The sequence below is a fragment of the Microcaecilia unicolor genome, chromosome 6 (genome assembly GCF_901765095.1).
Source record: "Microcaecilia unicolor chromosome 6, aMicUni1.1, whole genome shotgun sequence".
Classification (NCBI taxonomy): domain Eukaryota; kingdom Metazoa; phylum Chordata; class Amphibia; order Gymnophiona; family Siphonopidae; genus Microcaecilia; species Microcaecilia unicolor.
Window position 1 is genome coordinate 132229804 of NC_044036.1, and position 141190 is coordinate 132370993.

Sequence of the window (141190 nt, forward strand, 5' to 3'; positions counted from 1 at the left end):
ATGGATGTCTGAAACATTTAACAAAGTTGAGATTAACAAATCGTATTTCCATTATTTACAATGTATTGTAAGCCACACTGAGCCCGCAAATAGGTGGGAAAATGTGGGATACAAATGCAATAAAATAAATAAAAAAATAAAAAATAGAATATATACCCAACTGAGCATTTAAACGTCTATCCTTTAATGATGCTGCATGTTCAGAAATCATAACTATAGACATTTATTCAAACATTATCACATGCACACGGGCATCCATACACACATTGCAAAAGTAAACAACTTATACAGAGTACATCCAAAATTGTAGACAGCAGATGTACAGACCAGTAGGACCCAAAGCAGTCCAAAACAAGTAAAGTCAGACACAACACAGTTTATACCTAATTGTTCAACCACACTTAGGATTTGCCTTTAGGTTTAAAAAACAATACCATGCAGGGCCGGTCAAACCCGGTAAGCGGGGTAAGCGCCGCAGGGGGGCGCCTGCCTTCAAGGGCGCCGCTGTGGCGCTGCGCCGCCATACTACACCGCCCTTGGTGTTTTAAATCTTTAATTTACCTCAGTTCCAGCAGCCGCATCATTTGAAAGCCCTGCCCCGTCTCTAGCCTTCCCTCCCTTCGTGAGTTCGTTCCGCAGTCCCGCCTTCTGACTTCATTTCCTCGAGGGCGGGACTGCAGAATGAACTCACGAAGGGAGGGAAGGCTAGAGACGGGGCAAGGCTTTCAAATGACGCGGCTGCTGGAACGGAGGTAAATTAAAGATTTAAAGCACCAAGGGCGGCGGGAGATGGGGGCGGAGAATCGCTGGACAGGGGTAGGGTGGGAGAAGAGAGAAAGGAGATGCTGGGGGGGGGCAGGGGCACCAACTTATAGTCTGCAGGGGGGGCGCCAGAGACCCTAGGACCGGCCCTGATACCATCTGTATGTAAGATCTGGATAAACAAATTAAAACAATCAAAGTTTAAAGCAAATGCCCATATGCAATGGTAGCAATAATGAAACTGTGATAGAACAGTCACACAGCAGGCAGCCTGAGCCAACTTTGTATGCTAATAGTGTGCTGAACTGAACAATGTTGGCACATTTAGACTGACTTTGGACAGAACTTCTGCATGAAGGAAGCTCTTCCCTCATTATTCAATACCTCTCTGTGAAATCGTAGTAATAAAAAAAAGCAAGTGCATTTTTATAATATACCACTACAATCCACAAAACAAAAGGAGCAAGTTCCCACATAACATGATGTCTGTTTTGGTGGCCCTTTACTAGGTGAAAACATTTCTGCTCAAATACAGGAGGTCTCTATAACCAGGCCTTTCACAATAATTACGATTTAGAACTAATTATTTATATTTATTTATTTTACCGCATTTGTATCCCACATTTTCCCACCTCTTTGCAGGCTCAATGTGGCTTACATTAATCCATAATGGCAATTGCCATTTCTGGAAGGAGAAATACAGAATATTATTGCATTTAAAGTACAGAAGATATAAAATAAATTAGAAGTAAATAAATATACAGATAATTTCAGGTATAAGAGGACAAGGGTACTGTGTAACGTTCAATAATGACATTGTGATTATAGTAAACAAATAAATCAATAATAACTTGTTCTGGTAAAAATGTTTTGGTGTCAGTTCATTTATGAAGGATCTTTATGATAAGTCTCTTTGAACAGGTTAGTCTTCAGTAATTTCGGGAAGGTTGTCAAATCGTGCGTTGTTTTTATGGCATTTGGCATTACTACTCTAACCAATGAAACCAATACTTCCTTGTAGATCCGTATGCTGCAAAAACCGGCATGTCAGAAAATATGAATGGGATAAAATAAAAATGGTACCAACAATAAAGAACGACAAGGCGGATGCAACAGCTCATAGGTTTGTTTACTTAGTTTGGGGTGCATGGGGATGACGGCTGTGCAGGGGAGAGAGAAAAGGAGATCAACCTCTTTGGCTTCAGCTTTGTGACCTCAATTGTTGAGCCCTCCTGTTCCCAACAACCCTGGTGGTGGGGGGGGGAGGGTGCGTTTAAAAACGCACATCAAGCAAAACAAAATGTGTCCCAAACAAAAAGAATCCGTCCATGTCACTACCGGTCCCAACCAGTACTATTTAAATATTTTTAATTAATTTAATTGATGACTCCGGGCTTTTAATTTAATTCCATGACTTTGCTAGCCAGATTATTTTGAGGCTCCCGCGCATGCACGGATGGCGCATACTCAACGTCATCGCGTTCGCGTCACCGCCGCCGCGCACGTGAACGAGTGACGTCAGCGGCTCCACAAGGCCGCATTTCAAGCCAGGGCCTTCCCTTGGCTTTTACTCTTCCCCCCGTCTCCTCTGCTGGGGTCAGCCCAAAGCTCCAGGAGCGCCCAGGTAAACTTAAATCATTTATAATCAGCAGGGTATGTTAAGCTGTGCTTATATGTTTTTACTGCATCGGAGTCAAAAGCTTTGTTAATGCTGAAAGTGGATCAGAAGGTGCATTTTATTTATTTACTAGCCGTTAAGCCCGTTAAAACGGGCGAGATTTGTAATTCTTACCTCCATGTCCAGCAAACCTCCTCTCTCCCCTGCCCTTCCCCCCATGTCCAGCAGCCCTCCTGTATCCCCATGTCCTCCCCAATCCCATATCCAGCAACCCTCCTCTCTCCTGGTCTCCCCTTGCCTCACCCCGTCCACCAACCCTCCTCTCTCCCCAGCCCTTCCCCCATATCCAGCAACCCTCCTCTTTCCCTTGGCCTCCCCCCCCACCCTGCTCTCGCCCCATGTCCAGCAACCCTTCTCAAACCCCCCATGTCCAGCTACCATCCTCACAACCGCTCCCTCCCCCTCCATGCCGGGCCCCCTGCACTGACATGAGAGCGCCTCTCACCTCCGTGTGAAAGCGCTGCAGGCAGCAGCAGATCGCTCTGTTGCTGCCTGCAGCGCTTCCACACGGAGGCGAGAGGCGCTGTCATGTCAGTGCAGGGGGCCCAATATGGAGGAGAGCGGCGGGGATGGAGGGGGGTTGGAGCGCCGGCGATGTTCTTCCTTCGTCTCCAGGCTCCAGCGGCAACGGCAGCGTCCATTTCCCTCTCTGTTCTGACGTCATCACGTCTTGACGCAAGGGCGGGACAGAGAGGGAAGTCTCTACTGCGCATTTGCAGGTGAGTCGGTCACTTGCCATTTATATGTTTGATTAGGATTTACCGCCTATTTGAAGGAATTCACTCAAGGTGGTGTACAGTAAGAATAAATCAAACATGAGCAATAGACAATTGCAGCAGTAAAAATATTCAAATAGTACAAAATATGGCATAGTATACTACTAAGTACTCTTACTGTAAGTCTCACCATTTTACACTGAACTGAAACAATGAAGATGAATGAATGAAATAAAGAATTTGAAAAAAATTGAAAAAATAAAAAATCTAGGGTGGAGGAGAGTTTTTTGAGACTAGTGATGTTTATTACAGTTTAGTCTAAATACATAAGAGGCAGTCTTTTTCCTCCGATAATCCCTAATTGTTTTAGTTTGGTGTAAAACGGTGAGTCTTAAGAGTTCTTAATAATATACTACTTCCAATGTCACCACAATACGTAGTAGAACATTTTAATTGACAGTGTAGTGTATAAGCAGGGCCGGACCAAGGCAAGATGCTGCCTGAGGCGGAGCTAACAAGCTGCCTCCCCCCCCCCCCCCCCCCCCGGCTTTTACCTCATGTTCCAAAACCCAGCAGTGGAAGCGATTCCCATACGCTGCCCTGCCACTGGCATCCACCTCTTTCCTGCAGCTGCCTGAGCTTCTGACAAAACAGGAAGTTACATCAGAGAGGCGGCTGCAGTAAAGGGAAGTGGCAGGTGCTGGCAGCAAGGCAGCGTATGGGAATCACTGCTGCTACCGGGGTTGGAACGTGCCGAGGTAAAAAGCCACGAAGGGGGAGATACCGCTCCTGAAGAGTGCCGCCTAATGGTCCGGCAGCCCCTAGGTATAAGCAAAGATGGAACAGATAGATAAGAGAAATTAGAAAATAATTTAAAGAAAGTTGCACATGAGGTCAGAGAGATGATTAAATGTTATCTCAGCTAGGGTAGGAGTGGATAAACATGTCCTGCTGCATAGAGAATGACACAGTTACCGTTACCACAGATATACCGTGGTAAACTACAGTAAATTTGTGGTAGCAGCAACACTGTAAAAATAATTCCTGCAGATGCAGGAACAAAACTTTTTACCGCCTCGCAGGAATGATAAAAAGCCTTGTTCCCACAGTAAAAAAAAAAAAAATCCTGTGGTCACCACTTACACTTTCCTGCAGTCAGCCGGCAGCATCCGTGATCACACAGGCCAGCTCCATGGCCTTCCTCCTGTCAAGTCCCGCCCTGTCTACTGCAACTTCCTGCTTAGCGTCAAAGAGGAAGTTGCAGTAGAGAAGGCGGCACTTGGCGGAAGGAAGGCCATGGAGCTGGCGTTGGTGAATCGCTGCAGGAAAGGTAGCGAGGTTACTTACCTTACTGACACTGCCCAAAAATTGAAGAAGGACAGCGGTGCAGGGAGCCAGAAGGGAACGAATAGGAAAGAACTGACTGAGGAGGTTGGATTGAGAACCGAGACTCATAATGGCTGAACCCATGAAGTGTACTGTGGTCTCCTTTCCCTCTCATCCGTGCAACCGTCATCCCCGTTCACCCAAACAAAGCAAGCAAACCTATGAGCTACTCTGTCCACGTTGTTTATTGTTGGTAGCATTTTTATTTGATCTCACTTATATTTTGAAGCATGCCATCTTGTGCAGCATATGGATGTTCAAAGAGGAAGAATTGTTTTTCATCCGTTAGAGTAGTTATTCTAAGTTGTAAATCATTGTGTCATTTGGAGGGGCTGGTTATAGGGACTCCCTGTATTTGTGCAGAACTTTTTTCACCTAGTAAAGGGCCACCAAGTATCAGGTGCTTAACAATCAAACTTACTATTTATAAGTACAATTAAAAAAAATAATTTAATTTTTTAATTAGGTTGAGAACTGGGAGCTTTTCATATCTTTTTTTTTTTTTTTTTTCCTCATGTGCCTACATCAAAAGAAGAAGATTGCATGTGGGAACTTGCTCCTTTTGTTTTGTGGAATGCAGTGAGGTTTTAAATAATGAGAGAATGGCTTCCTTAATGCAGAAATTCTGTCCAGAGTTACTCTAAATGTGGCAGCATTGTCCAGTTTGAGGCTTGTGCATATGGGAATGAGAGCTCGCGGGGACGTGAACAAAAACTTTGTTTCCCTTGTCATTCTCTACTGCTGCAGTATGTATAGCCTGTGTCACTCCTTGTCTGTATGTGAGACTAAGAAGTTAGTTACTTCTTTCACTAAAGGCCTGGTGAACAGTATTTTAAAGAATTTATATTCTGCTGTATCAGTAGTTTCATGGTAAAGTTCCATAAAACATACATAAGCACGTAAGATGCAACAAACAAGATAGCTGGTAAGGTTAAAAAGGAGTCACATTGTGTTGTGTGTTTATTTTTAAGGCACTAATAAAACATCTGCCTGCTTAACTGGATTATTTCCTGTCAAAATGTCTGACGAGGAAACTGCAGACACATTAGCGCACATGAGCCTTACTGACCCTGGTATGCCTGCAGTACAGCGCTCAAGCAGCGACCTGGACCTGAACCCACCTGATGCCACAATCACCATTGGTGCTACTGTTCCAACTGGCTTTGAGTTCACGGCTGCAGCAGAAGTGAAAGAAAAACTGAGCTCATGCTGCAAAATAAGCAAGGATCGGGGGAAAATATACTTTAACATTCCTGTGGACAGCCTTTCCCAGGTTGGTTTCAAACAGTAGTATTGACATCCTCCTGAGAAGTGAGGCTATTGCCACAGTGACACAGAGAGAGGGATGGGGAGAGTGCCAGCTGTGAGATGAATGGAAGGGCGGGGGGGGGGGGGGGGGGGAGTGCTGGCTATGAAGTCTACACGCTGAATTCCAAAGTGTTAAGTGCACAAGGCCAAAAGATAAAACCGAGACAAATACCAAGCATGTTACTGTTCTGAAGCTTTGAAAACTCATTAGGTTCCAACACTGTAATTGTCGTGGACTGATGTCTGATTGTAGTTTTCCAGGCATTAAATGTCACATTACAACAAAAGAGGGCTACATGTGTCCAGTCACTAGTGAACTAGCTCTGTATAATAGAGAAAACTATTGATTAAAAGACTGTTTTTGAAGTCTGTGTAGTCCTAGTAAGGAACTCACTCCACAGTAATGCCATACTAAGTCATTCATGCTTTGTTTGGGCTTCATTGATTGTGGAATATTTTTTGTGAAATTGCTTTTACCTGTTCTCAGTTGATCCACTATTCTGAGATTCACATTTTAACTTTGATATACCGCTAAGTCGATAAGCAGTTCAAAAATATTACAGATTAGAGAACACAAAAAAGGCCTAGGTTACAACAGAGAAATGAAAAAAAGATATCTAAGTACTCATAATAATCTCTCTATATAAAAGGCAACACCAACGTTCTATGAAGCCTCCAGCCGGAAGTGTGAAGGGGGCGAGATATCCGGTTTCCCTATGAGTGTCTGCCCCGCCCTCTCTGTAACACAAACAGTCAGTGAAGGAAAACAGCAGAGCACGAAATCAAATCGCTGGCTCTGTAACAGTGAAGGACTCAGAGGGGGGAGGGGAGAGAGGCCAGAGAGCAGGGACACACACACTCCCACATGCACACAGAAGAAAACCTTGCTAGCCCCCCCCCCCCCCCCCCCCGTTTCATTTGCATCAGAAACAGGGCTTTTTTACTGAAGGACTCAGAGGGGGGAGGGGAGAGAGGGCAGAGGGCAGGGACACACACACTCCCACATGCACACAGAAGAAAACATTGCTAGCCCCCATTTCATTTGCATCAGAAACGGGGCTTTTTTTACTAGTATGGTAATAAACAGGAGGGACAGCAGATATGGGAAAGCAATATTAAGACGTACATCGCTGAACTCTGTGAATTGGGTCAACACCTAAGAGTGCCCAAAAATTAGAGAATGCGTGAGCAAAACAATGTATTTTCAGAGCTGACCTTAATTTCGTATGGGAGGTTTCTAAATGAATATCCAAGAGCAGATTATCCCAAAGGGTAGGGGCTGATACACTGAAGAAGGAACTCCTAGTGTAATTTACACACATCTGGGAGTGATATGGAATAACAGGAGATTTTGATGGAAAGGATGATGGGAGTGAGTTGGAGAGTATCGTATAAGCAGGTTAAACAAGAAGGAAGGCAACCTGGAGTAGAATACCTGTAATAGGATACAGAAAGAAATTGTGAGCCCTTGCATTTTGATTGAAAAGAGAGTAACATGATTAGATTTCTTAGCCCGAAAAAGCAGTTTGACTGAAGTGTTTTGGCTTAAGTGGCGCCTTCTGATGTGGAAGAGTTTTAAACCTTGCAGTAGTGATAACACCAAAGAAGGCAAAAAGTTCCACAGTCCAGGAGTAAACATATATTATGCAATTGTTTCAGAACCAAGGAGGATATTTATTTTTTTCACATGGGAATCAGATCCTTACACTTGAGTAACACCCTTAACTTTAACAGAGTCGTGGTATGGAAGGTAATTTATTTCATTGAAATGATGTTCACCTCCCTCCCTGTCCAGGTCCATCGCCTAAGGTCAGTTGATAACCTGTTTGTGGTGGTTGAGGAGTTTGCAGATTATAAGTTCAAAGAGTCTAAGGTGAGTTAATTTTGAAATAAAACTCTAGGGCCTAAGTCTTTTTTTTTTTTTTTTTTAATAGCACAAAATGGAATCCAGCCTTGAAGCCCAATTTTGAATAGGGTGTCGAGGCAAAAATTGGGATGTCCTGGTAAAGATAAATTCCCCAAGTACTTTATAAAAGGCTAACTGAATGCAGGACCTTTAGTAAAATGCATAAAAGCAGGCTGAGAAATACAGGGATTGCAGTATACCCACTGGGTCACTTGTTTCAGAAAGAAACACATTTAAAAGAAAAAAAAAAGTGGCAGAACTCAGGGTTTTGAACACACTTAAACGTGTAAGTGTCGAATTTACAGAACCAGATGTCCAGGAAAACTCATGAAGCCGAATGAAGAAACTTTTTGGTTGGTTTGTTTGTTAGAGGTGGCTTTAAACAGCACACAGATAAACACAATTGCCCCTTAGTCACTAGCACAAACCCCCAATGCCAGTGAGCAGTTAGTTGACTCGAGCAGGTGTAAGTGCCAACGACAAGGACTCTTGAAAGTTTGAACGTAGTGTGTTCCAAAATCTGAAATACTTCCTGCCCACAGCACGGCCCCTTGGAAATTGGGCATGCTGCTGTTTACATGCATTGGTTATCTACGCATGGAAATGCTCTACAGCATCAGTGGAAAAGCTGCACAGGCTTTCGAAACTGACCTTGCTGACTCGGCTCTTATCTGGGGAAAATAAGAACAGTTTTTGGAGATCTAAAGCTTTCCTTCAGGTTTATATTCATGAAACTTTACTGAAACAAGCTAAAGTTTCTAGGATGTAAATCAAGACCAAAATATTACAACAAAACGTAAATAATGTGAACCTTAAGAGTAATTTTGTGTTTTGAAGATACTTGTATTTAGGGGAGGCATCCTGTGAGCAGGGTTGGGGCAGTCAGAGAAACGACTCATGGACTTCTTTATTTTTAAAAGTATCTGTACACAAAGGAGATACTAGTCTGGTTAGGTACTTACTGTAAGGAGTTATCAAAATACAATTTCTCACAAACTTTTATTTAAAAAAATGAATGTAAAATCTGTGAGTAAAAAGGGCGCCAACTTTTCAGATGTACAGGAAGTAAGAAACTGTGAGTAGGGTTTTGAATGTTTCTTGTGCTATTCTGAAAAAAGGAACTTTATAAGGCTAACATAGTATAGGTTACTGATCATCACTATTTTTAAAGTGGGGGTCACTTCTGGCAAAAATCTTAAATGAACAAAGCAATTGAAGACCTTGGCAAGGGGTAGCCCTGTTCCAATGATGCAGACAACCTGAGAGCAACGTGTGAAGCTAAAGGAAAGTCTCTCTTCCTCCCTTCCTCAGCCCATCATCCCAAAAATACACATTCGCAAGAACATAAGAGATGCCATACTGGGTCAGACCAAAAGTTCATTTAACCCTGTAGCCTGCTTCCAACAGTGGCCAAACTAAGCTGCAAGTATTTTCAAAATCCCCCCAAAATAGCAAGATTTCCTGCTATCTACCACAGGGATAAGCAGTGGCTTTCCCCAAGTGTCTTAACAACTTTACCTCTAGGAATTTCTCCAAACCCTTTTTTTTTAAACTCTGCTACTCTAATTATTTTTACCGTATCCTTCACAATGAATTTCAGAGCTTAACTATACGTTGAGCGAAAATATATTTTTTTCCTTTTTGTTTTAAATATGTTACTATGTAACTTCATGGAGTGTCTCCTAGCCTTTATACTTTTTGAAAGAGTAAACAGTTGATTCACATTTACCTGTTCTCCATTCGGGATTTTATAGACCAGTATCATATCTCCCCTCAGTTGTCTCTTTTCCAAGCTAAAGAGCCCTAACCTCTTAAGCCTTTCCCCCCTTGATTATTTTGGTTGCCCTTCTCTATACATTTTCTGAATCTGTGATATATATTTTTATGCGGTGACCAGAATTGCACTAGTCTTGGTGCTCAGCCACCTCTCTCACCTCTCAGTATCCATCATCTTATCTCCATCCCCCCCCCCCCCCCCCCCCCCCCCCCCCCCCCCCGTTTAATATCCCTTCACCTTCCTTGGAGGTTTGTTGCTGCCAGCACCACCCCAGAAACAGTAGTTCTGTTATCTTTTGGCACCATGCACCTCTCGGAGACTTTGAGTCACTTGTTCTCCTGACTTCTTCACTATTTGCACAGTCTCAGAAGACTACGTGGTTTATACTCACTAAGAGCCATGCAGTGCCACAGGAAAGCAGAACAGCTCTTCCGGAAGCAGTGCCAGCAGCAAGCTTCTAGAGAAGTTTGGGGTGGGAGTGAAGAGAGTCAGGAGCAGCACTTCAGGTGCCTGGGAGCCTTATGCTGAAGAAGACAGACCTGAGGTGCCGTAATGACTCCAGCATACGTTTCTTACTCAGGAGGCAGCTCTGGAAGACCTGCAGCAGTTAGCAGGGAAGCTGCCCTGGGCACATGCTCTCCATGTGTGGCAGCTCAACACCAGTGTGAAGAAGAAGAAAATACGACACAAACAGCAAAATCCAGCAAAAGGCAGCAGGCAAGGGGCAGCAGCAGAACTGGGGGCTGGTGATGCTTTGGCAGTAGCAACTGAAGTGCAACAGGGAAGCTCTCAGGAGAGTGCTGGACAGGAACCAGTGTCACTTTTAGAGGAGAGCTCAGAGGAGAAAGGTAAAAGGAACTCATATTGTTATCCTCAGGGCATACCTGAAGGGATGGTAGCATTTATTAGTTATTTAGATCTATCATTTCTATCCATTACCACATTGAGTGTCTTTTTATTAATAGTACCACTAATCTGGTGTTCACATTTCTCTGTCTCATGTTCTCTTCTTTAAATATACTCTAGAAGATGGCAGTGACTTAATGGCTACCCCGAGCAAGGAGAAAGAAGCAGATGAGATCTCCAGTCCAGGGAGCCCTGTGTTGAAGTACCGAGTCACTTGTAACCGTGCTGGAGACAAGCACAGCTTCAGTTCTAATGAGGCAGCACGAGACTTCGGAGGGGCTGTGCAGGAGCATTTCCAGTGGAAGGCTGACATGACCAACTTCGATGTGGAGGTGCGATGTTTCAAGCTTCCTAATAAAAGTTGTACTTTTTGTAAGTTACCCAAGTGAAAAAATCCTGCTGCTGAGGCTGAGCCTTAGGAATAGAAGCTGTCTATGTGAACTGTGGAGAGCATTGTGCATGCTGCACGGATGGAAATATGGCAGAAGTATTAATAACTTACAATAATTAACCATTACAGAGCAGCATCCTCATTGTACCTGTACATATTGTTACAAGAAATGATTTATCTTGGGGGAAAGAGCTCTAGAGCACTCGCTACTGTTTATAATTTAAGAGCAGGTGCTGTATTTATAAGTTTTAGGATATTAATTTCTCCACCAATCACCAAAGGTGATAATTGCAATAGATTAAATAAATTAAGTATATATAAAAGATACCATATACTCAGAACACAAAGAGACCGTATTTTTAGCTTCAAAAAGGTTGATTTAATATACAATTGCACACGAGAGGTAGGTTTTTAAAAGGATCTTAGAACAGAGAATTTGTGCATAAAATAGAACAAAGTAGCAGGTAGGTTAACTTACAAGTCCTTGTTACAAGCATGCTGTGGTCCAGCTGATTGATGAGCACATGGTTAGGACAGGAACAGGGCTTCTGCAGTGAGTAGATCATTGAGTTGCTTGCAGCTGAAGAGAATCTGAATCTTGGGGAAACAGCTTTTGCTTTTATATCTTGCAAGCTGCAGGAGGATATGCCATGTGGATCTTTGACCTGGTTTCCTGGTTTCCACACGACCCTTGGGCATTTGCAAAGCATTGTGGTATCTTGGTCTCATGTCTTATGACATCACAAGACTTGCTGTCTGGATCTTGCTGACAAATGGTCTTTTGATGTGAAAAGGCTTCCTGCTCAGTCTCTGGAGCAGATACACATTACAAGTCCTTCCTTTCTGCACATGTCTGAAAGCTGATGGGAGGTGTAGGTATACCTTTGACAAGCAAATGTCCTGTTTATGCTTTTCCTCTGAGTTCTTTGTCTTCAATGGGTTCTCCAGACTTTCTGTCTCTTGGGTCTTTGGTTTTCAGAGATGTCCTGATGAGCGTCCAGGTACCCACTTTAGTCAAGCTTTTGTTCAGTCTTTTTAGGTGGGAGGGCAGAGAGAGTTTTATTTCTCTTTGAAGCACAGTACCCTTTGTCTCTTAAATGTCTTTGTAATTAACTAGTCCTACTACCAGAAATTCCCAAGGAAAAGGGGAAAGAAGGTACATCTTTTAAAAGCTGTCTTTTTATATTTATAAAATAATTCTGACAATTGGCTTATACCATAACACATATCATGGGCATGTAATATAAATGCTAGTTCAAGAGATCATATGTCACCATTTCTAATATCCTTACATTGGCTTTCTGTTATGAAACAAATTTCTCTTAATTTGTTGGTGTTTGCATTTTTATGTTTTTATAAATGTTCTTTAATTTTCATACTCCTGAGGCAGGCACATTTGCCGAAACACGGTGCCGTGTCGAGTCCTTTTCAAGAAATAAAGTTGTGCTTGTTTAATCTTCATCTCCCATGTGTTTTTTTCTGGAAGTGTCCGGTTGACTTCATTACTCCTTCTGTTCTATCTACTACTTGTAGTGTTTAACGTTCCTCCACCTCGGTGGTTGATCTCAATGCATAAAATCTGTTGGGGTAATGCCTACGGTTACTTCTGAAATTACCACCTTATTTACTCAGCTGTTGTTGACTTGTAAACTATAGCTTATTCCTAGATGGCCAAGGACAAGAGCATGTGCAGATTCCTATTTGATTTTTGTTATTGTAGAATGAATTCTTTCAGCTTATTGGTCAATTGAAGAGCTAATGCAGTTTAGATGAGTTATAAAAACTTTAGGCTGTTATGATTTACAGGTCTTTACACTGGCATTTGGATTCTAAGCAATGCTTAATACTTGCTTTACTTTCTTGATGTATGAGTTTTGAAATTTGTAAGCAATATTGCTGAAGGGCTGTCTGGTAAGGTTTGCCTCTTTGCGGATGATACCAAAATATGCAATAGGGTAGACACTTGATGGTGTGAATAACATGAGGAAGGACTTTCAAAGCTAGAGGAATGGTCTGGAATTTGGCAGCTAAGATTTAATGCTAAAAAATGCAGGGTCATGCATTTGAAGTGTAAAAACCAGAGAGAAAGTTAAAGTTTAGGGTATGAAGAACTTTTGTGCATGAAAGAGGAGCGGGAGTAACTAGCGAGGTAATTAAATTTGCTGATGACACAAAGTTATTCAAAGTCGTTAACTCGCAACAGGATTGTGAAAAATTACAGAAGGACCTTATGAGACTGGGAGACTGGGCGGCTAAATGGCAGATGACGTTTAATGTGAGCAAGTGCAAGGTGATGCATGTGGGAAAAAAGAACCCGAATTATAGCTATGTCATGCAAGGTTCCATGTTAGGAGTTACGGACCAAGAAAGGGATCTGGGTGTCGTCATCGATAATATACTGAAACCTTCTGCTCAGTGTGTTGCTGCGGCTAGGAAAGCGAATAGAATGTTGGGTATTATTAGGAAAGGTATGGAAAACAGGTGCGAGGATGTTATAATGCCGTTGTATCGCTCCATGGTGCGACCGCACCTTGAGTATTGTGTTCAATTGTGGTCGCCGCATCTCAAGAAAGATATAGTAGAATTGGAAAAGGTGCAGCGAAGGGCGACTAAAATGATAGCGGGGATGGGACGACTTCCCTATGAAGAAAGATTAAGGAGGCTAGGGCTATTCAGCTTGGAGAAGAGACGACTGAGGGGAGACATGATAGAGGTATATAAAATAATGAGTGGAGTGGAACAGGTGGATGTGAAGCGTCTGTTCACGCTTTCCAAAAATACTAGGACTAGGGGGCATGCGATGAAACTACAGAGTAGTAAGTTTAAAACAAATCGGAGAAAATGTTTCTTCATCAACGCATAATTAAACTCTGGAATTCGTTGCCGAAGAACTTGGTGAAGGCGGTTAGCTTGGCAGAGTTTGAAAAGGGGTTAGACGGTTTCCTAAAGGACAAGTCCATAAACCACTACTAAATGGACTTGGGAAAAATCCACAATTCCAGGAATAACATGTACAGAATGTTTGTACGTTTGGGAAGCTTGCCAGGTGCCCTTGGCCTGGATTGGCCGCTGCCATGGACAGGATGCTGGGCTCGATGGACCCTTGGTCTTTTCCCAGTGTGGCATTACTTATGTACTTATGACTTGGATGTGATTATATGTGATGATCTTAAGGTGGCCAAACAGGTAGAAAAGGTGATGGTGAAAGCTAGAAGGATTCTTGGGTGCCTAGGGAGAGGAATGGCCAGCAGGAAAAAGGAGGTGATGATGCCCCTGTGTAAGACTCTGGTGGGACTTCATTTAGATTATTATACAATTCTGGAGACCCCCACCTTCAAAAAGATATAAACAGGATGGAGTCAGTCCAGAGGGTGGCTACTAAAATGGTCAGTGGTCTTCGTCATAAAGCGTATGGGGACAGACATAAAGATCTCAATATGTATACTTTGGAAAAAAAGGCAGGAGAGGGGAGATATGATAGACATTTAAATACCTGTACAGCATAAATGCACAGAAAGCAAGTCTCTTTCAGTTGAAAGGAAGCTGTGGAATGAAGGGTCATCAGATGAAGGTGAAAGGGGACAGACTCGGGAGTAACCTGAGGAAATATTTCTTCATGGAGAGGGTGGTGAATTCGTGGAACGGCCTCCCAGTGAGGTGGTGGAGACAAAAACAATATCTGAATTCAAGAGAGCCCATAGGATATCTAAGGTGGTGATAGAGAGAGTAGATGGTATGGCTAGGTAGACTGGATCAGACACGTGTTCTTTATCTGCCTACATTTTTCTGTTTATATGTACTGTTTTGTTTTAACTTGTTTTTATTGTTTTTTTAAAGACTTTGTATGTTTATTATGTTGTAAGGCTTTGTAACTTGACCTGGAAGACAGGCTAAATATCTAAAGAAAGAAAGAAGAGCACAGAATTTGTAAAGTGTTGGAGAATTTGGGCTGGCGCTGAAGGATTTGACTTTTCCTGACTCTCATTGTAGGTGTTGCTGAATATTCATGGTAATGAACTGGTAGTGGCAATTGCGCTGACAGAGGAGAGTCTGCACCGGCGGAATATCACACACTTTGGTCCCACAACACTGCGATCCACCCTGGCTTACGGCATGCTCAGGTCAGGAACAAGATCCACATACATCGGTATCATGTTTGCATTAAAACGACACTTCCTGTTTGGGTGCCATAATGCTGATAACATGATAAAGAGTACCAATTTGTCCTTGCTTGACTCGTTTATAAATTTTGTTAGTACATATTGCACTACAAAAATCTTACCAGATTGTTGTGTCTGTCCTAAGAATTTACAATGGAAATTGTGGCCTAGGAGAATACAAGTGCCCATTTACGGCTGCTCTCTGTGTTCTGTTACCCAGGCTCTGTGACCCTCAGCCCGCCGATGTAGTAATGGATCCTATGTGTGGGACGGGAGCCATTCCCATCGAGGTATTTCTTGTTTTATGTGCCAAAATTCAGAGAAAGAGTAATAGCGATTAGAAATGTGGAGAAGTGAAGGTGAAACACCTTGAAGTTGGCTTAGTAAAGTACAGCTTCCCCTCGTTAAAGAGACAGAGAACATCCTCTCCCCTTTGCTATTAAAAGAAATCCTTGTGTGAGTGCTGTGAAAACTTTGGGTGAGACTGCACGACCCCTACGAAGCCAAGGGCACTCTTGCACATCCTTGTATGTGTATACATGACTCCAGGCGAGCTCCTGCACCCTCACACGATCCTCAGGAAGCCTCAGTGATTTGTCGTGACAGTCAGGTTAGACTGTTGTATGCAGGGCCAGCTCAAGAGATGAGGGTGCCCTGAGCCAACTTGCTTTGGTACCCCCCCCCCCTCCCCCTGGTCCTGTAAAGTTTGTCAGTCAGCAACAGCATAAGCCCCTGGGTCTTCCTTCTACCACGCCCCAATCACTGGAAATTGCATCAGAGGAGGCAGGGCATGGCAGAAGGAAGACCCAGGGGCTTTCCGAAGGCAGCCTGTTATCCTGCTGTTACTGCCACCAGTGATCAACATAAACTTTACATGCCCTTGTGGGGGGGAGACGCAGGGTGAGAGAGTTGAAGGAGCAGTGCCAGACCTGCAGGGAGAGAGAAAGGGCTTAATCTGTAGACTAGGTGAGGTCAGAGGCTGGGTATTTTGGCGCCCTTAATTGCTAGCTCCCTGGGTCAGAGCTTCACCTGGTCCAGTGGTTAAGCTGGCCCTGGCTGCATTGTTCTACTGTTCACCTGGGCTGCTATATGTATGTGTGTCTTTCCCATGAGGCTCTGGGACATCACTTATGAATGAAGCAGGCAAAGAATATGATTGAGGTAAGAGCGGAAGTATCTTAAATTGGCAACAGGAGGCAGCGCAGAAAGATTTGAAGGTTATGTTTTTAAAGAAGTGTCTTTATTTTTCATTCACGTGATTCTGACCAGTTGCTTGTGTTTTCAGGGAGTAAGCGAATGGTCTCGGTGTTACTTCTTAGGTGGAGATAACAACCCCCAGGCAGTGAATAGAACTGCAAATAACATTGTATCTTTACTGAAGAAATGCCAGAATAAAGACAGGTAAAAAAAATATTATTGCTGCCTTGCGTGGCTGGGTGGTTGAACTATCTTCCAACTCTTTCCTATATATATACACACACACACACACACACACACACACACACGAGAGAGAGATTGGATGTGTATAGATATATATAATCTAAGCAGTGTATAAAATTTAAAATCAACGTCAAAGCCTGTTTCCCTATTTTTATTTCCCCCCCTCCCAGTACACATCACAGCCTGTTAGAGCGTGTAAAGTTCTGCTCCTTTGAGGGCTATTTTTGATGCTACTGTTACTGTCCACCAGGTGTCACCATAGCACAACACTGAGCTCAGATCTTCACCAGGGACTGAGTGCTCTTTTAGCAGGAGACCAGGAACTTAAGCCAAGAATGAAACCCAAGTGTCACAAAACGCCTAGCCATGCGTCTTGGGCTAACCCAGCGGCCATTTAGAGGGTCTATCCCCAGCAAAGCTCAGGTCCGCCTGCACCTGCCACTTGTGCTGTACACTAGCACCCTCCTCCCACCGACTAGGTCCCAATCGCCTCTGGGCAAGTCTCCCACTCTCAAGCTATCCCCAGTGATGTGTAGGTTACTGGGGCCACACTCCCAGTGGTCCAACAGTTCCTAGAAAGCATTCACAGACCCAACACACAAAGCACTAAGATTCTTAGTCTAGACAAGCAAGAGTCAATAAATGAAAAAAGGTTTATTATAAAAATATTGAACAGTGAACCATAAAAACAGATGGAATAAAACAGCACACAATAACAGATAACTGAATATGGATCAATATTAAAATTTTCTAAACATTTAGTTACTACCTGAATAGTGCCTGGGGAGTACAGGAAATATAGCTACTCACAGGTTACAGAATATAACTGCTCACAGGATCTCAGTGAAGAGATCTTTCTCTCTCCGCTCCTTGACTGAGGCTGGAGAAAAATCCAGTATTTCCAGACTGGATTTGAACTCCTAAGCCAATCAGAGCCCAGAACAGCACATTTTAAAAGTATACTGCAGATACTTCCTCTCTGTGCTAAACTAAAGAAAAGAACAGTCACTTCCATATCATCAAGCTGATCAATCCATAGACTGGTGGGTTGTGTCCATCTACCAGCAGGTGGAGATAGAGAGCAAACTTTTGCCTCCCTATATGTGGTCATGTGCTGCCGGAAACTCCTCAGTATGTTCTCTATCTCAGCAGGTGGTGGTCACACACAGCAGCAGCTCTGGCTAGGCCTCCAAGCCTAATCCTTAGGTTTTGTTGAGGCCTGGGGTTGAGGGCTCTTTTGAGCAAGTGCAAACCTGGTGGTGCCAGGTCCCTCCTTTTCTCCCCCCTCCCGCTGGCTCCGTTTAAAAAAAAAAAAAAAAAAATTTTAAACGTCTTTAAAGGCGTTTAATTCGACGTTTCTTTAAACGTTCATTGCAGCTACTCACTGGGACACCAGTTCGTTACAGCTCGGAGCGGCAAGCAGGTAATTTTACCTTTTTATAGCGGGCAGGGGGTTCCCCGATTCTTCTCCTCGTGGCATATGGCGTCGGAGGGCGAGGGCGCAAAGGGTCGCTCCCCGGATCGCTGGAGCGCTTCTAGAGGGGATGCGGGGGTTTTACAACCTGATTCGCCCTTGATGGGTGACAGTTTAGTGACCGATGAATGTCCCGGTCGTTCCTCCGGCGTGGCGGTTTTTTCCCCGCCATAAACGCCCATCCCCCGCTCCTCGCCTCCGCCATCTTGGCCGGCCACGCGGCTCGGACGGCTTCTTCGTGGGCCGCCCTTGAGGTTGGAGACATTAATGCCATGAACGCCCTTAATTTGGGCGACGGCACAAGCGGCTAAAGTTAAGCACCGTTCTTCCCGCGCGGCTCCTTCGCGGAGTTTCGCGCCGGACGCCATTTTGGATGCGCAGCATGTCTCTCCCCCGCTATTGCGAGCGCCGGTTGAGAGTGCGTCTAGGGCTGTTGCCCAGGCTGCGGAAGTGCACAGTCTGGGGGGTTTTCTCCCCCGAGTTTGTTTTGCTGCTGCATCAGGCTTTCCTCATGCAAAACGCTGCCCCTGCTCCCTCTTCTGATAAAGAGGTTGAGGTTCCCAGAGGTAAACGCCCTCAGGTTGATTTCCAGGCCTTGGAGGACTTTGTCTCCTCCGATGTAGATGAGGGCAGCGTGTCTGAGGTCTCCCAACGGTCCTTTGCGGATTCCTTGGAGGAGATAGATCCCCGCTCGGATGGAGCGGATGACCCCTCTGCAGCGCGGCTTTTTAGCCCAGAGGATTTGCCCAACCTGTTTTTACAGGCCATGGACACTTTGAAGATTTCCTCTCCGGAGGACGTCTCTCCCTCAGCCCCTGTTGGCTCTGCCATTATGCTGGGGACGAAGCGCCCGCCTAGATCCTTCCACGTGCATGATGCCATGCACACCTTAATTGCGGCTCAATGGGATGTCCCGGAAACGAGCCTTAAAGTGGCTAGGGCTATGTCCCGCCTCTATCCTTTGGCTGTGAGTGAACGTGAGGCCTATCTGTGGCCTACCGTGGATTCTTTAATCACTGCGGTGACTAAGAAAACGGCGTTGCCGGTGGAAGGTGGCACGGCCCTAAAGGACGCCCAAGACAGAAGATTGGAGGCGGCCTTAAGGTCGTCCTTTGAGGCAGCTGCTTTAAGTTTGCAGGCCTCAATTTGCGGCTCCTATGTGGCCAGGGCGTGCCTGACTATGGTGCAGCGGGCTTCCCCCTCGGATCTTTCCTTGAGGGCTGATTGGCCGGCCCTGGAATCGGGCTTAGCCTATTTCGCAGACTTGCTGTATGATGTCTTGAGAGCCTCAGCTAAAGGCATGGCTCAGACAGTCTCTGCGCGGCGGTGGCTTTGGCTGAAACATTGGTCTGCTGACCACGCCTCTAAATCCCGCCTGGCTAGATTGCCTTTTAAAGGCAAACTGCTCTTTGGGGTCGAGCTGGACAAAATCGTGACCGATCTCGGCACGTCTAAGGGCAAGAAATTACCAGAGGTCAGGGCTCGGGCTAGTACTCGTCCCGGTACCTCCAGAGGACGGTTGCTGGAAGCCCGTCGGTACCGCCCGGGCAAGTCGGGTTCCTCTGCCCCCTCTTCCTTCAAGAGGAATTTCTCCCCCAAGCAGCATTCCTTTCGCAGAGACCGCCGTCCCGGAGGTGCTCCCTCCGGTCCTCCCCCAGGGTCTCGTACCCAATGACGGGGCCTTGGTCCACGCCCCAGTGCAGATTGGAGGACGGCTGTCCTCGTTTCTGGGCGAGGGGACCACTATAACTTCAGACGCGTGGGTGCTGGAAGTCATCAGAGACGGCTGCAAGCTAGAGTTCTGCCAACCCTTAAGAGACGGGTTTGTACTCTCTCCCTGCAAGTCTCCGGTCAAGCTGTGGCAGTGCAGCAGACCTTGGACAACCTGATCCGCCTGGGTGCGGTCGTTCCGGTGCCAAAAAATCAGATTGGCAAGGGACGTTACTCCATTTACTTTGTGGTTCCAAAGAAAGGAGGTTCTGTCCGGCCTATCCTCGACCTCAAAGGGGTCAATCGGGCCTGGAAAGTGAGGCACTTTCGCATGGAGACTCTCCGCTCTGTTATAGCGGCAGTGAAGGCAGGAGAGTTCTTGGCTTCCTTGGACATCAAGGAAGCGTACCTGCATATTCCCATCTGGCCTCCTCTCCAACGCTTTCTGCGTTTTACAGTCCTGAGACGACACTTCCAGTTCAGAGCCCTCCCTTTCGGGTTGGCTACTGCTCCGCGGACCTTTTCCAAAGTAATGGGGGTCATAGCGGCCTTCCTGCTAAAGGAAGGAGTACAAGTCCATCCTTATCTGGACGACTGGTTGATCCGAGCCCCCTCTTATGCAGAGTGCGGCAAAGCTATGGACCGGGTAGTTGCTCTTGTGAGCTCCCTGGGATGGATCATCAACTGGAAGAAGAGCCAGCTGCGCCCGACTCAGTCCCTGGAGTATCTGGGAGTTCGATTCGACACCCAAGTGGGCAGAGTGTTCCTGCCAGACAATCGGATTGTCAAGCTTCAGGCTCAGGTGGACTAGTTCCTAGTAGCCTCTCCTATTCGGGCTTGGGACTACGTGCAGCTGTTGGGCTCTATGACGGCCACGATGGAAGTAGTGCCCTGGGCCAGGGCTCATATGAGACCACTACAGCTATCTCTGCTGCTGCGCTGGACTCCGATGTCGGAGGATTATGCTGTGCGCCTTCCCGTGGACCCAGCAGTGCGCAAGGCGCTGAGCTGGTGGACGCAGACAGACAAGTTGTCTGCAGGATTGCCTCTGGTGACCCCGGAGTGGATTGTCGTCTCGACAGACGCCTCTTTGATGGGCTGGGGAGCCCACTGCTTGGGAAGGACAGCGCAGGGGCTCTAGTCTCCTGCAGAGGCAAGTGGTCTATCAACCTCCTGGAACTCAGAGCCATTCGGTTGGTGTTATTGGAGTTCATCCCGGTACTGGTGTTGTAGCCTGTACGGGTCCTGTCGGACAATGCCACGGCTGTGGCCTATATCAACCGCCAGGGAGGTACCAAGAGCGCCCCTCTAGCCAAGGAGGCTATGAGTCTTTGCCAGTGGGCGGAAGCGAACCTGGAGCAGCTTTCAGCAGCCCACATTGCCGGAGTCATGAATGTCAAGGCGGACTTTCTCAGTCGCCATACCTTGGAGCCCGGAGAGTGGCAACTATCTGCTCAGGCGTTCTTGGACATCACGAAGCGCTGGGGCCAGCCGAGCCTAGATCTGATGGCGTCATCGGCCAATTGCCAAGTGCCGCGCTTTTTCAGCAGAGGACGGGACCCTCGATCCCTGGGAGTAGATGCTCTTCTCCAACAGTGGCCGACACAAGAGCTCCTCTATGTGTTCCCGCCCTGGCCCATGTTGGGTAGGGTGCTAGACCGGGTGGCAAAGCATCCCGGCAGGGTAATCCTGGTGGGTCCGGATTGGCCCAGACGTCCCTGGTATGCGGACTTGATCAGGCTCTCAGTCGACGATCCTCTGCGGCTGTCAGTGGAGCAGGGCCGGTTACATCAGGGTCCCGTGGTGATGGAGGATCCCTCTCCCTTTGGTCTTACGGCCTGGCTATTGAGCGGCAGCGTCTGAGGAAGAAGGGCTTCTCAGACAAGGTCATCGCCACTATGCTGAGAGCGAGGAAACGCTCTACTTCTACTGCTTACGCCAGGGTTTGGCGTATCTTTGCAGCATGGTGTGAAGCAGGCTCACTTTCTCCCTTCACTGCTCCAATTTCTTCAGTGTTGGCGTTCCTGCAAGAAGGTCTGGAGAAAGGCCTGTCGCTCAGTTCCCTTAAAGTCCAGGTAGCGGCTCTGGCTTGCTTCAGGGGCCGCCTGAAGGGTGCTTCCCTGGCTTCGCAGCCAGATGTGGTGCGCTTTCTCAAGGGAGTTAATCACCTGCGCCCTCCTCTGCACTCAGTGGTGCCTGCGTGGAATCTCAACCTGGTGCTAAGAGCATTGCAGAAGCCGCCTTTTGAACCCTTGTCGAGGGCATCTCTGAAAGACCTGACGTTGAAAGCAGTCTTTTTGGTGGCTATCACTTCAGCCAGAAGAGTTTCCGAGCTCCAGGCGCTCTCATGTCGAGAGCCTTTTCTGCAGTTCACTGAGGCAGGAGTGACTATTCGCACAGTGCCTTCCTTCCTGCCCAAGATTGTTTCTCGCTTCCATGTGAATCAGCAGCTCTGTCTCCCTTCCTTTCGTAGGGAGGACTACCCAGAGGAGTACTCCGCTCTTGAATATCTGGATGTGAGACGAGTCATCTTCAGATACTTGGAAGTGACCAATGATTTCCGGAAATCGGATCATCTGTTTGTCCTGTTTGCAGGTCCTCGTAAGGGTCTGCAGGCTGCTAAGCCTACAGTGGCAAGATGGGTCAAGGAAGCCATTGCAGCGGCTTATGTGGCCGCGGGGAAGGTGCCGCCTATCCAGCTGAAGGCTCACTCCACGAGAGCTCAGGCGGCCTCGATGGCAGAGGCCGGATCCGTCTCCTTGGAAGAGATATGCAAGGCGGCAACTTGGGCTTCGGCTCATACATTCTCCAAGCATTACCGTTTGACTGTGGCTGCACGGGCGGAGGCCCGGTTTGGAGCTTCAGTGTTGAGGTCAGGGATTTCAATGTCCCGCCCTGGGTGAGTACTGCTTCGGTACATCCCACCAGTCTATGGATTGATCAGCTTGATGATATGGAAGGTAAAATTATGTATAATCATACCTGATAATTTTCTTTCCATTAATCATAGCTGATCAATCCATAGCCCCTCCCAGATATCTGTTCTGTTTTTATTCTGGTTGCATTTCAGGTTCAAGTTTAGTCTTCAGTTATTTCAGAAAGACTTCGTGTTCAAGTTCTTTCACTTGGATTCTTCAAGAGTTGAGACGAGTTTGTGTTACAGTGAGCTGCTGCATTCCTCTCCCCTCCGTTTTACGGGGCTGGATTGAGACATAAATTCTGCCGGCACTCCCTCCCGCTTCGTGCGGCTGTAGGGCAGCTTTGTACCCCTCCCGCTTCGGCGGTGTTAGGGTCAGTCAGCTCCTCCCGCGGTTGCGGTTGCAGGATAAGCCAGATCCCCCCGCATCGGCGGGTGTGGTGTCCCTCCCCCGCTCCGCGGGGATGAGCTGGACGGATTCCCCTCCCCCACTTGTGAGGGGATGAGCTGGGTTAATTCCCCTCCCCCGTTTCTGCGGTGGTGAGCTGGGCAGAGTGTCCCTTCGTGGGTGTAATTCTCTGAGTCCTGCGGATGGAGCTTTGATATCGACATACTGAGGAGTTTCCGGCAGCACATGACCACATATAGGGAGGCAAAAGTTTGCTCTCTATCTCCACCTGCTGGTAGATGGACACAACCCACCAGTCTATGGATTGATCAGCTATGATTAATGGAAAGAAAATTATCAGGTATGATTATACATAATTTTACCTTTCTGCCACAGCTTTACATCAAGAAAACACTGCCTGCTGGCCAATAGGGGAAATACATTTCAAGAAATAATACAGTTTACAGGCTTAAAACCCACTGTTTTGTCACTAAGTCTCCTGCATGACAGTGCAGATTAAAAAATGTGAACCTGAGAGAATTGAACCCAGGGTTCCTGCATGCCAGTGCATTAACTGCTGTGAGTCAGAAGAAGAATTAAGGTCCTATGACTGGAACTGTAGGGAGCTGACCATTCTGAGCTGAGGGGCTGGAACTTTGCTTGGTCCTTCAAAGCTGTATGCATTAGGTTACAGAATTTATGAAGCCAAGTTAAATATTTCTCTCTTCCATGTTCCTACAGCTCCTTCTCCTGGGGCTTGGCAGTCGATGCTGTCCACTGGGACATCTTCAACCTCCCACTGAGGACCAGCTCCGTGGATATCATTGTAACAGACATGCCCTTTGGAAAGAGGTGAGGTCCACAAAATCCTGAAACGAATGGGTTTCATCTGGTAGAGCAAAGGGGCACTGGCTCACTTCCTGAGCATGGCAGGACTGAAGTCTTTCTCCCTTCTCATAACGTGCTACGAGAGAGCACTCTGTTTCTTTAGCACATTAGTTTCTGCTTCTCAGGTGGATGGAGTGAGGAGTTGTGATCATAGCATGAGAGCAGTGTCTAGATGGTTGAGTTTGTCAGGTACTGAACGGAGCTGGTCTGCACAGCTCCAAGCCTAGAATGATTGCTGCAGTGACCCAACTGAGTATGTTGGTGGGGGTATAAAATAGGGGAAGGAACTCCTTGCGTGGTGTAAATGAAGGTTCCTCTTGCAAGCTTTGGCCTGATTCTGAGCCAGAGAAAACCACCATTTAGCAAAGATGGAAAGAAAGTTCCAGAAAAATGCAATAGCCTCACAGTGGAGGCAACAGGGTAAAAATGGTAAGAGAATTTGGGAAAGTGTGGAAGACGCACAGAGGATTTTTGCTGTGGGGGGTTTTGATAATGCAGCAGGAAGGGAGAATGAGGGAAGACTAGTGAGATCTGGAAATCTGTGTAGTCTGCTTTTATGAAAGGCTTCATTCAGGTTGCCCTGCGGAGGAAACATTGATGCCAATCCTGGTGTTTATTACCCATGAAAACACAGACAGACGGCTGTATTTTTTTCTGCAGGATAGGATCAAAACGAAAGAACTGGGACCTGTATCCAGCATGTCTAAGGGAGATGAGTCGGGTGTGTAGGCCTGGGACTGGCAGAGCCGTGCTGCTCACCCATGACAAGAAGTGTTTCTACAAGGTGTGTGAGCCTCTGCATTTGCCCTGGTGCCTTTTCCTGTCTCCTCAGTTCCTCTGGACACTACTACTTGTGCTGTTTATTTACAGACAGAGCAGACCTCAGGTGAACTGAACCAAAAAATCTCCCCAACCACAGCAGTGCTGGGGCTGAATGATTTCAAATAGCTCATGCTCTGCTTTGGAAAGGGAGAGTAAATATTGCACAGGAAAAGAGGGTAGGAGAAATCCCAGCAGAAAAAGGAGTAAAGGGATCTGATTTAATCCAAAGCATGGAATTGTCAGGCTACACCTGAGGAACTAAAAAAGAAGGTTTGGAACTGCAAGTATTATTTTCTTTATTGTAGTAATGTCTGTTCAAAGCACCAGTCATAAATTCAGTGAAAGGAGGGATTGGAAGGGACCTCAAGAGGTCCCCACTAAAAATCAGAGACAGGTATTTAAAGGACCCCCAAAACTAATCTAGTGTTTCAGCTCTTTACTCCCACATATTTACACACTGTGAATGCCCCAAATGGTCAGGTGGGTTCAGGGAGCCACTTAGAGATGTGAATGATGGAAATTTCTATTACAAGGAGCTGGGTAAAGGGGGTGCATTACCTGCACACACTACACCGATGGCCTGGATGGTAAAGCTTTGAATCTATCTCTGTTTTAACGGGTAAACCTTTTCAGTTATTGAACTGGCAGCTAAAACACAATTCTGAAGGCCCCCCTGTACCCCACCCCTTAGTTTCTGAAAGGTTGTTGTGTGATATGAGCCACGTGTAAAGCTGGAGTCCAGCGTGAGCAGAGCTGAGCATGTTGTAAGCACAGGCCTTATCTTTCCTTTCATTTCCCCTGCAGGCTTTGGCTAAGCTGGGACATCTCTGGCGCAAAATGCAGACGGTGTGGGTGAACGTAGGAGGGCTTCATGCTGCAGTCTATCTACTGAAACGCACCTATACGAAGGCCACAGCTCAGGAGGCAGGTCTGTCTTCCGCCGAACAGCAGGTGTCCCCTGAAGAAGAGAGAGACTAGAGCTGCCACAAAAGCTTTTTCTCTTTACCACTGCTCAACGTGAGAGACGTGTTTCCTTGACACATACCACAGGAAAAATGTCCAGGGATCTCAGACAAGCTGTGGCAAGTCCCACAGCAGCTGCTAGTGGAGTTTCACTGAAAGAATATTATATTTTGAAAAATGCAAACCAGGTGCCTTCCACTGCCTTTAATGCTTTGGCAGCATGTTGTGGAGGAGTATGTTGGAATTCAGTTTGAAAATCAGAATGTGTTTTCTTTTCATTTTGGTTGGGAGCCTTTGTCTCAGTTTTTGGTTTGTTCTTGTTATAATAGCTGTTTCCTTAGCGTCCCTCCGGACCGGCCTAGCAAGTGACTGATGGGTTGTGCACGCCTTCCAGCAGGTGGAGACTGAGAATTCTGACTCATCAGCTAGAGCCAATAAGAACCCTTACCAGAAATAGAAAGATCCAGTATCCTCAGTCTCCAGCAGGTGGAAGGTGGTGAGCCCTTCAGTCTTTTCCTATCTTTAGTAATTCTGTTCTTTATTTAAAAAAAAAAAAAGGTTGGGGGGATTTTTTTTGTTGTATAAAATGTTTTTCGGGAGAGTTGTATTGTCCGTTTACGGTTCATGTTCTGTTCCACTATTAAAAAAAAAAAAAGGGCACATGTTTAACTCCTTTAAGTTTAGATGTGCTTTTCACCATTGATGTTTATTTCCAGAAAGGCACTTTGCTAAAAGCCACAGGCTGGTATTTGGCCTGTGTGGTGGCTGCTCAGACTCATGGGTACACAGAATGAAGGTTTTTCTTTTCCTGCTTTGTTAAGGGATACTGGCTTTTTCTATTTCTAGCAAGGGTTCTTATTGGCTGTAGCTGATGATTCAGAATTCTCAGTCTCCACCTGCTGGAAAGCGTGCACAACCCACATGTCACTTGCTGGGCTGGTCTGGAGGGACTGAAGGAAAGCAAATTAGCAGGTAAAGCCTACTTTCTGCAGTAGTTGGATAAAGATCTGCCATGTATGCATCCAACTCGAGAGAGCAGATACCGGAGAAAAAGTTTTTCTGGCTTTGATAGCCTCTGATCTCTCAAGGGCCTAACTTATGGAGCTTCTGGACTCTGATAGGGCCCCGTAGATGTCAGTTTATAAAGCACAGTAATCTTGTTGGAGAAATTTGTCAGCCAGTTTTCCAGTGATTGGCTGTGGTTTCTCCCCCGGTGCTTACATGTTTCACTCATTTTGTGTTTAGTTTCCTGGGTGAGATACAGGGCTGCTCTTCATCCTGTTAATAAAGTTTCTTTGCTGCTTTGCATATGTCTTCTAATACAAAAAGTCATCTGTATTTGCCATTGTTGAGAATAAAAAAATTTGAACTGCAGGACTTGACTTTGTTCTTTCCTGTGAAGTAAAGTAATGTGGTAGCTGTGTTAGTCCACTTTTGAAAGTAATCAATAGCAATAAAACACAGAAAAGAAAAGAAGATAATACCTTTTTTATTGGACTAACAATACATTTTTTGATTCGCTTTCAAAGGTAACCCTTCTGCTTCAGATCAGAAATAAGCAAATGTTGGTAAACATCAGTATATATAAGTGAAACAAAAGCATTCCAATGACAGTCTCATAGGAATAAGGGGGGTAGGTAAGGTGAGAAACATGGGAACTGGGTGGATGAGAGACTGGGGAAGATGCATGGTGATAAATGGGTGATAAAGCAGTATAATTTTATGTATGTACATCTATAAAAAATCTAAATATTTTGACACCCAGCAGCCAGGACTTAACAAAGATCTGGGTTTTTATAACCTGTTATAAAATCATAAAATTATACTGCTTTGTCGCCCTTTTATCACTTGTATTATTTTTTTTGAGGGTCTGCCTTGGGTGCACTAAAATGGCGGCGAGCTCCGCCTACTGGCTTCATCGCCCATAATGGGCTGGATAGGTTCACGCCTCATCTCAGTTTAACCTCGGGGATGATGCTGCGTGTGACGTCAGATGCCGCGGGCCGGTAACCCCGGAAGTAGAGGACGAGAACGCGCGGGACTCAGGAGGATGCCGCAGCCCGGGAGCTCGTGGCTCCGTTCTGTTGACTGTAGCCAGCCGCTGAACGCCGTTTTCCGCAACCGCACGCAGCGCACCGTCAAGCCCATCTGGATCAACTACAAGGGAGAGCCGCAGCCCTACTCGTTGCTGCAGCCGGGCACCAACCTGCCCATGAGCACGTTCCGTGGTGGGTATGGGGGCATGGGGAAGCCTCGCTCTCTGCGCAACTCTCTCTCTCTCTCTCTCCAGGGTTCTTATTCTTAAAGCCGAGAACCCCTTACTAGTTTTTGTCTGTGGGATCTGCACAGTGAGAGAGAGCAATTTCTAGACATCGTCCATAGAGGATATAAGCTGATCTTACTGCATTTAAGGTAAGATCAGCTTATCTGGGCTGAATTTCGGCTGACTCTTAAGATAATGGGCTGCAGAGGTTGGGGCTGTATTGTAGATTTCTTTCTTGCTTTGTAAGTAAGCGTGTGTAGGTGGTGGTTCACAGTATACGTGCAGCCATGTGACAAGGAGAAGAAAAGAGCCATAGTGGTATATTTTCAAAGCACTTAGCCATTCTAAAGTTCCATAGAAACCTATGGAACTTTGGAAGGCTAAGTGCTTTGAAAATATGCCTCATAGTTGTTTGGGTACAGAAGGAACCAGCCCTGTTTTTATTTATTTACTTTTTAATTCAATGCAGGTCATCCCTGGGTGTTCAGAGATGCAGAAACAGATGATGCACTCCTTGCAAATAATCAAAAGCTGTTTTTGCCTTCTGGGAATGTGAATGGACAGCCAAGTTTTGCAAACATCACTTTACCAGGTAGAACTGTGAAACTGTCATGTGTAGTTGGATAAGAATTGATAGAGCCATTTTCCTACACAGAGTAAACATGCAACATCCCAGCCTGTCTTTTAGACACAATTATTTTGTAGGGTTTAGGGAATCTTTAACACAGTAGCTAGCTGGCTATTTTACTTTTGCTGCTTCTCAGAATACTATAATCATAAATGTATTTTCATGATTTTTAAAATCAGGTTTGAGTGTGTTTTAACAAGAAAGAGCAGACTGTAATGGCCAGTAATAATATATATATATCTCAGAGAAGGAAAAGGCTGGAGAATTACAGGAAAGCCTCAGAACTGGAAATGCTTTTAGGAAGGAAAGTAAGGTAAACACCAATTCTAGGAAAGAACAGGTATAAGGAAGAGAGATAATTGACAACTCAGAGATCCAAGTAAAGCCTGATTGAGGTGATGATGAATGTAATTAAGAGAAAAGGGAGAGGAGAGTATAAGAACAGTGAGTAAATGGGAGTATGGGGGGGGGGGGGGGGGTGAAGAGGTTGATGGCTTGTAGTAACCTTCTTGAAATTTAATCTGAAAGGATGGGAAATCAGTGTAGCCGCTTAAGAGATTTGGATATAGGGATTATTTTAGATTGAGAAGCATAGAAAAGGTGAAATTTCTGCCTTTGGAAGTGGATGAATGTGAAAGAGGGACCCCCCCCCCCCCCTGATTAACCTTGTGATGGAGAGCAGACAGATTGGTAGGATGCTATTAGTATATGCAGCTTGAGGTGCATCCATTTAAGTGGAGACAAACCAGTCTGGGAGTAGTGAGTGATCATTTCAGGCTAGACCCTGGACTTCAAAATAGGCAGATGGATTAGCACATGACAAAAGTAGTAGTGTGGTGGTTTACATGTTAGCTCAGACCACTTGGATTTAATCCTATCTGCAGAACTTCAGGTCCAGCAGATAAACTCTCTTCTTTATAAAGGCCATCTCTGCTTTAGTTGGGCTGAAACATTCATGTGTACAAAGCTAAAAGTAATTGTGAAAATCTGACCTTACTAAACCCAGACTTTCAGTGAACATTATTTTAGATACATCTAGTTTCTTCTTTTCAATTCTTCGGGAAGGACTGTCTGGTTAGTAGGCAGAAAACTCTTCCTCAGACTTCCTGCAGATTGCCTAGATGATCATGGAGACATTCAAAAGAAGTACACATTACTAATTAGTACTGTCATCAAATGCCTTCACATTAAATCCTATAAAGTTTTTTCAAACGTATAAGAAAACACATAGTTGCTTTAATAATATCCAGTGGAGAAATTGTGCTGTGACTGCCCAAGTAGGAGCTATACATCTGCTAAATGGCTAAATCGTAGTGGTGCTCCTAGAAACTCAGGGAGTTAGGAAAGTCTGTTTTTGTCAGATTTGGGTAAGGTACACAGAGGTGACACTAGCTTTCTGGTGTACATTATTTACAACACTAACCAGCTCACAGTGTGAATATTTGTTGTTGTGTTTTGCAGTCTACAGCCTGAAAGAAAGGTGTCTTCAAATCATCCGCAGTCTTGTAAAGCCAGAAGACTACCGGAAGCTGGACATTGTTAGGTCATTGTTTGAGGACCTGGAAGATCACCCAGATGTCAGGAAGGACCTCCAATGTCTTGGTCTGGAGTTAAGAGAAGAGGCAAGACGAGGAAGGTTAATATGAGAGCAGAAGGACTTTCCAAAGGAAGCTGCAGAACTAGTTGCTTCCAAAAGAACAGTGCAGACGTGTTCTTCCAACCGATTCCCTGTTGGTGTTGAAACATTGGGATAGTGAAAATACAAGACCAGGCACAAACTGTGAAAATAAACCCTTCAGTAGAAGGGCCTGGAGGGAACTGAAGAGTCTGGCAGCTGTTTTTTGTGTTGGTCTTTTTGTTTTGTTTTTTACTATTGTTATAATCTAACCTAATCCAGTCATTTCTAGTGAACTTCATTAGTATTAAACATGTGTAATGCTAGAGCTGTGGTTTAGACCATGGCACTGAGCCAAGTCCTCAAATGGTTGCTCTCTTGACTGATTTGGTATTCACTTCATATTACTGCATTTTTCCATAGTCTGTTGGATGACAGTTTGCATTGATCTACAGAGTGTAGGACAAAAGTTACAGTGGGCCACTTCCAGTGTCACTCCTTGAATTGTTGCAAGGTGTCAGAGGGCAGTATATACTCTGGCCACTCTTACAAGGACCCTACTATAGAAGGCAGCATGGCTGAGTGGCCACGTCTAAACCCAGGCATGAGCAATGCTGCAAAATCCCAGAAAAGACTGGGGACCAGTGAGCTAGGCAGTGTGCTGCGTTTTGAGTTACATCCATGTTTTAGGAGAATAGATCACTTGTATCTCAAACACCTCACACAGAGTAGGGGAATGAGAATTTAGATTATACTGAGAGGCTGGTGTACAGATATTTAACATTTCTTGTAAATGACTATAAAATATGAATGCCTTTTTGTGCTTACTAGGAAGACAAAAGAAAAATAGGATGGGGGTCTCTTTCCCCCCTTGTCAATTTGTATCCTTCTCGTTAATCAGATAAAATCTGTTGAATGATCACTTGTCTGTCTTTCTCATTCTGTTCATTCTTTTGAAAACTGAACATGAACATCACATACCGGTCTGAGAGAGAAGTGGGAAGTTCTAAAGGAATCCATCCAACATCATTTTGGGTGAATCCTAACAAAGTTCAGCTCAAGAGTAGAAGAGCAGAGTCCTGGGTGATGAAGGAGCTACTTGCTAGAGCTTTTGGGGATTTTCTTCACACTGCCTCCAATGCACTAGGTTGGGTGGGGACTGTTGGCAAGGGAAACTGTTTACAATACTCAGTGCTGGGCTTTTCTTTTTTTTTTCTCCTTCTTTCCAGTTCATTCAGCAGCCACTTGGGGGCTCTGGCTTTATCAGCTGTCCTTTGCAACTGCTTGGACAGTTTTTCCTCTATTTGAATAGATGCTCCCATGCAGCAATGATCCCAAGGAAAGCAGTTATGCACTGGGGCAGGGGGCAGCATCCCCAGTTGACCTACTTAACCAAGCAGTCATTTACTAAGTAGGAATCTGATCCTAGGGACCTGCCAATTCCTCTCCTTCCAAACAAGCCATGGAATGGGGCTTGAAGTGAGGTTTCATTAAACATTTTGATATACTGCTCAGTTAACATTCTAAGCGGTTTACAATATTAGAACAATGCCATAAATAATAGGAAAGGGAAAGAGAAAAACTTGAAGTTAACAGCATAGCTAAAGGTATGACAATAAGGGAAGGATATGAATAAGCAGCCTGAAACAGAAGTTTCACTTCCTGACACCGAGTCAAAAGATTACAAGTTGAAATATTACAGACCCCTGCCTTTAGCTGGGAGATCAGTGGTATTGCAGCTTGCCTTGGGGGTGTAGAAGCCTGTACAAGAAAAGATGAGTCATTTGAGTTATTGGCCAGCATGTAAGCCATTAGGAGAAGTTGCTTTTGAAAGGATTTCATACCTTTTCTGTTGCTGAGCAGAGAACTTTAGACCCTGTGCAGTCTGATCTACAGTTTGCACTTTTTCATTTCAAAAGTGAAATATGCAGCTCTTCAGTCTTTGTACTGTGCATTTGACTAAGTTCTTTTATTATTTATTTTCTACTACTACTTATTTCTATAGCTCTACTAGACGTACGCAGCGCTGTACACTTGAACATGAAGCGACAGTCCCTGCTCGACAGCTTACAATCTAATTGGGTGTTTCCCCCTGCACACATCTGTTACTTCTTGTCTGCCTTTTAAACTTGCAGGGACTTCCTTTGAGTTGCAAAACAAGATGAAACCCGCAGTTAAATCTCAAAATATGGCATGAAATCCTCTGTACAAACGTGTGTATGCTGCCCTAGACCTCACGGAAAAAAATCCAGTGGTAACTGTCAGTAGCCCCCTTTTACCTCTCTACAGGCTGCAGAATACTCAATGACCTCATTAGCATTCATTTTAATGCAACGTGCAACTGTGTAGTCCGTGTGAGTTAACATCTGCGCTCAATCTCTCTCTGTGGCACATGCAGCAATCCTGCCAGTACAGCTGCAGCTCTCGTGTGAAAGAACTGCTGCGAAAAGGCCATGGGATGCAGTATTCAATGAACATGCAAATTACTGCCATGTTAAAATTGCAGCAATAATCCGCAGCTCACTACTTAACATAGTAAATGGCGGCAGATAAAGACCTGGGTCCATCCAGTCTGCCCAACAAGATAAAGTCATTTTACATGGTATGTGATACTTTTTATGTTTACCCGAGTTTGATTTGTCCTTGACATTCTCAGAGCACAGACCGTAGAAGTCTGCCCAGCACCGTTCTTGTACTAAGTTCTGAAGCTAACATCGAAGCCCCTTAAATTTACACTCCAGCCGTACTATTTACACTACTGAATGTCAACCTTCCTGTCAGTGTATGAGTGGTGACTGGTTCATGCACTGACTGGAAGGGTGACATTAAAAAAACCCAAACAAACATAATGCCATCTCCATGCTTCCTGAACCTCCAATCCCTTCCCTCCATGACCCCTTTACTTACAATTAAAACACTTCCCTGCTAGTCTCAAATAAAAAAAAATTTAAATTCCTGGTGTCTTAATGACAGCATCCCAACCCCTTCCCCAGTCCACCCGCACAAAACAGAAGAGGAAAGAGCAATGCCTATTCTCTCCTGCCTCTAGTATCGCCATCTTGAAACATGGAGGCACCTAGCCCTGTGTAGTGCATCCTGCCATATAAGGGAGGGGAGTAGCCACTAGACCAGGAGGGAAGTAATTTTGAACTGGGTGGGGGGTTGGGCCATTAGATCACCAGGTGGAGGTTCTTAGGTTCAACGAAGGAAAGAGGCAGGTCGACACCAGAATTGGTTGGAGAGACTCCTCTTAACCAACCTTTCTATGCTGCCTCAGACCCTGGTGAAAAAAACCTCCTGTATTAGTTGGGTATGTATGCAAGATTTTTTGTTTTGCATGCTGCAGGTTAACCTAATCACCATATTTGCATTAATTTTAATGCAGTGTTGGTCAAGGTTTCTGCGCAAATTAACACCTACGCTGAAACCCCTTCCGCATTGCAAACCTGCGACAAATGTATACTAACACCACTGGAAGTTTTTTTTGCATCAGCCCCTCTGTGCAGAAAACAGCACTTTTAACCCCTGGTAACCCCGCAGTAGCTTTCTGCATCTGCTCCTGAGTGTTCAAATCCTGCCTCTTGGTTACTCCTTGTGCTCTTAGGCAAATGACATCACCCTTTTAAACTAACCTAACTCAGCAAAACAGAGCATAGATCAAACCTCATAAGTACATAAGTAATACCATACTGGGAAAAGACCAAGGGTCCATCGAGCCTAGCATCCTGTCCACGACAGCAGCCAATCCAGGCCAAGGGCACCTGGCAAGCTTCCCAAACGTACAAACATTCTATACATGTTATTCCTGGAATTGTGGATTTTTCCCAAGTCCATTTAGTAGCGGTTTATGGACTTGTCCTTTAGGAAACCGCCTAACCCCTTTTTAAACTCTGCTAAGCTAACCGCCTTCACCTCTTTCTCCTGCAACAAATTCCAGAGTTTAATTATACGTTGGGTGAAGAAACATTTTCTCCGATTTGTTTTAAATTTACTACACTGTAGTTTCATCGCATGCCCCCTAGTCCTAGTATTTTTGGAAAGCGTGAACAGACGCTTCACATCCACCTGTTCCACTCCACTCATTATTTTATACCTGTATCATGTCTCCCCTCAGCCGTCTCTTCTCCAAGCTGAATAGCCCTAGCCTCCTTAATCTTTCTTCATAGGGAAGTCGTCCCATCCCCGCTATCATTTTAGTCGCCCTTCGCTGCACCTTTTCCAATTCTACTATATCTTCCTTGAGATGCGGCGACCAGAATTGAACACAATACTCAAGATTCGGTCGCACCATGGAGCGATACAACGGCATTATAACATCCTCACACCTGTTTTCCATACCTTTCCTAATAATACCCAACATTCTATTCGCTTTCCTAGCCGCAGCAGCACACTGAGCAGAAGGTTTCAGTGTATTATCGACGACGACACCCAGATCCCTTTCTTGGTCCGTAACTCCTAACGTGGAACCTTGCATGACGTAGCTATAATTCGAGTTCTTTTTTCCCACATGCATCACCTTGCACTTGCTCACATTAAACGTCATCTGCCATTTAGCCGCCCAGTCTCCCAGTCTCGTAAGGTCCTCTTGTAATTTTTCACAATCCTGTCACAATTTAACAACTTTGAATAACTTTGTGTCATCAGCAAATTTAATTACTTCGCTAGTTACTCCCATCTCTAAATCATTTATAAATATATTAAAAAGCAGCGGTCCTAGCACAGACTCCTGAGGAACCCCACTAACTACCCTTCTCCATTGTGAATACTGCCCATTTAACCCCACTCTCTGTTTCCTATCCTCCAACCAGTTTTTAATTCACAATAGGACATTTCCTCCTATCCCATGACCCTCCAATTTCCTCTGTAGCCTTTCATGAGGTACCTTGTCAAACGCCTTTTGAAAATCCAGATACACAATATCAACCGGTTCCCCTTTGTCCACATGTTTGTTTACTCCTTCAAAGAATTGAAGTAAATTGGTCAGGCAAGATTTCCCCACACAAAAGCCGTGCTGACTTGGTCTCAGTAATCCATGTCCTCGGATGTGCTCTGTAATTTTGTTTTTAATAGCCTCTACCATTTTTCCCGGCACTGACGTCAGACTCACTGGTCTATAATTTCCCGGATCTCCCCTGGAGCCTTTTTAAAAAAATCGGCGTTACATTGGCCACCCTCCAATCTTCCGGTACCACGCTCGATTTTAAGGATAAGTTGCATATCACTAGTAGTAGCTCCGCAAGGTCATTTTTCAGTTCTATCAGTACTTTAGGATGAATACCATCTGGTCCAGGAGATTTGCTACCCTTCAGTTTGCTGAACTGCCCCATTACGTCCTCCAAGTTTACTGTGAAGTCAGTAAGTTTCTCCGATTCGTCCGCTTGAAATACCATTTCCGACACCGGTGTCCCACCCAAATCTTCCTCGGTGAAGACCGAAGCAAAGAATTCATTCAGTCTCTCCGCTACGTCTTTGTCTTCCTTGATCGCCCTTTTTACCCCTCGGTCATCCAGCGGCCCAACCAATTCTTTTGCCGGCTTCCTGCTTTTAATATACCGAAAAATTTTTTTACTATGTTTTTTTGCCTCTAATGCTATCTTTTTTTCGTAATCCCTCTTGGCCTTCTTTATCAGCACCTTGCATTTGCTTTGACACTCCTTATGCTGCTTCTTGTTATTTTCAGATGGTTCCTTCTTCCATTTTCTGAAGGCGTTTCTTTTAGCCCTAATAGCTTCCTTCACCTCACTTTTCAACCAGGCCGGCTCAGGTTCACTTAAAGTGACACATTGATTCCGGTACAGACTAGCTCCAGTATAGAATAAACATCACATCTGCAAAACAATAACATTAGTTTTGGTCAAGAATTCTCATATTTACACTCAACAGTTGCTGTGTTTCGGCTTTTCACGGCATAGTCCTAGCTAGAAACCCTTTTCAGACTGTATTTAGGAAAAGACTTACCAGCCATACGTGAATTAGAACTGGTTTGAGCCTAATACCAGAACTCTGCACACAGAACTTTAAACCGAAAGTAGAACACACAGGGACAAAAAAAACACTTGTTTTTGGAGGTTAATTTATGGGAGAAAGTTATGAGTCTGTCCCACTTTCTGCATAAGTTTAGGCACCGACTACGCTTCACAAATACAAATCTGGACCTTTAGTTTTGAGCGACCCGAGGACGACGGCACGCCGCTCCCGGGAAGGGGGGCGGTATCCGGGCTCTGCTCTGCCTGCCTCCGGGGAGGGGGTGCGGCTCCTCAATCACTTCCCTTTCGCTTCTGAAGCCGGCGGCGGCTCCGGGATAGCGCGCGCGCGGTAACGCATCGCTCACCTAACGGGAGACGTAAAAGCACCCCGGGATACCGAGCAGCTGCTGAAGGAGCCGCCTCCCGAGTCGGGATGGCTCTGAGCGGTGCAGTTTCGGATTCGGTCTCGATGTTGGAGTTGCCACCCCTGGTGTTGGAGGATTTCTGCCAGATCATGGACTGCCTTAATGACTGGGACTGGATGCGTTTTGGTGAGAAGCCACGAAGGGGGGGGGGGGGATTCAAGGCTCGCCCCTCTGACCCTTGCTTGCTCTGTTATCTCTCTTACTGCTAGCTCTTTTCCCCTCTCGACTCTCCCTCTGCTCCCTTCTTCTTCATTACTGCCCCTGCCCCGTCTTCCCTTTCCTCTTTCTTTCTCCCCCTCCCCTTCTTCCCTGTTCTGTTTTTCTCTCCCTTTCCCCTTTTCGCTGCTGTCTTCCCTCTTCCATTTCCTCTTTCCATCTCCCCTCTGCTTGGACCTGATTTAGTTTTTGCAGCTCAGCCCTGCTTCTGATCAGGAGTTTGGGGATTCATGTGCAGATTTACACACTTCATTTCACTTACGTTAGTTTTTCATCCATTGGAGGTTGTTCAATGACCCAGAAGCCAGGCAGCAGACTAGAAGGGCAAACTTGACAGTGAGTGCTGTGTGTTCTTGAACTCCAGGGGCCTAACCACAGGTTGGACTGGGCCCCTCTACTTTTGCCTCCTCCTCCCCAGCAGCCAAGCACACGTTGCTGTAGCTGGTAGAGAGCCCCAAGCCCCACCAGCTGAAGAAGCCGAAGACAGTGGCAACACCTTGAGCCCCCGATGCCGGCAGCAGGAGCAGGTTCAGTTTTTGTGGGAGAATTTCCAGACCTTGATCTGGTGAGATCATCGTTGGGCACTGGTAGCCCTGTCAGTATCGAACCTGCAGGCAGTGCCAATGACATGAAGTGCAGCCACTGACAGGGACGGTGTAAAAGCCAGATCTGCGGGACGGTGTAGCCACTGACAGCTGACTTGGGGCAGGCTCTGGCTTTTTTCAGCTGGTGGGGTTTGGGGGTCAGGTCCCCTCCAGCTAAGGCATTTTAATTTTGGTGGAGGAATAGGAAATGGAGTGTTCAGTGCCTACTGCCCACTTATTTGCAGCAGCAATAAGAAACGGTATATAAAATGAATAAATGATAAATGATGATTATATTAACTGTTGACTCCCCCACCCCCACCCCCACACACACATAACACAAATTAATTTCTAGCTATGCCACTGCTAAAATGCCAAAGCAATGTGCAGTCACAGATCCACTAACTGTCCTCCTGGCTTGGCTCCTCCTTTTGTCTACATTTCTATAGAACAAAACACATTTAAGTTGACAACAAAAACCTTTCTCCTTTTGAGTGCAACTGAACAGCAAAACTCAGTGTCCCCTCTCCCTCCCTTTTATGTTTTTATTTGAATTGCTCTCTGAACTTTTGTTTCTTTTGTGAGTTGTACGTTTCCCTCTCATATACTCACATTGTCCACCTGCTGGGAAATGTTGGCCTACGTGATAACTTTCTGTCTGGTTTGGAGGAGCAACTTCCTTACATACCTTAACACGGAAGAGCAGATTGAGGCATAATAAAGCTTTTATCTTTCTTGTTAATGTTGCTGTTGATGTGATTTACGTTCTAGAAGGCAGGAGCTCATGTGAATGTGTAGCACTTTGTAACACTATAGGAAGAATTGGTGATAGCACTAAGTTTGAGGGACGAATGGGAGGTGAGAATCTGCCACACTGGAACAGCAGAGAGTATTAGTAGAATGAAAGCTTTATTGCCCAAATACAGATTCAGAGCTGCGTGGGGGGAATTCTTGCTTCCCTCCAGTTCTGTTTGAAGAAGTGTTGAGCACAAGTGCTGGCTGGCTATTTGCTTTTTGTTGTTCCGTGGGACTCGCAAAACAAATTAACTCAGGTGCAGTAAGCTGGTTAGCACACACTAATGTTGTTAGCTGGTCAACACACATTAATGTGAACACGCTAGCTGGTTAACACACACTAATGTGAACACGCTAGCTGGTTAACACACACTAATGTGAACACACTAGCTGGTTAACACTTCCATGCTCATTCCCTGCCCATGATACACCCCCTCCTGAGAAAATGTAAAAAAAAAAAAATAGAACGCAGTTAGCACGCACTTACAGGACAATACTGCAAAACACTTGAGTCTTCGTCAGTAAGCTGTTTTCCCCCACGTTAGCACTTACCACAGTTTAGTAAAAGGGTCCCTCAGTTTCTTGTAGGTTGAAGAGTTCCTGGAATCTCAGAGGAACATTTTAACCCCAGCTCAGCTCAGCCTCAGCATCCTTACAATATCAACTTCTTAAGATATCAGCTTGGCCTCTTGGCTGTCTCATATGGTCTGACTCTTGGGCTTCCTTTAAATAATAATACATGGAAGCAAATCTGTTGGATCTAAATATGTTGCCTTTCTTTGTACTAGCTAGTTCAGCACCAGTTCGCTGTGCATCTGGTGTCTCCTTAGCTGTACCCTTGTTTTACTTGTGTCACTCAGCTCCTGTCCTATGCATGTTTCAGCATCCTACCTGATAACTGACCAGATTGAGCTGAGGAAAATTAAGTCCCTGGAGAAATGTGGAATCAGTATAACAAGGGAACTGATGTGGTGTTGGGGGCAGAGATTGCACACTGTGCAAGAGCTACTGGAACTACTGGACAAACTGGAACTGCACAGAGCCAAGGATGTGATACTGAAATGTGAGTGACCCCCACACACCCTGCAGATAGCATGTGGCCAGTCCAACCCAAAAGGCAATTCTTTGCTTAGCTAAGAATGATTGTTTGGTGAATGATTTTTCAAAAGAATTGCTTGCACTGGGTTGATTTGACTCTGTTACCAATGGAAGGCTGTCTAGTGCCTGAGGGTATTTACTGAAATTAAGTAGGCTGGAACTCTCGGGAAGTTAAAGGTACCATCAAATCCTTGATTATTTTTTTCACTCAGATTGTAAACCGCTTAGACATTTTTAATGATTTGCAGTATAGCAAACAAAATGAAATGTGAAATCCAAATGGTAAATTTAGGGATTGGGAAGGCTAAGTCCCCCCCTCCTCCTACAGCAACTAAGCATCACACAGAGATTTGCCTGCCTTTGCCTCCATGACCTTCTCTTTACCAGTCTCCCTATTCCTCCCCTGCTTGGCACAATCCTAACACCAGCGCTGAGCTGGTGTATGGTTTCCTGTGGGAGGAGCATCTTTCTTTTGCAAGCTACCCACTGAGCACTGAGGAGGAATACGGGAGGTCCTTTTGCATGCATTTGTATGCTTATTGTGCCCAGAACCAGCGAGCTCATTGTCTCTTGCGCTTGTTGGCTCTGAGCAATCGGTAGGAGCAAATGTGGGCAGTAATCTGGCGCTTAACGGCCTCTAGCACCCGCATTTGCTTCTGGACATTGGGGCCTTAGTGAAGGAACAGCTCTTTTTCATGGGTGCCTGGAAGGGTTGGGGCCTGTGTGACAATAATGTTCTGTTGCTTTGCAGGGAGATCATTCCCTTCCTACCAAACCTCTGCGGAAGCTACCAGGAACGGCACTGGATCCCTTCTTTGTGCAGGAAGCCGTAGTGAATTTACAGCACTCGACTCTACAAATGCAGGTGTGTTAGCAAAGGTATGATTAGGGCTTCTGATTTTAGGTTATTACTGATGAGGTTAAACTTACAAATGTCAAGCCCGTGAACCTCAATAGTGTGACACATCGATCATGTGAACTACACACAATCAAATAAAAGTGAAATGTGGCATGACATTGAATAACACTGGAGCATAAAGGTGAAAATCTGTGAATTCAAACACAGTCCACACCATAAAGAACACATACCTAACAAGGGGTAAAGCAAAACCTCCCCTAGCTGGTAAATGCACATCCAAGACTGCCTAAAAATAACAATAAAAAGATGAAAGATCTGGAAGTAAAAGAAAGACAACTTGGCGGAACCAAGATGGCGGCATAGCAGGCTGCGTCGAGAGGCAGCTCTGGGGTCCCGTTTGGCGCTAAAGTTTTTTCCGCGACAATGCCCCACACCAAACGAAAGGGGACTATGAGGTTAGCTCCCCCACCTACCTCGACGTCCTTCCCATTCCACACGGGGCCCAAGCGCTTCTTTTCGCCACTTTCCCACGGAAATAGAGACATGGATCCCACTGCATGGCCCTCGGGAGAGGCGGAGACCATGCTGGGAGAGGTGTCGTCTCTCTCACCACCGGCAATGCTGAAGCCTTCGTGCCCGGCATCATCGACGAGTCTGGTTGAGAAGCAGCAGCCTACCGGAAGTGTTCTGGCTGCTGCTCCCAGTGAGGGTCAAGAAACGTTGAGGAAGACGCCGAGAGCAGAGGCAGGAGCCTCAGGAAAAGAACCGGAGGTAAATCTTGAGATGATTTGGAAGAAGCTGAATGAAATGGATACAACTTTACATCAGACATCAGGTGAAATTAGAGCCTTTAATAGTAAATTTCAAGAACTTAATTCTAAAGTGGATTTAATTAAAGAAGAAACTGCTGAAAAAATTCAAAGTGTTCAAAAGAATGTTGACTCTCTACAGGAATTTAGACTATCTGTGATTAAAGACAATGTAGACATTCGGAGAAAGATGGAACAGATTGAGAATTTCAATAAAAGACTAAATTTACGTTTGTTAAATTTCCCTAATCTCCCTGGGATTACTCCCTACAATATGTTTAAAAGATATGTGAATGAAGTTTTACAAATTCCTTTGGAAGCTATTCCGCCTGTAAACAAATTAATTTTATATTCCTGTTCCTAAGGGAGAGAAAGGGAAAAAACAAGAGCTTCAAGAAGTCAATCTGGACTTAAATAATATTTCAGCAATACTGGAACAGACATTGGATGAAAATACTGAAAGATCCACTTTAATTGTGTCATTCATTTTTGAACAGAATTTGAATAATATAATGAAACTTTATTTTAAGAATTTGAAAACCTGTTTTGGGGGAATTAAGGTTCAGATTTTCCCTGATGTAGTGAAATCTACTCAACAAAGAAGGAAAGCCTTCCTTGTGTTAAAATCAAAAACATCTGATATAGGAGGGACCTTCTTTTTGGCATTTCCATGTAAATGCATTGTTAAATTGGGTCAGATTAAATACACCTTAAATCATTTCTTGATTCAAGGCAGCAGTAATGATATAAATATAACGTGGGAATGTTAAGCCACTATCTTTTTTTTTCCTAATCTTGTTAATAAATACTTGTTTTAAATCCTCTCTAAATTCACCGACCCCTCTCTCACCTTAATGTGGTCTAAGGAAGCAAAAATGTATGTTATAGGAATTTGATAGAATACGATTTGTATATCTGTATAATTGTACGATATTTCCTCTTATGAATCATGGCTGTATTTCAATAACAAGTAATGTTTTTTGTTAACAATTAGTTTTTTGGGAAAGACATAGTATAAGGTTGCTAGATCTACAATAGTTCTTCAGTCAATGTTTTAAGAGCTGTTTTGATATTTTTTTTTTCAAGTCACCTTTGACCTATCGGTGTTTGCATAAAAGTAGTCTTGTTTTTCAAGATGGCTGATCGCACTTTTGAATTGTGCCCCCATAGTTTTTGCCTTTCAGGAGCTACTGTTTGGAATTACTGCCCTTCCTAGTTTATTCTCTTCTTTTTAGTAAGTTGTCTTTCTTTTAGTTCCAGCTCTTTCATCTTTTAATTGTTATTTTTAGGTAGATATAAAAGGAATAGGAGAAGGTGCAGAGAAGGGCGATGAAAATGATAAAAGGGATGGAACGACTTCAGCTTGGAGAAAAGGCGGCTGAGGGGTGATATGATAGAAGTCTACAAGATAATGAGTGGAGTAGAGCGGAAAGATGTGACGTGTTTGTTTACACTTTCAAACAATAATAGAACCAGGGGACACAAGATGAAGCTAGAATATGGTAGATTTAAAACAAATAGGAGAAAAATTTTCTTTACTCAGTGTGTAGTTGGGCTCTGAAACTCATTGCCGGAGAATGTAGTGACAGCAGCTGGCCTTACAGAGTTTAAGGGGGGTTTGAGGAAAAGGCCATTGAACATTATTTTAAAAATTGGGGGGGGGGGGGGGGGTTGCTGGGTTCTTGAAGCCTGGATTAGCCGCTGTCGGAGACAGGATACTGGTCTTGATGGACCCTTGGTCTTTTCCCAGTATAGCGGTGCTTATGTGCTTATGTGGATGTGCAATTACTAGCTAGGGAAGGTTTTGCTTTACCCCTTCTTAGGTATGTGTCCTTTATGGTCTGGACCGTGTTTGAATTCACAAATTTTCACCTTTATGTTCCAATGTTATTGTATGTCATGCCACATTTCACTTTTATTTGATTGTATATAGTTCACGATTGATGTGTCACACTATTGAGGTTCACGTGCTTAATATTTGTAAGTTTAACATCTGTTGGTGGAAAGACCTCATTTTTGTAAAAGTATGTTACTCTTACTTTTCAAATGTTTAGCTTCTGAGAATGTTTTATTTTTGCATGTTTATGTGCAATAATGTGGATTGTATTTTAACTTTATTATTTATATTTTTGTATGTATATTGTATAGTGTTTAGTAAACCCCTGATGCAGCCTATTTGGCAAAATGAGGCCATGTCGAGTCTATTCTAATAAAGATTATTTGGAATCCTGGTCTACTCTGGTTTGTTCAACATTTACCAAAGGGCTATTTATACAAAAAATAGAAAAAAGGAAGTCAACCTACACTTCCCCAGCTGTAAAGAGGTCAAATACAAACTAACACATGCGTCCAGCTTTTCCTACATAAGTACGAAGGTGTGGAATGCACTACCAACCCACTTGAAAACGACCAACGAATTAATTAGCTTCCGCAAAGCTCTGAAAACCTATCTCTTTAACAAAGCCTACCATGAGAACACATAACTACTTGAACACTACCCTTACACTCCTTCATCCAGAATGTCTCATGGTACAGCTGCATAACCAGATCCTCTTGTTTCTTTTATCTCTTTGCAACACCAATTGTATTTCTTCCCTGCTATGGCGCTGCCATAACAGATCTTTATAAGCCACATTGAGCCTGCAAATAGGTGGGAAAATGTGGGATACAAGTGCAATAAATAAATAAATAGATAAAAAAGCCTTTGTTGTACAAAGCCGAATAAAAAGGCACCCGACACAGCCATGTTTCACCCACCAGGGCTGCTTCTGCGACAATACTTATACCTTAAGATGTAATACTGCCACTTCACCCAAGGTAAAGCTCAAGGGCCTTGATGCTCAAAACTCCAGCGCTGTTCAGAATAGCGCTGTAAAAATACAACCAGAACAGCGAAGAAAAATAACGTCCTAATGCTCAGCTCTAATGAGATGCAAATATAGGCGCTCTCATAGCGTTGAACATTAGGGAGTTCAGTGGGAGGATTGTGCTTGGCGCATGCACAGAGGAGTTCTGCATTAAGCTTGGCTCCTGTGCGCATGTGCCTGGGAAAACCCGAATGTGAAGCCCACATTGGCGCCTGTTTTCTGTGGCCTAAATATAAGTGTTTTAATTTTTTTAGTTTGGACACATATTTAGATGCAGGAAACAGATGCCAATGTAAGCTTTCATTACCCGTTTTTATTTTATTTTTTAGCACGGATGCTTTAAACTTAGATGCAGAAAACAGACATCAATGTGTTCTTTTTTTGCTTGGTCTGCTGTTTCTCATGACCAGCGCTTAAGGGCTTGCAAGGACTTTCCAAAAGAAGATTTTGCAGAAAGATTCATGAGAGAAGCATGAGAATCACGAGAAATCCTCTCGTCCAACAGCCTAACGCCTGCTCTGACCTGACATTATTTTTTGCAGCAGTAAAACAGTTTTGTTTTGGGCGTTCTTTTCTGAGCATTGGGGAGGAATACAAAATGACCTCATTTTCATGAGCTTGATTACATTTGTGTGCTATCTGTTCTAAGGCCTGACCTGCTCATTGTTTGTTGAGCTAGACCCCTCTGAGCATTCTGCACAGGTAATTGCAGGCGCAAGTACAGCGCTAATGGCCTCTAGTGCCCGCGTTTTCTTTTGAGCATTGGGACCAAGGTGTAATACTGCCATAACACCCAGGTAAAACAGGTCCTCCAGACATAGTAATACACCTTAAGCTATAAGTTTCACCTCTGAAGCAGCCCTGCTAGGCGAATCATGGCCATGTCGGGCACCTTTTTATCCAGCTTTCTACAATAAAGGCTTTTTTTTCTACCTTCATTGTCTCTGATTCTTTGACTTCCACTTTACTAGGACTAGCGGACCGCTTGCCCATCTGTTTCCCCCAAATTACTACTACTACTACTTATCATTTCTGTAGCGCTACTAGACGTACGCAGCGCTGTACACTTGAACATGAAGAGACAGTCCCTGCTTGACAGAGCTTACAATCTAATTAGGACAAACAGGACAAACAAGAGATAAGGGAATATTAAAGTGAGGATAATAAAATAAGGGTTCTGAACAAGTGAAGAAGGGTTAGGAGTTAAAAGCAGCATCAAAAAGGTGGGCTTTTAGCTTAGATTTGAAGACGGTCAGAGATGGAGCATGACGTACCGGCTCAGGAAGTCTATTCCAGGCATATGGTGCAGCAAGATAAAAGGAACGGAATCTGGAGTTAGCGGTGGAGGAGAAGGGTGCAGATAAGAGAGATTTACCCAGTGAACGGAGTTCCCGGGGAGGAATGTAGGGAGAGATGAGAGTGGAGAGGTACTGAGGAGCTGCAGAGTGAATGCATTTATAGGTCAATAAGAGGAGTTTGAACTGTATGTGGAAACGGATAGGAAGCCAGTGAAGTGACTTGAGGAGAGGGCTAATATGAGCATAACGACCCTGTTGGAATATTAGTCGTGCAGCAGAATTTTGAACAGATTGAAGAGGAGAGAGATGGCTAAGTGGGAGACCTGTGAGAAGCAAGTTGCAATAGTCTAAGCGAGAGGTGATAAGAGCATGGATGAGGGTTCTGGTAGTGTGCTCAGAAAGGAAAGGGCGAATTTTGCTGATATTATAGAGAAACGACAGGTTTTAGCAGTCTGTTGAATATGTGCAGAGAAGGAGAGGGAAGAGACGAAGATGACCCCAAGATTATGAGCTGATGAGACAGGAAGGATGAGAGTGTTATCCACAGAAATAGAGAATGGAGGAGGAGAGGTTGGTTTAAGGGGAAAGATGAGAAGCTCAGTCTTGGTCATGTTTAGTTTCAGATGGCGCTGAGACATCCAGGCAGCAATGTCAGACAGGCAGGCTGATACTTTGGCCTGGATTTCGGCTGAGATTTCTGGTGTGGAGAGGTAGATCTGGGGGGAGTCAGCGTAAAGATGATACTGAAAACCATGGGATGAGATCAGAGTACCAAGGGAAGAAGTATAGATGGAGAAGAGAAGAGGTCCCAGGACAGATCCCTGAGATACACCAAATGACAGTGGGATAGAAGTAGAAGAGGATCCACTAGAGTATACACTAAAGGTACGATGGGAGAGATAAGAAGAAAACCAGGAAAGAACAGAGCCCTGTAATTCAAGTGAGGACAGCGTATCAAGGAGTAGGCTGTGATCAACAGTGTCAAAAGCAGCAGATAGATCAAGAAGGATGAGGATAGAATAGAGACCTTTGGATCTGGCTAGGAACAGATCACTGGAGACTTTAGCAAGTGCTGTTTCAGTTGAATGAAGGGAGCGAAAGCCAGATTGAAGTGGATAAAGAATAGCTTGAGATGAAAGAAAGTCAAGGCAACGGTGGTGAACGGAAGGACAGGTAGGGTCCAATGAAGGTTTTTTAAGGAGTGATGTGACTACGGCATGTTTGAAGGCATCCGGAACAGTCGCAGTGGACAATGAAAGATTGAGAATATGACAGATAAACGGGATGACAGTAGGAGAGATAGTGTTAAGTAGATGGGTGGGAATAGGATCAGAGGAACAGGTAGTTAGTTTCAAGGAGGAAAGAAGATGTGTAGTTTCCTCTTCAGTGATGTCAGAAAAGGAAGAAAAGGATGCAGGGGTTGGAGGGTTGAGAGAATGGACTAAGGGAAGGAGAGGTGGATGTGACCTGGTTGAGAATTCAAGTTTAATCTTGTGAACCTTATCATGAAAGAACTCAGCCAGAATCTGGGGGGAAAGTGAAGGCTATGGTAAAAATAACCTTATCATGCAGAAAAGAACAGGCATGCTAAGGCTAGTTTTTACCACAGCAGTTAGAGGAAATGGAGGTTTGAGTCCTGGAATAGTTATAGATACTACTGGGCTGAAAATTAACAGCCAGCATGGCTACATCACACATCCAGGAGCAAAAGCAAGGTCACTGCACATGAATCTGTAGCAAGGCAGAGGAATTGAGCAAACTTGGGGGGGGGGGGGGGGGGGGAGGGGTCCAGTCTGCCCATATTAGTTAGTTTGGAAAGGCGTATCTAAGTTTCATGTCTAACTGGCATTTTTTTTACCCCACCCATTGGGGAACTGCCTGAGAGGTTTACAATAAGCAGGCCCGTGCCAAGGGTCTGTGCCGCCCCCCCCCCCCCCCGCAGACGAACAGTTGGCGCTCCCACCCCCCGCAGATGAACAGTTGGCGCGCGCACGCGCCCCCACCCCCCTGTGAAGATGATCGCGGCGCGCCCTGCGGGCCTTTAAATCTTTTACTTGCAGTCGCAGCAGCATCTGTGAAAGCGGAGCGCTGCCGATGTCTCCCTTCCCTTCGCACTGTTGGTTCCCTCAGTGTCCCGCCTTCTTCTGACGTCAGAAGAAGGCGGGACACTGAGGGAACCAACAGCGTGAAGGGAAGGGAGACGTCGGCAGCGCTCCGCTTTCACAGACGCTGCTGCGACTGCAAGTAAAAGATTTAAAGGCCTCGGTGGCGCGGGGCGAGGGTAAGCACCGCGGCGGCGCCCTCCAGAGGTGGGCACCCTCCTGAAGTGCTTACCCCGCTTACCGCATCGGCACGGCCCTGACAATAAGGTAAGGAGGTTAAAAGAAGTAAGATGTTTGTGCTTGTGAAGGAGTAGCTTAGTGGTTAGTGCAATGGCCTGAAAACATAGGGATCTGGGTTTAATTCCCACTGTAGCTCCTGACTCTGGGCCAGTCACTTAACCCTCATTGCCCCAAGTACAAAATAAGTACCTGTATATAATGTGTAAACTGCTTTGATTGTAATCACACAAAGGCAGTATATCAATTCCCTTTCTCTTCTCTTTATGGGCTTATATCTGAGTGTAATGTGCTTGAACTATTAATCAGAGTCCAGCCATGTGTAGGCAACCATAGACTTTCAGCTTTCCAATTCTTGAAACACAGCCCCATGCACTTTTGAATTGTGTTGACTAAAATGAATTCTTCTGTTTCAGAGTATGCCTCTTGCACACTTCCACATCCCCCATTTCCTCCTTGGGATCTCCTACGGTCCTTGGATTCCAGTCACAGTTCGGATCCCCCAGAGGTATTGTGCTACACTACTGATTCACAACATTAATCGGGATTAAAAGCAGCTTTCCAAGGTGACTTAGGTGTGATAAAATGAATAGCCTCAGCTGCTTGCCCTGGGATTGGTAGCAGGGAATGTTGCTACTCTTTGGGATTCCACATGGAATCTTGTTACTATTTGGGTTTCTGCCAGGTACTTGTGACCTGGATTGGCCACTGTTGGAAGCAGGATACTGGGCTAGATGGACCATTGGTCTGACCTAGTATGGCTACTCTTCTCTTCTTATAGCATGTAGAGTGTTATTTCCTAAGCATGAGGACACTTTGCAAAGGGACCAGGCTGGCTAATGAAAGTGTTCAGCTGCTAAACCCCTGGTATGACAATTGCCTGATCACTGGGTGGCTAAATAACTCATTTCATTTGGTGACATTATTTAGACAATTGTAATGTTGTTTGATACAAAGAGCAGGGGATAGAGTGTGTGTGGTAAAGGGTCCTTTTACCCTGTGTGGTATGAGATGGAATTGTCAAAAGGAACTATTAACTCAAGCTCACTGGATTTTGTCACTAGGCAGCTCACTGTGACCTGCCCCAACATTATCTGCTTTCCATCTCCAGCATGTAATGTTGTGCCAGAGGCTAAACTAGCAGTAAAAATTGTTGGGTCCTGTGTAATTGAAAGTTCCAGAGGCAGAAGCTGCTTCCTTCTCTCCATGAAAGCTTTTTCAGCCCCTGGTGCAGAAGGCGGCTGAGAGGACAAAACAAGACAACTTAAACATAGCCAGGAATCCTTTTTAAAACTTTTCAGTAAATATATGACCGTGCCCGCTAGTAAGGCAGCGAAGCTGTCAGAGCAGAGCATGAGTGATACATCCTGGCTAGATCTGAGGATACAGCGGGTAGCAAATATTTGAAATAAATAAATAAATTTAAATAAAATAAAATATGATGTGCATTTTGACTAGCCGTGTTGAAATGCTGCAGTGGGGTTACAGGGGTAAATTTGAAGCTTCCTGGCGTATCCCCTGCAAGGGAATTCTGAAAACACACTGAGGTGAGGATAGGATAACCATTTTATTCTATATTTCTTAGCAACATATTATTCGGACTCCACTTCAAGAAACAAGGCCAAAGATACCTAGCTGTAGCCTGCTGTGGACCCTGCAGGAAGTGAAACAAGCCACTGACAACTTCAGCGCCAGAAATAAACTAAACGATGGTGCTGTTTCTGACGTATACAGAGGACATAGAGTTAACAGAGAGTTTGCTATTAAACGACTGAAAGAGGTGAGTCTAGAATCCAAACAACATCTCTACAGCTGTATATGCCTCACATTTCGGAATATATCTGTGATTGCATCCGTGTCAGGTTCAGGCATGGGTTTATTTCATCAGACATGTACAGATTAATATTTACTCCACTTCAGTATAAATCTGTAGCAGAGGATCAGTCTGGCTATCTTTCAACAAGCCATAAGGCTCCTCACCCAAAGAGGGGGCTTTTGTGAACTGCTTGTTAAACTATTTTAGGACAAGAGTATGTGGCTTCCATATGCCACCGAGGAGGCAGAGCTCCATGATAATATGTCGCCAGCATGTACCGTTTGTGCCGCATTCTCTCACATGCAAATAGTGGAGTTGGCAGTGATATAGTTTAGATCCAGGAGGTTCTGCGTGCTCCATTTGGCTTTCACACAGCTCAAAGACCAGGGTTGTAATCAAGGCAGCATCTTAGTGATGGGGCACTTGCTGTTGCATTGTCCTCCACCAGGAAAAAAAATTAAGCCCTTAATTTCTGGGAAAAGGATATTTCACCATGTGATGCTGATTTTACAGTAGCTACACTGTCTTCCCTCTGAGCAACGAATCCAGTTTAAGATTCTGGAGTGTGTTTTTCATTGGCTGTAAGGGAAACATTTTCTAGGAGAGAAACGGGCTGTATAAAAGCGTGTATTACATGGCATACATGAAAGCTTTCCTGTATGTTATGAACCATGTCTACATTAGCACAGACGTAGATGAGTCATTTGTGCCTGCCTGGGAGCAGGTGTAAATGTTCTGCCCTGGCTCCCCAATGGATGCACGTGTGCAGTGCATGTGCCTAGATGTCTTCTCTGCCAGGACTTTTCCCAAGTATTCGGCCAGCTTACTTCATTCCTATCAGCTTCCGTCCAGCAGGCAGTTCTATGCTTAAAATTTATTTACCACCTTTTTGAAGGAATTCACTCAAGGCGGTGTAAAATAAGAATAAACCAAACATGAGCAATAGACAATTACAGCAGTAAAAATATTCAAATAACAATACAAAGTATGGTATAGTATACTACTTACAATGTCAACACGATACATAATGAAACATTTTAATTGACAGTGTAGGATACAAGCATAGACGGAACACATAGATAGGTAAGAGAGTAAGAAGACTTAGAAAATAAGATGACTAATTTAAAGAAAGTTGCACATGAGGTCAGAGAGATGGTTAACTTATAGATAGATAAGAGAGTAAGAGGAGTTAGCAAATAAGGGGACTAATTTAATGAAAGTTGCACATGAGGTCAGAGAGGTGATTAAATATTCTCTCAGCTAGGGTAGGAGTGGATAAACATGTCCTGCTACAGTATGTGCAGCCGGTGTCTCTCCTTGTGTGTGTGCAGGGCCGTGCCTAGGGTCTCTGGTGCCCCCCTGCAGACTATCGGTTGGCGCCCCCCCCCCCAGCAGAGCAGGAACAGAAGGGAGCAGGCAAGTAAGCCGGACCTCAGGAAAAAATAGCACTGTATGTATCCCTCATTGATAAGTCTCTGACTCTAAAGTTTAGCAATTTCATTAAAGCAAAATGTATTTTCACATATCACATCCTATCCAAGGAGAATGTTTTATATATGTCACCCGTCTGTGGTAAAACTTCACACAGTATCAAAATATCTCTAATATGTAGTCGTGCCAGCCGAGGAAACTAACTGTGCTCAGCTCACAAGAGACAGAGTGAACATAAAATAAAACTTCATCCTTAAAAGATAATATCGGATGAATGCATGAAGGTGAATATGAATTCCTGTGAATGGAATCAATTTGATTTACAATAAATCCAGATACTACTCCCTCATATATATAACAAAAAATTATTTAAGTGGAATGGAATTATTTGACTGTACTGGTAAACAGAAAGAAATACTCTATTGCATTCTAATCTCCTTTGCACCAAAGGATATAATTCAGATCAAACATTTATCTCTGATCAACTATCTCAGATCAAATATTTATTTCAGATCAAATATTAAGGTTTCCTTGCTTACAGTCACTTAAATCTACCTAGCCTTTATATAGCTTATAGGATTTAAACACTCTTAAACTGAAATTCACCCTTTTCTATTCTTCATAAACTTCAAGTAATCCTGAAATATTCAGATCCTTTTCTCACTAGAGAAACTTCAATCGCCACCAATCTCTTTTCACTTATATTTTCTCATTTACCACAATCAGGCACTCTTTTATAACTTCAGTCAACAAACACAGGAAGTCACAGCTGGATGTCTCTCTTGGCAAAGGACAGCTCTCACTCTGTTCACTTCCCTGGCAGATTTCTTAACAGAAGCTGATCATCCAATCAGAGAGCTCTATTTGAATGCAGATTAACATACAGACACTCATGGGAATGTTTAGTGAAAAACACCGGACTAATTTGCATATGATTTAAACAAATCTGAGCATATGACAACCAAGTACAGACTCCCAGCACCTGAATTCTGCAATTAGATTTAAGGCAAATACTTTTAAAACTTATTTTTAGCACTTTTAAAATTTCAGGTTCTCTTTAATTTGAATGCTGTTTCAAGCTCTGAAACTCACCCTGACTGAGGAGCTAGCCCCAAACCGAAGCATAAATAGCAATCTGGTTGTATTCTCAGTAACTTGAAGAGCATGCCTGCCTCAATTAATACTGCTCCTTTGCATGAAAAGGGGAGGGCAGCGGAGATAGGAGAATCACAAGTTCAGGTGAAAGATTTTGCAAGTGAGCAGACAGACGGCGCCCCCCTGCGGCGCTTACCGCATCAGCACCCTGTGTGTGTGTGTGTGACTAGCAAGTTAGTTAGTTCTTCCATTAAAGGCCTGGTTGAAGAGCCAAGGTTTCACCTGCTTCCTGAAGTAGAGATAGTCTTGTGTTAAGCAGAGCCTTTCAGGCAATGCATTCCAGAGTGGGGGGGCTACTCCGGAGAAGAATCATTTGCGGGTATCACATCGTGTAATGTCTTTTGGAGAGTTTTAGAAGCACATTTGTGTAAGGGAATAAAAACCCAGCTCTTTGAATAATTTAGGACATCGGTTATGGGTGTGTGGGGTATACCGTTGCAATGTCTGTTTTTATGTTTAAATCGTTTTTATTAATAAATTGACAGATAACAAATACTTGTCAAAGAAAATACATATCAAAAATTGTCATCTAACATCTTATGTTCAATACAAGATAATACAATATATTTTATTTTTTTTTATATTTTCCCCACCTTCCCTCCCTCCCTCCCTACCTGAATTAGTCTTTAAGTCCCTCCCATCCCACCCCCACCCTAATCTTTGTCTCTACAACTTCAATATGATATGATGGACTGTATAGGCCTCCAACCAGTAGCAGATGCAACTGACTTGCCTTCACATCCCTGGTATCTGGAGTGTGCTCAATGTGTTGCGATTTACACTGAAAGTCCCATTTATTAGGAAGATATAAACGGTATTATCCTGTCAACCAGTTCTTTGCTAAAGACCAATTTCAAAAAATCTCGTGGAAGGGTCAAAAGTTCAAGAGTAGACTACGTGCTTTCGGTGTGAGAGTACCCCACAAGGGCTCCCATTGTGCCCGGAACTTTAGACCCCCTGTGCTTTCTAAGTCAGGCACCCCACACCTATCTATTCTCATTTGCTTTACTAATTGAGAGCGCCATACCTGTAATGGGGGCGCCTCTTGTGCTCTCCAAAATTGTAGTATAGTATTTATTCCAAAATAAATTGCTACCTTTGCAAATGCTTTGAAACCGTCTGGGGGGTCTGCTGTGTATTTAAATATGTTAAATAAAATTAAAGGTTCCCTCAGGAGGGTACAGTCCCACATTTGACCTATTCCCTTTAGTGCTTGTTTCCAGAATCGCTCTGCGTAAGGACAGCTCCAAAACATATGGCCTAGGGTTGCCGCATTCTGACTACATTTGGGGCACGCACCTGATGTATTAAATCCCGCTTTTTGTGCTCTCTGCGGAGATATATGTGTCCTAAGCAGCCACCTATATAGCCGTTCCCTCTGTGGGATGGAAAGCCTCTGCTTGTAAATGGATTTTAAATATGCCCTACATTCTTCCTCAGTAAATGTGCAACCTAGATCCCCCGACCATTCTCGTGCTATCCGCCGGAAATCCAGCTCTGCTGTGGTATCTTTGAGTTGTCTATGGTGAAATTTTAGCGGCACCGGGAGCTGAGCTCCTAGTGTAAACTCTTCAGATAGGACCTCCACCACATCTTCTGTAAGATCTGTCCATTCTAATGTGGCTACATAGTGTCTCAGTTGATAATATGCAAAGTAGTGTACTGGGGGAATCCCGTATCTGGCCTGGAGCTCCGCATATTCCTGAATTCGTCCCTCTTCTGTAACTATGTGCGCCAAGTATATGATCCCCTTTTTTGCCCAACTACTAAATGTATTAATCCCTTTACCGGGGGGGAATGCTGGGTTATTACAAATTGACATCCAAGGGGACACACGAGAAGAAAAATGATATTTTCTACACACCCATCTCCAAGTCTCCCTAAGAGGCTTCAAAAGTGGATGCCTCTTAAATGCCATCGTGGGCAACGGAACACCCGTGTGTAGCAAATGACTGAAATGTATATCCGGAAACACCGAGGTCTCCACCAATGTAACGGAGAAATCTGATGTCCCCCGATACCAATCATTTATATGTCGCATAGAGCATGCAGTCGCCAGGAATTTGATATTTAAAAGTCCCATGCCACCTCCTTCCCTTGGCGTCACTATTTGGCCGTATGATATTCTTGGTTTCTTTCCCTGCCAGAGATATGTTTGTATTAAACGTTGTAGCTGTTTATCATCTTTGTGTTTCAAAAAGAGTGGTAGTTGCTGAAAAACATATAACCATCTAGGGGCCACCATCATGTTAAATAGTGCTATTCTGCCCCAAATAGTAAGTGGGAGCTCCTTCCACATCATCAGTTTACTTTTAGTCATCTCCATTAATGGGCCTACATTAACTCTATACATAGTGGACCTATCACAAGGGATGTATACTCCTAGGTATCTCAATTTTGTTGTCTCCCACCTAAGGGGGGCCTCCCCCTGCCAGTGTGGCTCAGTTCCCAAGTTCATAGGCATCGCACAAGATTTAGAGAGGTTAAGTTCAAATCCCGATAATGTCCCATATTCCTTTATCAATGATAAGGCCGCCTCAAATGATTCCCGCGGCTTGGTCAGCACCAGGAGAACATCATCTGCGTAGGCTAATGCACGGATCTCCTGTCCCCCCAACTGTACCCCATGAATTCTGGGGTCGGAGTTAAGAAGGCGCAACAATGGTTCTAACGTTAGGTCAAATAGGAGTGGGGACAAGGGGCAACCCTGCCGTGTTCCTCTCCCTATCTTAAACCGTGTCGAGAGTCCCCCATTAGCTGTTATACATGCTTCCATGCCAGAATATAAGGTCTCAATAGTTTGAATTATTCCAGGAGGGAGTCCTATCCACTCCAACACATGGAACAGAAAGTTCCACCCCACTCTATCAAAAGCTTTAGTGGCATCAAGGCTCACCAATATCCCAGGTGTCTCGTTGAACTGACACTGCGCCATTGCAAGCAACATTCTCCGTATATGTACAACAGAATGTCTTTTAGGAATAAAGCCCACCTGCGCCGGGTCTATCACACTGGGTATACATCTGCCGAGCCGTGAAGCCATGATCTTTGCTAATAACTTAATATCAACATTGATTAGCGAAATAGGTCTATAGGATTCTGGTTCTTCGACCACTTTCCCAGGTTTCAACAATAGCGATATACATGCAGTGTTTTCATATAAGGGAAATTTCCCTTCTTGTATCACCGCTTGGTGGTACTCAAAAAGTGGCCGTAGCAATTGGGGTTGTAATATCTTATAAAATTCTCCTGAATACCCATCCACCCCTGGTGCCGAAAATGATTTCAGTCCTTTTATTGCCTCTATTAATTCTCTAGGTTGAATGGGAACTTCTAAACCCGCTATATCTGGCTCCCCGAGTTTTGGCATCTTGGCCCTTTTCAGAAAGTCACTCATTTGTGCTTCCCCAACCGGGCGCTCGGCTGTATATAGTTGTGTAAAATGTTCTTGGAGTAATTGAAGAATTCTATCTGGGCAGTTGGTAACACTTCCCGTCTTTTCTTTTAAAACCGATATGGTTCTACCTCCCTCCCGTCTCCTAACTATCCGAGCCAACATTCCCCCGGTTCTGTTCCCAAACCTATGGAAATTATACTTCTGAAAAATCCTATTTTTTTCCACTCTCTCATGCAGCAGGGAATTCACAGCTGCCTGAATAGATAGATAAGTATCTCTATTCGTTATGGTTTGCCGTGCCATATAACGGTTACTAGCTTTCTGTAATTGTCTATTTAGGTGTAGGAGGCTAGTCGTGTTCTTTTTCCGCTTATTTGCAATAAAGGTGATTATGTCCCCTCTGAGAACCGCCTTTCCAGTGCACCAAAATAGTTGGGGATTAGATTCATGTTGTTTATTAAACCAAACATATTCTTCCCATTTTTTGACTAAAAATTTTTGAAAAGACTTATCCTTTACTAAATAACTAGGGAATCTCCATTGTCTGGTCGGTTTGTAACTCCCTGGTGCCTCCAGTTCCAACCAGACAGGGCTATGATCTGATATCAATATTTCTTCGATTTTAGTGTTTTTAATACATGTAAATAGTGCAGGGGAAGTAAACATGTAATCTATTCTGCCCCAGGTTCCGTGCGCCCTGGATCTGTGTGTGTATTCCCTCGAGCCTGGGTGTAAATTACGCCATGTATCTATTACAGATAGTGAATTGCTGAATTCCTTTAACATTCGATATCCTTTACGATTCTCTCTCCCCTCCTGACTTCCCCTCGAACAGTCAATTCTTGGGTCCATCAGTACATTCATATCTCCCACAATCACCAGCTGTTTACTTTCATAAGGGAGCAACTGCCTAGACAGCCTAGGAAAGAAGGAATCATCTGGGGGAGTGGGAGCATATATATTTAGAAGGTATAATTCCCTCCCTTGCAACCACATTTTAATCAACACGTATCTCCCATTAGGATCCTGCAAAATCGTCTCCACCGTGCACGCCAGTTGCCGGCGTATACAAATTGCCACACCCCCTCTCCGCCCTTCTGGAGATGCATAAATCACTTGTCCCACCCAGCCCTGTCTCAACTTTTCGTGCTCTGCAGCTGTCAGTTTCGTTTCTTGTAGGCACGCAATATCTGCTTTGAGGTGTTTTAGATGCGTTAGAATCTTTTTCCTTTTAATAGGAGATGAAATACCTCCCACATTCCAAGTGACTATTTTACAATGTGTTATCACTTAAGCTTACTGATATCATGATAGTGTGCTTGTAAAATTCAGCCACTGGGTCCCAGCCCTTCCCCAGTAGCTGTAGAAGATGTACTCTACTACTTGCTCTGCTCTTCATACCCATGCAGTTCCTATGCGAGCCATTCTTTTGTTTGACCTGAATTAGAGACCTATACCCTCTTATTGAAATCCCCCCCACCCTTGTTTTGGAATCCCCTGTAAGCTCTCCCTCCCCCCGCCCCTTGCCCTCCATTAAGGACCTTTGCCTCTAGTCTAACCCCTAACTTCTTCCCTTCCTTAGATGTAGTACCGCTTTATGACTCTCCCCCCCCCCCGAGCTCCCTGTTTTCTCCCCCTAATCCGGAAAGGGGGATGGAATTCCCCCCCTCCCCCCCATGTGGTCCCCCCGAACTGCCTTATGGAACCTTCAGGTAACTTTCTAATCAACAGTTAATACTTGTGAAACATTCAACATAACATTTCTTAATCCACTCTATATGGCAAATATAACATTACTTTCATAATTGCATCCGCGCTGTTCTCTTTGGGTCTGCAAGCAGAAGACAAAGCCCGGCCTTACACTCAAACATTAGTTTTTGAAGTCATGTTCACGGTGGTGCATCCGCTGGCGCCATGAACTCTGTGTCAATAAATTGTTGAGCCTCTGAGACTGAGTGGAAAGACCGCCATCGGTTTTCATGATGAATTTTCAAAATAGCCGGATAAATCAGCATAAACCGTGTTCTCTTGTTTACCAATGTTGTACAAAGCGGATGAAACCGGCGTCTTTGCTCTTGTACTCCGGCTGAGTAATCTTGAAATATTTTAATCGGGTTCCCATCATATTTCAAGGTATCTCTTTTCAGTCTAAAGCCCCTCATTATCTCCTCTTTGTGTAAGTAGTTGTGAACTTTGATGATCACCAGTCTAGGTCGTTGTTGCCCTTGTTGCCAGCGGCCAAGTCTATGGGCTCTCTCTATACACAGTTCTCCATAGCTGTCTGATAAAGCCAATTCTTTTTTAAGCCATTGTTCTAGTAAATGTCCCAGGGATTTTTCAGGGATTGTTTCTGGCAAGCCCACGATTCTTAAATTGCATCTCCTTGCTCTGTTCTCCATATCCTCAATCTTGTCTTGTTGAGTTTTAAGTTGTTCCATTAATCGGGTGACGTCTTGTGCAGTTTGTGCTCTTGTGTCTTCCACAGTTGAAATTCTATTTTCCGCCTCTCCCACACGTCTCACTGTATCTGCCATAGTAGCTTCTAAACTGCTCATTTGTCGTTCGAGCAAATCAAACCTTGGGTTAAGTGCGGCACTGACCGCCATAGTTATCTGTGCTAATTGTTTTTCAGAGAAGTCCCCAAGCTTTTCCAGCTTCCCTTCTGCCATCTTGGCTCCTGTATTCAATGTGGGACTCTTCCCTTTATCGTATTTGGCCCCGCTTCGGGTTGTTCCTGTTAGTTTAGGCTTCAAAAATTGCTCCATGCAGAGTATGTTACGTCTTTGTAGAGACTAGGCGTCTGATCTTGCAGCGTGGGTACTCGTGGTGTATATATTATAGAGGTGCTTTATGCCTGGGCCCCACGAACCCACCTCCTCTTATTTTCCACTAATATTGGGAGTCAATTCTGTGGGTCTATAACTCTCTCAGATTTTTCAGTCTGTCAAGGAAAGCGGCTCGATTCTATTTAATTAGCTTTGTACTTGTGTGATAATATACAAATATTTGTTTAAATTAGTCCACAAATGGAGCGTCACAGTCCTGCCCACACTGCAAGCCCTGTATCTCTCCAGGATCCCCAAGAACAGCGTTCCACCACTCTCCACTGGTAGATATAATCTCTGTGCAAAAAAAAAAAAAAAAAAAAAAAAAGAAAAGTTCACAGCACACTGTCGCAGCATCCACTTTTAAGGTATGTGTGCGATTGTGGGGATTATTTAACTTAATTGTCTTGAATGTTCAAATGTTCCTGGTCTCTGCTATAGCGAGCCTGGCTTTGGTCCCACTGAATTCCAGCGCCGCTTCCACTGTTCACCCGCCGGGGATGGGGGGGGGGGGGGGTGGGGGGAATCCGGGAGAAAAACAAATGAGGTTTAATTTATCACGCTCCCCCTTATCCTCTATTCCGTTCTCCCTTCGAACTCCCTCGATTCAAGCCCCCGAGTTCTTACTCTGAATGTCATGCCATCTGCTCTGGTAGCTCTCCGTTTTCTTGTGCGCTGCACTTCCGGCCGCCATTTTGGTTCCGATCGCGCGTGCCGCTACCTTCGACTGTGCTGCACTCCCAGACGTACCAAAAGGTATTCTATATACGCCCGCATGCATTGGGGAGCTTTAAGTGTCGCCAGTTTGCCGTGGAGGGGTTCTTAAGAGTGGGGGGCGGAGGGCCCGTCAGCGGTGTTGCGGAGCTCTCTCAGACCGCGGCCATCTTGCCGCTCGGCTCCGCCGGAAGTCGCAATGTCTGTTTTTAAAGATTTTATTGCAGTCTGCCAGTCAGGCTTTCAGAACCTCCCAATTAACATGCATGCTATTTATTTATTTATTTATTTGTAACACTTGTATCCCGCATTTCCCCACCCATTAGCAGGCTCAATGTGGCTTACAAAATACTGTAAAGGCGAACGCCAAGTCTGGTAAGGTAAACAAATATAGATTGAAACAGGGGTCAGATAAGGTTAAGGTATAAGGTACAATAAGGGTCAACAATAATAAGGAATATATAATGTCCAATACAATCTAAGGTTATGTTGTGTTGCAGAGTAGATGCATTTAAGTAGGTTCAGTGGGATAGGCCTTGCAAAACAGGTAAGTCTTTAATGATCTGCTGGAGTTAAGATGGTCGTAAATCATTTTCACAGTCTTTGGCAGTGCATTCCACATTTGTGTGCCTAAATAGAAGAAATTGGTTGCATAGGTTGATTTATATCTGAGTCCTATGTAGCTCGGATAGTGGAGGTTCAAATAGGTACGTGATGCACTAGTTCTATTTCTGGTCAGAAGATCTATCAAGTCAATCATGTATCCTGGAGTTTCACCGTAGATAATCTTGTGGACCAAAGAGCAAATTTTGAAGGTAATGCGTTCCTTGATTGGGAGGCAATGCAGTTTTACTCGGAGAGGTTTGGCACTATTGAATCATGTTTTGCCAAATATCAGCCTGGCAGCTGTGTTTTGGGCTGTCTGGAGTTTCTTTGTGAGCTGTTCTTTACATCTCGCATATATTCCATTGCAGTAATCTGCATGGCTCAGAACCTTTGTTTGTGTCAAGTTACGGAATGTTTCCCTCGGGAAGTAAGGTCTTAGACATTTAAGTTTCCACATAGAATGAAACATCTTCTTTATAATGGAGTTAACTTGGTTCTCAAGTGTAAGATGGCGATCAATTGTAACACCTAACATGTTGAGGCTATCAGAAATAGGAAGAGAATGATCAGGGGTGTTTAGGGTTGTGGGTTTATAATTATTATGTGGGAAAGAGAGGATAAGACAATGTGTTTTTTTTCGGTGTTTAATTTCAGTTGAAATGAGTTTGCCCATGAGTCCATGATGTTCAGACTGCGCATGATATCATTTGTAATTTCAGAAAGGTCATGTCTGAAAGGGATGTAAATGGTGACATCGTCAGCATAAATGAAGGGGTGAAGTCTTTGATTGAATAAGAATTTGGCCAGAGGGGACATCATTATATTGAAGAGTATTGGTGATAATGGGGATCCTTGAGGTACTCCGCAATGTGCTTTCCACAGTGGTGAAAATCTGTATGCATGGGAGATTTGCAAATTTATCTCATGCATATTTTCTCATCCTGAAAATCTGACAGGTTGGTCCTCAGGACGGGACTAAGATTAGACACACTGCAGATAATGCTGAGTGAAATTAGTATTTTAAACAGCTCTTTTTTAAAATATTTTTCACAGTTGGACAGCACTTTCCAGGTTGTTAATACAGAGCTGCAAATTTGCTTCCGGTAAGTACATCCACAGATGCCATTTGCATCAGTATTTTCCTGGAATATTATTAGGCTTATCCCCCACAGAGTATCTTCTCTTCTTTTGAGTTCACTTTGGTCCAATCTTCTCCCTGTGCACCATTATCCAGCTGCAGGTCTTGCAGCTGATACTTTACTAGGATGGAGCAGAATTGCTGGGAAATAGATCAATTTGCCTGGACAAGGGGATCAATGATGTGGTATTGGAGCTTTCTTGTTGCCCATTTTCTTCCATTCATGCAGACCCAACTGCAGCTGAAAGCGGAATGCATTTCATAGCAACTTCTCTTGCTTACCTTGACCAACTGGCACATGGCACCATGAGAAGTGAAAATGAATGAAATGTGTATGTCCCAGATACTCTCCAGGACCTGCTATAAAGTTAAAACACCTTATGTTCAAACTACTAGAGGATTTGGTTCACATCTTTTTCAGGTGCAGCTCAAGATTAATTCCTTGGTGGCCCCCCCCCCCCCCCCCTTGTAATATAAATACATTTTAAAATGCCTGATTCTGACTGCAGAGGAAACAGCAGGTTCAAGGTACTGCTTGCTAATTTCTCCTGTCAACTGGAGGACAAAGCATAGTAAATGAGAACTGACAGACTGCTGTAGGCAGTAGCAACTCTGTCCCTCTCCTCTCTGCTATTCTTTCTGCCAGTAGCTGACTGGGCCTAGTTTGCCTATGCCTTAATCCTGCCCTGGTGAGTTACATTTAGATACAGAAGTAATGTTCTTGTCCCCTAAGGGCTTACGATATAAGGGACTGATGCAGAAAACTGACTGCTGAACACATAGCTTAAAGTCTTCTGTGTACTTCTCTGCATCAGGGTGGAATAGCTGAAGGCCTCATTACAATTCATTTTAATGTGCTGTGCACTGGCATCTAACATGAGGGTTTGTGCAGGGTTAGCTTTTGTGCAAAACCCTTTTCTACATTGTGCGCCCAGAAACTTGTGTGCGGATGTGCACTGGCTTTCTGCATCCTTGCTTGTGCCCGAGGCAAATGGGAGTTAAGTGACTTGTGACTTAACCAAGATCACAAGTGTTAATGCCCTGCTTTTCTTTGTGATGATTCTGCAGTGAGGCATGATGGCCCCATCTTGATATGCATACATGCAAAATCATGCACATATATAGACACATCACAAATGCAAACATGTGAACACTCTTGCTCTCAGGCTGCTGGCAGGACTTTTTTGGTTATCTTTTGCTCAGAAGTTTGAAATGTTCTTTGCTTTCTGTTGTAGATGTTGTCATAGGAACCTTCTTAAATTGCTGGGTTTCTGTGAAGAAGGGGATTCCCAGTACCTGATATATCAGTACATGCCTAACGGGTCACTGGACAAAGCGCTGCATTGTCAGGTGATGGAATGATGTGAAACTTGTTTACTGTCTGGGGTGGGGGCACCATGCTTAGAACATGAAGCTTATGGGTTCCAATCATATTACTACAGTGTAGCCAGGATTATGCTGAGCCAGAATTACACCCTGTGCAACATGCCCCCACCCTGCAGCTAAGAATGGAAGACAATGGTGTGGCTGCACTGCTCGTATAGCCCTTAGTACGGCCCTGGCTGTAGCATTCAGTTCTGGAGTAATCTGGTTTGGAGGTCCGTTCTCTGTACTACTCCGGGACTAAATGTGATTTTATATGAAGGAATCTCTTTGAACAGAACAGGGAATAAAACCGTACTAACAATAAGGCTGAAAAGAAACTGTGACTACCAGAAATAAGCTCTGTCAGAGGTGCATAAATACACTGTCTGCTGTGTTGCAAACTCCACAGCTGGTCTATAGTGATGGCATTTGCTGCACTGTATGGGTTGTTTTGCTTTCAGTATTGTCTGAGGAAGCATGACCTGGTGAGATTTGCTCCAAGCTTCCTCATCAGAAGCAATGTGATAGAGCTGTATTGAACAGCAAATTTTAACCATTCGGCCAAATACAAATAATGAAAAATATTATTTGGACAAATACGAATAATGGGCATTGAAATTTAACAAAACAAATATTAAAAGAAGCAATGTGAAATCAGAGATCAAATGTTTATTTTGGTAGGATTATTTGTTTACAAATAATTTTTTTTTTAATTTGGATTTTGTTCACACTTTTTTCAGTAGTAGCTCAAGGTTAGTCACACTCGGGTATTTCCTATTCCTGGAAAGCTCACTAAGTCTGGGTTAAGAGACCTGCCCAATATCACAAGGCGCAGCAGCGGGATTTGAACCAGGCACCCCTGCTGCTCCAACTGCTAGGCTACACCACCACTCCACCAATGCATTTGGGGCTGAATCAAATCGAATATGAAAATTCAGTACAGCTCTAGTGCATACTGTTAATTATACTGAGCTACGTATGTAACTTCCTCCCTGACTAAATTCTGCCGCTGGGAACGACACCGCCGCACAGTGGAGATAAGAGACCACACATTGTGACTACCCACCTACCTCTCCCTGCATTGGGGGGCAGTAATGACTTTTGCATTCCTCGCCCTGTAAGTTTCCAAGCTTCATATTCCTATGGATTATCTGTGAAAGTCTACCCTAACAATTTCTCACTAGAATTATCTCTTGTCCTCCCCCAAAACCGATGCAGCATTCATTTCCGGACTAAACTCATCTGGAATTAGAGAGGTTCAGGCGTGAGAAATGTTGATTCAAGGGTTTGAGCCACAAGCATAATCACTTGTCTATCACTGTGGACGTGTGTAGAGAGGAGGCAGGGGTTAAGGCCCTGCTGCCTGATCCTTATTGGGGTGGGGGTTGTGAAGACTTATTGACCATTGCCAAAAGAAGGATTAAACTCTTGCTAAACATATTTTGAAACCTACTTTTTGTAATTAGCTACTGAGTAATGTTATTTTCTACTCCTCACCTCCCTTTTATGAATTTTCTTACAGGAGCAGAAACGCAAAGCAGGACTTTTAGGTGTTGTTGTTTTGGCACCGCCATTTGGATGCCGCCAGTCAGGCAACTATACACACATGCGCTGGACTTACCGGTACCCAAATGATAGTGTCCAGAGGCCTAAAAGTCCTGCTAGTCATCTGGGTTCTCCTCTGCTTCCATTGGTGCTCCGGCAGGAACTGTGAGAGCCCTGGCAAGAGCTTTCCCCGTGCCAACTTGTTTCCCTGAACTGGGGAGGTGGGGCAGAGAGGCAAGTTGGCAGGGGGAAAGGTCTTGCCAGGGCTCTTGTGGTTCAGGTTGCCAGGGGGAGCTGTTCTTTTGCCGTCAGAGAGGCAAGTCGGTGGGGAGAGAGGTCTTGCCTAGGCTTTCGCAGTTCCTGTTGAGGCTGTAGGGGTAGCGCTAAGGGAGGCAGTGGAGAGGCCAACTCTTCTGCTGGGGAAGCTCCAAAAGGTCATAGGTACCCAACACAATGGTGGCTAGAGGTCACCAGTGCCCAACAGTCATGCCCCCGCAGAAATGTGCTTTACTATCCATCCCAGAGGTGGTTACATGACTGTTACTATACTGTAAACTAAGTGAGCTACAGTGCTGCTTTGATAGCAGGCATATTATAAACTGTAATTACTGTCCTAACAAGATGAGAGCCCTGTGTAATCAGTGACTGGTTGCAGTATGAGACAACAGGTCCCAAACACCTTCTTAGGGGGGCCTTTGGGACTAGACCATCTGGAAAACGTGAGGCTCTGTAGTGTTGTGTGAATTACCAGCCCCAGCCCTGCCCTCTTCCACTGATGTATTCTAGAAGAACGACTGTGCAGAGTTTGAATTAAATCTGTTTTGCTGTTCTAGGATCTTGCCAGGTACTTGTGACCTGGCTTGGCTACTGTTGGAAACAGGATACTGGGCTTGATGGACCTTTGGTCTGTCCCAGTATGGCCATTCTTATGTTCTAATTTCTCAGAAGCATGTGAGAAAGAAATAAAAGATTAGCTGTTCTAATCAACAGATAACACCTTCCTTCTTACAGAAAGATGCAGCTATTTTGCCATGGGTGAAGCGTGTTAACATTGCATTGGGAGTCCTCAGAGCTGTTCAACATTTACACACAAATGAGATTCTTCATGGGAATATTAAAAGGTAAGAGGGTAGTTGCTTATGTCCTTCAACTCATCATCCATCCCACGAACTTATCTTTTTCTGCACAGAACACTTGTAAGTCAGTTGTGGGACTCAGAATGGTGAACTGCACTAGAGACTGGTTGAGGGATAGATGAGAGTGTGATAGTAAATGGAGTTCACGTTACAGAGTGAGAAGATTAGTGGAGTGTCATAGACGTTGGTCCTAGGGCCAGTTCAATATTGCAGAGAACAGAGCAAATGCTCCGGGAGGTGGAGAGAGAATGAGAAATTAGAATATTTATTTATACACCACCTTTATCCAAGGCAGAAATAAAAAAAAAAACATAATAAAACCACAAAGACACATTCAGATAATGAAAACCAGCAAAATATCAGCTAGAAGTGAGTCCATGAGCCCACAGCAGAGCAAAATTAAGAGGGCACAAAAACGCCAAACAAAATAAATAATCTCTCAGTGTCCTCTTGAAATATGCAAGCCTGGATTCAGCCTTTAAGTGAAAAGGCGGCCTATTCCGCTCTACCGGTGCAATAACAGAAGAAGCTCCAGTTCTGGTTAGATCCAAATGAAAATGTTGTAAAGTGGGTATTACAAGGTTGCACTGACCCTGCAGCCTCAGAACATGCGCTGGCATATACCATGTCACAGCTTGTTTCAAATAAACGGATGTGTCATGGTGCAGTGCATGGTGGTAAGTGAGCAGTAACAATTTGTACAGAAAATGGTACTTGATGGGCAGCCATTTCAAACATTCCAGATGGTTAGTCATATGCTCTGTTCTAGACAGTCCAAACAATAACTCTTACCGTGGAATTTTGCACCTCTTGGAGTGACTGAACACAAGACTGAGGTAACCCCAAATAAACAATATTACAGTAGCCCAAGCTTCCCAAAATCATAGCTTGGACTACCTTCTTAAAATCTTCCTGCAACAACAGCGGTTTCAACTTGCACAACATATAATAACCATTGCTCAAGGAGAGGTTAAGTGTGGAGTAGCACTAATAAATGCAGTTGTGCAGTGTGAAGGCCACATAGTTACCTGTTTTATTTCAAACATTTTTAATGAATATAAAAAAATCTAACATGATATAGAAACAAGGTAGTAACAAACATTTTCCTCTCACATGTGAGTCTGCTGCTGAAACAACATGTTGACTCTATCACCAATGTTTGCACTAATGGGCATCATAATCTCTAACACAGTGTACAAGATGTCTGAACAAGCAGAAGTTGTTAAGCAAAACCACCTTTGCTTCCACTCCGCTGTTTTCACACACCGTATGCCACACAAAATGGAACCCGTGTAACTGAATCTTGTTGCATTTCTTGTGTTTTGTAGTGCCAGTGTTTTGCTGGATGAAAACTTCACTCCCAAACTTGCAAACTCAGGTTGTCGTTTCAGCATGGTTGAAAAGAAATCTCAGTACACAGTGATGAACACCAAGGCCGTTAAGGCGTATCACGCTTACCTGCCAGAGGAGTTTCTGAGAAGCAGACAACTGACAGAGCGAATTGACATCTTCAGCTGTGGGATAGTATGTTCTTCTCTTGAACAACTACATGTATGTAATGAAGTTCACAGTGAAAGCTGGAACGGCTCAGACTGCCAGACGGTGGAAGGTTTAAACAGGGAGGTGCTTTGATATTGTCTACTGTGAACAATAGATACCTGAGGATCTGAGATCCCTGAGGCCTTGGGGTGGTGCAGTTTAACAGTCAGGGTAAGGGGAATATATTTAACATACTACCTTTCTGTGATACAACCAAAGTGGTTTACTTATTCTACATAGGCACTTTCTTTGTCTGTAGTAGGCTTACAATCTAAGTTACACTGGGATAAAGATGTGGTAATTGAACAAAACTCACGAAAAAGACTAATCGCATGGCATGTGATTCTCATTTTCTTGTGAGATGATTTTCTGCTGTGAGACAAGCACCAGAATCGTACACTACAGCAGCCCACATGTTGTCGGTTAGCAGTTCTCTTAAACAGCCCAAGGGGCAGAGAAGTACTTAAATAGGTCAGTACTGCTGACAAGAAATCAGCAGCATTCAAAAGGATAGACAGCATATGGTGCCATGGAGGAACTAACCCTAGTTAAAACTATACCATATACTAACCCTTTAACCATCCTGCTGGGCCCATCAGAGAACATATGAACAGAAAAAAGATACACGCTGGATCCCTTAAGGTTCAGCATCCTGTCTCCAACAGTGGCGAGTCCACAGAAAACAGTGGCTTCTAGTCGTGCTGTGGATGTGGCACATCAGCGATGCACTTAGCTTACAAGAAGATCCATCCAAGTCCACTGCAGTAACTGTCTTGTTTCTTTAGGTTTTAGCAGAACTGCTGACTGGCCTGAAATGCCTGGAGAAGGGAAGACACCCTGAGTGCCTGGTAAGGAACTTGTAAATGTACAAGAATCCTCCCCCTCACCGCCCTCAGTACAGCAGAGCACCAAACACTAGGCATTTCGGAGAGTTTTTGTATCTGGACATCCTTGTGAGTCACCTGCTAAATTCTTTCAGGCTTAGAGGAAGTGTTGCTAAAAAAAACAGAAGCTGCTCTTACTTTCCATGAAGTGTGTCACAACAGTATCACTACTGTTTTACACAGGTGCACAGTGACTGATCTGAAGATAGAGCGAAGTTTCTTACCTGAAGCAGGTATTCTCCGAGGACAGCAGGCTGGATATTCTCATGTGTGGGTGACGTCACGTCGGCCCCCGGAGGATTTTCAGTAAAAATCTGCAAAAGTCTCTTCTGGAGTGTTCCACCGCGCGTGGCGTTCGTACTGCGCATGCGCACACGTAGTTTCCCGCCCGTTGCGCGGTCACGCTCCTCAGTTGAATCCAATAGTTAAAAAGAAAGACAACTCCAAAGGGGAGGTGGGAGGGTTTGTGAGAATATCCAGCCTGCTGTCTTCGGAGAATACCTGCTTCAGGTAAGAAACTTTGCTTTCTCCGAGGACAAGCAGACTGATATTCTCACGTGTGGGGTATCCCTAGCCCCCAGGCTCACGCAAAACAATAACCATTGGTCAATTGGACCTCGCAATGGCGAGGACATAACAGAGATTGACCTGAAACAAGAAAACAGCTAACTGAGAGTGCAGCCTGAAACAGAATAAAAGTGGGCCTAGGAGGGTTGGAGTTGGATTCTAAACCCCAAACAGGTTCTGCAGCACCGACTGCCCAAACCAACTGTCGCGTTGACTGTCCTGCTGAAGGCAGTAGTGAGATGTGAATGTGTGGACTGATGTCTACGTCGCAGCCTTGCAGATCTCTTCAATAGTGGCTGACCTCAGATGAGCCACTGAAGCAGCCATGGCTCTAACATTATGAGCCGTGACATGGCCCTCTAAAGTCAGCCCAGCTTGGGCAAAAGTGAAGGAAATGCAATCTGCTAGCCAATTAGATATGGTGCATTTCCCGACAGCAACTCCCCTCTTGTTGGGATTAAAAGAAATAAACAACTGGGTGGACTGTCTGTGGGGGCTTGTCCGCTCCACGTAAAAGGCCAATGCTCTTTTGCAGTCCAAAGTGTGCAGCTTGCTTTCGCCAGGACGGGTATGAGGACGGGGAAAGAATGTTGGCAAGACAATCGACTGGTTCAGATAGAACTCCGACACCACCTTTGGCAGGAAATTAGGGTGCGTGCGGAGGACTACTCTGTTATGATGAAATTTAAGATAAGGAGCATGAACCACTAGAGCCTGGAGCTCACTGACTCTAAGGGCCGAAGTAACAGCCACCAAGAAAATGACCTTCCAGGTCAAATACTTCAGATGGCAGGAATTCAGTGGCTCAAAAGGGGGTTTCATCAGCTGGTTGAGAACGACATTGAGATCCCATGACACTGGAGGAGGCTTGACAGGGGGCTTTGACAAAAGCAAACTTCTCATGAAGCGAACAACTAAAGGCTGTCCAGAGATAGGCTGACCTTCTACACGTTGATGATAAGCACTAATCGCACTAAGGTGAACTCTTACTGAGTTGGTCTTGAGACTAGACTCTGATAAGTGTAGAAGGTATTCAAGCAGGGTCTGTGTAGGACAAGAAAAGGGATCTAGGGCCCTGCTGTCACACCAGACGGCAAACCTCTTCCATTTAAAGGAATAACACCTTTTAGTGGAATCTTTCCTGGAAGCAAGCAAGACTCGGGAGACACCCTCAGAAAGACCCAAGGAGGCGAATTCTAAGCTCTCAACATCCAGGCCGTGAGAGCCAGAGACTGGAGGTTGGGATGTAGAAGCGCCCCCTCGTTCTGAGTAATGAGGGTTGGAAAACAGTCCAATCTCCACAGTTCTTCGGAAGATAACTCCAGAAGAAGAGGAAACCAGATCTGACGGGGCCAAAATGGCGCTATCAGAATCATGGTCCCTCAGTCTCGCTTGAGTTTCAGCAAAGTTTTCCCCACCAGAGGTATGGGAGGATACGCGTACAGAAGGCCTGTCCCCCAATGAAGGAGAAAGGCATCCGACGCTAGCCTGCCATGGGCCTGTAGTCTGGAACAGAACTGAGGGACCTTGTGATTGAGTTGAGTGGCAAAAAGATCCACCGAGGGGGTGCCCCACTCTCGGAAGATCTTTCTGGCTACAGCCATGTTCAGCAACCACTCGTGAGGTTGCATTATCCTGCTCAACCTGTTGGCCAGACTGTTGTTTACGCCAGCTAGATAAATGGCTTGGAGAAACATGCCGTGTTGGCGAGCCCAAAGCCACATCTGTACGGCTTCCTGACACAGAGGGCGAGATCCGGTACCCCCTTGCTTGTTGAGGTAGTACATCGCAACCTGATTGTCTGTTTGAATTAGAATAATTTGGTTGGATAGCCGATCTCTGAAAGCCTTTAGAGCATTCCAGATCGCTTGCAACTCCAGGAGGTTGATCTGAAGACGCTTTTCCTGAAGGGACCAAGCTCCTTGAGTATGAAGCCCATCTACCTGCGCTCCCCACCCTAGGAGGGATGCATCCGTCGTCAGCACTTTTTGTGGCTGAGGAATTTGAAATGGGCGGCCCAAAACCAGATTGGATCGAATTGTCCACCACTGAAGGGAATTCTGAAAGTCGGTGGACAGCTGGATCACATCCTCTAGATCCCCTGTAGCTTGATACCACTGGGAAGCTAGGGTCCACTGAGCTGATCTCATGTGAAGATGTGCCATGGGAGTTACATGAACTGTGGAAGCCATGTGCCCCAGAAGTCTCAACATCTGCCGAGCTGGGATCTGTTGGGATGCTTGAACCCTGGAGGCCAGAGACAGAAGGTTGTCCGCTCTTGCTTCAGGCAGATAGGCACAAGCTGTCTTCGTGCACAACAGAGCCCCTATGAATTCCACTTTCTGAACTGGGATTAGATGGGACTTTGGGTAATTGATAACAAACCCTAGTAGCTCCAGCACTTGAATAGTCATCCGCATGGACTGTAAAGCTCCTGCCTGGGAGGTGCTCTTTACCAGCCAATCGTCGAGATAAGGGAACACATGCACTCCCAGTCTGCGTAGAGACGCTGCAACAACTGCCAGGCACTTGGTAAATACCCTGGGCGCAGACACCAAGCCAAAAGGCAGCACACAGTACTGAAAGTGCTGCGTTCCCAGCCGATACCGCAGATACTTCCTGTGGGCTGGAAGTATCGAAATGTGAGTGTAAGCATCCTTTAAGTCCAGAGAGCATAGCCAATCGTTTTCCTGAATCATGGGAAGAAGGGTGCCCAGGGAAACCATCCTGAACTTTTCTCTCATCGGAAATTTGTTCAGGCCCCTTAGGTCTAGGATGGGACGCATCCCCCCTGTTTTCTTTTCTACAAGGAAGTACCTGGAATAGAATCCCAGTCTTTGCCCTGGTGGAACGGGCTCGACCGCATTGGCACTGAGAAGGGCGGAGAGTTCCTCTGCAAGTACTTGCCTGTGTTGAGAGCTGAAGGACTGAGCTCTCGGTGGGCAATTTGGAGGTTTGGATTCCAGATTGAGGTTGTATCCTAACCGGACTATTTGAGGAACCCACCGGTCGGAGGTTATGAGCGGCCACCTTTGGTAAAAAAATTGTAACCTCCCTCCGACATGCAGATCATCCGGTACGGACACGTTTAAGGTGGCTATGCTCAATTGGAGCCAGTCAAAAACCCGTCCCTGGTTTTTGCTGGGGAGCTGCAGGAGCCTGTTTCGGCGCACGCTGTTGACGAGAACGAGCGCGCTGTGGCAGAGCCTGAACTGGCTGCTGAGAAACAGGAGTGTACCTACGGCCTCTAGAGGCGTAGAGAGCACTTCTCTTCCCTTTAAAAAACTTCCTAGATGAGGAAGTAGATGCAGAAGGCGCCCGGCGGGAGAGAATCCATAGCGTTATCACGCTGATAGAGATGATCAATCAACTCTTCAACCTTCTCTCCAAAAAGATGACCCCCCCGGCAAGGGATATCCGCAATCTTCTGCTGAGTTTGTTCCTCCAGGTTAAAGGCACGCAGCCATTAGAGTCTGCGCATCACTATACCCATAGCAGAGAATCTGGATGTCACATCGTAAGTATCGTAAATACCCCTGGACAGGAATTTGCGACACGCCTTCTGCTGCCTGACCACTTGGCGAAAAGGCTCGGCCTGCTCCGGCGGGAGCGTGTCAACCAAGCTCTCAAGCTGCCTCACTGAGTTCCGCAAATGAATGCTCGTGAAGAGCTGGTACGATTGGATTTTGGACGCGAGCATGCCAGCCTGATATGCCTTTCTCCCAAAAAAGTCCAAAGTTCTGTGTTCCCACCCCGGGGGCGCCGAGGCAAGTTCCTAGAACTCTTGGCCCTTCTGAGAACGGAATCCACCACTGCAGAATCATGAGGCAACTGAGGCCGGACGAAACTGGGTTCCCCGTGGATCCGATACTGGGACTCAGCTTTTTTGGGGACAGTTGGACATGAAAGAGGCTTCTCCCAATTCCTCAACAGCACTTCCCTGAGTGTATCATGAAAAGGAACTGTGGTAGAAGTCTTAGGTGGAGATGGATAATCCAGGACCTCGAGCATTTTAGCCCTGGGCTCATCCACAGTCTCCACAGGGAAGGGAATGGCCTCAGACATTTCCCGCACAAAAGATGAGAAAGACAAGCTTTCCGGAGGGGAGAGCTGCTTCTGAGGTGAGGGAGTTGAATCAGATGGAAGACCTAGAGAGTCCTCAGCAGAGAAAACTCCAGGTCTGTCATCTTCATCAGATGAGCCATCATCGGATGGGGCCAAAAGCTCAGAAAGAGCAGCCCGGATCCGAGCCCGTCTCGACATGGAGGTACGGCAACCTCGATGACGGTGTTGGGAAGTCGACTCCCCTGGGGACTCCGGTGAAGCTTTCTCCACCGACGACAAAGGAGAGGCGACCCGGGTGGGTGCTGGAGAAGGAGACCTCACCACAGGCAAAAGGCTAGGTGCCGCAGGAGCCTCCGGCACCGACTGTACCGGTACCTCCAGTGCCAGACGCAATTGGTACAGCACTGCTTCCATAAAATTGGGAAACAAAGCTTTGATGCGCTCAAGAGAAGCTCTCGAGGAAGGCTGCGGTGTCGGTTTGGTCTTCGGAGACAGAACCTGCAGAGGTCGGGGAGCCGGTACCGGGCTGCTAGACGACCGTCGCACCGATACCTCCATCACAGAGGGAAAGCAATCCTCTTGGCGTCGAAGCTTCGACGACCCGGAGCTCCTGGTACCATGTCGAGAAGGAGAACGATGACGGTGCTTCTTGTCCTTTGCTCGATGCCCGTCATCGAGACTCCTCGGTACCGGTGAGGAGGACGTGGAATCCACATGCCTCCTCGGGGCCGGGTCCGATACAGGTCGGTCCCGGGGGGCCTGCAAATCAGGAGGCGCCGAGGCGGGTGGAGACTCGCTTGATGCATCACTGCTCCCAGCGTGCATTGGTCTTTTGGCAGCCTTTACCTGGTCTCCCAACACCAAAGCTGCCCTCGACACCGACGGTACCGATGTCGACGCCAAGGTACCGGACCCAAAAAGCTTTTCTCTCTGGCCCTCTCTGGAGAGCTGGGTGCATTTCTTCATTTTTAGGCACAACTTACAGCTCTCCTGAAGATGGTCGGGCCCAAAGCACTGAAGGCACCAGGAGTGCAGATCAGTGCCAGAGATGGTCTGGTTGCAGCGGACGCATGGCTTGACGCCGCTGGGCGTCTTCGATGACATGGCGGGAAAAATAGCCTCCGCGAAATCAAAAGACGCGATTGTGTCAGAAAAATAGACACAAAGTAAAGAAAAAAATCCCGACCGAGCGACCTAACTGCGGTCGCAACGAAAAAATAAAGGAAACTTATAAATACAGAAAAAAACCAAAAAAATAAAGGGAAAAGAGTTTTTTTTTTTAATCAGTCCTCGTAACGAGTTAGACGGTCTTCGACGAAGACGAGAAGAAACTTCACTCCGGGAGCAAGGAAACGCGAAGTGCTCGAAAAGAACTCTGTGTCTCCTCAGATGCGGAAAAGAAGAAACTGAGGAGCGTGATCATATGACGGGCAGGAAACTACTTGCGCACATGTGCAGTACGAACGCCACGCGCGGTGGAATGCTCCAGAAGAGACTTTTGCAGATTTTTACTGAAAATCCTCCAGGGGCCGACGTGACATCACCCACACGTGAGAATATCAGCCTGTTTGTCCTTGGAGAATACAAGCTATTATGAGCCCAATAAATGGCTCACAGAAACAGCAGTAGGAAAGAATGCATCTTAGGAAAAGAAGTCTTCGAAGGCATTTACTCAGGTGAATAAGTATTAGGTAACGTACTTTTAATCATAGGAAATGGCCGGGCATTCCTGTGGGCATATCCAGGTTTTGGGAGAGGCACAGACCTTCCATTATAAATGGTGGTAATTTTGGCCCCAGTCTGCCACCTGCATAAACAGCCGGTGCATAATATCTGGACACTTTCAATGCACATTTCCACTTGCTAATTTTCAAAGAAATATGATGCAGGTAGTTTCTTTTTGAAAATGTGCATAAACCCCCAAATTCTATATATGGTGCCTTAAGTTGTGCGTGCTAATTTGGCTGCGTAGTCAAATTGTGCACACAACTTAATTGAGTAACAAGCTAATCAGCACCAATAATTGGGGCTAATCAGCACCAATAATTGGTACTTAACTAATTAGCGGCACTAATTGCTTTAATTAGAATTTACATAAGTACATAAGTAATGCCATACTGGGAAAAGACCAAGAGTCCATCGAGCCCAGCATCCTGTCCACGACAGCGGCCAATCCAGGCCAAGGGCACCTGGCAAGCTTCCCAAACGTACAAACATTCTATACGTGTTATTCCTAGAATTGTGGATTTTTCCCAAGTCCATTTAGTAGCGGTTTATGGACTTGTCCTTAAGGAAACCGTCCAACCCATTTTAAAACTCTGCTAAGCTAACCGCCTTCACCACCTTCTCCGGCAACGAATTCCAGAGTTTGATTATACGTTGGGTGAAGAAACATTTTCTCTGATTTGTTTTAAATTTACTACACTGTAGTTTCATCGCATGCCCCCTAGTCCTAGTATTTTTGGAAAGCGTGAACAGACGCTTCACATCCACCTGTTCCACTCCACTCATTATTTTATATACCTCTATCATGTCTCCCCTCAGCTGTCTCTTCTCCAAGCTGAAAAGCCCTAGCCTCCTTAGTCTTTCTTCATAGGGAAGTCGTCCCATCCCCGCTATCATTTTAGTCGCCCTTCGCTGCACCTTTTCCAATTCTACTATATCTTTCTTGAGATGCGGCGACCAGAATTTAACACAATACTCAAGGTGCGGTCGCACCATGGAGCGATACAACGGCATTATAACATCCTCACACCTGTTTTCCATACCTTTCCTAATAATACCCAACATTCTATTTGCTTTCCTAGTCGCAGCAGCACACTGAGCAGAAGGTTTCAGCGTATTATCGACGACGACACCCAGATCCCTTTCTTGGTCCGTAACTCCCAACGTGGAACCTTGCATGACGTAGCTATAATTCGGGTTTTTTCCCACATGCATCACCTTGCACTTGCTCACATTAAACGTCATCTGCCATTTAGCCGCCCAGTCTCCCAAGGTCCTCCTGTAATTTTTCACAATCCTGTCGCTATTTAACAACTTTGAATAACTTTGTGTCATCAGCAAATTTAATTACCTCACTAGTTACTCCCATCTCTAAATCATTTATAAATATATTAAAAAGCAGCGGTCCTAGCACAGACCCCTGAGGAACCCCACTAACTACCCTTCTCCATTGTGAATACTGACCATTTAACCCCACTCTCTGTTTCCTATCCTTCAACCAGTTTTTAATCCACAATAGGACATTTCCTCCTATCCCATGACCCTCCAATTTCCTCTGTAGCCTTTCATGAGGTACCTTGTCAAACGCCTTTTGAAAATCCAGATACACAATATCAACTGGTTCCCCTTTGTCCACATGTTTGTTTACTCCTTCAAAGAATTGAAGTAAATTGGTCAGGCAAGATTTCCCCACACAAAAGCCGTGCTGACTCAGTCTCAGAAATCCATGTCCACAACTTTCTAGGCATACTCTATAACGTGGCCATGGGTGGGTTGTGGGTGTGTCAAAAAAAAACCTATGCACACTATTATAAAAAAACATCTGATCTGCGCCTAACAGGCGCAGGTATTTAGGCCTGGTTTTAGATGGCCTAAATGGGTGTGCCTACACCTTAGGGGCAAGAACGGCGTGTGAGCTTAATCTACAAATTATGCATAACTTTAGGTGCTTTATAGAATCACGCTAACCGTGTGGTTTTATATTTTAAGGCGCTATATATAGAATTTTCCCCAAAAGTGCACAAGTTAAAAACACATCCATGGTTTACCATTACACTGGCTTTTTACGATTGCATCCATTATGTTTTTAATTAATTAATTTATTTGAGTCTTGCTATACCGCTTTAACTAACAAGTAGAGCAAAAAAGTGTACAGACTAAAATATAAATGGAAGGAACTACAGTATAAAAATAGGAAAGTCAAACATTCATCCTAGCAAACAAACAGTACAGGGTGGTGTCAAGCTTGTCCTACTCCAGCTCAAGGTCTGTAGGCCTGCTGGAAAAGCCATGTTTTAATTACAGCTTTAAAATGCTTTAAAGTTAGTTTGCTAAATATAGTCAATGGTAAAGAGTTCCAAAGGGTAGGGGCGGTTAAAACAAAGGCGCAGTGTCTGGTAGATCCAGTGTGACAGTTCCCATTAATGAGGGTGCGCATTAAGGGGACCAGGGGATTTGAATTCCCTAGGCACATGTGAAGAAATTTTGCATTTCTCAAACAAGCAAGCGGTTTCTTTTTGTATCAGAGCATGGTGTAATGTAAGTTTGTGTGATTTGTGGTGCTTCTTTTCTGGAATCAAAAGATTGTGTCAGCTCATTTGTACGAATGCTTGCTGTGCCTGAGGATTTTGTGTCTTACAAAAGTCTAAATGCACACTCTGAGAAAGCGATGAAAGCCAGGGAACAGCTGCAAATCACCTGCCCAGAGGGTACCAGGCTTCAAAATCAAGCTGCTTCAGTGTTAGGTGTGGTGAGTGATAGAAAGAGGAAGTGGGAACTCTGTTTCTCACTCGAAGCCACCAGCTGACCCAGTTTGTGCCGGAAACTTTTGGCCATCCTTGGTACACTGACACTTCCCCCTCAACAGATGCTTTGTCCCAGTTTGTTTTTGTATTTTATGAAAAAAGAAAGTGTGGGAAGTGTAAGCTAGAAGCACTTTGGGCCAGTGCAGTGCATAGCATTTGGTACCATAGATAAGTTATCGCCTTGAACTTTCCTTCAGCATATAAACAAAATGGCTGCTATTTTGTTTATATGCTGAAGGAAAGTTCAAGGCGATAACTTCACACAAACCTCGTCCCTGACGAAGAAATTCAAAACCTCGCCAAGTCGGCAGAGGTTTGAATCTGGAGAACTAATGCTGCTTATAGCCACTAAAAAGCTAAGTTATAATTGTTCACTTTAAGGATTATGGTTTAAGAAACTATTGAGAATATTGAAAAACAAAGAAAATTTAGGAGGAATGCGGTTGATCCATGACGAGGTGAACAGCACCATCATTATATTGAAAAATGATTTCTTGGATGGTTGCGCTGTTAAAAATTCTGAAGATCCCCGCTTATTCGAAGATCTCCGTTTACTTAATTTGATGGATTTATAAATAAGCATACTGTGAGATTATTAGCTATATATAAAAGTGCTTTGATATTAGGTGTTTGGGATATTCTGACTATCGGAGAATGTTAAAGTTACATAGGCAGCACACATGGCATAATGCACCAGAAGGGCTTGAGGTTGCTTAAGACCAGGCACTTTCTTAGGAAACAGGAAATACACCGGGGACCATGGAACTGGGTGATCCAACCATCGCTGAAGTCTATGCTGAATCACCCTCCAAAAGGCTTGGGTTTTCTCAAGTCCATCAAATATGTCTCATAGTGCCAACCTCCCCACATCCCCGCCAACAAAAAGCACAGGAGCCCAAGAAGATGTGCTGGAGGCAGGCTGGTGTAAGATACCATCTAAACATAACTTTAACAGCATTTTCCTTCAAGGGCACTGAAACAGCGACTTTCAGCAGTGCTGTTTCCAAGGAATTCCACTCATCCATCTCCAACACCAGACCCAGCCCACGTTGCCAGTTCAGACGGTGCAAAGTATAAGCAGGCGAGTGGGAGCAAAGACACCTATATAAACAAGTAATCAAGCCCCAGGTGCCCTGAGAGTCCTCACATAGGTCTTTCAAAAGGGAATCTTTGCAGAGTATCCTAGAATAAACAGAAGCTGAGGAAAGAAAATGTGATGGTTGAATATAAGTAAATCTATCCTGAGGCTGAAGCAGAACATCCACTAATAAAGAAGAAAAGGGACGTAGCATGTCATCCTCAAACAGTTGACCCCAGGTCTTGAGACCCAATGAAGACCAATGAGTAAATAGCCCTGAAGCAAGACCCGGTGGGAACAGAGGATTAAATGCTATAGGTGTAATTTAAGTCCTCAATGGAATTTGATCACATAATGGGGGCAGTTTCCAAAAGCCATTTGTTTGGGTAAATGGCCTATTTCAAAAGGCCCATACTTCCCATAGGTAGAAGTAACTCCTGATGGTTCTTTGAGGTTGAGTTGTCATTAGGGTCTATTATTTTGCTTTGACTGCAGCTGTTCTTCCTTAGCAACCCTGCGGACCGGACCAGGATTGGACTGATGGGTTGTGTACGCCTACCAGCAGGTGGAGACTGAGAAAATTCTGAGAGAGCCAATGAGAGCCCTGGCCATATGACACTAGCCTCAGTATTTTCTCAGTCTCCAGCAGGTAGGACGTGAGCCCATTAGTCTCTCTTCTTTGCTGTTCTTTATTCTTTGGTTCCTATAAAGAAATATAAAGGAATTTAATATATTTACTTCTGTGCCTTGGAAATCTTTGTAAGGAGTTTATTTTCCTCAACTGTCTCTGGGGTGTTACACTCGGGTGTCCCCGGGTCCCTCCCCCTAATCCTCCCCATCTCCCTTTATTTTTGGGAAGGGCTGCTCTTTCTTTGAAAGGGTGCTGCTGCCTTTGGGAGAGGCAGCCACTGTTATTTAAAAGTTAAAAAAAAAAGTTATATATATTTTCCCAGAAGCCTAACGAGCAGGCAGCTCCAGTTGTCTCTGTGGAGGTTCTTTCTTTTAATTACAGCTCAGCTGTTTCTATTAAAAAAAAAAAAAAAAAAAGAGGTATAGAGGAAGGTAAGTCCTCTACTCGTGACCCGTTCTTTAAATGAGCATTTTAAGTTATTTTCTTCTGGTCTCCGGTTGCGCTTGTGAAGCGTTTAAAAAAAAAAAAATTTGGCGCGAGGTGTCACAGTCAGTTTTACTATGGCAGAGAAATTTCAATGTTGTGTGGTTTGTCAGCGCTGAGGAGTTGGCGCTAGCGGAGCATGTAAATTTTGTTTGGCACTTGTAGATTCAGCGGCACCTCCGTCTCCGTCGGCCGTTTTGACAGCTGCTTCTCGGCCCGTCACGGTTTCTTCAGACGCCTCCACGAAGCCTTTAGATTCTGAATCTGCGATTTCGGCCATCTTGTCGCCAGCTGCAGCTTCTCCTCCAGCAGATATTTCAGCTGTTCAGTCTTCCGCAGCACACAGGCAGTCAGAGATGGGGTCCCTGGTACAGTCCGCCGGATCTCAGGAAGCTGGGTTTCTCCCTGAGTTTGTCCTGCAGATGTACCAGGCCTTTTTGATGAAGAAGGCTAGTTTACGTGCAGCAGTTTCTGGGGAGTTCTCAGGCTCTGTTCCTCCTGTAAAGAAACCTAGAGGCTGTGATCCTCAGATAGATTTGGTTTTTGACCAAGATCAAGATATGCCTTTCTTAGAAGAAGAGGAAGGTATAGCGGAGCATGTTTGGGATGATCAGGCTCATGTAGATCCTGATTCAGTGCCTATTTCTCAAGGAGAGGATCCTTCTGTAGCGAGGATATTTCATAAAGAGGATTTACAAGAGCTCATCTCTTTAGTTTCTTCCACTTTGCATTTTGATGAACATCCTACCACTCCTGAAGTCTGTAAGGTTGATTTATTGGTTAAAGGCACTAGATCTTCAGCTAGAACTTTTCCCATGCATCAGGATATTTGGGATGTTATTAAAACTCAATGGGAAGTTCCAGATTCTGCTTTTTGTCCAGCCAGATCTATGTATCTCCTTTACCCAGTACCAGAAGTAGACAGATCGTCTTAAAGTTCCGGTGGTCGATGCGGTGGTATCGGCAGTTACAAAGCGTAACACGGTTCCTACTACTACTACTACTTATCATTTCTATAGCGCTACTACTACTATTACTACTATTTAGCATTTCTATAGCGCTACAAGGCATACGCAGCGCTGCACAAACATAGAAGAAAGACAGTCCCTGCTCAAAGAGCTTACAATCTAATTAGGACAGACAAACAGGACAAACAAGAGATAAGGGAATATTAAGGTGAGGATGATAAAATAAGGGTAAGGGTTCTGAACAAGTGAATAAGGGTTAAGAGTTAAAAGCAGCATCCAAAAGGTGGGCTTTTAGCTTAGATTTGAAGACGGCCAGAGATGGAGCTTGACGTACCGGCTCAGGAAGTCTATTCCAGGCATATGGTGCAGCAAGATAAAAGGAACAGAGTCTGGAGTTAGCCGTGGAGGAGAAGGGTGCAGATAAGAGAGATTTACCCAGTGAACGGAGTTCCTGGGGGAGGAATGTAGGGAGAGATGAGAGTGGAGAGGTACTGAGGAGCTGCAGAGTGAATGCACTTATAAGTCAATAAGAGGAGTTTGAACTGTATGCGGAAACAGATAGGAAGCCAGTGAAGTGACTTGAGGAGAGGGCTAATATGAGCATAACGACCCTGGCGGAATATTAGTCGTGCAGCAGAATTTTGAACAGATTGAAGAGGAGAGAGATGGCTAAGTGGGAGACCTGTGAGAAGCAAGTTGCAATAGTCTAAGCAAGAGGTGATAAGAGTGTGGATGAGGGATCTGGTAGTGTGCTCAGAAAGGAAAGGGCGAATTTTGCTGATATTATAGAGAAAGAAACGACAGGTTTTAGCAGTCTGTTGAATATGTGCAGAGAAGGAGAGGGAGGAGTCAAAGATGACCCCAAGGTTACGAGCTGATGAGACAAGAAGGATGAGAGTGTTATCCACTGAAATAGAGAATGGGGGAGGATGAGAGGTTGGTTTAGGGGGAAAGATAAGAAGCTCAATCTTGGTCATGTTTAGTTTCAGATGGTGCTGAGACATCCAGGCAGCAATGTCAGACAGGCAGGCTGATACTTTGGCCTGGGTTTCAGCTGAGATTTCTGGTGTGGAGAGGTAGATCTGGGAGTCACCAGCGTAAAGATGATACTGAAAACCATGGGATGAGATCAGAGTACCAAGGGAAGAAGTATAGATGGAGAAGAGGTCCCAGGACAGATCCCTGAGGTACACCAACTGACAGTGGGATAGAAGTAGAAGAGGATCCACTAGAGTATACACTAAAGGTACGCTGGGAGAGATAAAAGGAAAACCAGGAAAGAACAGAGCCCTGAAATCCAAGTGAGGACAGCGTATCAAGGAGGAGGCTGTGATCAACAGTGTCAAAAGCAGCAGATAGATCAAGAAGGATGTTGACGGAGGAACAGCTCTTCGAGATGTTCAGGACAGGAGGTTGGACTCTCTGCTTAAGAATAGTTTTGATGTTTCTTCTTTGGTGGTGCAAGCGGCTATTTGCAGATCTTTGGTAGCTAGAGCCTGTTTTCGCTAGGCAGAGAGAGTCCTAGATAGATCCACGGATGATCTAGCTACTATAGATGTAGAAGTAGCCAAGATTGAGACGGGATCTGCCTTTTTAGCAAATACCTTGTATAATCTCCTTAGAGCTTCTTCTAAGTCTTTGGATCTGGGTGTCGCAGATCGCCCATCTCTTTGGTTACGAGGTTGGTTGGCGGATGCGGCTTCCAAATCTAAGCTAAGTAAGTTTCCTTTTAGGGGCTCCTTTTTATTTGGAGAAGACTTGGATAAGTTGGTGAATTCTTTGGGAGAAGCTAAGGTTCCTCGCCTTCCAGAGGATAGGTCTCGTCTATCTGGTCGGGGTTCTTTGTTTGGTCGCGGTAGGTTGAGAGATTTTCGTAGATTTTATTTTGGGCGCGGGGCTCAGGCTCAGAGGTCTTGTTTTTTTTAGTAGATCGCAGTCCTTTCGCGGTTTCCGTAGAGGGAGTAGAACTGGTTTTCAAACCCCCTCCCGTTCTTCCCAATGAAGGTGTGGGGGGCCTTTCCTCTGGTTCCTGTAGGAGCTCGGCTGACTCAGTTTTATCAGAGGTGAGCCCACATAACTTCAGACCAGTGGATCTTGGAAGTCATTCGCAAAGGTTATGCCTTAGAATTCACAAGGCCTCTCTCGGACGCCTTTCAGGAGTCTCCCTGTCGCTCTCGTGAAAAGGCAGGCGTGGTTCAGGAGACTCTACAAAGGCTCTTAGATCTTCAGGCTATTTGCCCAGTCCCTTCTTCAGAGTGCAGACATGGTCGTTATTCCATTTATTTTGTGGTTCCCAAGAAGGAGGGATCCTTTCGTCCTATTTTAGATCTCAAAGCTGTCAATCAAGCTCTCAGAGTCTCAAGTTTTCGAATGGAGACTCTTCGATCAGTTATAGTGGCAGTTCGGACTGGAGAGTTTCTAACGGCCCTAGATTTGACAGAAGCTTACCTTCATATTCCTATTCGGCCAGCTCACCACAAGTTTTTGAGGTTTGCGATCCTAGGTCGCCATTTCCAGTTTTGAGCTCTGCCCTTTGGTCTAGCAACAGCTCCGCGCACTTTTATGGTCGTGGTAGCAGCGGCTCTCAGAAACCAGGGAATCTTAGTCCACCCGTACCTAGACGACTGGTTAATCAGGGCAAAGTATTACCAAGAGAGTTGCCAGGTTATGGATCAAGTGGTAAGTTTCCTGCAATCGCTAGGTTGGGTGGTAAACATGGCCAAGAGTCGGCTGGTTCCTTCTCAGTCTCTGAAGTACTTAGGAGATACCTTCGACACAGCTCAGGGGAGAGTTTTTCTTCCCCAGGGCAGAATTGTAAAGCTCCGGTCTCAGGTATTAAACTTAATTCACAGACGCGACCTTTATGCTCGAGATTAACTTCAGGTCCTGGGCTCCATGGCAGCAACGACAGAGGTAGTTCCCTGGGCCAGAGCTCATATGAGAGCTCTCCAATGGTCTCTACTATCCCGGTGGCCCTCTCAGACGGACTCACTACTAATGAGGTTACCTCTCAGGTCCCAGGAGTGCAACTCTCTCTTCTGGTGGCTACGGACAAAGAATCTTCTCAAAGGAATGCCGCTAGAGTCTCCTCACAGTGGATAGCCTTAACAACAGATGCCAGTCTTCGGGGCTGGGGAGCCCATTGCTTGGGCAAGTTGTCCCAAGGTCTCTGGTCTCCTCTGGAGGCGACCAAATCCATCAACTTTTTGGAGACCAGAGCTATTCGACTAGCTCTGCTGGAGTTTCGTTCCCTCCTGGTGGGCAAGGCGGTACGAGTTCTTTCGGACAATGCCACAGCGATGGCTTATATCAACTGCCAGGGGGGAACGAAGAGCCGCCTTTTGAGTCACGAGACAGCCAGCCTCATGGTGTGGGCAGAAGTTCACCTCTACGCCATTTCAGCCTCCCATATAGCAGGGGTAGAAAACATTCAGGCAGATTTTCTCAGTCGGCACACTCTTGATCCAGGGGAATGGTCTCTCAGCGATCAAGCATTTCAGTTGATAGTAGCGCAGTGGGGCACTCCAGTCCTAGATCTGTTCGCTTCCAGTCTCAATTCAAAGGTTCCTCGATTCTTCGGTCACCGAAAGGACGCAAAAGCTGCGGGAATAGATGCCCTCTTACAGAGGTGGCCATCTGGACTCCTTTACGCGTTCCCTCCATGGCCTCTCTTAGGTCGCCTTCTACAGCGGATCGCGGATCTCAGGGGTCCAGAAGTTCTGGTAGCTCCAGACTGGCCTCGTCGGCCTTGGTACGCGGACCTGCAGCATCTTCGGTCGGAGGTTCCTCTTCCGGTTCACAAGTCCCTGCTGTTACAAGGGCCAATCCCACATCCAGATCCGGCTCAATTTTGTCTTACAGCTTGGCTCTTGAACGAGCTCGATTAACTAAAAGAGGTTATTCGGCTGCAGTAATTACTACCATGGTGCGGGCTTCTGTACCGCAGAGGTTGGAGGAGGAGGAGCAGAGGAAGTTGCGTACTTTGGATGTTAAGAGAGTGCTTAAACGCTATCTCGCAGTTACTCAGGATTTTCGTCGCACTGATCGTCTTTTCGTTCTTGTTGCTGGTTCCCACAAGGGGTTGGCTGCTTCTAAGCCTACGTTATCTCAATGGATTAAGGAAATGATAGCTTCTTCTTACATTCTGGCAGGTAGAGCGGTTCCAGAAAGTGTTAAAGCTCATTCCACGAGAGGGCAGGCAGCTTCTTGGGCGGAGTGTTTTTTGGTACCTCCAGCGGATATTTGTAAAGCAGCAACGTGGTCCTCTCTTCATTCTTTTTCTAAACATTACAGACTTGATGTACAGTGCCGGCAGGAGGGTATCTTTGCGTCTCGAGTACTTACAGCTGGCTTGCTAGGGTCCCTCCCTTAGGACTACTGCTTTGTTACTTCCCATCAGTCCAATCCTGGTCCGGTCCGGAGGGATGCTAAGGAAGTAGAAATTAGGCCTTACCTGCTAATTTTCTTTCCTTTAATCCCTCTGGACCAGACCAGGCCCCTCCCATGGTCTTTCAACTTTTCAGAATTGTTTTCTTCTGTTTCAAAGTGAGTTAGTTCGTTTATCAGAAACTGCATTGTTTTCTAAGTTTTTAGACATTAAAAAAAACCCAATCTACTACTACTACTACTAACTAGCATTTCTAAAGCGCTACTAGGGTTACGCAGCGCTGTACAATTTAAACATAGAAGGACAGTCCCTGCTCAAAGAGCTTACAATCTAAAAGACAAGAAAACAATCTAAAGACAAGTGAACAATCTAGAGGACGAGTGAACAGTTAGTCTGATAGGGTGGATAGATTGGGGTATTTTATATATCTCGAGTGGTTAGGCGCCGAAGGCAGCATTGAAGAGGTGAGTTTTAAGCAGAGATTTGAAGATGGGTAGGGAGGGGGCATGGCGTATGGGTAAAGGAAGATTGTTCCAGGCATGGGGTGAGGCAAGGCAGAATGGGCGGAGTCTGGAGTTGGCAGTGGTGGAGAAGGGTACTGAGAGAAGGGCTTTGTCCTGTGAGCGGAGGTTACGGGCGGGAACATAGGGGGAGATGAGGGCGGAGAGGTAGTGAGGAGCCGCAGACTGAGTGCATTTGTAGGTAAGGAGGAGGAGCTTGAATTGTATGCGATAACTGATCGGAAGCCAGTGAAGTGATTTGAGGAGAGGGGTGATATGAGTATATCGGTTTTGGCGGAATATAAGACGTGCAGCAGCGTTCTGAACTGAATGAAGGGGGGATAGATGGCTGAGTGGGAGGCCGGTGAGGAGTAAGTTGCAGTAATCAAGGCGAGAGGTAATGAGAGCGTGGACGAGAGTTCTGGTGGTGTGCTCAGAGAGGAAAGGGCGAATTTTGCTGATGTTGAAGAGGAAGAAGCGACAGGTCTTGGCAGTCTGTTGGATATGCGCAGAGAAGGAGAGGGAGGAGTCGAAAATGACTCCGAGGTTGCGGGCAGATGGGACAGGGAGGATAAGGGTGTTATCAACAGAGATAGAGAGTGGAGGAAGAGGAGAAGTGGGTTTAGGAGGAAAGACGAGGAGCTCGGTCTTGGACATGTTCAGCTTCAGGTGGCGGTTGGACATCCATGCCGCAATCAATTTATTATATATATATACCATTTTATGTGAGCCATACCACTTCTCTGGTGAGAGTTGCTGGTGAGCTCTAATACACGGCTTCGCTGTTAGTTAAGCACATTCAATGAGTGCTTGGTGGCTGCTTTGATTTCACAGTGCACAGAAAGTTCTGCTCTCTTTCTTTTCTGCTTTGTTAGTCAAATACTGAGGCTAGTGTCATATGGCCAGGGCTCTCATTGGCTCTCTAGTCTCAGAATTTTCTCAGTCTCCACCTGCTGCTAGGCGTACACAACCCATCAGTCCAATCCTGGTCTGGTCCGGAGGGATTAAAGGAAAGAAAATTAGCAGGTAAGGCCTAATTTCTACTTTGCTGCTGCCTTAGGCGACTGGCTTGGGGATTTACTTTTGAGTCATTTTCATCTACTTTCATTTAGGGGTCCATTTACTAAGCCACAGTAAAACGTGGCCTGTGGTAGTGTGGGCACTTTTTTTTTTTTTTTATTTGCATGAAGTCTTTATTAAACAGGAAAACAAAACAGGATTGCTCCGGTAACAATAAGAATGATGCACTGTTTCATAAGTTTATACTATCACACAAGAAATACCCAGTGCACCCCCTTTCTACATCCGTAACATCCATATTTTAACCTCAGTGAACTTCAAAATTGTTTAAGATTTTATATAACGGTTAATCCCCCTCCCTCAACCCACCCCACCCCCCTATCTACCCACCCTTCCTTCCCGCCAAGACACCTATCAGCATTACCATACTGACCACTGTTACATTACTTGCTCATTACACTCTGTGCTTAATGTTTTGAAAAGTTTTCCCATATAGAATGCCATTTACTCATCTGATGTTTTCTTTCAGCTAACAGCCTCTCCATCTCGCACATATATCTCAACTTGTTGTGCCATCTCTTAATTGAAGGGACCCCAACCTGCTTCCAGTGGGATGCAATAACCACCCTCGCTACGTGGGCATGTGTTTTGAGTGCATGCTGGGCCATTTTTTTTACCGCGGTTGGGTAAAAGGGCTTTTTTTAATGGGCCAGGAAATGGGTGTGTGCTGAAATTAAAAGTAGCATGCACTTATTTACGGCCTGAGCCCTTACCGCAACCCACTGACTTAGCGGTAAGGGTTTACACGCTACCCATGCAGCGCACGCCAAATGCTGATTACCACTGGAAACGCCCCCCCTCCCCGCGGTATAAATTAGAAAATTATTTTCTACCGCAGTATTCAGCGTGCGCCAAACTCAAAATTACTGCTGGGTGAAAGCGCTAGCCTTGCGGTAGTGCTGAATTGGCGTACATTACCCACTCGTTAGCCCTCCTGCACCTTAGTAAAAGGACCCCTTATTCTCTTGTACAATAAGAGGTTATCTCTTGCTGTCATTATTATTTTATAATGTTACTACTCTGTCCTCAACAGAAGGATTTGGTCTTGGATGAAATGCAAAAAGCAAAAGCTGTGTTCCACGCTGAGAAGATGCCTAAAGAGCAAGTTGCAGAGGAGCTTGCTGCCAAAGAACTGAGTCTTCGCTATCTAGAAAAGAAAGCAGGGCATTTGTCTGAAAATGCTGCCATTCGTTTCGCCACCGCTGTCTGCCTTTGTCTGTGTAAGAAAAAGCTATTGCTATTAGAGGTAAGCCAGATGTAAACAGCCACTCAAGGCATCTCACAGAAAATGGCCAGCTCTGAAAAATGGATTGGATCCTGCAAGAGAATGGACCAGCCTGCAACTCACATGCTAGTTTGTTTGTTTATTTATTTATTGGGATTTATGAACCGCCTTTATGAAGAGATTCACCCAAGGCGGTGTCCAGCGCGTACAGTTTAACATAAAACTTACAGTTTTGTTAACAGCATAACAATAGTAAAATAACCAAGAATAAACATAAATACAATAAATGAGGTAAACTGGAAAACAGTAAATTGAAAATAATAAATCTACTGTGAAAGAGTATCAAAAATATACACATTTAACAGCAGTGGAATTCAGATACCAGAGATATAATACAATGTTACACCTAATAAGCATTAGAGCATTCAACTAACATAGATCTGATGCTACACAATTTCTACAATATGGCTTACCATATAGCTGAGGGACCAAGAGCAGATAGATATATGATGGGAACAAGATGCGTGATACAGTGTCAGTTGGGATAGTTTGATGGTTAGCTAAAATCAAGGCAAGTTTGTTGTATAGTTAAGCAAGAGATAAGGAACTGATCTAAGTTACAGTATATGTAGCAAGCTGTGGAGCTTCATGTATTCACCCAGAAAAATGTTCATGGGTTAGTATCCATTTTTTGCAAAATTCAGCTACAAGATGTTAATGAGTTACCCACTGATCTGCATCCCATCACTAAATTCTACAAGAAAATTTCTGCACATTGCCAGGGCCTGTAACTTTGCATATTCCTAGACACAGCAATGTGTGAATTTTTTTTTAAAAATTCCAGTTCTGCATGGTGATGGTACACCTTAAAGGGTTCTCCAGACCTCCTGTACTCTCTGGTGGGCCAACACCCCTACAATCCCCCACCAGGGCTGCTGACAAACAGAGCTGGGGCAGGGCCACCCCAGCTGCAGCCCCCCCTCCCCAAACTGGCCCGCCGCCTTCTGCCTCCCTTACCTTCCTGGGTCTGCTGCTCCCTCAGTCTGTCACTCTCCTGATCCTGTGTACCGGGAACCGACACACAAGAGCAGAAGAGAGAGAGACTGAGGGAGCAGAACCTTCTGGTGCCAGGCCCCCCCTTGGAGGCCCGGCCCGGGGAATCTACCCCCCATCTCAACAGCCCTGCCCCACCCCAGATCTTTTCCAGAGGATCTCTGCTCTCTGGTGGGCTTACAGAAGGTTAACTCCCCTGAAGCCTTACTCCTACCATTGATAAATCTGAGGACTGCCCCCCCCCCCCATTTCTAGAAACCTGAGTTATACTAGGGGTCTGGAGGAAAGAAGGGGCAGGTGTGATCTGTACTTGCTCCTGCTTCAGGAGCTGCTGCTGTTTGAATCATACTGCCTGACCTCAATTGATATTCTGGAGGTATTCCCACCAGGGTTACCCTGTTTGACTGCCTGGCCGCAGCAGAGGTGCTAAATTTAAACAGATAAGTTATCAGTTTAAGTTGACAGCTGTTTATGCTGCCTTACTTAAATGGGTAAGTTAACTGGATAAGAATACTGGTGCTATCTAGATCTTTTCAGACTCTGCCACTAGAATGCTGCCTACTAAACAACCCCCTCCCCCACAATCCAGTATCTCTCCCTCCACCCCACCCTGATCCAATATTTCCTCCTCTCTCTCGTCCCCCACCCCCACATCCCAGTTCAGCATCTCTTCTTCTCTCTTCTGTCCTTCTTATCCTGTGGATACTGAACTGTGGGTAGAGGGAGGGAGAGATGCTATACCAGGATTATGGCACCCTTTATTACTGGTGCCCTGAGCCAGTGCCTCACCTGGTCCATAGGTTAAGCCGGCCCTGATCTTGCCTCGTTCCTCTTCCTCTGCAAAACACACTGGAGCTGTTCAGTGTACCTGGTGCTCACTAGGGAAAATTTATCAAACTGTTGCTGGTGGTGTCTCAGTGAAAAGTCCCCCCAGAGTGCTCAGTAAATGAAGAGGGTAACAGGAGCAGCAGGCAAGGGCATGAGTTGCACTAGATTTCTAATGGAAAGTAAGCACATAGCTTCTCTTTGAAAATTACCTCTCAGACGTACACACACATTTCCACTTGCTCAGTAGTATGTATACGCACACGTTATAAAGTATGCGCCTAAACACTTAACTCCTCCTTAAGCCCACCCCGGGAACACCTCCACTCAGGTTGGCTAAAGTTATATGTATGTACATCCTTTATCTGCATATAGTCTAGGAAGTTCTATGTGCATACGTGGCTTTTAAAATTACACTCAAAAATGTCTGAGGACCCAGACGTGGTCAGGCAGGGTTCAGACCACAAGGGAGGCCCGAGCTTCAAAACACAACAAAATAATATTTAGATCTCCTTCCCCCATGTTCCTTCCTACCTTAAAAACTTCCTTCCTAAGCTGCCCACATTAAAATATTCTGCTCAGAACAGCTGTCCTTATCCCACACCCCCCAACCATACATTTCAACAAACCCAAGTCCAATTCATCATAACACTGGTAAATAAACAATACCCGAGCAACGGTTTACTTCTATAGTTGATGTAATTAGTTAAGAACTGACCTGAGATAACAATATCTTATTTTTACTAACAGGTGTGTGATATGATGGAAGAGGTGGAACATGAGATCAGAGAGCAGAACAGTGAGTCTGCTTCAGGAGCAATGAGTGCTTCAGTTAATACCCCAGAAGAAACAGAGGTTCAGGATTTTTCAGTTTCTATCCAAAAAAGCATGCCCATAAGCAGTAACCAGTCTGAATGGGGTACTAAAATGAGGAAGAGCATCCCTTGTGAATCAGATGAATCAGCCATTTCAACCTTCAACCCTGCGGCACCCACCTGTCACCTGTCACCGAATGGATCTGCCTCTCCAGAGAGTTGTGTGTTTCCCCCTATCCAGTATAATGCCAAAGTATGTGCAGATGATGCTGGAGACAGGGCAGTGTCTCAGAGTTTTCCTGATGTGACCTCCCCATCCACAGAAGTAAAGGCTGACAATGCAAAAGGTAAGGGGAAATCTCAGGAAAATCCACTGGCTCCGAGGATGGTTTTACAACCTGTCTTAAGGAACTAAAAGCTTTTGCACCAGTAATTGTAGGCAGAAGGACATAAGCACCTGCACTGAAGGCCACATTCAGCTTCCAACCTTGCAAAATAAAATTCACTGAAAACTGTAAGCCCCAAAATTTGAAAGCAAATGCATTAAATGGTGGTACCTAACATCTGGAATGAACAATTTGTCTTCGCTTGCGTTTAAGCTTTGAAAGATGACTCAAGTTTTCCCTCTTGGCAAAGAGAAAAAGGCATCACAGCTAAGACTGTTTCTTATAGGAGGGATGCATTATATTTGATATAAATGACCCTACAGTAGGAGACTGCAGTCTTCTCTTCCTTCTCTGCTCTGTCAGAAATGGAACAGAAAGCATTTATACTATACACTGAATTTTGAATGAAATTACTCACTTTTTCTGAATTCAGATTCAAGGTGAGTTCATTCATTTATCATTTATTCATTTTATATACCGTTTCTTATTGCTGCTGCAAAACAGAACGGTTTACATTTTTAAAAATACAACTCATACATACAAACAAGTAAGAACTCCAATCATTGATAGAAAAGCACAACAACCCAAAATGACAAAAAAGGACATACCTAATAAAATCTACAAATTAAATACAGTTAAGCCTAAACTTCCACACCTTCTCTACTATCATAAGTTCTGTTCAATACAGTTATATTCAGGTACAAGTTATTTCCCTGTCCACGTGGGGCTTACAATCGAGGTTGTACCTGAGGCACTGAAATGACTTGCCCAAGATCAACAAAGTGTTAAAGGGACTGATGGGATTTGAACTTGTCTTGTGTGGTTCTCAGCCTGCTGCTCTACTCACTTGGTTGCTGCACATGCATTCATCTCTCTTACCTGTTTTTCCACTGATTCATAGCCTATGAAATACTAAATTCAGTAGTGTCCTTTGGCTGACCATGCATCAAGTTTGAGTTTCCAGTTTGACATAGCCAGTGGGGATTGGATAGATGTAACAAGCAGGCAACACATTTGATGCTGGGGTGGGAGAGAGGACAGCAGCCTCTAGTGGGGTGATCCCTGCTGGCCAAAGGAGTGGTGCTAAGGGTAAGAGTGAGGAGACCTCAATGTAGCCTGGTAAAAGGGCATGTATTACCCAGACATTGGGGGGTGGGGGGGGGGGGGACTTCAGGGAAAGAATTTGTCTATAAAGCAATGCACTTCCTACCGAGGTGGTCAAGGGATTTCACTGTGTGCCATGCGTATTAAACCACATTTTCTCTGGAGATCTAAGTTAGTTGTAGACAGATTGTATAAATAGATTTATCTGCTGTACTTCTCAACTAGCTGTTTGTTTCTAGAAAGACATGGGTTTCTGAAACAGAACTGGACACATCTGGGGTGATCACCTTCCTTCTTCTCTTCCATATCACTGTTGTGTGCAATTATAGAATGGTAATCAGCAGTGACTGCAAAGATATTTTTGGATATCTTGTTTCTTTCAATTCACGATAATGTTTTTTCTGGGCATGCACCAGATATTTCTTTATTAAAAGAAAAATAAAGTTTAACAGCTTGGAATTGTTTGATTTGCTGTAGGCAGCCCTGAAGTATAGAAAGAAGGCATGACATGCAGACCAGCCTCTAGCTCAAGGTGAAATGGTGACATCAGAAGTGTTTCATGCCACGGATTATAGAAAGAACCTGAGACCACGTCTTCTCTGGTGACATCAGAAGTGTTATGCCATGGATAATAGGAAGAACCTGAGACCACGTCTTCTCTGATGACATCAGAAGTGTTTCATGCCACAAATTATAGGCCATGAGATCAGCAGCGTTACTTAGAGTTTTCATCCAGTCCATACAAGCCCATCACTTGTAATGGAACGTCAATAAGTAGACAGATTTACAGCCACCACATTTCATGATGGTTCATAGTAAAAATGGACTGCACTGGAACTGGCTGGGTAGGGATGTGTGACGCTGGCAAACTGACAGTCATTTTTCTTTGTTTAGGATTTGATCTTATATTTGAAACAAGGGCAGCTCAACTGATTTCCCCTCTTCCCACAAACTGCCACCTTTTAGCAATGTTATATTTTTGGCAGACAGGAATGTGAGAATTTGTACTAAGTGTTTAAGGTGAATTTCTCTCTGCATTTAGTCTTGTGCTGAAATATTTCTCATTTCAGTAAAAAAACATTAAAGTTTATATTGGGGTTTTTTTTAATACCACTGTCTTGATTGTAACTATTAGGGGTTTAGTTTTAGTCATGGATTAAAGACACAGTGTTTAAAAGCGTTAAACAACATACACTGCTGAAGCAATCCTGCTCAATTATGGGATATTACAACGGTAGCAAAGGAAAGACTGATCTGGCTACTGTGCTGCTCTGTATTGGTCTAATACTGATGTCATATGTTTATTGACAGTTACACTGACTTTATGTATCTGTCCTTGTTGTGTTTCTTGCTATTATCTGGGGAAAATGCTGTTGAGATCTTTTCTATTCAAGTATTTCTTTTCCCTCCACCTAGTGTAGAGGAATGGGATTTGATATATGGTCTTTCTGTGGTTACAATCAAAGTGGTTTACATATTAAATACAGGTACTTATTTTGTACCTGGGGTAATGGAGGCTTAGGTGACTTGCCCAGGAGCTGCAGTGGGAATTGAACCTGGTTCCCCAAGATCAAAGTCTGCTACACTAACCACTAGGCTGCTCCTCCACTCTACTTCTCCCAGCAGCTGCCAATGGGACAGATGCTCTCAGGGGAAATAGGATCAGGCAAAATGTTATAGAACAATATTCCTCATGTAAGTAAGACAGAGCCATGTTGAGGTTTATACAGCTTTCATACATGTATTCAGCTTTCATACATGTATTTGTTTTGGGGTTGTTAGATCTGTTTGAGAGAAGATTTTTTTTCCTACAAAGGCCCATGGGAAGAGTATTCTAGACCCAAGAGGAGACATAATTTTGAGATCGCATGTGTACTTTTTTGTTTCTGTAAGGTTCTAAAAAGGGTTGATCGGGCAGGAATCGGGTGGCTTATTTCATTATTGCCTGCGTTACTGACACTGTTTTTATGTCAAAAATCACAGTCACTCAGTAGGCCTTTTACAAAGGCACACTAACGTTTTTAGTGTACACTAAAAATAAGTGTGCACTAAACACTAGAGATGCTCAATTATTCCTATGGGCATCTCTAGCGTTTAGCACGAGCTAATCATTTGCACATGCTAAAAATGCTACCGTACCTTTGTAAAAGATCCCCTTCAGAGAGTTTCCAAAAATGATTAAACACCACCCACTCTGTCCACACCCAGTTCGAAGTGTATATAGTTCATAAAAAAGTGGAGAAAACCCCCCGCTTCTCATACAAGCATAAAGCAAGGTCATACAACCATCATGGGTCAAAAAAACTACACAACAACACAAAAATGGACAGAGCGAAGTGCTGTAGTCGTATCACAGAATACATCAAAAGGGCTATAACCAAAAGTAATATCATAGGTAATTAGAATCCATATCTTATCTGTTCTACATGTTGCCAATAGATCAATCACTGTAGTCCATCACTGAGGAAGGTGGTTTTGGCTTCTGAAAGTTGGTCAAAAAATGTATTTAGTTGATACAATAAAACGTATCACCTAGTTTTCCATTTTTTGTTTTATTTTTATTAACTTTTAGAATGGCATGGCTACCACACTACTTTATCCTGAATTAAATATAAAAGTTTTTCCTACCTTTCTTGTCTAGCCATTTAATTTTTCTGCCCATATTGGTCCTAGTCTCTGCTTCTTGTCTTCTCTTATCTATCTTGCCAGGGTTTTCTCTCCATTTCTATTTTTCATCTCTGTCTTCTTCATTTCGTCCACCACATCCATTTCTAACACTCATCTTTTTTTGTTCAGCTTTCTTCTATTTTTCTGCCTTTATCCATTTAGATTTCATTCATTCTTTAATATCCAGTCTTTAACCTCCCTTTCTCACTGAATCTACCTACATCTTTCCCTCACCCAGGTCCATTCATTCCCCTTTGGGGAATAAAAGAAAGGGAAATGGATGGACCTGGGTGAGGGAAAGATGTAGGTAGATTTTTTTATTCCCCATTCTTTCGTTAACTCTTTCCCCACTTCCTTTGCTATGTAACATCTCTTTGTTTTTCTTTCTCCCCCTGCTATGCAGCATCTCCTCTCAATCTCTCTCCCCTACCTGACTGCCAAGCACCATCTCCCCCTGCCAACCAGCACCATCCCATCTCTCTGTCCATCTCCCTCTCTTCTCCCCACCCAGCATTAATCTGTGTGAAGAAACAGTGTGTTTTAAGCCTGTACACCCGACATAGAGGCAGATGCACTAAAGCTAAATGAGCCTTTAATGACCCTCCAACGAGGAAAATTTGATCCGTTGCATGCATCAAAGGGCTTTTACCGAGGAAGCCAGCAGCTAACGAAAACGGAATGGAGATGAGCAATTAGTGTGAAAACCCCATTGAAACGACATGCACTAACCTTTTCCGATTGCCTTTACGCAGGAAAAAGGCAGGAAATCTAACGAGAGGTCTGGACCTCTCGTTAGGACAGCTCTGTGCCAGGAAAAATCATTAAGTGAAAAAATAAACAAACTTTGAGCCAATCCCAGCGCATTAGCAGAGCTAAAAGTGCTGTGATTGGTCCAAAGGACGTCAGAAAACACATTAAAAAAAAATAATAAAAAAAGGATCGGGAGGGGGCAAGGGCGCTCATCAGGAGCGTCCTGTATGGACGGCCTTGCCCCCCCCCCGCTGCTCCCCACTTTCCTGCCGCTCCCCCCCCCCCGAAAAAGCAAAATGCTAGCTGCCCCGGTCCCCCTCCCTTCCTGTTCCTGTGTTCTGCAGAGCTAACTCCGCCTCCCGTCATTCTTTCGCCCCGTGCCCCCGCTGCCCCCCCTGAGGTCAACTATGCCGCTCCCCCCCTCCACCGAGACCCCCCTCCCTATTAACGACCCGAGCAGCGCCTCTCACCTCTTTCAGAAGCGCTGCACGGGCAGAAAGATCTATTGTGTTGGTTGTAGAGTCTCCATGACGTCTCTTCTTCCCTGGCCTAGGCCCCGCCTCCTTCTGACGTAAGTAACCTACATCAGAAGGCGGCGGGGCACGGTGCGAAAGAATGACGGGAGGCGGAGTTAGCTCTGCAGAACACAGGAACAGGAAGCGAGGGGGACCGGGGCAGCCAGCTAGCATTTTGCTTTTTCAGGGGGGGGGGGGGGGAGCGGCGGAAAGTGGGGAGCAGCGGGGGGGGGGGGGGGCAAGGCCGTCCATACAGGACGCTCCTGATGAGCGCTCTTGCCCCCTCCCGATCCTTTGTTTTTGGATTTTGCTGACCGGGTAGCCATGTGTATGTGTTGTGGCTTTTTTTTTTGTTTGTTTTTACGTTTACAGCATGCGCAGAGCAGCCAGCAAAACGCTTGGCTGCTCTGCGCATGATTTAGGGGCCGATTACCGATGTGTATTGTGATTCTTTGATACATTGTATGTTTGAATACCGATCTGAGCATGTGTGACTTTTTTTTTTGGTGCATTCTTCGTTTTTTAAAAATCGTTAGGGACTTTAACGATTTTGATGTTTTTACGTTTGGTTGCTGCATCTGCCTCATAGAGAGACAGTCCCTGCTCAATAGAGCTTACAATCTAAAAATAACACAGACAGACAAGACAATTAAGGGTAAGGGAAGTACTGGGTGAGAAGGAACAAGGGGAGGCAATTGAGTAGTAGCTAGGAGCCAAAAGCAGTGGTGAAAAGGTGGGTTTTTAGCATGGATTTGAAAACAGGTAGAGATGGAGCTAGACATACAGGCTCAGGAAGTCTATTCCAGGCATAAGGTGCCGCGAGGGAAAAGGGACGAAGCCTGGAGTTAGCGGTGGAGGAGAAGGGGGACGACAAGAGAGATGAATGTTCTTTTTCTTTAACACAAGCAGGAAGAAAGAAGCAGTATACTTTCAAATCTTGTTGACTGGGCTCTGAGTGGCCCAGGAGCTCGTTTCCTTTAGTGTAATGATTTTGCCCAAAGTTGCCAATTTGGGCGGCTTTCCGCGACTGGTTGCGGGCAATTTTTGCTGGCTGTGGGTTGCGGGAAATTGGGCGGCTTTTAAAAAGCCGCGGTGCGGATTTGGGCAGTTTTCTGGGGCTTCTATTGGTCCAATAGAAGCCCCAGAAAACTGCCCAAATCCGCACCGCGGCTTTTTAAAAGCCGCCCAATTTCCCGCAACCCACAGCCAGCAAAAATTGCCCGCAACCGGTCCAATAGAAGCCCTGCAGAGGCTGGATTAATGACATCGGGGGTGGAGTTAGTGACGTCGGCGGCTACGTCAGCAGCTACGTCGGGGGCGGGGTTAGTGACATCAGAGGGTACATCAGGGGTGGGGTTAAAGACATCGGAGGTGGGGTTGATGACAGCAGGGGCGGGGTTTAACTTTACTACTACTACTTAACATTTCAAGAGCGCTACTAGGGTTACGCAGCGCTGTACAGTTTAACAAAGAAGGCCAGTCCGTGTGGGTTTTAGGCTGGTTTTGGGTGGGGAAAATGTTTTCAATCTGGCAACACTTTTGCCTTTAGTCTTAGCCAGGAAGAAAGAGAGATAGATCTCTTTGCTGAGGCTCAGTGAATTATATGTCCTGATCTTCGCAAGTAGTGTTTAGACAGTACATGTTTAGTTAGTGCTATAATTGATCCATATTTCAGTTATCTGTTATTATTTGCGAACCACACAGTTTTGTCCACTGTTCCAAGTTCAGAGAATAAACACAATTGTAAGGATAGCCCTTTTCTGTGTCCCACATAACAACCCTTAATCCTCTGGTGTTTCCCAGATCGAGGACCTGAAGAAGTGGCCATGGTGCCTACGCAGTCACCAAGGGGTGTGGATGGATGCAATGCCTGCAACTTTGATGAAATCCCCAGGCAAGTATTGTGCTTGGCCCCCTCAAATAGCCCATTGGGTTGGGAAGGGGGGGGGGGGAAGAGGACATGGGGCCCCATGGAGGGAGATACAGTATATGTATATATCGGGGTTGGGGGGGGGGGTGACAGCTGTAATCCCATGTGCCAACCGTTTTTCTAATGGGGCATTTTCTTTTTTGAAAAGGACACGGCCCTATTTATATTTCCCGTGAATATTATATGTCTTCACGTGGCTTGGGGCCCTGGAGATATATGTTGCAGGTTGTGCTTTTCAGTTTCGTTTTATAGTTCTCTTATTTTTCTTGGGGGGCGTGGGACCCGCTTACCGGAAGAGCGGGTAAGGCAGGCTTTTGTCGGCGCCGCCTTACCTGTTGCTGCTGCTGGTGTATCACGTCCTGGACTGGTCCGAGACGAGTCGGCCACTCGGCTCAAGTTTTCCGCTCAACTATCACCACGCCCGCGTGCTGCAGCCTCGCGCCCCAGCGCCCAATCGAAATGGCGCACTCCTGGGGCTACCAATCCGGTCCCTGGCGTCCAGTCAGGGGGCGGGCTTTACGCGGCCGAGCAAGGCGGGACAGTGTGGAGCGAGCTGGTCACGTGAGGAGGCCGACCTTTAGTCCGGCTGCGATGATGGACGCGCCACGCTCGTTCGGAGGAGGAGGAAAGGGAGCCCGGGGTTAAAAAGTCTGGTTTTACTTCAGGTATAAACTCAGTCAGACCGCGCACCCGAACGTAACTCGCCCTGAAGAGCGGCGCGAGACACAGGCGGGTGGTGGTGGTGGCGCCGTTACCGTCACTCTTCTGTCTCGGGCCCTGCTATGGAAGTTTTCTGCTAGCGATTTTTGTAAAAAGATCCTAGAGAATCCAGAGGATCCCGTCCTTTACCCCGTTTAGGACATTATTTCAAAAGACGAGCTGCTGAAATATACAATTAAAGAGTTCGGGGGTTTTGGTTTTTTTGTTGGTTACGTTACACACAGAACAAACACTTTATAGTTTCTTGCAGTTCTCAGACAGCTCGTGCAGTGCTGCCCAGGACACGTGATCTGAGGGCTTATTTTCAAAGCACTTATACAAAGCTCCATAGGTTACTCTGTAACTTTCTAAGTCTAAGTGCTTTGAAAATACACCTCTTGTGTACAGTACCTGCTGTATACAAACAAGTTAATAAAAACTGAAAGCACAAATAGCATAAGGCATTTTTTATTGCATTAGCTTAATTTCTTTTAATTAGATTTAGGGAACAAAACCCTCTTCCCTCAATACAGAAAATAAGTGAATCACAGTAACATAGTAGATGGCAGCAGAGAAAGACCTGTACGGTCCATCCAGTCTGCCCAACAAGATAAACTCATATGTGCTACTTTTTGTGTATACCTGACGATTTGTATCTGCCATTTTCAGGGCACAGGTCTTAGAAGTCTGCCCAGTACTAGCCCCGCCACCCAATCTTGGCTAAGCTTCTGAGGATCCCTTCCTTCTGAACAGGATTTCTTTATGTTTATCCCACGCATGTTTGAATTCCGTTACCATTTTCATCACCACCTCCCGCAGGACGGCATTCCAAGTATCCACCACTTTCTCCGTGAAAAAATACTTCCTGGCATTTTTCTTGAGTCTGCCCCCCTTCAATCTCATTTCATGTCCTCTAGTTCTACCGCCTTCCCATCTATGGAAAAGGTTCGTTTGCGGATTAATACCTTTCAAATATTTGAACGTCTATCATATCACCCCTGTTTCTCCTTTCCTCTAGGGTATACATATTCAGGTCAGCAAGTCTCTCCTCATACGTCTTGTAACGCAAATCCCATACCATTCTCGTAGTTTTTCTTTGCACCGCTTCAATTCTTTTTACATCCTTAGCAAGATATGGCCTCCAAAACTGAATACAATACTCCAGGTGGGGCCTCACCATAACTTATAATCATAAAAAGTCTGAACACCACACTGCGGATCTTAATATAAACATACACATCTCCAGTCTCTTCTGAGAGATTCAGGAAACAGACCACGTTTCTGATAAAGCTTTTAAAAAAGTATTTAATGTCATCACTGAAAATGATTCATATAGCTTATCTGGAGAATCATTATTGAAATAACCTTAAATATATTTTAAAGGTTAGTTGACTTAGAATTGTGTGTTGGTTGTGCATTCAATGTTTGTTTTTATTTTTTTAGCAGTGATCATGCAGTATGATGGCGAGAGAAAGACTAAATATAAGTGGTGGGACAGACTGACAGATGTATCTCCTAGCAAATACCTGAAACGTAGTGAAATGTGTCGTCAGCCTTCTACTTGCCTGGACGTCCAAAAGGAACCCTGTAAATCAGAGGGACGTACTGTATTTATAGGCCTGGGGAGTGAAAACCATGTAACCTTGAATTCTTCAGCAGCAGCTTCCAGATCTTGGCCTGGCAGAAAGACAAACAGAGATCAACGTTCAGGACATTTTTCACTCAACTCAACTCAGAAAACAGGAGGCAGCAAAGGCAGTGAAAGAAAAAACAGCTCATTGCTTTCCAAGAAACTCTTCAGTAAAACCAGTTGCCCTGAAGACAGCTTAGAAAGCGTTTATGCTCAGTCAGAGTCCTTGAGCGATGAGGTATGTGAAATGATAAACAGTCTCAAAATGCAAGCTTGAACTTGTTCATATTTTCTACAAAGCACAAAACAAGGTGCATTTAAGTCTGTGAGGTTTGGAGGAAGTGGCTATAACCCATGTGCAGCTGTTGTTTAAGGTCACTGGAAAACACCTCTGCAGAGGTTACTGAAAAATATGCAAGTGAGAAATATCTGAGACACTAGTACTGGAAGTTGAAACAGTGCAGTTCTGAAATGCATATCAATCACTGCTTGTGATGTAAAAAATATATATCTACTGTAGTGTCTGTGCCATAGGTAAAAATGTAACTTTTTGTTTTGTTAGAGCCATTAGAAATAATGGACAGGATCCGAATAGTAGCATTTCCAGAAAGTTGTTACACTGGTGCAGTACAAAATATGCAGTTCGGAAAACTTCATTCTCCCCCAGGTCGATATGGCTGCTAGAATACAGTACTGTGAAGAGTAGATAAACACCACTGGGGTTGGTCTGTGTATGCGTTCTGCATTGCTAAGACAGTTGTCAGCTGCTGGGTAGGACTGAAGTAAATTCTTCAGGGAGCAGCAGAGTTTGTGCATATTTTGGTGGTTTTTGTTTTGGAATGTTTCTTCCTCCACTGTTCCTCATTCCAGTCTTTCTTTGCCTTTTCCCTCCCATCAATCTCTTTGTAGTGTAGCCCTGTTACTGCAGTGGATGTCAGGTACCATTATTTGAGTTTCATGTTACTCCTGGGGGGAATTCTGTGCAACTGTACAGCACAGAAATTTTCTGTGGATGGGAGAAAGAGTTTCTCCATCAGATTAGCAGCTTCAGCAGTGGTGAGCAGGCAGGAGCAAGCAGGCTGTATCTGTTAGTGGTGCAGGCAGCAGGAGGCTGGTTGCAGGCCGCATCTGATAGCGGTACAGGCAGCGGAAGCCAGCTCCATAGGGCAGGAGAGAGGAGGTGGGTTTTGTTTATTAGCAGCACAGGCAGGAGGAGGGCAGGCTGGTCCAAGTGGCCAAATGTAAAATATTAGCCAGGTGTGAGAGAGGCCAAGAAGTGAGGTATCATGTCTTGAGAGAGGGGAGGGGAAGGTGAGTGGAGGTGTGAGGCCTTAGAAATTTTTTTTTGTGGAGGAGGGAAAGAAAAGATGGGATCAGGCCTTGATATGGTGGAAGATACAGGGTGGAGGAGGGGAGGAAGAGTGAACGGCCAGAGGAGATTGGGCTTGTAAGTAGGAGCATGCAGGGAATTGAGGGTTAAGGGGGGGGGGTGCAGAAAGTGAGTCAGAGCATGAACGATGTTGGGCTTGAAGGACATTGAACCCCGAGAGAGAAGACAAAGCAAAGGGAGTTGAGTAGAGCAGTTCAGACCCGGAGTGGGGGAGGAGTGGAGTCTGAGTGGAGAAAAAGGTATTTTTATACTCTTAGGATGTACACGTGAGGAAATTATGTATATAATGTAAAACAATTCTGCATCTTAGTTAAAAACTCATTACAGAAAAATTATCAAACATGAATCACATTCTTTACGTAATTATTTTCATGAAAATGAAAACTGCAGAATTTTTAAATTATTTGTGCAGAATTCTCCCAGGAATGTCATATGCTGCAGAAGTTGTAGGTTCAGTTCCTGAAGGGAAGGCTAAATAGATATTGCTCTTAGTGTTTTTTCTTAGCTAAAGGATAGCACTGAACTCTGTTTTCAGCCCATGATGTGGTTTCAGTACTTTCCCAGTACATGGAAGTGGGCCTGAGAAAATACTAGATGAAATGCATGATAGTTCCCTGATAAGAGCTGCACAGGAAAGCAGTCAAGAAAAATTGTATGACTGTAAACAGATTAAAATCACATACATTATTTGAGAATCATTACAAATTCCTGTTTTCTCTTACATGTGCTTTCTCTTAAATTTAAGGTTAAACAAGAAGACAGTGTAGATGGAGACAGCAGCCTGTTCCTCATGTCACATACTTCAAAAGAAGCCTCTTCCCCAAAAACCTCCTCACATGAAAGAAAGAGAAGCTTGAGTAACCAGGTGTCCTCTGCACTGTTCCGAAGGACCATCCTTGACGTCTTTGGAAGTTCACTAAACAAACGAGGGAGAGAGGGTACTAGTTCAGGCAGAGATCTTAAAACCTCACCTGAGACAACAGAAGTTCACAAGCCAAGCAGTGAGCGTGCAAGAAATGTCTCCTCATCAAGCAGTAAAGAAGAAACTCAAGAATCTGAACAAGCGAGTGAGAGCAATGATCACACAGAAAATGGAGGAGGACAGTGCTGTACCCCATCGGGTGGCACACAGCCCGCTGGCACTCGGGCACAGCCTGTATATAATGGAGGACCTAGTACGCCATGCTTGTCTAGGCTTGTATTTTTAGATGAAGGTGATTCAGATGAAGATGATCGGAAGGTATGTCAGTTTTAGGCCTCCAGTGTTAAAAGAGTAAATGAACAGCTCCCATTAAGTGATCTCTAATAATAATGATTTAAGTTTTATAGCGCTACTGGACATGTGCAGTGCTGTACAGCAGTGATAAGTTTTCAGATACAATTTATTCCTATCCTAAGGAGCTTATTATCTGAGTCCCTGGGGTGGTAGGAGATATAAAGCGATTTGCCCAAGGTCATCGGGAGCTTCTGCCACTGACGCTTTCCCTGGTTCTCGTCTCATCGCTCTAACCACTAGGCCGCTTCTCACCCATCCATAAATATTAAGTCCATATGTCTGTGGTTCTGTTTGTGAGGTTTATTAGGAGCTTGTCACTTAAATCAAAGAGTGGAGGCGAGAACGGTAAATACAGAACAAAAAGCTTTTTGCGTGAAGGCAGACGAGAAATTTAGCAGTACAAAATATCCATACACAGTAATCTGTTAGTAAATGCTAATGAGTAGAACTATTTCATGATTATTCAGTCTATGGTACCATTTGACAAGAAAACTTCCTCCACTGAGCAAGCTTCTTTGCAGTTTGTTTTCCAGAGCTAAAGAAACTCAAGCTCATCAGAGATGTGGCTTGGCCCCCAAAACTCCCCAAGTATAGAGATTGACCATCATCCAAAAGGGGCCCTGGGTTATGGTCATCTTAAGGACTGGTGGTGCTACAAGCAGTCTTCTCCACAATGAACGTTAGGAAGTTGGTGCCATTGGGGTACATGCAAACTCAGAGAGGGTAGGGGTCCCAGTACTGGTGGAGCAATAAGCTCACAAGTTGTTCGTGGTGGGGGGGGCTCTTCAAAGGAACACCAGTAGACAGGCAGCTTTGCCTCTTTTATTCAACTTAGGACCAGTGGGTATTCAATGATGTTCAGAGCAGGTATGAGCTGCAGTTTACTTCCCTAGGTTTTCCTTGCATTTCAGGATGACAAGTCAAGTTGACCCTAGAAAGTCCCAGTGGTTGAACAGGTCATGGTCGTTATCCCATTTATTTTGTGGTGCCTGAAAAGAGCAGGGTTTTTTTTTTGCCCTATTCTGGACCTCAGGGGGATCAATTCTTCACTTTGGGCACCCTGGTTTTGAATGGAAACCTTGTGATTGGTGATTGTGGCCATCAGAAAAAGGGGAGGGGTCCTTACATCTATGGATCTTTGATGCTCATTTCCATATCCTAATAAGGAACAACACCAAAGATTCCTCATGTTGGGGAGGCACTTTCAGCTCACGGATCTGCCCTTCCATCTCCCCATTGCACCCAGGAGTTTGTTCATAAGGGGGGAACGTGTATTCACCTCTACTTAGATGATTGGTTGATATGGACCAAGTTAGAGATGGTCAGTTGATTATTTGCAGAGTGATTCAACTGTTGGAGGTCCTTGGCTGGGAAAGGGAATTAGGCCAAGATCGTCCTGTCACCAGGGCTGTGGAGTCGGTAAAAACGTACCCACTCGTACTCAAGCCTCTAATTAAAAATTTACAACATTATAATTTATGATAAATTTATCATTTTAAACTTTTGTAAAATAGGCATCATTTTATGCTTTTGTAAAATAGGCATCGGTATGAAGCTGAAGGGCAGATCTGCGTAGGTGTCATTTTATTCAAAATCTGTTTGAGGGAGCATTCACTCCCCTTGCACCCCACCTAGCTACGCCTCTGCAACCTAGCCCTTGCGAGATGCCGGTTTCAGAGGACAGGTTATTCTCTAGCTGTGATATTGATGTGCTTTCACTTCTTGTCTTATGTCCAAGTATAACACTTGTTTGATGCCTGGTGCGAAGAGCTTGATTTTTCTGCTGGCAGGCAGATATTTCTTCTTATTTTAGCCTGGACCTCAGATTGGCTCTCAATTTGTTGAAGGTAGAAGTTGCAGCCAATCACCCCCACCCCCTCCCCATCTCCGTGTTGGTAGAAGGAGTAGCACTCCCTTCTCTTCCAGTGTCACCTTTAAAATGGCAGCACCCTGCCCTGCCCAGCGTATCCTGGGATGTGCTGGGCAGAGCTTCCGTACCATATATGCACTGGGCAGGGCAGTGTGCTGCCATTTTAAAGGCGGCGCTGGAAGAGAAGGGAGTGCTATTCCCTCCTCCAACGCGGAGGGGCGGGTTGGCTGCTAGACCACTATGGCGGGTGTGGGATTATCTTGGGGGGAGGGAGAAGGCCACTGGGCCACCAGGGAAAACTGGCATTAGGGGGCTTATGTAAGGAGGGCCTGCAAACCGTAACACCAGCTCTGAGTTGGCGTAGGGTTTGCTGCAGAAGCAACGCCAATGTTTAGTGCGCTGCCCGTTGAGCATTAGAGAAGAATAGGTAATGCCCTGTTTGGCATGCATTTGCATACTTATTGCATTCGGTGCTGGCGAGCGCATTCTTACCCAGGCTCGCCAGCTCTGATCAGGCGGGAGCAAACGTGGTTCTACTATGGTGCAGTTGGCCTCTAGCGCCCACAATTGCTTCTGATCATCAGGGCACTAGTGGGGTTCAGCCCTGCCAATCACTAGGGTAGTATGTGTGTTGCTGTAGTGATTCTCATTGGCTGCTTTGTGATGCAGACTCATCTTAAATCTATTTAGTCATTTTATAGGGACAGGTCTAATTCATAGCACTGTGTTAGGATTACCAATCACATCACATCACAGGGATTCTTCTACTGTTTACCATAAGATTGTGAACGTTTAATGTATGCATCCTATGGAATCCAAAAGCAAACTGTCAATGGCAGTTATGTGCTAATAGAGCCACCTGTTGTGCCAGTCAGAGAGGGAGTTGAGGGGGACTTATCATGATAAATGGATGAATAGTAGCAGAGGGGAGAGGGTGAGGTGCCAACTTCAGGAACCCTATGTGTTAACAAACTGCATACAAGGCCTTCATAAAGTGTAGATCTGTTAACTCCACAGAAAAGCTCTCTGTTCTAGATCTAGATTATTTTATCAGAAGCTCTTGATGAAAAGAACTTTGGGTACTTTATCATTCTTGTCTAATCAACTAGTGAATTGAGGTAACCCGCTTATTGTTTCAGTTCATTTGTTCATAGCATTTTAAATGTACTGTATATTGCTTTCAGGAAGAAAGTCGGTAAAGGATTAATTGTAGGGCAACTTAACTTGCTGGCTTGGTGGGTTTAATGTATACCTAGAGGAGTCTTCATAATATAGAGTTGCACATTCTGAGTGTTCTCTGCATTGAGGCATTTTTCGGAGTTTGAAACTGTAATCCTTCCAAGTATTTTCATGTTAAATTTTTTTGCAGTAGATTAAACCTTTTCTCTTTTTTTTTTTTTTTTTTTTAATTTCACCCTTTTTATTTTCTTAAACTGAAGGTTGAAAGACAGCCGTCCATTGGAAGTGACTTTTCAGATGTAGAAGATTTGGAACCTCTAACCAAGTTCTCTCAGGATGAACTTTCTCCATCTGGCTGCTCAAGAGAGGATGTTACAAGTCCCCCATCTGACTGCATCAAGTACGTTCCTCGTTTATCCCGCAGGCCCTGGACTAGCACCCCACATAGTGGCAGCAAGACACAGAAACAAGCTGAGCCAAGTAGCCATTACATTTCCAAAAATTTAGGATTTGCAGCTGTATCTTCCTTAAGTAAGTCAAATGATTTTGACACAACAGATGAAGATGGATGTTGTCAGTCAGCTTCCTTTAATTCTTTTCGGATCCACAAAGAAAAGAGAACATTTCAGGAGGTGGAGCTGGATGTTTCTTACAATACACGGACTTCAGATTTCTTTTCTGATGACATTGACCAGGAGCGGTTGCCTGTTGAGCCACCAAAATGGCTGCAGGAAGAATTCATTGACACCCATTGTCATCTGGACATGCTGTACTCAAAGTTGTCTTTTAAAGGAACCTTTGCAAAGTTTCGTCAAGAGTATGACAGCACATTTCCTAAAGAATTTCAGGGTTGTATTACTGATTTCTGCAATCCCCGCTTTCTGAAGAATTTCCCCTGGAAGGAGTTGCTGGAGGAAGACATGGTGTGGGGAGCATTTGGTTGCCATCCACACTTTGCACGGTATTATACAGAAGGTCATGAGCAAGAGATGTTATATGCATTAAGGCACCCTAAAGCCATTGCATTTGGAGAAATGGGGTTGGATTATTCACACAAATGCACCACTGACGTCTCTACTCAGCATAAGGTAAGGGCTCCCAGAGTTCATAGACTATTTATAGAATAGTTTTGGTTATAGCTGTTTTCTGTTACAGCATTGGACTGGAACAGTTTAAATCAGCCCTTAAGATTTTTTTTATTTAACAGTGCATACCATACAAATAAGTACCTGTATGTATACTATGTAAACCGCTTTGAATGTAGTTGCAAAAAACCACAGAGGGCAGAATATCAAGTCCCATTTCCCTTTCCTCTTAGATGCTCAGTATTTCTCTGTCTCCAGTGCATGGTGAAGTCCAGATCATGCAGCTCCTAACCCAGTTGAACTGGGCATCAGTTGATTTAAGTGCAGTAAGCTTCTCTGCAAGCAGACCTCGTAGACGGATTTGTGAGTGATACTTTGATTCAGACCTGCAGATTGGTGATATAGTCATTCCTTGTTACATGCGTTGTTGGCACTAGTTAGGAGCACAACTGTATCCTGCATTTGGGACTGCAGTTACTCAGAGATTTTGGAGTGCCACTCATCATGAAAATTGCTTTGATACGTCCCACAGGTTCTGAACTGGTCTGGTGAAAATGCTAAGGACAGAGAAATTAGGTCTTACTTGCTGATTTTCTTCCCTTTAGTCCCATCAGTCCAAAGGCCCTCCTTAATATATTTTCCGTTATTAAACCACTTTAGTGTACTTTTAATGACAGATTTTCTTCAGGTTCAGAGTTCAATTTTATCTAACAGTGATAATGTTATGATGAGTATTATTAGTACAGCAACTCAAGCAAAATGGAAAACATGGTCCATTGCTTTGTCATTCAAAATAGTGAGCATCTAAGGCTGCACTATGTCCTTATGGGACGAAGTAGGCAAAACATCTATTTTTTTTCCACTGTCTCCATTCTTTGGCCAACGGGCACAGCCCACAGGTTCTTTCCCCATCCCTGATACAAGAGTCTAGCTACAAGACAGGCAATATTAGACCTTAGGAAAAGGTCTTGGAGACCTTGTATGCTGCTGCTGCTAAGTCCTTGTTGACTCCTAGTGATTCTTCAGAATCTCTGGGAGCAAAGGTTCCATTTTTTTTGCAGAGTTCCTTATCTTTCTTAAGGCTTTTATTTTTGTTTGTTTTGTTAAAATGCTTTCAGAGGGTGCACGGAATTAAAATTTTCCCCTTGCCTCCCTCACATACCACAGGTGCTTCAGCTTCAAAGTGGCGGCATTTGAAGGCACTGGATGATTGGGAGTCCCAGTTGCTTGCCACAGCCTCAGACTGTGAGAGATCCTCAGGGCCTAGGGCAGCTTCCCCTGGGAGGAGCAGCTGGATGAGGGAGGTCTCCCTATGGGTGAAGGGTGATGACCCTTCAGTAGTTCATCTCTTCCAGATGGGAGAGTTCCAGACGGTGATTACCAACTCTTTGGAGGCCTTAAGCATTGCAGTGACCCCTGTTCATGAGCCTTCCTCTGTAGACCTGAAGCGAGTATGAAAATGGGCAGAGCTATTATGGAGCCTTGTGTTTAATCATGGGCGGGTAGGGGTTGGGAGGAACTAAGTGGGGATCTTATGCATCCTTCTACCCAAGATGTCAGAGTGTAGAGGAAGAAGAGAGGGAGACATTTTTCAGATGATTGTCTTCTTGTAGTTACAGCAGAAAATGATTATGTGGCTCGGTTACTTTGTCCTCAATGATAAGGATGCATCCCAACTGCCAGCCACAGAATATGAAGATACTTTCATTTTAAGCAATTCTTCTGGCATATGTCATTGCTTGAAACAGGAGCTGTGAGTTACTTCTGGCTTCACACTGAAATGCTTGTATGTTTACAGCAATAGCCTTCTCCAGAGAAGAGTTTTAAGGGGAAATGGGACTTAAGTCAAGGACAAGTAACGTTGGCAATACGTTTCTGCAGTTGAGGTGAAAAACTGTTGATTTTTCAGAAAATATTTGTGGTGTTGCAGTAATGACCTTGTTCTTGAAGCTCTTACATCATTTCCAGCTGACACAGGGTTCAGGGACAGCTAGTGTTGCAGTAACAGGAAGAGAAGAAAAAGTTAACACTTTATTTAGAGCTTGAAAAGCCAGCAGTGGAAATTTTTAACTTGAAAACACATTATGCTTTGGTTTATTAGTGCATAGTTTGTTCAGATTTTGTCTCTGGTTTGCAATCTCCAGGTATTTGAGCGGCAACTGAAATTGGGTGTGGCTCTGAAGAAACCATTAGTTATACACTGCAGAGATGCAGACACAGACCTGCTGGAGATCATGAAAAACTTTGTGCCAAGAGATTATAAAATACACAGGTAACGACCAACAGACTTCCTTTCAGGTGGCTTTGAAGTTCTAGCTCATTAAACTAAAAGGGCGAGGTTTCTCACATCTCTAAGCCCCAGAGCTAAGGGAGCCTTTGAAGTGAGCACTGCTGTGATATTATTATTTGTTTATTACATTTGCTTAGCAGTGTACAATATGTAAAAATTATTATTCTAAACAGTGTAGTAAAGAATCGATAGGAAAGAACACTTGCTCATAAAAATGAACAAGAGCTAAAACAGTCAAACAAGAAAAATGATAATTACATTAAAAATGCACAAACTGCTAGACCTCGGGGAGTGAAGCATTTAAGGTCTGAACAAAAATGTGCCCCTTAAGTAAATGCCTAAAGTGCTTTAAAGAACCTTTCTCCTGTAACCGCTATGGCAACGAGTTGTTGGGAGGTACGGTTGGCAAGTACAATGAAAGGAGCCTTTACTTGCCAACCTTACCTCCCAACAAACGGGTACAGTTAGCTGAGATGCACTACCAGAGTGCAACAGACCACCATTTGAACAAGAGGTGGGGGAACCTTCTCTTTAAAAGCCTTAAAGTCAACTTCAAAACTGTAAAAAGAATCCTATATTGCACTGGAAGCCGATGGTAAAGTATATAAAGAGGGGTCCCATGGGACCTAGAAAAGATGAGAAATTTTGCAACTTGATGAGGTTATGATAAAGGTGTGATAACTAAAATGTGGAAAAATTAAACAAAAAACCTAGGATAGTGGGTAAAAAACAAAACAGGAAATTGGCAAATGCCAACAATTATTGAACAGTGTGATACACGAGTTATGGAAATGTGCTTAATCAAAGGTTATGAAGAACGTAGGCAAATTTGCAGTCAGACTAAAGGAAGGAGCCAGGCTGTCTAATTGCAGTTAAGATCTGCTTGCATAGGTCAATGTCAACCTTAGAGATATTCGTAGAAATGTTGGACAGAATCCTGTGTTGACTTGCTCAAGCGGTGATGGGTAACTGACAATCATAGCAAGAGGTGGGCATCAGCAACATAAAAATAATAGCCTGGTTAGAAGGGTGATGATATATTGATTTGGATTGGGCTTGCACTGACTTCAGACTGTGAAAGAATGGGAACGAGAACCAGGGCTGTTGAAGCCAGAATGGGGCCACTAGTATTGTGGCTTTGTCTTTGCACAGCTTCTGGATAGGCTTGGATATGAATGGGGTTGGAAGATAGGCATAAAGGAAGAGGCCTGTTCATGGAATTGCAAAGGTGTCGGGGGTGAGCCTTTTCCCGGTGAGGATGCTTGGAGCAGAAGGACTCAAATTTTGCTTTGTAATGAGTTGCAAAGAGGTTGACTTGGGGAGGTGCCTCAAGTATTGAAAAGATGGTGAATGACGTGCTGGTGAAGCAACCACTGATATGGGTTGAGGGGCCTGCTGAGGTGGTCTGCAATGCAGTTTTGGTCTCCCAGTAGGTATGTGGCTTGTAGTGTGATGACATTGAAGAATGCGAATTGCCAGATTTTGATGGTTTCTACACATAGACTTCCCGTTTGTTGAGGTAGAACATGGCTACCTGGTTGTCAGTTTGAACAAGGTCTGTCTTGTGGGAGAGCCATGTTTTGAACACTCGCATAGTGTAGTAGACAGCCCTGAGTTTGAGCCGGTTGATATGGAGCATCTTTTCATTGTCCATGTGCCTTGTATCTGGAGGTCGAGAAGGTGAGTGCCCCAACTGGTGGTGAAGCATCGGTGGTAAGGACAAGATGAGGTTGTGGTTATTGAAGTAGTATGGTGTAAGATGTGCATTTTTGGGGGGTTTCTGCCAGGTACTTGGAAACAGGCTACCGGGCTAGATGGACCATTGGTGTGACTCAATATGGCTATTCTTATGTTGTTAAGATGAGGATAAAGATAGCTGGTTGATATTTATGCATATTTTCAAAGCACTTAGCCTTCCAAAGTTCCATAGAAACCTATGGAACTTTGGAAGGCTAAGTGCTTTGAAAATGAGCCCCATTGTGTATCTAGATTTTCAGAAGGTGTTTGACAAAGTACCTCATGAAAGACTCCAGAGGAAATTGGAGAGTCGTGGGATGGAAGTAGTGTCCTATTGTGGATTAAAAACTGGTTAAAAGATAGAAAACAGAGAGTAGGGTTAAATGGTCAGTATTCTCAATGGAGAAGGGTAGTTAGTGGGGTTCCCCAGGGGTCTGTGCTGGGACCTTTGCCTTTTAACTTATTTATAAATGACCTAGAGATGGGAGTAACTAGTGAGGTAATTACATTTGCTGACGACACAAAGTTATTCGAAGTCGTTAAATCGCGGGAGGATTTAATTGCAAAGGACTGAAATACAAAACAACTTACACTTCCAGCTTCTCCTACATAAGAACAAAACTATGGAGTGGCCTCCCAAAAGCTGTGAAAACAATACGCGACCACCTGAACTTCAGGAAATCACTAAAAACCAACCTCTTCAAAACGGCCTACCCCAACAACCCCACGTAAACCTCCCACCCAGCAACACAACAAGACTATAATCGTATTGGACAACACGCAATCTTCATCCCTTCCGACCCTCCAATTATAACTTATATGATCATTATACAACCTTGTATCTGTTATCAACCGACTGGGCAAGCGCTTTTGACGGTACTGTGTAAGCCACATTGAACCTGCAAATAGGTGGGAAAATGTGGGGTACAAATGCAATAAATAAATAAAATTGTGAAAAATTACAAGAGGACCTTATGAGACTGGGAGATTGGACATCTAAATGGCAGATTACATTTAATGTGAGCAAGTGCAAAGTGATGCATGTGGGAATGAGGAACCCGAATTATAGCTACGTCATGTAAGGTTCCATGTTAGGAGTCACTGACCAAGAAAGGGATCTTGGTGTCGTCGGTGATGATATGTTGAAACCTTCTGCTCAGTGTGCTGCTGCGGCTAAGAAAGCAAATAGAATGTTGGGTATTATTAGGAAAGGAATGGAAAACAAAAATGAGAACATTATAATGCCTTTGTATCGCTCCATGGTGCGACTGAACCTCGAATATTTTGTTCAGTTCTGGTCCGCCGCATCTCAAAAAAGATATAGTGGAATTAGAAAAGGTGCAGAGAAGGGCGGCTAAAAGGATAAAGAGGATGGGACGACTCGGAGAAGAGACGACTAAGGGGAGATATGATAGAGGTCTACAAAATAATGAGTGGAGTTGAACGGGTAGATGTGAAGCGTCTGTTTACTAGGACTAGGGGGCATTGATAAAGCTACAAAGTAGTAAATTTAAAACTAATCTGAGAACATTTTTCTTCACTCAACATGTAATTAAACTCTGGCATTCGTTGCCAGAGAATGTGGTAAAGGCGGTTAGCTTAGCAGAGTTTAAAAAAGGTTTGGACAGCTTCCTAAAGGGAAAGTCCATAGACCATTATTAAATTGGACTTGGGGAAAATCCACTGTTTCTGGGATAAGCAGTATAAAATGTTTTGTACTTTTTTGGGGATCTTGCCAGGTATTTGTGACCTGGATTGGCCACTGTTGGAAACAGGATGCTGGGCTTGATGGACCTTTGGTCTGTCCCAGTATGGCAATACTTATGTACTTATGAGGTCTGTGAAGCCACCAGCATAGGCTATTGCGGATATTGGCAGGGATTTGAATTTTGTGTGAAAGAGGTTGAGCAGCTTGTATCCACTTTGTTTTAACTCCCATTGTATAAGGCCCATGTGAAGTTTGGCGTTTGGGGAGGACATGAACTGAAGCTGCAATATGGCCTAACAGTCATAGAAGAAGATGTGCAGAGGTTGTGAGTATTGAGGAAGCCGTTTTGTATAGCGAGAGTGGTATATCTGGTAACGCCGCTGAGAGCAGTAAGAGTGGGGTTTGCAGTAGGATGAATAAGAAGAATAGGGTGCACACCTGGATGCAGAAGAGTCAAGGCCCTCTGCAGAAAGGGTTTGAATGGTGGCACAATGGTCTTTAAGATTAACAGCCTCCTGCACCTTGTCGCCAAAGAGGTTGTCACTGTGTATGGGGCATCGGCGAGACAGTAGTGGATAGCATGACGGAGGCTGGAGGCCATTAACTAGGCGTGTCTGCATGCACTAATTAAGATGGATGCACCCCTTGACGCCATATGATAGGCATCAAAGGCTGCATGAAAGAGGTACTTAGTGTATTGTTGAGTATCATGAGATAGTGGCAGAATTTTTTTTTTTTTTTAAGTGTCAACCAGGAGAGGAGCAACAGAGGTTTGAATTTTTTAAGAAGATCATGGCTATTCTTATGTTCTTAAGCTCAAGCTGCTTGTGGTTCATTCCTTGTTATGGCAGTCACCAAGAAGACCATGGTTCCTGTGCAGGGAGGCATAGCCCTCAAGACCATGCAGGATCGGAAGATGGCTTTTGAGGTGGCTACCTTATGCCTCCAGACCACTGTGTCTGGGTCTTATGTGGCCAGGGTTTGTCTTAAGCTTACTCAGCAGGCAGCTGATACCTATGCAGCAGGAGACCCGGATTCCCTGGATTTGCCTACTTTGGAGGCCGGTCTGGCCTACCTTGCAGATGGTCTCTGTGACCTGCTTAGGGCTTCAGCGAAGCAGGCCGCTTTGGCGGTGTCAGCTGGTTGCAGCTTCACAACTGGGCGACGGGTTTTACTTCTAAGTCCACGTTTGCTAAGCTTTTCTTTCGTGGAAAACTCTTGTGTGGGGAGGATTTGCCTAAGGATCTTGGGGGAATCCCATCATTTGCCTGAGGATCGGCCTAAGCCTTCTTACAGTTCCCAGACTTGCTTCTGTTTCTGGTACTCCAAGCATTACAGTTCTGGTCGCTCTTTGGGCGCCTCCTGGTCCCGTTTTCAGCATAGGCAGCCTTCCTTTTTCAGTTTTCTCTTAGGGTGAAGATTGATCTGTGTCGATTTTAATTGAGTGCTTGCACCAGTTGTTGGCTTGTTGCCTTTCAGTTTACTGCTTCTAGAGGAAGGAGACCTTTTTTCTGGTTGGCTCATTCTGTGTCTTCAAACTGCTTTGTTGTTTCACTGTACACTGGCTCTGGGCACAGTGAAATTCAGTGCCCTCTGTGTTCACCTGCTGGCAAACAGACATAACCCACAAGTCCTGGATTGATCCATTGCTACTAAAGGAAAGAAAATTAGCAGGTAAGGACTAATTTCTCCTTTTTAATTATTATTATTTATTTATTTTTTACATAAAAGGATGAGGCCTGGTGATTGTTGTATTACAAATTGTGTGCTCTAATATAATTCACTAAAACCTAATTGTTTGTTTCTTGTGACTTAGTCATGTTTTCCCCAGACAGTAAATAAATTGGAAATACCGACAGTTTTTGCCACATGGTTGATATCTTCTTGGAAGAAATTTTTAGTTGTGTGGCTTTTGGATTATTTTTTGTTACCTTTGTACCCCGCGCTTTCCCACTCATGGCAGGCTCAATGCGGCTTACATATACAGGTACTTATTTCTACCTGGGGCAATGGAGGGTTAAGTGACTTGCCCAGAGTCACAAGGAGCTGCCCGTGCCTGAAGTGGGAATCGAACTCGGTTCCCCAGGACCAGAGTCCACCACCCTAACCACTAGGCCACTCCTCTCTTATCTTTAATTTAAGATTAGAGCAAGGTTATATGAAATTTCACAGATCATTGAAAGCACGTCTATGTAACAAGTATCTGGGTTAAATGTTGCCTGATTTTATCATATTTTGTTTTGTTATTTTTAATTGATGTATTTTTACCTTTTAAAAATGTATTTTCTTTCTCTGATTGTAATATTTGATGCACTCAAACCTTCAATCACTCTTACAAGTCCAAAGTCCAAGTTTATTTGATATACTGCAATACGAGCAGAAAGCACATCCAAGCAGTTACAGTGAACAATGACACAGACTGGTTGTGGAGAGGCTTGAAATGTCTCCAAAAAAACACTTGGAGCGCCTTCCACAGCCAGTGCTGTACTTTCTGCTTTATCTCACAACCTACCCTCTTTGGGCTGCACAGAGACTGCTACAATGCCGTCACTAAATTAAACACCTCCGTGATCTCTCAGCAGAGAGAGAGAAATCTCAGCTCCCAGCAGGACCTTTCTCCTCCACCCTATCCTGCAGCAGGGACAACTGCTGATCGATTCACCACAGGTTATGTTCCAGGAACCCATCAATTCTTACCTGGATCTGTTGGGGCGTTGACATGGGTGGAGAAGCAGTAAGTAGTACATGGATTGTTTGTCTCCAAATCAGCAAAACAGTCTCATTCATTTGGGATATGATAAGGGTTTGATTCACCATTCAAAGATTATCTGATCCTCCAACAAAGGTGTAATTTCACAGAATTAAAAGAGAGGGGTTGTAAACTAAATGTCAAAACTGCTGTTTCTAATGAGCATTTTCGGCTGTTTCTCTACAGGCATTGCTTTACTGGTAGTTACAATGTCATAGAACCATTTTTACTGGAGTTTCCAAACATGGCTGTGGGATTTACTGCCCTTCTCACTTACCCATCTGCCTACGAAGCCAGGGAGGCTGTGAGAAAAATCCCATTGGAGCGAATCATTGTAGAAACAGATGCTCCTTATTTTCTGCCCAGGCAGGTAAGGATTGGTTGCTGTGGTTTTTACCTGGATGAATGATTGCTTTTACTGGAGTAAGTCTGCTTTTGCACATGTTCTGAATGGCTCAGACAGAAGAATAAGCTACAGTGAATCTTTTTCGGAAGGTAGAACCTGAACAAAAAGTGATTAATACACACTTCGGCCTGGTGTGTTCTTCAGAGATATTACACTCAGTGGTCGAAAGCAGAATGCAGCATTCAGAGTTTTACCTCTGTTAAAACTGCCAAATTGAGGGCCAGGGATGAAGAGTTAATGATATCTTTGATCTAGAGCAGAAGGTCTTGCATTATAATGTGACGGTATAGCCTTTCCCGTGAGCTGATCTCTCTGGTTTGCTTGAACTTGCTGGTCTGTTGGCCAGTGATGTGATGTTTGAGCAGTTTCTCAGGTAGCAAGTACGGCACACTGCCCTGCAGAAGGTTACTGAGTGGGGACTTCTGGTGGCTGGAGGGGGAGGGAGGCATGATCATGCTCAAGACTGACACCTACTGACTATTCAGGGAGGAAGTCAGGGATTTGCTGCAGACTAGATATGTTTGCAGGGAGAGGAGGAGGTCTCCAGATAATTGGGAATGAAAGCTTATGCTGCCAGATCCTAGTCCTGGTTCTGATTGAGCTGAATATGTAAAGGAGCAGGAGGAAACTGAAAATACTGGGTCAAAAACCTGAAACTGAATTACGCTTTAGGCCCTTGTGTGATGTAATTTGTTTTTGGATGGGGGGATTCTGTAGCAGAGAGGCACCAAATGGTTAAATATTCGCTCTCTTGTTTACTAGGTTCCCAAAAGAACATGCCGGTTCTCACATCCTGGGCTGGCACTTCACACAGTTGGAGAGATTGCTAGACTCAAAGGACTGCCCATCTCGTCTGTCCTGGCCGTGCTGAGGCAGAACACCAAGCAGCTCTATAATCTTTAGCATGACCTTTTTAATGGAAAGAGGAGAGGTTCATTAAAATGTTTTTATTGTATTTGCTTACCCTGATTCAGGAAAGCTCCCCTTTATGGAAGGAGTGGGATGTTTTTGGTCTCTTCCCCACCCCCCTCCAGTCCTGCAGACAGTGGTTGTAGCTGAACTTGTTTTAATTCTGGATTCATCTGTGGCATTCTTCTACTTTCTAAAGCCAATCAACATGTAATCCAACCGCATTGTGTCTTCTGATTATTCAGAATACTTCCGAGGGAAGAAAAACAAAGTACCTGTCTATTTACAAATGACAAAAGATGAAATGGTTGCCCACCTTCCCCCTTTTCACACGTGGACAGTGTATATCCATGAACTGCCTTGCTATAAAGCTCCTGGATATGTTTTGTTTTACATTTACAATCCTTGTTTTACTTTTGTTTTTATAATTTCATGTCTGCTTCTGTTATGTAATTTGTAAACAGTCATAATGTTTTTAAGCAGTTGAGCTTTTCTGAGTGGTAAGCAGATTAATTTTGTAATCTTTTAATAAACATTTTTTTGTTCTGTAACCGGACATTTTTCATTTATCCTGAGGAAGGAAAACAGCACTGACTCCGATGGAATGGCCTGGCTCCAGAGGGAGCTTTGCTGCATTAGTATTGCTTTGAAATAAGAGCATCCTGCAGGTAGGGGGCTAAATGACTTTACCTCAGCAACTGCCCTGTGCAATCTTGGAGCTACATTTTACAGATTTTGCAAGTCATGTCTTTTTTTTTTTTTTTAAATAAATTGAAAGAATGTTTTTGTCACATTCATAACGTGGCCCTTGGCAGGATTGGAGGGGCCCAAATTATAGCTTGCCTTGACAAGCATGGGAGTTGGGGGCTACCCTGGCATGTAGGATCTTAACAGCTGGACTCTTCAGGTTTTCACTTAGCCATCCCTTGGGACTGTGGCAGGCTTGAAAGGAGAGATATTGTGATGCCTTCTGAAATTAGGAGGGTACAAACAGGGCAGTTGCCTTGGGCTCCTGGACCCGCCCAAAGCAGAAGAAAGTACAGCCAGCAAATGTGGCTTTGGGGCCCCTTTCCAAGTTTCTGTCCTGGACACCAGCAAGTCTAACAGCAACCCTGCAAACTAGGCTTGAGGCTTTCAGAGCTGGATCCCTTTTTCCTGTGCTGTATGGCACGATGGATCGTGGAATATTCATGAATGGAAAAGATGGTCCGAACTGTTCAGTCTGCTGCATCGGAAAGATTAAGATCTGTGTAGCAAAGCAGACAATAAGATCTAAGTCTCCTCTCAGTTTGTGGCTCGGGGAAGATTCTGAGGATTGTGTTCTTGTTTACTGGGAATCATTTGAGGATTTGAATTGGTGCAGCTCTCCAAGGAAGGATTTTGAATTTATGTGCTTTCCCCTGTAAACTTGTTAAAATCTTGAGTTACAGTCAGAGACTGTGTAAACAGTTTCTGCTTGGTACAAAGGCCAAGAGCAACAAGGTACTGCTGTTGTGGCCAACTGTGAATGTCCTTAGTAAGAAGATGGAGGGAAAGACTGGTATTCCCAAAGCTTGGTACAAAGGCCAAGAGCAACAAGGTACTGCTGTTGTGGCCAACTGTGAATGTCCTTAGTAAGAAGATGGAGGGAAAGACTGGTATTCCCAAAACTTTGGCCAAGCTGAATTAAGGTGCAATTGTGGACCAGAGTCCCTCTGATTCCATGATTTGCAGAAATAATTCCAAATCTGCCACTTGTCTTTTGAGTTGGCTTGTGAGTAAGCAGGGCATACAATCTTTTTCTGATACAAAGCTATAATGCATTTATTCCAGCTGCTTTATAGGTGGGGACCAGGTCTGTGCAGATTCAGCACTTGCTGATGGAATCCCATGGTTTTGTAATTCAAGAAGCCACAGCAGGGGTTTTTCTTTCTTAGGAACTGTGGGATGCAATTGCCCCGTGTCTTGGGCGTACGTTGGGTTTTCCTTATACAAATGATACAGGCCTCTTACATTTTTATCTTGTGTTCATAATTTGATTGCCAAGCTTGGAAAAGAATTTTCAGTAACACTAGCTGGGTAAAATGGTCTGACTGAAAACTGACCACCTTCCCTTTTTCAAATGTCGATAGAAATCAGTACATAAGTATTGCCATACTGGGACAGACTGAAGATCCATCAAGCCCAGCATCCTGTTTCCAACAGTGGCCAAATCTGTCAAGATACCAAAACAATACAATACATTTTATGCTGCTTGGTCTAGAAATAAACAGTGGATTTTCCCACTTCCATTTTAATAATGGTCTATGGACTTTTCCTTTAGGAAGCCAGCCAAACCTTTTTTTTTTAACCCTGCTAAGCTAACTGATTTTACTACATTCTCTGGCAATATTTTCTCCGATTCGTTTCATTGTGTGCCCCCTAGTCCTATTATTGTTGGAAAGAGTAAACAAGCGATTCACTTCTACCACTTTTACCTGTTATTTTATAGACCTCTATCATATCTCTCCTCAGCCATCTTTTCTCTAAGCCGAAGAGCCCTAGCTGCTTTAGCCTTTCCTCATAGGGAAGTTGTCTTATCCCCTTTATCATTTTTGTCACCCTTCTCTGTAGCTTTTCTAATTCCACTATTATCTTTTTTTGTGTCCTGCAGAGTTTTTAGTCTATTTGATTCAAGGCCCTCTTTAAGATACAATGCTATCCCTCCACCAATTCAATCCACCCTATTACTACGATATAGTTTGTACCACAGCATGCATTCTTCTAGCAGCATTAAAAAGAGGCATTCATGTGGGCACATTTGAGTCAGGTGAAGCAAAAATAGTGCAGGTAGATGGGATTTGCTAAAGTATGTTTAAGGATTTTTTTACATCTGCTCAGCTACCCACACAAATAGGTGTATAGTGCTTGGATGCTTTCAGAAGTGTGCTCCATACCTGCTCATTTTCTAAACGAACCAATGTGGAGAATTTTTTGTGGACTAAAATAAACCACATACTTTTGCACACAGTGGGCTAGATTCTGTTTATAGCGCGGAAAAAATAGCCAAGGCGTATTTTATAAACTAGGAGTGGTTCATAGAATACACCTAAAATTAGGCATAGTGTATAGAATATGCCCAGCGACCATATTTAGTTGCGGCCGTTTACGCCAACAAGATCCTGGTGTAAATGCTGACACCTTAGTTACGTTCAGAATGGGCATATTCTGTAACACCGTAAGTGCTAGGAACGCCCACGACCCACCCTTTCCCCTGCCATCGCCATACCCCCTTTTAAGATATGCATCTTAGAATTTACGCTTAGAAAGTTGTGCGTGTAAATTCTAATTAAGGTCCATTAGTAGCAAAAATGACTTGTTAAGTGGCAATTATTGATGCTGATTGGCAAAACAATATGACCAGATTTGCATGAGCACCTTAGGTGGCCCTGTATAGAATTTAGGGGAATGTTGCAGTACGAGTGGGTCTTGGCAGAGGATGGTGAAGCCTGCAGGGATCACCACAGAGTATTATCAGTTGGGACAAGCATTCTTTAGACTTTTAGGATCTAAGGGTCAGATGTTGTGCTAATTTAGGACTAGTCAGATTAGCGGAGCCCAAACTCTCCTTAATCTTTTGAAAGTGCAGCTTTTTGGCGTGTTGGTGGTGATCTTTTTGGTCTTTGCTGATAGAGTGTGGAATTCATAGTGCCTTAACACAGATTTTTCCTAAGTGTTTAATGAATAAGGCCTCTACTATGTAATATTTACCATCCTTCTGTAGTCTGTTTCACGTGAGAACCTGTTGGCTGATTTATGTACTTGCTCTGCATCTAGATCGGATCTGTAGACAGCCTTTTAAGATCAAATTCATAAGTATTGGAAAATATATGTTTTGAACACCAAAGGTAACATGAAGAGTAGGGCTGTACCGAATTTTCAATTTGATTTGGCCCTGAATAGTGCCCCAAATGCATTATTCATATTTGGCCAAATAGCGATTTAAATACGAATAATCCGGGGCTCTACTGTGCTAAATCCTATTGAAATAAACACTTGATCTCTAATTTCACATTGCTTCTTTTGTTTATGTTAAAGCTCAAAGCCCATTATTCATATTCAACCAAATAGTAAAATATGCTGTTCAGTACAGCTCTAACAAAGAGTGCCAGGGGGATGACACAGCTGAAACAAAATCCAGTCAGTGTATTAGCAGTTCACTTTGCAGGACTTCTGCATGCATCAGTACACTGATAAGCGATGCAAATGAAAACTGAGATTTTTGCTTGAGTGCAGCAGGGGACCTGGCTGGCAGATCCGATGACAGCAGTCCATGGGCTGAAGCCATTGAGATTGTGGCTATCAATGCAGTTGCCCAACATTGAAAAAAATTGCTTATAATGCTGCTCATGGAAAGAAAGTATACATGCCTAGTGATATTAAAGATCTTGCAGAATAGGGCTATGTTAGTCATGCTTTACTGACAGAGGTAGTCTTTGTAGCTTAGCAAAAGTTCAAGGTTCCATTCTTCATACTAGTGTGCAGTTTCTGATATAGATGGTGAGGGTGAACATTATTAAAATGGGAGGCACTGATGGTCCGGAAGAATCTAGCTGGAGCAGAACATGAGTGGCAGTTAAGAGGCCTGTGAAGCTTTGCACTTCGTTTAGCACCAGACCTAGTTGTGGCATTGCTAATGCTGTGTGTTAGTCGGACACATCCTACATTACAGCAGCATCATACACAGCTCTAGAGGATAATGTGAGGGAAGAGGGAGATACTGCTTTGCAGGCAACAGCTGGGAATTGAGAGGTATGAGAAACAGATAACTATTGTACTGTGACCTTTGGTTCTTATGCCAGTGAAGAAAATACTGCTGCTAAATCAGACCATAGAAATACAAATATCCACAGCACTCAATGCCCTGCAGCTGTTCAGCATTTCTATTTTCTCTTTATTTCTGTATGGAGAAATGTATATAGGTGAAGTGATACATTTGCCTTTTATACAAAAGAAAATCATACAGTAATTAATCAGGATTAAGCAGTGGTGCTATAAAAGGCAAAGAAGAATTGGGATCGCCTTCCCCTGGAAGTAAGCATCTCTGACCTCTATTTCTTCAGCTTCTTTTATTCTTTCTCCTGGTGCCTCTCTAAAGGGAAACACAAATAGTGTTGCAGTCAGTCATTTGTTGTGTACGTTTATTCCAGATACAGTGGGGGAAATAAGTATTTGATCCCTTGCTGATTTTGTAAGTTTGCCCACTGACAAAGACATGAGCAGCCCATAATTGAAGGGTAGGTTATTGGTAACAGTGAGAGATAGCACATCACAAATTAAATCCGGAAAATCACATTGTGGAAAGTATATGAATTTATTTGCATTCTGCAGAGGGAAATAAGTATTTGATCCCTCTGGCAAACAAGACCTAATACTTGGTGGCAAAACCCTTGTTGGCAAGCACAGCGGTCAGACGTCTTCTGTAGTTGATGATGAGGTTTGCACACATGTCAGGAGGAATTTTGGTCCACTCCTCTTTGCAGATCATCTCTAAATCATTAAGAGTTCTGGGCTGTCGCTTGGCAACTCGCAGCTTCAGCTCCCTCCATAAGTTTTCAATGGGATTAAGGTCTGGTGACTGGCTAGGCCACTCCATGACCCTAATGTGCTTCTTCCTGAGCCACTCCTTTGTTGCCTTGGCTGTATGTTTTGGGTCATTGTCGTGCTGGAAGACCCAGCCACGACCCATTTTTAAGGCCCTGGCGGAGGGAAGGAGGTTGTCACTCAGAATTGTATGGTACATGGCCCCATCCATTCTCCCATTGATGCGGTGAAGTAGTCCTGTGCCCTTAGCAGAGAAACACCCCCAAAACATAACATTTCCACCTCCATGCTTGACAGTGGGGACGGTGTTCTTTGGGTCATAGGCAGCATTTCTCTTCCTCCAAACACGGCGAGTTGAGTTCATGCCAAAGAGCTCAATTTTTGTCTCATCTGACCACAGCACCTTCTCCCAATCACTCTCGGCATCATCCAGGTGTTCACTGGCAAACTTCAGACGGGCCGTCACATGTGCCTTCCGGAGCAGGGGGACCTTGCGGGCACTGCAGGATTGCAATCCGTTATGTCGTAATGTGTTACCAATGGTTTTTGTGGTGACAGTGGTCCCAGCTGCCTTGAGATCATTGACAAGTTCCCCCCTTGTAGTTGTAGGCTGATTTCTAACCTTCCTCATGATCAAGGATACCCCACGAGGTGAGATTTTGCGTGGAGCCCCAGATCTTTGTCGATTGACAGTCATTTTGTACTTCTTCCATTTTCTTACTATGGCACCAACAGTTGTCTCCTTCTCGCCCAGCGTCTTACTGATGGTTTTGTAGCCCATTCCAGCCTTGTGCAGGTGTATGATCTTGTCCCTGACATCCTTAGACAGCTCCTTGCTCTTGGCCATTTTGTAGAGGTTAGAGTCTGACTGATTCACTGAGTCTGTGGACAGGTGTCTTTCATACAGGTGACCATTGCCGACAGCTGTCTGTCATGCAGGTAACAAGTTGATTTGGAGCATCTACCTGGTCTGTAGGGGCCAGATCTCTTACTGGTTGGTGGGGGATCAAATACTTATTTCCCCTCTGCAGAATGCAAATAAATTCATATACTTTCCACAATGTGATTTTCCGGATTTAATTTGTGATGTGCTATCTCTCACTGTTACCAATAACCTACCCTTCAATTATGGGCTGCTCATGTCTTTGTCAGTGGGCAAACTTACAAAATCAGCAAGGGATCAAATACTTATTTCCCCCACTGTATATGAAATAGATTGTGTATTAGAAGAAACTTACCTTGTGAATATCCTGCAAACATTCCCTCGAGCACCTGCTGCATGGTCTGTATGTACTCATGGTATCTGGCTTTTGGTATTTTCACATCTAACTCTAATGGAAAATTGAACTAGAGAAAGCAGAAAGGAAAAACGTTTAGGTTTCCACTTTGAGAAAAAGGGCATGCATGATCATTTTTAAGGAATTACTTTAAAGACAGGTTTTGTGATGGGAATAAAACTACCCTTCCATACCATACCATTCCTGCATTTGTATCCCACCTATTTCTGCATAACAGTCAAAGCAGGTCACAAAATTAAGGCAAAAGGGGGGAGGGGGAAAAGAAAAAAATTGAGACACATCTAAAATCACTCAAAATAACAAATACACCCCCCCCGCCCCCCCCCCCCCCCCCCCCCCCCCCCCCCCCCCCCCCCGTTTACTAAGCCTCGGTAGTGCCGACAAAGCCCATTCAAAGTGAACGGGCTTTGTTGGCATTAGTGCATGGCAACTGTTAACGCCGTTTAGTAAAGAGGGAGATAAGTGTTCAAAGATTTGCGGAACAACATATAATTAGTCATTGTCCGTATAAATACCGGAAGTGTTCTATAAACTACTAGATTGGTAACTGAATGAACTTTCATGAAATCTTTTAAGTAAACACATGCTTAACAGTAGGAAAACCTAAATTTAATGTGGAACAGAATTGAGATGAAGATCTGCAGGAAGGTGTAGATCATGATTGAATGTAAGAACTTGGACATAAACCATACCTGCAACTTTAAATTCTACACGTGCAGCATCTGGCAACCAATGCAAATCCATCAACAATGGTATAACTCGATCATACTTTTTGACACCATAAATCAATTTTGCAGCCATATTCTGCATTAATTGTAATCTATACAATAATTTGCTATGAATTCCTGCATATAAAATGCTACAGTAGTCCAAATTTGATATCACTTGAACTAAAACCCGAAAATTAAATTGTCTGATAGCTCTTGATTGACGTAGCATAAAATAGAGCATTTTACTCTTACTTGGCATTCCATTGTTAGCTGAGAATCTAATGTAATTCCCAAAACTCTAACGAGGTCTCAAAACTCAATTATTCCCAAGTTGATAAAATAATACTTTTGGGAACTTCAGCTAGTTGAAGTGAAGTAATTTTGTTTTAGTTGTATTTAATTTCAGTAGATTCCCAGTAACCCAACAGTGAGCCCTTTCTATATAATCTATAATCAACTTACAATTATCCTCAAAATCTGTGTAAGATGAAATATAAAATGCAGAAGAGTCTAATAATTAACCCCTGAGGGACTTTGTACCTTCTGTTTTGTAAAAACCGTCTAAACCTCTCTATTCTCCCTTGCCCTGGGCACGTGATATGGCCTAATATCTCCAGTTTGCAGAGCACTGAAAGGAAGGTAAAACCTTCCCTACTACCCATTACTGAGGTAAAGATGAGCTTGCTAAGGATAACTAGTTCACTCATCACTTTGGCATGATAATCAGACTTCCTAGTCAAAATGCCTTAATCCTCCAAAACCTGTCCTTTCTAATGATATTTGTAAATCTGAAATGGGGGGGGGGGAAATGCAGACGCAATATTGCTTATAGATTCTGTGTAACTACTGAAGGATATGTGGATGCACTAGACTCAAAATCCAACCCCCCTCAGCACTGTTGTGGCAAGATGGAAAGAACTGTAGATTCCTGGAACAGCAATGCTACTGCCTCTCTCCACTGAAGATGATGTGACCGAGTCAATCTGGGAAATGGTAAAAATGGCAGGTAGCTTGCATGTCTGATTGTTTCTATGCTTACCAGCCACAGTAGAAGGAATAAATTTCATTTAATTACCTTTCTGACTCCAAGATCAGGGACAGTTACAGTTGATTGCAGTAGTAGATCCAGGGCTATGGAGTCGGAAGTAATTTTGGGTGGAGTTTTGAGTTGATAAAAATGTACCAACTCCAGCTTCAAAATAAAAACTTACAACATTATAATATATGGTAAATCGTTTTATACGGATATATTTTTTTCTCCTGGATTTATTTATTATTTATTTATTTATTGCATTTGTATCCCACATTTTCCCACCTATTTGCGGGTTCAATGTGGCTTACAATACATTGTGAATGATGGAAATACAATTTGTTACAACTCGGTTATGGATTACATTGTGAGGAGTTATGCGAAAACAAAGTCAAAGTATCGTTAAGGGAATAGAACAATGGAAAAGAACAATGGAAAGAAACAACAGGAAACTGATAGGGCAACAAAACAATAGTAGGAGAACATTCGGTATAACATTTTTCTGTGAGTAGAGGTATAAATGTGGTAAAATTACGGGGATGGGAATTCAGAAGAGAATGTATTGTTGCATTACTAACAGTGTGTGTGGACTTCATGTGTTTTGATCCTTTCAATAAATTTTATCAAAGAGAGAGTTTTCAATGATTTGCGGAAGTTGGTTAGTTCGTAGATCGTTTTCAGGTTGCGTGGTAGTGTATTCCAGAATTGCGTGCTCATATAAGAAAAGGTTGATACGTGCAGCATTTTGTATTTTATGCCTTTGCAATTAGGGAAGTGAAGGTTGAGGAAAGTTCGGGAATGATTTTTTAGCATTTCTGGGTGGTAGGTCTATTAAGTTAGACATGTAAGCTGGGGCTTCACCGTGAATGATTTTGTGGACTAATGTGCATACTTTAAAAGTAATGCGTTCCTTGAGTGGGAGCCAGTGTAGCTTCTCTCGTAAGGGTTTAGCACTTTCGTATTTTGGTTTTCCGAAGATGAGTCTGGCTGCTGTGTTCTGGGCTATTTGAAGTTTCCTCAGTATTTGCTCTTTACAACCTGCGTATAGTGAGTTGCAGTAATCCAGATGGCTGAGTACGAGGGATTGCACTAGGCTGCGAAAGACGGATCTTGGGAAGAATGGTCTTATTCTTTTCAGTTTCCACATGCAGTAGAACATTTTTTTGGTTGTGTTGTTTGCATGAGTTTCAAGTGTTAAGTGGCGGTCAATAGTGACTCCAAGGATTTTTAAAGTTTCTGAGATTGGAAGGTTTAGTTTTGGTGTGTTTATAGCGGTAAATTCATTCGTGTTGTACTGGGAGATGAGTATCAGGCATTGAGTTTTTTCTGCGTTTAGTTTCAATCGAAATGCATCTGCCCAGGAGTTCATGATGTGTAGACTTTGGTTGATTTCATTGAAGATTTCTTTAATGTCTTGTTTGAAAGGGATGTATATTGTTACATCATCGGCGTATATATATGGGTTAAGGTTATGGTTTGATAGAAGTTTTGCCAAGGGGATCATCATTAGGTTGAAAATAGTTGGTGAGAGGGGTGATCCTTGCGGTACTTCACATTCAGGTGTCCATGTACATCTAATATAATAAAACGCACCGTGAACGTTCTGAAGACAACGTTCTGTGAAGCCGGAAGCTTGAAGCCGGAAGTCTGAAGCCTTGAAGCCTGAAGCCTTGAAGCCTTGAAGCCATCTGACGTCACTCCCAGGCTGAGGCTGAAGGGTTCGGGGATTCGTGGTGTGAAGCCTTCAAGCCAGCCAGCCGTCTCTGCCCCGCCCTCGCGACAAAACAAACAAATCCGGAAGCGAAACGTCAGGGAAGGAGGCGGCGCTCCCGACGTCTAGCCTTCCCTTCGCTGTGTTCCGCCTTCAAAACAAGGCGGAACACAGCGAAGGGAAAGCTAGACGTCGGGAGCGCCGCCTCCTTCCCTGACGCTTCGCTGCACGAACCGCCACGGAGGTAAAGTTAAAAAGAATTAAAAAAAAAAAAAAAGGGATGCATGGATGCGAAGGGGGGGGGGGGCATGGATGCGAGGGGGGGGCATGGATGCGAAGGGGGGGGGAAGAAGAGGGCGGGCCAGGCTGGGACATGGGAGAGAGCGTAGCATGGATGCGAGGGGGGGGGTCATGGAAGGGCGAGAGGGGACTTGCTGGAAAAGGATGAATGGAGGCGGCAGGGGACAGAGGAGCATGGATTACAGAGCAGGCCTCAGGCAGAGAGGGGAAATGCTGGATAGGGAAAAATGGAGGGGCCAGGTGACAGATGAGCATGGATGGGCATGGATTGGAAGGGCAGGACTCAGGGAGAGGGGAATTGCTGGATAGGGATGAATGGAGGGGACAGATGGGCATGGATGGATATGGATTACAGAGCAGGCCTCAGGCAGAGAGGGGAAATGCTGGATAGGGAAAAATGGAGGGGCCAGGTGACAGAGGAGCATGGATGGGCATGGATTGGAAGGGCAGGACTCAGGGAGAGGGGAATTGCTGGATAGGGATGAATGGAGGGGACAGATGGGCATGGATGGATATGGATTGCAGAGCAGGCCTCAGGCAGAGAGGGGAAATGCTGGATAGGGAAAAATGGAGGGGCCAGTTGACAGAGGAGCATGGATGGGCATGGATTGGAAGGGCAGGACTCAGGGAGAGGGGAATTGCTGCATAGGGATGAATGGAGGGGACAGATGGGCATGGATGGATATGGATTGCAGGGCAGGCCTCAGGCAGAGAGGGGAAATGCTGGATAGGGAAAAATGGAGGGGCCAGGTGACAGAGGAGCATGGATGGGCATGGATTGGAAGGGCAGGACTCAGGGAGAGGGGAATTGCTGTATAGGGATGAATGGAGGGGACAGATGGGCATGGATGGATATGGATTGCAGGGCAGGCCTCAAGCAGAGAGGGGAAATGCTGGATAGGGATGAATGGAGGGGGCAGGTGACAGACAAACATGGATGGCCATGGATTGGGAGGGCAGGGCTCACGGACAGAGGGGAATTGCTGGAAAAGGATGAATGGAGGGGGCAGGGGACAGATGGCCATGGATTGGGAGGGCACGGCTCACACTCTCTCTCTCATATACAATGTCTTTCTCACTCTCACACACTCTGTCTCACACTGTATCACATTCACTCTCTATGTGCCACACAGTCACTCACACACTCGCTTGGTCTCATACACTCACTCAAACAGAGAATCTGTGTCTCACACACACTCTCTCTCTCGCCCACACACACACACTCTCACTCACACTGTGTCTCACATACACACTTGCACACACTCTCATTCTCACACACACACTCTCTCACAAACACACTCACACCCAGACTCACGCTCTCTCTCACACAATCACACTTTCACTCCGACTCTCAAACAGTCACTCTCACATACACTCTCCCAAACATACACACTCCGAGGAAAACCTTGCTAGCGCCCGTTTCATTTGTGTCAGAAACGGGCCTTTTTTACTAGTAAGTACATAAGTACATAAGTAATGCCACACTGGGAAAAGACCAAGGGTCCATCGAGCCCAGCATCCTGTCCACGACAGCGGCCAATCCAGGCCAAGGGAACCTGGCAAGCTTCCCAAACGTACAAACATTCTATACATGTTATTCCTGGATTTTTCCCAAGTCATTTAGTAGTGGTTTATGGACTTGTCCTTTAGGAAACCGCCTAACCCCTTTTTAAACTCTGCCAAGCTAACCGCCTTCACCACGTTCTCTGGCAACGAATTCCAGAGTTTAATTATGCGTTGGGTGAAGAAAACTTTTCTCCGATTTGTTTTAAATTTACTACACTAGTTTCATCACATGCCCCCTAGTATTTTTGGAAAGCGTGAACGACGCTTCACATCCACCTGTTCCACTCAACTCATTTTTTATGCGCCTCTATCATGTCTCCCCTCAGCCTCATATCACTAGTTAACAAGGTAATAAGTTTGTCACTTGAACAATTTTCAGGTCTCCCTTCCTTTGAGAGTACTACATTATAGAGTTCAGTAGCTTTGCTCCTTCCAGCACTTCTAACAGCTTTACCATGACTGGCACCACCCACCTCCGTTTTGTATTATTCTTTTGGGAGTTCACATTCCCCAGCAACAATCTTCTAATGGCCCTTCCACTTCCCCAACCCCTTGAGTGCTCCCTACTATCTTCTAGCCTTGGAAGATTAGCTACCAAAAGAAATTGATCTATATCCTCCTCCTCACTCCCACATTCTGATACAGCTTTTCACAGAATCTCTTAAATCCCAGCTATTTCTCTATTACACCTGATCACCCCACCATCCTTAGGGGGTCCTTTTACTAAGCCGCGCCAAATACCCTGCAGCCCATTGTAAACCCATGGGCTGCATAGCACTTACACACACTAATTTGTTAGCGCAACTTAAGAAAAGGACCCCCTAGTGACTACTACTCTCAACACACTCATTTTCCTCTGCACCTTTAATTGCCATGCTAACAACCTAACTTAGTACAGTACTCCAAAAAGTTCCTCTTGAGAACCACACTAAAATTTCCATTCACTCAAAACCCCCTATTTTGTTTTTAAGTATTAATACCTACCCCTTCCCCATTTCTTTCCTTCCTTTTTATGTTAACTTTTGTGATCTCTCCAACTGTATACAAGGCCCTAATTTACCTTTTCGTGCTCCCTTTTTTCTTCTGCGCAATGTGTGTATATACAACTCAAATTTATCCCGGTATCACATTAAGTTCCTTCCGTAACTACCTCTTCTCATTCTAACTTAACGATTTCCCCAACATCCTCTCTCTCAAAAGTGAAACATTTGCCCTCCAACTCTCTGCTCTAATTATCCCATTGCTACCCAAGTTCATGTCACACAATATAGCACGTTCCATGATCCAAACAGGGTGAAACGATCAATCCTGATAAAAATGAAATCTTGGGTCAATGGCCAAAGTATCATCAGGTACCTTTATCTAGTACTAAAATTCTTTGGATCACGTTGAATTCTGTGCTTACTATGATAAACAAGTTGCTTACAAGAAAAATATTTGATGCAGTAACCTAATTATCTGTTCCAAACCAGACTATTGCAACATTGTTTACTTGGGTATTTCTGCTCCACTTTTTAATCACTTACAGGTTTCATAAACAGTGCAGCAAAATTGGTTTTGGAAGGTATTTTTAAATTAAACACTACTAGCTAGTTTAGTTTCACTTTTGCCATCATGGACACTTCATCACATATTCAAGCTAAATGTATTCAAATTATATGCATGGACAACTTGTGGCAAATGCAGGGGGAGCATATGAGCTTCACTAAAACTTTACACATATTTATGCATAAAAGAATACTGTTTTCATCACACAACACTTCTTCAAAAACACAGAGCTCAAAATGCCAGCACTAACAAGGGGGGGGAGGGGGGTATATTACAGGGTTTGCTCGCCGAATGCTCTAAAGGTTTCAGCACTTACGCAGACCACATGTAAATGCAATTAAGTAGCACACAGAAAGGCCAAAATGTTTCTCAGAAGCATTTAGCGCCAGAAAGTTTGCCAGGTCCGGGGCAGCATTAGAAGGGTTGGTTGAAAGAGGTGTTTAGTTAGAACCCCTTCTCTTCCTCCAATCACTAGTTAACAAGGTAATAAATTCGTCGCTTGAACAATTTTCAGGTCTCCCTTCCTTTGAGAGTACATTATAGAGTTCAGTAGCTTTGCTCCTTCCAGCACTTCTAACAGCTTTACCATGACTGGCGCCACCCACCTCCGTTTTTCTTTTGGGAGTTCACAATCCCCAGCAACTATCTTCTAATGTAGCAAACGTAGTTGAATTTGATGTGACTTGATATGAGCGCAGGGTTAGGAACCCCTTGAACTTGAATATACCAAAATATTCAAGTATGTGTAATAGGATTCCGTGATCAACCATATCAAAGGCAATTGACATGTCAAATTGGAGGAGGAGTATGTTGTTGCCGGTTGCAATCATTTGTTTAAATTTAGTCATTAGGGTAATTAATACTGTTTCTGTGCTGTGATTCGACCGGAATCCTGATTGGGCATCATGCAGTATTGAGAACTTGTTTAGATAGTTTGTGAGTTGTTTTGTTACCATCCCTTCAGTTATTTTGGTTATTAGTGGTATAGATGTTACTGGTCTGTAATTGGTTATTTCACTTGCATTTTTCTTTGTATATTTAGGTATTGGGGTGAGTAGAATTTTTCCTTTTTCCTTTGGGAAAAGTCCGTTTTGTAACATGAAGTTTACGTGGTTCGTTAGGTCTATTATGAATTGTTGAGGAGCTGATTTCATGAGGTTGTTTGGGCATATATCTAGTTTGCAGTGGGATTTGGCAAATCTTTTAAGTGTTTCAGAGATGAGGTCTTCTGATAGTAATTCGAAATCGGTCCAGGTTCTGTCTGCTGGGTATATTCCGTCTTCTGGGTCTAGACAGTCTAGAAGTGTGGTGTATTCAATAGGGCTGGCGGGTATTTTAAGTCGTAATTGTATAATTTTCTCCTTGAAGTATTTCGCAAGGTTGTCGACACCTGGTATGTCTTTGCTGTTAGTTTCCAGGCATTTAGTGTTTGTTCATCTTTCTTTTTGTTCCATGCGCGTTCTAGTTTTCTGACTTGTGTTTTAAGTTTTTTCAGCTCTTCGGTGAACCATGGATTTGATTTTTTCCTATGTGATGTTCTGGTTTGGATTGGGGCAATTTTGTCTACTGTTGTTGTGCATATATCATCCCATTCTTGGAGGAATTGGATGGTGTCAGCATTTGTTGACCATTCGTTCTGGTAGATCTGTTGCCAGAATATTGTGGGGTCTATTTTTCCTCTCGTGGTGTTTGTTGATTGCGTTTATGTGTGTTTTTTGCCAGTAAAGGGAAACGTATGCTTTATGGTGGTCTGACCATAGTGTAGGTGTCCATCTTGTGTCAGTAAGTAGGATAGTTGAGTCTGGTACATTTTTGGTGTACCAACTCCACAGCCCTGGTAGAATCTCACTGCTGCAGAGGGCTTTTATGTGAGGCCCAAGGTCACAAGGAGCATCAGACAGCAATATTGGACTCGAAACCTGGATTTCCTAGTTTTCCGTTTGCTGCTCTCCCACTCCAGGCCACGTGAGTAACAATGAAAAGGAACCACGCTGCTGGAATAGGGAGGTCGCTAGCATTGTACAGCTGGCAGCTGGGAGGGTTAACTGTCCCTACCTGACCACTGTAGATTGTGTTGATGCTACATAGGACAAATTGTGAAGCTCTGGCTTGAAATACTACTACCCAAAAATAATAAGCAAATGACCCCCTGAACAAAGTAAGATGGGCTTTTAGACCTGATTCTTAAAACGTGCGTATCCACAACTGGTTTTGTTCAAGGTATTGTAGCTGTACTTGGAACTTGCTATGAGTCTTGTGAGCCAGGGCAAAGCCAAAGGTTGGTTTGTTTATTGGAATTTATTAACCACCTTTATGGGGAGATTCACCAAAAGGAATGTGCAACAGGTGTAGCTTGACATAAGTAATTTAGATTTAAACTACCGTAAGGGTTTAGATGAAACCCTACTGTGTGATTAATTTCTTCCAAAAGCATCTCTCATTCATAAATGAACCTGAGCAATGCAACCTAGCAGAACTCAGCTGGTGTTTGGATGCAAACATGACCCCAGTTCCCATGCTGCCTGTTATAGTGTATTCTGCAGTTTCTGATATAGTATCATGTCTTTGCTCCTACTAGGATTTAATTTGCCTATTTCTGGGTTTACCTAATTGGTTGATTGTATTTTATGGTATATTTGGTCATTTTATTATTGTCACTCCTGTAACACAGTTTTAAGATTTCTTTCTTTTTAAAGATGCACCAACCTGGAGCTCTGTCACCTCATTGTTTTCCATTTGCCTTTCATCGTCGCCCAGAATACCTCCTGAGTCCCGGCGCTGCTGTTGTAGTGGGAAAACCTTTCTGGAAGGTTTCTTGGACTGTAAATTAACAAGATGCCAAAAGATTTCATGTGGCTAAGCTTAATGCATTCTGAAAATAGTCATTCTGCAAAAGTAACACTGAAGTTGGAAAAGGGTTTTGTTTTGTTTTTTCCAACCGCTTTTGGGGGATTGAGCTTAGAATCAACTTTTTGGGCTGAGGCTTCCTGAGCCTTCAAGTGCAACTATCCAGGTTATTCTATTTTGCATCTTGCTTTCTGCTCAACTAGGTGTAAGCCCCCTGGTTGATGTTCCCATGCAGATACCCAGACACACCCCAGAAGGTGGGAGAAGGGACACATAAGTTATTTATGTGGTAGGACCCAGGGTTGGGGCCAGCCTTAGGGCCGGAGGGCTGATCAAGCAATGCATCAGACTGTCTATTCAAATAATAATCCAGACCACACCGTGAAGTAACTTTACTGTACTATCCATTAATAGTACAGGAACATTGAATTGTGATGTCAAATGCCAACTTATCTACACTTGGGATATCCTATTCCTCCTGCTCACACTTCTTACGTTCATTGCTATAAAGGGTAGACTGATGTTAGTCAGACAGATGGTAGTTACAGTTACACATAGACAAGTTGATGGTTAACACAGATATAATACCTTAGCTGTTACAGGTGTTTCTTCCATTCTGCCATGGATGTAGTGTCTCGTAGAAGTGGTGTATGGGCTGGGCTGCTTGGATGTTAGGGCTTATCGTCATGAGACTTTCCTCACTCCTTCCCTTAGAGACCAAATGGGGGTGGAAAGGGTCCCTACACCTTCTCGCTACCTCTGGATCTGTCACTTGCCCCAGTCCCTGAATTCTTGCTTTTTTGCAAGTGTCACAGGTGTCTAACAGGTTGGGTATAGACTGTCTGATTCTTTTTGTCTCAGAAGCCAGCTACAGGCATTGGCAGAAATGGGGCTTTCCCTTGTCCATGAACGGTCAGTGTGGGGAGAGACTCCAAAGACAAATTTTGGTGGCAAAGTCAGAGTTTTATAAATATAACAAAAGAGAGGGAACGAAGTACAAACTAAAGTCCAAACAAAAAAAACAGCACCAGGGGCCTTTAAAAATGGAACACAGTTCTTTAATGAATGAGCCTTGATAAAAAGACCCGACACGGGCCGTGTTTCGGTGACTAGCACCTGCGTCAGGGGTCACAGTGATGACGTGGAAAACTTGGGGAATAACTCGAATATATTCCTCTACAATATATTATTCCTTACCCCACGTCTCATATAGTAAAAGCTACAAAGCAACAAGGCACTTTCACTTTCTGTATCAGCACAATTGGAACCAAGGCTGAGGTCTTAAAAGACATAATCTGTTTATTGCACTGACTACATGGGATCAGGGGCCATTCAATAGAACTCCTTTTGGAGCTGAGCAGTTATGGGCTCTAAATAAGTACGTAAGTATTGCCATACTTGACAGACCGAAGGTCCGTCAAGTCCAGCATCCTGTTTCCAACACTGGCAGATCCTAAAACAGTACAATACATTTTATGCTGCTTATCCTAGAAATATAATCAGCTATACCGTGTCCAAAACATCAAACTATCTCATACGTATAGTTCTCCTTATATCTGTTAATCCACTTCAATAGCATAACTCTCTGTGGTAAACAATATTTAGTCCATGTACCAACCACATTCAAACATATTTTTCTGTTTTTCTTTTTTCGGGGATCATCAGATAATCCTGCTGTTCTCACCACATGAACACAGTGTTCAAACAAAAGAAAAGTGGTTGAGGCGCAAATTGTCATTAATCAACCCGCTTAACTTTTTCTTTTACTTCTGATACTTGATTCAACTTTTTTTCAAAAAAAATGTTTTAACAGTTTTCTCAGTTTGGTTAGAAAATCATAGCAGCACTTATCTTTAAATTGGCAGCATTTTTAAAGCAGGAGAACCTCCGCCAACATGGCCAAGTTTGGAGTGTCTTCCTCAGGGAAGAGGTTCTCTAAAAAAACAAAAATCAGTTATACAATCCATAAAGTCACAATTGCTGCTTTCCTTAATGTAATAAATATTTTGGTTTTTTAGAGAACCTCTTCCTTGAGGAAGACACTCGAAACTTGGCCATGTTGGCGGAGGTTCTCCTGCTTTAAAAATGCTGCCAATTTAAAGATAAGTGCTGCTATGATTTTCTAACATAGTAACATACATAGTAACATAGTAGATGACGGCAGAAAAAGACCTGCACGGTCCATCCAGTCTACCCAAACTGAGAAAACTGTTAAAACATTTTTTTTTTTTTTAAGTTGAATCAAGTATCAGAAGTAAAAGAAAAAGTTAAGTGGGTTGATTAATGACGATTTGCGCCTCAACCATTTTTCATTTGTTTGAACACTGTGTTCATATGGTGAGAGCAGCAGGATTATCTGATGATCCCCGAACAAAGAAAAACAGAAAAAAATGTTTGAATGTGGTTGGTAGATGGACTAAGTATTGTTTACCACAGAGAGTTATGCTATTGAAGTGGATTAACAGATATAAGGAAAACTATACGTATGAGATAGTTTGATGTTTGGGACACGGTATAGATGATTATATTAGAGAAGTCCCCACACACAAAACCGTGGTCAGTTAAAATTGAATGTCCTAGAAATAAGCAGTGGATTTTCCCCAAGTTAATTTTAATAATGGCTTATGGACTTTTCTTTTAGGAAGCTCTCTACCTCCGGCCTTAAGCAAGAGCCATGATTCTTCCCCCAATCCCTCATATTTCTAGTCCCAGAAGATCTAACAAGCCAAAGGTAATGGAGATGTTGAACCAGGGATCGTCTGCGTAGCCGTGCACAGCACTTACCTGGCCTGGTACCTCAGGTGCTATTAGGATCCAGGCCAAGTGAAGGTTAAGCCAGAGATCACAAAGAGCTGCTGTACTACAAGAGGATGGAGAAATTGTCAGAGCAGATAGGCTTCCACTGGTTACTCTTTCGTCTTCTTGCAGACATGTTTATTGCACTAGATTTTTGAGTTACACTCCTCTAGTGAAGTCAGTAATATAACTTTAAGTGAGTCATACGTGTATCATTAGTTCAATACAAGGGCTTATATATAACTTATTGGTTGAGCTTTGTTTCTGTGTAACTATGTGGACTAACATGTCAAGCATACATTCTCATCAAGAGACAGAAATATGCAAACTTTACCTCTGGCTTCTGGAGATCAGCAGGGCTTAAAAAGCTAGATCCAGCCCCTGTACCTTCTGTCCAAAGCAAAGTCACCAAGAGGAAACTCCAGACTGTAACCCTTGGAAACATGATGCAGTGCAGGAAGCTGAAATTGTGGAAGGTTGCCTGAGTTCTGTGGTAGTAAAAATATAGTTTATGTAGCAGTAAAACATGTTATGATGAACCAGTTTAAGCCTTTCACAGTTAATGTATTGGAATGAGATTCAAGGGGAAAAACCTGTATTAGGCTGTCTGTAATAGGTTTTCTTTGAGCCTGTGCAAAGGTAGTGAGCTATAGATTTTGCTCTGATATATATTTAATTTTAAATATTTATAGCACATTCTCCCAAACAGATCCAAAGTGGATCCCAGAAAAGAAGTCTGTAAATTCAACTTGGAAATTACAGGAAATTAAATATTTACAAAAATCTCCAGTAATAATACTGTCAGGAATCAATTCTTGTCGCTCTTGTGAAAACGAATTACAGTTGTGATTAAAAAGAGAAAATTCTCTAAGAAAACAGGAAAAGTAAAATAAAAGGATTGTTCTTACCTGATAAATGTCTGTCTTCTTCCCAGTTGCTGTTCATGCTTTTATACAGTACTGGCAGAAGAGTGGTTGGCCTGCTCAAGTGTCATATTTGAGGTGTATTTAAGTGTTTTGGACACCTTGGAAACTTATGAAGGTTGTAGTACTGTGGGGAGTAAATTCAACAAGTGGAAAAAAGCAAAGTACATAGAACCCTTGTAATGTTTCTTTTAGACTTTAGGATGTGTTTGTTAGTATTCATGGAATGAACTAGACGTGTCCTTATTTTAAGTTATCACACATTTCACAACACACCATGTTTAAATAAAAGGGCTTCTGAAATACCACTGTAGGCAAGGAACCTTACCCTAATGTTAAATTGCCAAATTGTTCTTGTAGTTTCTAGCAGGGCTCGACAAATCCTGGGTGCCAGGTTGCGATGGCACCTAGAAATTTGCACCCTGGTGCCTGGGAGTTCATCCCCCCCCCCCCCCAAAAAAAAAAAAAATCTTTTTTTTTCCTACCACAGAGGTGCCTGAAATTGCTTCTTTCAACAGCAATTGGGCTGTCAATATACTTGAGCCACGCGGTGCAGGGGGTTTGGGAAATCTTATGGGACTTGAAACCGCAAGACTTTCCCAACTTCCTGCACTCCACAATTCGAGCATATGGACAGCCTGAGTGCAGTGCAGGGTGGAGAGAAAGTTTCAGGCAGCGCTGTAACAGCTGAAGGCTGGAGGAGGTTGTGAGATGAGACAGATGGGAACCCAAGCTGTGATGATAGAGGCAAGTGCCTCTTTGCTTTACTTAGCTAGAGGGTGCTGTCACACAAATGACAGCATGTTTTGGGAAGGGAGGCTATTGAGATCTGCAGTTGATTAGCTGAGGCACCTTAAGGAACTGTTTTATTAAAGTGTATTTACCAGCAGGCACAAAATGGGGAAAAAAAATCTTAGTAAGTTAATTTGTAAAAGAGCTACTGCTAATCTGGGAGCAGATTGCAAACCCCTCCTAACCTCACTGAGGATAATGTTGGAAGAGTGAGAAAGGTCTTATACGCTGGTTCCTAAGTTTTTGAGCTGACCTGGAGGGAGGCCTGTAGCATTAGCTTTTTTTTTTTTTTTCTAATAATATTTTCCATCCTCCAGAAATACTTTTCTTTCCAGTCTGACAGTTGCTGTGATCCTGGTGAAAAAAAAGGCAATGTCAAGAGGGCATAGGTTTGGGACTGCTTTCCCATATCGATTTGTAGAAATACATAGTAGGTGATGGCATAAAAAGACCTGCATGGTCCATCCAGTCTGCCCAACAAGATAAACTCATATGTGCTACTTTTTGTGTATACCCTACTTTGATTTGTACCTGTCCTCTTCAGGGCACAGACCATATAAGTCTGCCCAGCACTAGCCCCGCCTCCCACCACCGGCTCTGGCACAGACTGTATAAGTCTGCCCAGCACTAGCCCCGCCTCCCACCACCGGCTCTGGGTGATGGTAGGGGGGGGGGGGGGGCTTGATGAATCCCAGGAGCCAGATTTCCACATGATCTAGAAATTTTCATCTGACACTTTGAATTTTCATGCAACCTTTGTTGTTATAGGCACTGGTACAACTGCCACCACCCAAACAGAAACTTCCTCCTCTCTGCACGGTGTGGTTTTGTGTGAGTTTAGGCCACCCAGTGCAGGAACTCTTTGCTTGGCTTTAGGTTCTCAAATGGGAGGTTTGCACTATGCAGCTCAAACTCACACAGAGCTTCATGCTGTGATGAGAATCAGTAGCTGGGGAAAGGAGAGAAGGCTGATCTAGCGGCTGATTTAAAGGAGATGGTGAGAGATGAGGGAAATGGGCTAAAAGAGACTGGATGAGGACAAGCATGGACAGTACAGTGGAGGGGAGAGGAGCAAGAGACCTGGCGATGAGAGGGTGGAGGAAAAAGAGACCAAGAGAGGATAACAGGCTCAGGAACAGAAAAAATAATGGCCTGCGATGAGGGGTTCTAGCTGTCTTCTGCCAGTGCTGTGGTTCTCAAGCCTGGTCCTGGAGGCACCCCAGCCAGTCAGGTTTTCAGGATACCCACAATGAAATATTTATATGCAAATCTAGCTCATGAATGGGGTGCCTCCAGGACCTAGTTTGGGAACCACTGTGCTAGTGTCTTGAAGGGGTTCATTACAGCTGTGTGTCTCAACCCAGTCCTTCAGATATAACGAGACAGTTGGATTTTCAGGACCTCCACAATGAACAGGCTTGGCACAGATCTGCATAGAGAGAGACAGTACATGCAAATCTAGCTCATGAAAACCTGACTGGCCAAGTGTGTCCAAGGACGGAGTGAGAACAACTGGTGTAGGGGTGTATTGGAAATGCTCTTGTATTTAGAGTTTGCACCTTTTCAGTAATAGCTCAAAGTGAGTTACATTCAGGTACAATTGGTATTCCCTATCCCCAGATGATTGTATTGAACTTAAACTTGGATTAAAAATTAACAAACAGGTATGTGTCTTTCCACCATTAAAAAGAACCCACAAGCCCCCTCTAGCTGTGTTTCCTCTATTTATTCTAGAGATGGGGAAAATGAACAGGAGCTTAGATAGAACCCAAGGTGATTGACATAAGAGGAATGCTTTAGTTGGCTTCAGTTGTTTGCTACAGTAAATATTTGATCTTAGATAAACCAAGCTCCCCCTCCTATAAAACACATCTGCATATCAGACAAACTATAACAATTGTTTCACCAGTAAAACCTTAGCAATGGATGAAGGCAACTAGTACAAACAAAAAAAAAAGTGGGGGGAGGGAACTGCTTCCACAGCAGTCAAGCAAGCAAAAAAAGGGGTGGAAGATTCCCAAAGAAGTTTCAAAATAACCAAACCAGTAAAAAAAATGAGAAGTCCAATGCTTCTAAAACATATAAAGATTTATTCTCCAATAATAAAATGCAGGATGCATTGACAATTCTGACCCACTGCAAGCCTTCCTCAGGGGTCCTTTGTTAGCAACACAGACTAAGCTTCTCACTTTCATGCCATATTTTGGGCTGGTAGTGCTGCTCTGAAGTCTTTCCCTACCACATATTCATGTGTCTATGGTTGTTTGAAGTGTTTTTCATATATATATTGGGTTGGATTTACTTTTTGGTGGTGGTTTTATACAGGTGTACTTCTGCATATTTGTAAATTTTAATGTGTGTTGAAATTGGATTTTTTAATTTGATATACCCCATTCAATTCTAGTGTATCAAGAGTGGTTTACAACCAAAAGTATACATCAATAAATCATACAAAGCTGTAGTACCGATTATGTATGTTTTTATTTTGCAATCCACTTTGGCTAAAGTGGAATATAAATAAATATAACCCTGAATGTGTTTATTTACCCAGCGTGCACAGATCGCAGCTGGCCAGACTGGATACCACCATGCACTAAAGGCCACATTCAATAAATGGCACTGGGAAAAACTGGAGAGTGGCCAATGTGACGCCAATTAAGGGTTCCAGGGGTGATTGAGAAATTACAGACCGGTAACCCTGACATCGGTGCTGGGCAAAACAGTGGAAACTAATATAAAGAATAAAATTACAGAACACAGACAAAATGGTTTAATGGGCCAGAGTCAGCATGGGTTCAGCCAAGGGAAGTCTTGCCTCACCAATTTGCTTCATTTCTTTGAGGGTGTGAATAAACGTGGATTAAGGTGAACCAGTTGGTTTAGTGCATCTAGATTTGCAGAAAGCTTTTGATAAAGTTCCTCATGAGAGATTCCTAAGAAAATTAAAGAGACATAGGATAGGAGGCAGTGTTCTGGTGTGGATTAGGAATTGATTATTGGACAGAAAACAAAGGGTAGGGTTAAATGGTCATTTCAATGAAGCAGGGTGAACAATAGTGAGGTGATTAAATCTGCAGATGACAAAAATATTCAAGGCTGTTAATACGTGCAGAGTGTGAAATATTGCAGGAAGACCTTAGGAAACTAGAAGACAGAGCATCCAAATTGCAGATGAAATTTAACGTGGACAAGTGCAAGGTGGAAAGAATAATCTGAATCATAGTTACCTGATGCTGGGGTCCACCTTGGGGGTCAGCACTCAAGAAAAAGATCTAGTTGTCTTTGTAGGTAATACACTGAAATCTTCTGCTCAGTGTGTGGCAGAGGCCAAAAAAAGGTAGGCATTATTAGGAAAGGGATGGTGAATAAGATTAAAAATACTTTAATGCCTCTATCGCTCCATGGTGCGACCGCACTTTGAGCATTGCATTCAGTTCTGGTTTATCTCAAAAAAAGATATTTCCAACCTACTCGTAACCACTATATTTCAATAATAACACTTCTTTTTATTTTTTCAAATATATTTTTTCATATTCCGTTTCAATACAAAATCTTCCATCAACTAATCCTGCTCCTTCCTATTACACCATTCATTCATCCCTTTCTCTCATCTACTCATTACATATTGCATTATTTTATCACAGAACTTAAGACTGCTGACCGTTTCCAGTTCAAATACTACGGGTCCTGTGCTCTGTTAAAACACCCTAATGCACAGTCCACAAGGCTCTTCAATTCCCCCCTTGGTGTTTACTATTATTGTAAATCCTTAAAGCTTGATCTCCACATTCTTATTACTCAGCTGTCATATCCTGCAACTGTTCACCATGAAGATGACCTCTTCATGAAAAATTAGCTTTGCCTCTTGAAGCAGGTAATTCTTTGATATTCCGCTGTTACACCCAGGTTTCTGTTGTTAAAACCCGGTTCCCGCTGTTGAAACCCTACGCACTCGATGCATTTTGCCTCACAGGCATCTTCAGGGGTTCAGCTACAACAAAACAGGAAAGCTGCATTTACGATCCTGTATCTCACTCATTACCCACTTACAACAATTTATACTCTTATAACTACAAATACCTTGATGTTTTCCAGCAGTTTTCACAGGCTTGCTCCTCCACAGGTGTCTGCACAAAATGGCGCCGCTGTTACAGCAACGCTGGCGCTTGCGCACTCTAAATAGTATTGCTTCTAGGGTCTAAGAGGCATATTTTCAAAGCACTTTGGGAGGCTAAGTTCCATAGGTTTCTATGGAACTTTGGGAGGCTAAGTGCTTTGAAAATGAGCCTCTAAGTCTCCTCCCCTAACTCACAATCCAGCCCAATCCAGTTCCTTGTTTAATCCTTTAGGGTACACTGTTCCCCACTCATAGATCAATGGTTGCTCCATACTCATCATTCTCTGCAGAACATTCCCCCTTTCCCCCTGTAAAAACTGAGCTAATACCACAAACCTAAACTGTTCTATATCATGCGATACATTTATCCAGTGTTCTACTAATGGCATATCCCGTTTTTGCAACCGAATATTACTAAGGTGTTGCGCCATTCTCAATTGTAGCTGAACCCCTGAAGATGCCTGTGAGGCAAAACGCATCGAGTGCGTAGGGTTTCAACAGCGGGAACCGGGTTTTAACAACAGAAACCTGGGTGTACCAGCGGAATATCAAAGAATTACCTGCTTCAAGAGGCAAAGCTAATTTTTCATGAAGAGGTC

At 44.2% G+C, this 141190-nt stretch overlaps 4 protein-coding genes across 5 annotated transcripts; 3 read left to right on the top strand and 1 right to left on the bottom strand.

Moving 5' to 3' along the window:
• Positions 1 to 2288: 2288 nt before the first annotated feature.
• THUMPD3 (THUMP domain containing 3) lies at positions 2289 to 26133 on the top strand. 2 transcript variants are annotated; one of them, XM_030207080.1, is made up of 11 exons: positions 2289 to 2386; positions 5514 to 5815; positions 7646 to 7723; positions 10114 to 10381; positions 10560 to 10771; positions 14821 to 14951; positions 15211 to 15280; positions 16276 to 16391; positions 23661 to 23771; positions 24468 to 24591; positions 25434 to 26133. In XM_030207080.1, the coding sequence occupies exons 2-11, from the start codon at positions 5561 to 5563 to the stop codon at positions 25605 to 25607; spliced, it is 1539 nt and encodes a 512-aa protein (XP_030062940.1). In that variant the 5' UTR covers positions 2289 to 2386; positions 5514 to 5560; the 3' UTR covers positions 25608 to 26133. The 2 variants fall into 2 exon arrangements, with proteins under 2 accessions (XP_030062940.1, XP_030062941.1); XM_030207081.1 differs by having other exon boundaries at positions 10563 to 10771.
• A 1453-nt stretch (positions 26134 to 27586) lies between these two features.
• LOC115472469 (interleukin-1 receptor-associated kinase-like 2) lies at positions 27587 to 92069 on the top strand. Its single transcript, XM_030206759.1, has 16 exons — positions 27587 to 27820; positions 28325 to 28447; positions 29945 to 30125; positions 36383 to 36615; positions 38968 to 39147; positions 39934 to 40047; positions 47771 to 47862; positions 48940 to 49134; positions 60352 to 60401; positions 61672 to 61786; positions 64358 to 64467; positions 65811 to 66006; positions 66807 to 66869; positions 86227 to 86439; positions 89047 to 89458; positions 91079 to 92069. Exons 1-16 carry the CDS (start codon positions 27643 to 27645, stop codon positions 91093 to 91095), a joined length of 2472 nt encoding a protein of 823 aa, XP_030062619.1. The 5' UTR covers positions 27587 to 27642; the 3' UTR covers positions 91096 to 92069.
• Positions 92070 to 97038: 4969 nt separating this feature from the next.
• TATDN2 (TatD DNase domain containing 2) lies at positions 97039 to 117553 on the top strand. Its single transcript, XM_030206555.1, has 7 exons — positions 97039 to 97128; positions 98606 to 99030; positions 100928 to 101422; positions 104768 to 105595; positions 107737 to 107864; positions 114263 to 114446; positions 115245 to 117553. The coding sequence occupies exons 2-7, from the start codon at positions 98614 to 98616 to the stop codon at positions 115383 to 115385; spliced, it is 2193 nt and encodes a 730-aa protein (XP_030062415.1). The 5' UTR covers positions 97039 to 97128; positions 98606 to 98613; the 3' UTR covers positions 115386 to 117553.
• A 2716-nt stretch (positions 117554 to 120269) lies between these two features.
• GHRL (ghrelin and obestatin prepropeptide) lies at positions 120270 to 136215 on the bottom strand. Its single transcript, XM_030205393.1, has 6 exons — positions 136168 to 136215; positions 135668 to 135809; positions 135094 to 135247; positions 131823 to 131936; positions 122192 to 122300; positions 120270 to 120501 (listed from the first exon to the last, which is right to left on the bottom strand). Exons 3-6 carry the CDS (start codon positions 135202 to 135204, stop codon positions 120479 to 120481), a joined length of 357 nt encoding a protein of 118 aa, XP_030061253.1. The 5' UTR covers positions 135205 to 135247; positions 135668 to 135809; positions 136168 to 136215; the 3' UTR covers positions 120270 to 120478.
• Positions 136216 to 141190: the final 4975 nt, after the last annotated feature.

Bases quoted from the DNA above. Each gene is read 5' to 3' on its own strand.
- LOC115472469 (XM_030206759.1), top strand. From the start codon at position 27,643: ATGCCGCAGCCCGGGAGCTCGTGGCTCCGTTCTGTTGACTGTAGCCAG. The intron at 39,148-39,933 runs GTGAGTGACCCC...GTTGCTTTGCAG, and splicing joins CAAGGATGTGATACTGAAAT to GGAGATCATTCCCTTCCTAC. The intron at 40,048-47,770 runs GTGTGTTAGCAA...CTTCTGTTTCAG, and splicing joins ACTCGACTCTACAAATGCAG to AGTATGCCTCTTGCACACTT.
- GHRL (XM_030205393.1), bottom strand. From the start codon at position 135,204: ATGTTTCCAAGGGTTACAGTCTGGAGTTTCCTCTTGGTGACTTTGCTT. The intron at 131,937-135,093 runs GTAAAGTTTGCA...GTTAATTTACAG, and splicing joins CTGATCTCCAGAAGCCAGAG to TCCAAGAAACCTTCCAGAAA. The intron at 120,502-122,191 runs GTAAGTTTCTTC...GTTTCCCTTTAG, and splicing joins GTTTGCAGGATATTCACAAG to AGAGGCACCAGGAGAAAGAA.
- THUMPD3 (XM_030207080.1), top strand. From the start codon at position 5,561: ATGTCTGACGAGGAAACTGCAGACACATTAGCGCACATGAGCCTTACT. The intron at 10,772-14,820 runs GTGCGATGTTTC...CTCTCATTGTAG, and splicing joins TGACCAACTTCGATGTGGAG to GTGTTGCTGAATATTCATGG. The intron at 23,772-24,467 runs GTGAGGTCCACA...TTTTTTCTGCAG, and splicing joins GACATGCCCTTTGGAAAGAG to GATAGGATCAAAACGAAAGA.
- TATDN2 (XM_030206555.1), top strand. From the start codon at position 98,614: ATGCAGTATGATGGCGAGAGAAAGACTAAATATAAGTGGTGGGACAGA. The intron at 101,423-104,767 runs GTATGTCAGTTT...CTTAAACTGAAG, and splicing joins CAGATGAAGATGATCGGAAG to GTTGAAAGACAGCCGTCCAT. The intron at 114,447-115,244 runs GTAAGGATTGGT...CTTGTTTACTAG, and splicing joins CTTATTTTCTGCCCAGGCAG to GTTCCCAAAAGAACATGCCG.